The sequence below is a fragment of the Callithrix jacchus genome, chromosome 6, assembly GCF_049354715.1.
Source record: "Callithrix jacchus isolate 240 chromosome 6, calJac240_pri, whole genome shotgun sequence".
Lineage (NCBI taxonomy): Eukaryota > Metazoa > Chordata > Mammalia > Primates > Cebidae > Callithrix > Callithrix jacchus.
The window spans coordinates 63,785,603-63,903,354 of NC_133507.1; the positions used below are offsets into that span (position 1 = coordinate 63,785,603).

The 117,752-nt window shown below is 36.5% G+C and overlaps 1 protein-coding gene and 1 long non-coding RNA gene across 2 annotated transcripts; both read left to right on the plus strand.

The window, feature by feature from the left end:
* The first annotated feature begins 1,246 nt into the window (after nucleotides 1–1,246).
* LOC144576648 (uncharacterized) lies at nucleotides 1,247–48,309 on the plus strand. The gene is made up of 4 exons (XR_013518899.1): nucleotides 1,247–1,482; nucleotides 4,531–4,628; nucleotides 15,243–15,297; nucleotides 47,868–48,309. It is a non-coding gene; the product is annotated as an uncharacterized LOC144576648 (long non-coding RNA).
* A 397-nt stretch (nucleotides 48,310–48,706) lies between these two features.
* GALNT3 (polypeptide N-acetylgalactosaminyltransferase 3) lies at nucleotides 48,707–94,516 on the plus strand. The gene is made up of 11 exons (XM_002749379.7): nucleotides 48,707–48,941; nucleotides 71,550–72,170; nucleotides 77,163–77,335; nucleotides 80,130–80,279; nucleotides 82,536–82,770; nucleotides 83,214–83,331; nucleotides 84,836–85,036; nucleotides 87,341–87,472; nucleotides 87,680–87,781; nucleotides 92,451–92,603; nucleotides 93,432–94,516. The coding sequence occupies exons 2-11, from the start codon at nucleotides 71,656–71,658 to the stop codon at nucleotides 93,552–93,554; spliced, it is 1,902 nt and encodes a 633-aa protein (XP_002749425.1). The 5' UTR covers nucleotides 48,707–48,941; nucleotides 71,550–71,655; the 3' UTR covers nucleotides 93,555–94,516.
* Nucleotides 94,517–117,752: the final 23,236 nt, after the last annotated feature.

A 117,752-nucleotide genomic window follows, 5' to 3' on the forward strand; every position in this document is an offset into this window, starting at 1 on the left:
AATATCAAAGTGCTACCTCTATCAAATTTGGGCGAGTGAATGCCCGTGGTGCATCTAGCATCTGCACACTGTGTTCTAGAAGTGTGTTAATTTGGCTTAAAGAAGAACTATAAATTATTTGTCTTCATTCAGAAATCAGTAATTCTCAAAAGGGAAGGTAGTTTATAACTCCTAGGAAGACTAATAATTCTCAAAAGGGAGTATGGTTTATAACCTCTAGGGGTCACATCAGAATCTCCTGAGGAAAATGCTGAACTATGCAATTCCTTCTCAACTTTCCACTAGAGAGAGATTCTAACGACATTGTCTCCTACGAAGGATTTCATGATTGCTGTCATGAATCACTATTATTGATGGAAGAAAAAGTTTACGTCAGGTGTACTGAGATCCAAAAGGGAAAGAATCACTGTCATAAGCTGAAATTGTTAATACAAGTGCACATGAAACAAAACAGCAGCAAGGTACTGCACAATTAGCTGACATATGTAGTGATATTTTTGCCACATTATACAGAAAAATATATAACTGTAGTTTTTTCATGAGCCAAATTTCAATAACAGCTATTAAATGATATTTAAAATGCTTCATTTTATAGAAATGACCTTTTTCAGAAACACTGGAAAATTTTAACTCATATATACTAGCTGAAGGAAAAAGATACTTGGTTGTATTTCAGTAAGCCCTCTTCGCGTTGAGAAAAGAATGCTGTTGACTACCTTTTGTTTCTTGGCTTGATACTAGTTCTCTAGCTTTCTTCTTTTTTTTTTCTTTTTATCCTTTTTTTAAAAAAATACACAATTCTTACTAATACAAACCTCACATTGACTCAGATGAAAGAGGCAACAGAATTTTTTGGACACCATGTACCCTTTAGATAATGTACCTCAACAATGATTCAGTTTCTTTTTCTAATTTTGCAAATCATTTAACAAACTGTACAGCTGAAAATGGTATGTATAAATGGTTTTTCATCTGTAAGCTTATTATATTTCCTTTGAAAATTGTTCTTTGTGATTTCAACATCTTCTGGGGGCAGGGTGGTGATATATATATAAATTTCACTCTCTCTATCTGAATGCCTTTTAAATCCAACAGTCACTTTTCTTGCCTCGTGATAATCACTTCTTTTATGGACTGAAAGCACTTTGTGCTTTTTCCTCTGTAATCCTAGTTGATTATACAGTATCTTCATTGTTGCTCTGTGCATAAGCCTTTGAGCCTTTGGCTGCACTGTCCAAATCATGATGAGTTTCAACCATGGCCACTGACGAAACCTCAGGCATTTCGGCTGGTCTTTTGAACAAACTTATTTACTGCCTTTATTATAATGTTGTCTGACAGTTGTGCATCTAGATGATCTGATGGAGTTTATACTTCAGAGTCACTGGGAATGCCAAAGATGTATTTGCCTCTCATTCACTAAGAAGGAAAAAAGAAAGAAAATGTAACTAATTGAAGAGTCTGGATGACGATTATCTTTTTGTGAGTATTTTCTCCTCCATCTCCTCCTGATTTAAACCAATATAATGCTTAACAAATGCCCATTCACATTTAACAGGTGTTTGCTTTGTTTTTTGAAACAACTCCTCCTATACATCAAGGGGAGAAAACAGAAATATTTTTTAAACCCCGGAAGAACTTTGAAGTGCTAGAATATTAAAGGGAAGTTGCAGATAAGTTAATCTCACACGTAAACTACTAATTTGAGACAAATTACAAAAGGAATTATTGTAACATGGATTCACTTCTGACCTTTATGGTGAAAGTATAAGAATGATATTCTTAAATCTCATGAATTTTAAATGTTTTCATTATTGTTGTATTATGCTTTAAAAGTACCTTTCCATGGGACATTCTTAAATCTAGGTAAAAATTACATTAAAATTGTAGTTGCCATTATACTTTTTCTGATTTATATGTATATGTGTATCAGAGGAAACATTTTATGTGTGCATGTATTTCTTTTTACATTTACCATCATTGAAAAGAAAAGTTTTTATAATATCACAGAATACATCAAGAGTAGACTATTTTATTTCTGCCACTAATGGTAAACTTTATTTTTTTTCAATAGTTTTCTTCATTGAAAATTGCCACCTATCACTTGTCGGTGATCTTTATCTGAATGTTACTATTCAGAAATAGAACTAAAGCTTTGTCACTTTTTAAGGAATAAAATTCTTTCAGGAAAAACTATCTATTACATGTAAATTTGTGATATAACATTATTTGTGGCTTGAGAGTATCATGAACATCTTAGATTTACACAGAAATATTTTGTCAGTACGACATCAGGGTTAAGAGTACATTATTAATAATATTAAAGAAATACAGGCACAAATTAGAAGATAATTTTCTCATTTTAAAAATTCTCTTCATGAAAATAACCTGTGAACACTTGAAAAAATATTTGTTTTAATATTGATTTAAGACATTATTGGATTATATGTGACAGCAGGAGCCCAGCATATCACAAGTTCATGCTTTTTAGAGCTTTTATGTGTTGCTATCCTTGTGTACCTTCTGTGCTTACATGTTGAAAATTATTCATGTGACATTTAGGCTGTTCTGAGGGTCATTTGATGAAATTGTTGGTGTATTCCTTGGTGCAGAGCCCAGACCACCCAATCTTTCTTTAACAATTGCACTTCTGAAAAAAGGTGTGATGGTCGATGCTGGGAGGCTGTTAAATTGAGAGAATATAGGTCAATTCAGAACTGGTTTTGCCACTGAACTTGCGTAAACAGCTTGGATAGCCAGGTATATCTTCTTTTATGGTGACCAAATGGGACCAAGTTTTTTTTTTAATTATTATTATTCTTAAAAATGAGATAACAATATTTTCCAGTTAAGGTTATTTTAAGGACGAAGGGAAGGGAAAAGGTGACCTGCTAGCTATAGAATATTGACTAAGAATAGGGGATAGTATTTGGTGTTTGAAAGGCTCTGTTAGCTGGTCACACTTTAGGTACGGTTGGTTATATTAATAGCCCAGCTTCAGGGGACTTCTATCAAAAAGGCGGTTACAGTAATTTTGCTACAATTCTACTGCTAAGTGTGAAGACATAACCCCATTCATTAGGTTTACTCTTTGTAACCAGAAAGTAGCATTCTAATGAGAAAAAAGGCTAGAACGTTATTCATACCTCTTCAGATGAAGAAATGTTTGTACCTTCCAATGCTAAATTTTGCTGTTGCTATAACAAGAACTAAATAAGATTCAGATTGTGTTAGCCTCTGAATATTTTGGAGTTAGCAGAAGAGAAAAGAACAAATGCTTTTTAAACTTACTGGTAAAATTCAGGAGCTGCAAAATAAAATAGGTACTACTAATATTCTATTTGTTGTGTTTGGTTAATCACCTTGTAGAATGAAATGAACTATGAACTCTAAATGGAATGCATATATCTATTAGTAGACAGAGAAATCCAAATAAAAACCTTGATGGTTTATTTAAAATAATTTTGAACAGAAAGGATTCCCTACTCTGGGTACTACAAAGCTTTTGGAACTTCCCCTGGATATTTGAGGTTGGCACACATACCCTGAAGTAAACAGCAAGTAACTTCTCTACATGATTGTTACAAAACTCATGGACTTTTATATATATATAATATGTAATCTTTTATATATATAATATGTAATATTTTACATAATATATGTATGCTTTTCTATATGTATATACACATATATATTATATATATAATATTGCACGCACACACATGCACACACAGAAAAGGTAATGACAATGGTAGGCATGAGAATGGCCAAGGAAGGGTGTAACAGCTAAAAAAAAAAAATCATGGTAAAAAAGAAGTAAAAGAAAACAGAAAACAGAGAGAAAATATACCAAGAAAAGCCAAATTAAATTTGTAAACATGTGGAAGTTCAGGACTATTTGCATCATGCCAAGTCCTCACATTCCAGTGACCCTTGCAGACATTACTGAGTTACATCCCATTAACTGTCATGGATACTTGGAAATTCTATGCCAAAAGTATATGGTTAATTCCTAATCATTGCAAACAATAAATGATTCTACTGAAAACATTTACATTTTTTTTAAAAGGGAAGTAAACTAACAAAAAGTAGTCATTAGGTTAAGTTATGAGTCACATAAAAAAAAACCATAATTCTCAAAAAGTATAGATAAATGAAGTTTATCTACACTTTTTATCTATTATTCACCCAAGTTTTTCTTTATTCTTCATCTCTCTTATCAAAATGGGTGAAATCACTTTCAACCAAATTATAACATTTATTGTAGGACATATTACCTCAGATTTGTAGCCAAGGGTCAATATTGTATTCAGGGTTAGGATGTATATTTCAGATGTTCTGTTTTGTTTTGCTTGCTTTCATTCTTTGGTTTACTTATTTATTCATTTATTAATATATTATTTCTAACTTCCTAAAACACTGGATTGAAAATATATTCTGGAGCCTATGTCTAAAAATGTTAAAGTTGTGTGATTATTTGGAAAACGATTATGTTAGGTTTTCCTAGTACTTCCTTCCTTTTGAAACCAGGTTGACCAGAACAAAAGAATAATTCAGTTGGTGCATTCTGCCTTGTAAATGAAGTGTCCACAGGAACCTATGTGTGCACCTCCCACAGCCCTTGACTGGTGAGTGAATGAGAGAGCTTGACAGTTGAAATCAAGCTAAAAGACTCTTTTTGCTATTTATACATAGGGTAATGACCTACCATGAGACTGTTCTGCTAAAAGGCAATGATTTTGTCAAACAAATTGTCTTTCATTAAGGTAAGACTAATGAACAAGTTCTAACACTGGCCAAAACATTTGCCATCGTGTTTTCTCCAAGTGCAAATCTAAGAAATTAATTATTTTATCTTTAGAAAAAGTTTTCCTCTGCTCCTTGCAGCATTGCAGACTACATTTTCTTGATATGGCTTCCTTTCCCAATAAAATGTTGGGTACATACTTTTGTAAATTCAAATATCCAAGGTCAGCATAAGCTCTTTAGCCAATAACAATAGAGCTTAATTCCACAGCATTTTTAGTTGTCTTTGGGGATACCTCAAGTGCTGAGAGATGAGTTAGTCATGCTCTGTAGTTAATAATGTTCAATCATTAGCTGTCTAGTCAGGCCTCTCTCTTCCTTTATAATATTTTTTCAATTCATTCCTGACCTCATTTCCATTTCCCCTTCCCCAAGAAGCAGCCATTCTAATAAGTTTGATATATGTCATTGAATATATAAATATCTTGAAAAATATATAAACTCATTATGTGCATGCAAGTTTTAATTTAGATAAGTGGTGTTATGCAATAGATTTTATTCTCTGCCATACTTTTTATTCACTCAACACGATGTTTTTAAAATGATGCTATACATACTAATTAATTACTACTAACCACTGCATGTTATTCCATAGTGTGCATGGAATACATTTTACTTATCTGTTCCCTAATAATAGAACTTGTTTGACACCAGCTCCCAGCCCTCACAGAATACATGAGAGACCCTAGCACTGGGTCTGGGGTACACCCACAAATTTCCCCAAACATTGCTAACTGACCTCATCAGTCCTAGATTCCCACTAACCTTGTACAAAGGCTCCCTAGTCTCACTGACCCACCAACACCTAGTATTATTGAAAATTCTAATTTTTACAAACCAGATGGGTAAAAGGGATATCTCATTTTAATTTGTGTTTTTCTGGTTATTAGTGAGTGTGACCATTTTACCAAACATTGTTAATCATTTGAAATTCTCTTCTACTAATTGTGTTTTCAAAGCATTTCCAAGTATTTAAATTTGTTTTACCTTATAGCATATTCAGTTTTTTTAAAATGTAAAATCATTGCAAAAATTAGAATGGTTACCTATCTAGCATCTTTTGGCTAACAAGATGGCATAGAAGTTGGAAATTAGATTGCTTGGGAAATTTTTCAGATACTGAGGATTATTAAATACTGGTTTGAATCACAATTTTACAACTTAATTGCTGGGTGAATTAGAGTCAGGTACTTTCTCTTTGTGTGTCTCTGGCTGGCTGTGTTGTGTGTGTGTGTGTGTGTGTGTGTGTGTGTAAAATGGGGGAAATAATAATTGTGGTTTATTGTGAGGGCTTGCTATTTTCTATAAGATGACATATAAAGTATGCAGTACAGTATATGGACAATCAGGTGTTCCCTAAAAATCATTTTCTTGTTATTCCATCTGATATACATGAGGAACTTATAAATAAATGCTCACAGTATTGATGTCATCATCATTATCATCATTGTTTGGAAGGATTTAGGAAAAGCCTTACCTGAAGATGCGTATATACCACCTGTCTTCTTAAGATCTTGTCTAGCCCTATGTATTCACAGAATCCACTCACAGAAATTTGCCTCCTTAGTGTTGATGGGTTATTACATTTCTCATATTCCCTTGCAGGCCTGGTAAATTGCTGATGTTTGTCATTTTCTTAAAATCTTACAATTTCTTCAGATGTTTTCTGTACAGATCTGAAAATCACCAAATTAAACCTAAAAAAATTCATACAATTTAACTAAGGCCATATTTCTTCCATCTTTTCTTTCTCCCTCCCTTTCTCTCTTTTTTCTGTCTCTCTTCCTTTCTTCATTCCTTTTCTTTTCTTTGACTTTCTTTTCACTGCCTTTCCTTCCTTCATTCATTCCTTCCTTCCTTCCTTCCTTTCTTTTCTTCTTTCTTCTCTTTCATATTTCTCTTTCTTCTTTCTTTCCTTTCTTGTTTTTCTCTTTCTTTCTTCCTTCCTTTCTTCCTTAATTTCTTCCTTGCCTTTCTTTTCACTATTTTAATAGCTTTAAAAAGTTATAAAGATAACCAAACACCTTGTTTTACTTATTTTTTGGCTATTTAATAAATGACCCCCAAACTTATTATCTTAAAACAAAACACTTTTATGATCTCATACTTTTCGAGTCAGGAGACTGGGCATGTTGAATCCTTTACTTATGGTCTCACCAGGCTTTAAGCAGGGTGTCAACTGGTCTTTATTCTCATCTGGAAGCTTAACTAAAGAGAAATCTGCTTCCAAGCTCATTCGGATTGCTGGCAGAATTCAATTCCTTGCATTTGTGGGACCGAGGGCTCTGGCTACTTTCTGGGTGTTGACTGGAGGTTACCCTCAGCTCCTAGAGGCCACCCTCAGTCCTCAAAGGCCACTGTGGTTCCTCATCACACAGGCTTTCCTAACACGGCTGCTACTGTAACTTCATCAAGTCAGTAAGGAGAGTCTCTAGAGCAGTCTGCTAGCAAAACAGAATCTTATATAAATTTAACATAATCACAGAGTGACACCTGATGATCTTTGCCATATTCCATTGGTTAGAAACAAGTCACAAGAGCTTCTGGCCACACTCTACGGGGAGGTATTACCCAAAGGTGTGAACACCAGGAGGCAGGAATCTTGGAACATTTCTGCCACATGACTAAAACACTACCGTCTGCAAGTAGACAAAGGCAAAAACAGGAGACTCTGCTGAAAAGGGTTACACTCTGTCATACTTACTTAGAAATCTTAGAATTTGTAAATTAGGTAACTCTTCAATTATTTAAATTTAATCTGCTTTTAATTATTTTTTCTTACCATTCATTTGCTACTCCATTTTTCATACCAATTTCTATATGAGTCCCTCCCTCCATCTCTGCTTCCTTCCTTCCTTCTTCCTTTCTGCAAATGCTTATTTATTCCCGTTTATATTTCCAAACACTATTTTAAGTACTGGGGATACAATGATGAAAATAAATGCCCAGTCAGTGTTAATCTTCACAGAGCTTATAAGTTACTATAGAACCAAAATTATATAGACAATCCCAAAATATTGTCACAACAGATATTGTCACAACAGATATTGTGACAGATCCTGAGATATTGTCTCAGGATCACTGAGAAAGCCCAAAGTGATGGTCAGGCTACGCAACCTGGGAGGGAACCCAACCCATTCTGGAGGGGAAACAAAGACTTCTCAGAGGAAGTGACCTCAAAATTCTGGTTAAAAACGTAGTAAAGTGGTAGAATGTGGAAATCTATATTAAGGACTAAACATATATGATCTAAAGAGCAAGAAGAATTGACTTTATTTTCATATCCTTGCTTAAAATCGTAACCTCAATCAATAAGTATGTAAAGTTCTAATGCATTAGTAAAAAACAAATCTATAAGCAAACCTGATGAAGATTATATTGTAATATCATTTAATAAAAAATTTATTAGCTATTTAAACTTGGACAAACTTTTTACTTTTTGTATTAGGCCATTCTTGCACTGCTGTGAAGAAATACCCGAGACTGGGTAATTTATAAAATAAGAGGTTTGACTGGCTCACAGTTCTTCAAGCTGTGCAAGAATAGCAGCATCTGCTTCTGGGGAGGCCTCAGGAAGCTTCCAATCATGGCAGAAGGCAAGGCCATTTGTGGTGGCTCATGCCTGTAATCCCAGTATTTCAAGAGGCCCAGAGGGAACAGATCACTGTGCACAAAATTTAGAGACCAGCCTGGGAAACATGGCAAAAATCACCTGGGCATGGTGGTACATGCCTATGATCTCATCTACTTGGGAGGCTGAGGTGGTAGAATCGCTTGAGCCTGGGAGGTCAAGACTCCAGTGAGCTATGACTGTGCTCACTCAGGCATTCCAGCCTGAGTGACAGAGTGAGACCCTGTCCCAAAAAGAAGTCAAGGGGGAGCAGGCACATCACAAGGAGAAAGAAGGCACAAAAGAAAGAGAGTTGAAGTGGGAGGGAGGTGCCACACACTTTTAAACCACACGATCTCAGTGTTAATCAGAGCTCGCTTATCACCAAGGGGATGGTCCAAGACATTCACGAGGAATCTGCTGCCATGATCCAAATATCTCCCACAGGGTTCCACCTCTAACACTGAGGATTACAATTCAACATGAGATTGAGGTGTGGGCAAATATTCAAACTATCTCACTTCTCTATGCTTCACGTACCTCATCTACAAAATGGGTGAGAATTGGTCATTTCTAAGGCATTTAACTAGTTCAAAACTCCGTAAATCTAGGAGTCTGTAGGGGTGAGAATGGCATGTTGTGTTAACAGGGACGGTGCTCTTGGAAGACACTTTAGCAGAGATCCAAACCTATGTCTCTCGGCCAGCCAAGGTAAGGCCTCCCTCTACTAGCAAGGCCTTCTTGTGAATTATCAAAAGGTGCCACCTCATCGCAGATGCATCCCTGAAAGGCATCCCTTCTCCAAGGCACTGGGCTTTTCAAGAGCTGTGAGGGATTTTAGGCCCCCCAGATGCTCCCATACAGAACAGAAAAAAAATTTACATGATAGTTCTGAGATCACTGTTATTTCTGATCTAGTTGTGACATTTAAAGTTCCAGCTTCATGAGAAATGAGAGATGTTCTGGCAGAGGTGTAGGCAATGATTTGTCCATGGTCACTACCAACCTTATATACATAAGAATTCTGAACACTGCAGTTTAGGAAGGAGCTGCTGTTGGATTTTGACAATATTTTCCTTGGCACCTAGCATTTTCGTAGGCAGAATTGTGTGTTTGCATTTAAAAAAATCTATTTTGGTTTTCTCTTTACCCAGTCTTTTTTCAAGCTTTGGTATAATTACACTTGAGATGTTTTGGGGACAGCAAAATGATCAGCTTTACAAGGCACGGGCCACTGAATATCAAGGTAGATTTATCATTCACCCCTTCTGGGTGAGGACTCCTGTCACAGTCCCTCCTCTGCTGCGGAGCTGACAGACTGCATTTCTTGCTCTTCCTGGGATCCCAGACACCTCTCTTCCCTTCTCTTTGGAACTTGTTACTACCCACGGTACAGCCTGTGATTCATCTCCCCAGAGAAGGCTGTACCACTGGCTGCCTGGTGGCTATTCAAGAATCATTATTTATACCTGTTTAAATCCCCACTGGTCTCAAAGGCTCAGAGGAGGTGAGTCCCACCCAGTAGATATCTTTCTTTTAGATAGAATTGATTTAGGCTTTTAAATGCCCTAGAAACTATATACCTTCTTTGCTGCCTTACTAGCTGACAGATGGATGGATTGCATTTTTTTGTTCAATTTTGGCACTGTGCTAGGTAGCCATGGGCTGGGCAGATTCTGAAGAGAACCAACTTGAGTCTAACAGTCCTTCCAGAACATGGCACCCACCTCCACCATATAACACAGCCAAGTAGTTTCTTAAAATGAAAATATAAGATGGGGGGAATATTATATATATATATATATAGCAATTAAATAAAAGAAACCCCATCTCTGACAATACACATTTACTGGGAGTGAGCTTAGAGAGATAGTCATCTGTAGCCATCATTATCATCAATATCATAATGGCTAATATTTATTTATCAATCATTTACAATCTGCCAAATTTTGCTAAGCATTTTTCTGAATTACCTAATTAAATCTTCACAACGCCAAGTTGCCACCTAGCTAAGTTGCTATTTTATTTTAAGGGCAGTCTCCTTTATTTTACAAATAATTTTCTAATAATTAGTTAGTCAAAATGTTTAAATGACTCCTTATATGGTGTTAAAAATGGGATTGATGAATATGTATTTACATGGAAAGATGCCCAGGAGCTATTTTAAATTGGGAAATGAACAGAACAAAAAAGCTGTTGCAAAAGATTCTCTTTTCAGCAACTTTGAACTTTCTGCAAAAAAGGATCTTTTTTTATAATTTGGAAATAGAAAATGTATACTATACATGTATATGTCCCATTATATAAAAATGATATTTACATACAGAGATTAATTGGTTACATTGTAATACGGTTAATTCTCAAGAATGGAGTGGAAGAGAGAAGGAAGGGGGTGAACTTTTACTCATGATCTTATAATTTAACTACAAACACTATATTGATTTTTGTAATAGATAACTTTTAAGATAAAAGTAAATGAATAAAAGATGTCATAACCTCAAGCACTTCTAAGCACTTTCTTTATGCTCCCAAATGATCCCAAATAAGTGGGTAGTATTCAGAGCTTTTGTCTGAGCTCTGAAACATCAGTGTAATGACAAGCCTATAAACATTCATAATTGGCTAAAGTTAAGTAAACCTAACAAAAGTAAAGAAATCTGTATCTATCTATTTTTTAATTGACCTAAATATAGATTGATCCTAGTAGAGCATGCTGGCAGTTAGCCAGTTCCTTGAAATAATTTAATGGTGATGATGATAATTATGACCAACATTTATACAGTGATTCTCAGATTTACAGATTAAAAAGCAAGCTCACTTACAGTTTCATCTGACCACAGTGACCCTTTTAATGAGAAACTTTATGCTAGTAATAAAAACAGGCATGTATATGTGTGTATATATATACACACATATATATATGTATACGTATATATACACACACATATATATGTATATACATATATATATACACACACACATATATATATATTTTCTTTTTGAGATGGAGTCTCGCTCTGTCACCCAGGATGGAGTCCAGTGACATGATCTTGGCTCACTGCAACCTCTGCCTCCTAGGTTCAAGCAATTCTCCTGTGTCAGCCTCCCGAGCAGCTGGAACTATAGGCACCTACCACCACACCCAGCTAAGTTTTGTATAAAACAGCCCTATATTAAGCACCTTCTTTCTCAGGTGCCAGACAATGTACAAAGTGTGCTACACATGCCATCCCATTTAATCTTCAAAAAGATCCTACAGATTAAGCACATATTGGGTTCAGCAGCAAGTTGGAGAGAAGTAACAACAATGACTCAAAAAGAATAAAAAAGGGAAGGAAAGAAAGAAATGCATTTCTTTCTTCTCTAAAACCCTGGGTAAAAGGTCTAGGGCTTTGGTGGTGATTTCATGGTCAGGAGGACCCAGGGCTCTGCTCTTGTTCTGCTGTTCTCAACCCAGTTTACATTTCATGGTTCAAGATGACTTCTCTAGCTCCACCCATCATGTCTGAATTTCAGCCATAAGGAAGAAAATGACATTCTGCCTCCTTTTAAAAAGGATACTTCTTGGAAGTTACAGACACCACTTTTATTTTTATCTCCCTGTCCAGAATTTAACCATATAAACACATCTAGCTGAAAGCAAGGGCTGAAAACATGGGCTTTTTTTCTGGGCATCTGTGTCTAGCTAACTTTTGTGGGTTATTTACTGATGAAGAAGGGGAGAATGGATATTGGGATAAAACTAGCAGTCCCAGACATAATATATTATGATTCTCATTTTACAAGTGAGAAGCTAATCCATATATCCAGTGTTACATAGTTAGTAAGTGACAGGGATAGGTTTGTTTGACTCTGAAGTTTATGCTCTTTCCACCATAGTAGACTATCTCTTATACTCTTAATCTATTTCTTAAGATAGTTAGAATTTAGCTAATCATAATAAGACACTTTTTAAACAAAAGGCCAACTAGCAAAGTTTTGCTTTTGATGTGAGTACCTATTTCCTACATCAGCTAGTGGGCTTACAAGAAATAAGCAGGTATCCCTTACATATGTACTTTTGGTTAATACATAGCTAAAAACTAGAATTTTCTGGGATAAATTATAATATTTCCATCTAATAGCTGTAAAAGTGACATTCAGCAAAGAATAATAAGGAAATCTTTGCATAAAGAGGAATGACATCTCTATACTCATCAAGACTGTCTTAAATCTCAATATAAGAAACTGTTTCATGTAAGATTACATTAAATCAGATAGGGGGATGAAATGACACTAGTTTAATGATGATTGCAATAACAATATAATACCGTTGCATAATTAATTAGATGCTAAACACTATGTGTTTAAGAGTTTTATGCTGTAACAGAAGTAGAGGAAATTTTTGTGTGGCTACAACTGTCCTGTTTATTGAGCACTTGAAATGTGGCTGGTCTAAATTGCGATGTGCTCTAAGTGTAAAACACACACAGGATTTTGAAGACTTTGTACAAAAATAACAATGTTAAGTAACTCAATAGTTTTTAAGATAATTGCATGTTGAAGCGATATTTTAGATACATTGGGTTAAATGAAACATAATATTAACTTTATTTTCACCTATTTCTTTTTACTTTTTAAATTTAGCTACTTAGTTTGTATGTGAGGCTCATATGATACATAATTTTTGAACAATGATGGTCTATACAAAGACAAACAAAGGATGAGACAAGGGCAGAGTTTCTTTATCATTGTTTGAGAAGAAAAAAATTCTCACTGTGGAGTGTCTTGAATCTTCCAGTCACTAGAGAGGGGACTTTGTTTCTGGGTTATAATACTTCAACAGGATTTCTAGAAATTTAGCTCCAGCTCTCTGAAAATTCATCTCATTCCCTTTGGAAGAACTCCACCCTCAGGAGGGGAGAGAGGAGTTGGGACAGAGAAATTTCCAATGACTAATTTGGTTGCTCAGATCTTCCAATAGAGGAAGGAGTGTCTAGGGGAAGCAACTAATGCCTTGTGGTTATTGGAAAGGATATGCCCCACTAGAAGTAAATGCATTTATCTTGAATCAATTACACTTTTCACTACAAGTAATAGAAAAACGGGTTTACACAATGAGGAAACACTGTCTCAGCACTAAGTCCAGAGATAAAGCAGGCTTCTGTTCCATTTCTCTGCAGTTTCTCAGGCTCTGCTTTTCTGGGTGTATTGGCTTCCTTTTCAAATTATGTTTAATAACATATGAATTAGTGGCTTCATTTCTTCTTATTACTCTGTTTAATTTTTACCACATTCTTTGTCATTAAAACTTTCCAAAAATAATCACACAAACTATTTCGCAGGCCTTTGTTGCCCTTTATTTATTTATTTATTTATTTATGTAGGAATATGTTCTTGAGCATCTACAATGTGCCACACATAACGCAATTCTTGTTCTTATGGAGTTTGCCATCTCTCTCTTACTAGATAAAATAGACAAGTACACACAATTCATATCTCAAGTTTGTCAAAACAATAGGGTTCTACAATGGACTTAAGGTTACCCATGACCTAAATTCAAGTTTAAAACTTTGTTTTTGAAATCCAGTGGCCAAATTGGGTGGAAGAGCCAGCGTGGTCAGTCCAAGCCATTCCTGAGAATAGACTTGTATCAGCAGGTTTTTCTGTTCTTCAGTCTGTGCTTTGGAGCCTTCAATGACTAATGCTTGTGGAACTGTATGATGAATCTTGCCAAATATCTTTGTCAAAGAAAGAAAGAGAGACTTTAATTCTCTGTTTTTCTTTTTGCCCAGGTGAAACACTAAGTAGGCTCTGTAAGGCATGACTCTTTGAAGAAGGCCACTATCTTTTACTGCCATGATACCATTTCTCAGATCACATCACATTGGCACCGAGTGGTCAGGCATCCAGAGAAAAACAAATCAAGTTCTCCTTTAATAGAAAAAGTGTTGTCTGACCCTCTCAAATGTCTATTTAGATCTCTTGCAAATTGAACCAGAAGGTCTTTGGTTCAGGTTCCTGACTTAGCAATTTTGGATGTATTATTTCACATGCAACGATCAGGTTCTTTGTGGACGTTGTCTCTTTAATTCTTCGTGAAATGAGTTTTGTTTTGTTTTTTAATGCCTATTTGAAATTTGAGGGAACTAAAGCTCAGAAAGTGGCTGGGTCCTTGACTTTCCAGCTTTTTATTACAGTTATTGGAGAACACAACGACCCCCAACCCTAATCGCTTCTTCAAGAGGTGCAAGTGACCCAGGAATTCCCTAGCCATTGCACAATGAACTTTCCATGCCTTTATTGGGAATTCAGTTGTGGGGAGGAAATCAAGGTTTCTAAAAACATTAACAGGAGACAAAAATGCAGCCCCATCTGCATTTCAATTTTCCATTTTCTCAATGTCAAGTGTTTAATTGTCCTGGTTTTGCTCCCACTCATTTTCTGCTTCAATGCTCAACAAGAAGACATGGAAGTGCAGCAGCATCTAGAAGTCATTTGGTGGATATTGTTGAAAGAATAAATGTGTGAATGAATGAATGAATGAATCCAGGTTTTCTCATCCTGGAGATTGCTATGAAGTTCTGTCTTTAAAGATTCATTTAATTTCAGGCCATTCTCAGAAAGAACAACCATTTGGTGTGATGAAAAGTTTTTACATATGAGGTTTCATTCTAAAGCTCTTACTACATTTCATTTCATTACCATTCTCTAGAGCAGACAATTTTAACTGAGGATTAGAACTCAAAATATCTTTAGGACACTTGATTCTCCCACACTTTTGACCAAGATATAAGAAAGAAAATAAAAAGTAAGGAGAATGACTATCCCATTCTTAACTCTTCAGGTTGGAAAGAAATGCATTTCCTGTGAGCTGGAGAAGGTCTTTCAGTTCTTTGCAGGTGAGTGAACAGCAGAAGCATTTTTCTTGGTACTCTAAGTAGAAGTGGCCCTGAAAGCTGCTCGATCTTGGTTTTAACCGCTCAGCTGAATTTGGTTGTGTAATGGAAAGTGGACCCTAAATCATGAGTGCCTGTCCTGGTATGCCATAAAATCCTCCCACTCCATTTTTTGGCGCTATAGACCCCTTGTTTTGACAGATAGATCTTACCTAGTGATACACATAATTGTTCCAATTTATGTATAATGCTTTTAGTGATAAATTCATAACACACCATGTAGTGTTTACAGCAGTGTATTGATATCACACACATACATATGTTTAGCTAAAGACTAATAACTTTCTATTTTGTCACTTACAACAATTTGAACTCATTAATGATTTTTTTTTTTTTTTTACCAGTACTTGTGATCCAGAGGTAGAGCCATTACAAATAAAGTCAGGGACCTGTGGCAAGAGAAGATTTGTGATATCCTGTTCTAATTCTATCTCTATCTCCCTTCCCTGATCCAAAAAAGAAAAAAGAAAAAAAATCTATCCTAAGGTCCTAAGGATATTTGTCAATAATTAAAATTCTGCCATCAATGGCATATATTCCTTTGATAGACTGCATCTCTTAATGACATATACATTACTCTGGAGAAAGGTTAACTTTGTTATTTTGCTATTTAGCTTTTTTCATGTTGATAGGGAAGAATGCATAGATCATGAAGCTGCTAAATAAATCCTCACAGTGGTATTGGTGGTAGGTGAGACTGCACCTGGCAATTTTGAGTATCAAAGGAAATTTTTGTCTACTGAACGTTGTGGGCAGGGTTGGCACTCAGATTATGAGTCTTGCTTCTTTCTCATGGTTATGGAAGAATAGAAAAGTGTTACATAATCATGAAAAGCACTTGGAACAACTCCTGGTACTTTAAACTTTGTTGACATTTGTACTGACTTGAGTTATGCTAACTAAAGTCTAATTGTTAAAACATTTATTATCAGAATGTATTTCTGATAATGTTTATACAATCAAGAAGTGTCAAAGTTGGCCTAGAAGCCTAGTATATCTGACTCCAGATACACACTTTATTGTTTTGGAATCAAATACACTAGGATTCTTAGGCCAACTTTGCTACTTCTCGACTGTAAAAACTTCAGCTTTCAGAGCCTCATTTTTAGTTAAAATCTATTTAAGTGAAGAGTAGTCTCCCCTGATCCACGGTTTCACTTTCTGCAATTTCAGTTAGCCCCAGTGAACCTGAAAATATTAAATAAAAAAATTCCAGAAATAAACAATTCATAGTTTAAAATTTTGCTGCCTTCTGAATAGCCTGATGAAATCTTGTGCTGTCCTGCACTGTCCTACCCGAGACATGAATCCTCCCTTTGTCCAGAGCCTGCACTCTATACACACTTCTTGCCTATTAGTCACTTAGTATCCATCTTGGTTATCAGATTGACTCCCAGCAGCCGAGTGCTTGCACTCAAGTAACCTTTATTTTACTTAATAGTGGTTCCAAAGTGCAAGAGGAGGGATACTGACAATTTGAATATGCCAAAAAAGAAGTCATCAGTTGCTTCCTTTAAGTGAAAAGATAAAAGTTATCAACTTCAGGAAGAAAAGAAATTATATGCTGAGATTGCTATGATGTTCTATCTGTGAAATTGTGAAGAAGGAAAAAGAAATCTGTGCCAGTTTTGTTGTCACATCACCAATTGCAGAAATTACAGCCACAGTGCATGCTAAGTGCTTCATTAGATGGAAAAGGTATTAAACTTGTGAGTGGAAGACGTGAACAGAAGTGTATTCCAATTGATGGCTATCAAGTTTGCTGCTTTTCTAGGTTTCAGCTATCCACAGGGTCTTGGAACTTATCCCCTATGGATTAGTGGGGGATTACTGTACCTATTTTATAGTATTAGTATAGTATATTATATATTAATTTATGGTATTGCATATTAAGTAAGATAATGTGTGGTGATTATTGAATACAGTGTAGATTTACTTAAGTAATAAAGGTAACAGTGATGACAATGACAATGATAGATGGTAATATTTTCTCTTTAACAGATGCATGTCAAGATTTTACCCTTTTCAGTTGCTGTATTAGTATTAAAATCTCTTAGGTTTCTAAGTAAATACATTTATGATAATATGGTAATAGAATTTTTGAAAGTTAGTATCTTTTAACATGATAAGTCCAAATCTATACCTATTCCCAGGGCCCAACTTGGATCTATTATTACTAAAGACATTAATATATGCTTTGAGTTCTTTGAAATATAAGTAAGTCAAAGGCTACATATCGACTTACCTCTTTCCTTGGCAGTCTGTAAGCTCCTTGAGTTCTATCCTGGGTACTTTTTAGACTGTGCTTTCGTTTTGACTTCAGTCATTTTCATAGAATCAACCTGCAGTGATTTCCTACCCTCTATCCATCCATGTACCCAACCACCTATGGTTGTCTCCATCTGAACGCCCTTCCCCCTTATCTTGTCTGAGCCTTTAGAATTTGGTTTAGGTATCACCTCTTCTAGAAACCTTCCCTTTCATATATAGTTTAAGAAATCCTCTTCTGAGTACTTACCACATTGCATTATAAACTTTGTGTAACATGTTTAGCAGCACACAGGTTTCATATATAATGAGTATAACATGAATAAAGTCACTTGGTCCTTTCAACCATTTCTAACTATTTTCACACACATATGCTCCACTTACCTTATTTATATTGATGTCTTACAGATTACTAATTTACTTATCTATGCTTAATTCATCTTCTGAGCTTCAGCCATCCTGTTTGTTTTCTTGCCTTATACAGCTGAATTAATTACTTGCAAACACCCATTACAGATTATGTATTTTTATCACTCAATACCACCAATTTGAAACACTGTCACTTCTTGAAATTTACCCTTGACAGTTTGTGCTTTGAACGTAATCCAGGTATTAAGGATTTCTAATTTAAAGGAAAAACAATTCATTCCTTTAAGTCTCAAGGTGATTTACAGAAGTCAAGTTAAATGGTACCTTGGTTAACTACTTTAACCTCTCTGGCCTTTAGCTTTCTCTATCATAAAAGTGGGATTTTGTATCAGATATATTGTGAATGCTGCCATTTCAACCTCAGAGGGACATGGGGTTATGTTCACATTGGATGGGTTAGCAGATCATTTAGAGTGATTATCTCTCAGCTCGAAGGATGGGCAGAGGGGGTTGAATACCTAAGTCAGTACAAAGAAAAAAATCCTATAAGGCTGGGTATGGCAACTCATGCCTGTAATCCCAGCACTTTGGGAAGCTGAGGAAATAGGATTGCTGAGTCCAGGAGTTTGAGATCACTCTGGAAACATAGTGAGACCCCAAAATATAAAATTTTAAATATTAAAAAATTAGCCACACATGGTGGCAGGCACCTGTTATCCTAGCTACTTGGGAGGCTAAGGTGGGAGGATCCTTTGAGCCCAGGACTTTGAGGCTGTGGTGAGCTATGGTTGCGTCACTGCATTCCAGCCTGGGTGACAGAGCAAGACGCTGTCTCAAAAACATAAGATACCCTATAACATAGAAAAAAATGCTTGCTGCCATGTGGAGTTGTTTTCAAACCTTTAGTGCAGTAGGCCTAGCCATGCTTTTACTGTAACCAGTTAGTGACTAAGTGACCTTCTGCTGCGTAGAGTGACCAACCATCTTGGTTTGCCCAGAAGTCTGGTGTTAAGCATGAAAATCCTACAACCTGGGAAAACTCTCAGTCCCGGGGAAATCAGGATGGCTGTCAAATCTATTAGTCTCTTTAAGCATCGGTTTCCTCAGATATTGAGGGGTGATGTAGACATATCCAATCACAGCAGTTATAAGGGCTAAAAGAGGTAATGAGAGTAGAGCGCTTAACGACAAAGCCTTCACTATGAAGGCCATTAGTATTATATTTCTCATCCACCAATCTAGTTTGGGGTTTTATCATCTCTGAGTGAGCTTGTGTTTATTTTTCTTTTATTTTACTTTATCTCATTTTTCATGGAAACACATGTAATCAGCCAGAGAATGCAAATGGTTCCTCCTAAAACTGCTGATTTTTGCTGTTTGTGTGTGTGCATGTGAAAACACACAGCATTTATAGTCCTCATAATGATGATTATGACAGCTCTTTTCCAGGATATTTCAAACTGCAGGCCTTGGGACAGCAGCATCAGCATCACCTGGATCCTTATTTGAAGTATAAATTCTCAGGCTCTATTCTAGATGTACTCAATCAATCCAAAGCTGTAAGGGTGGAACTTAGAAATCCGTGGCCCATCCAGCCCTCCAGGTGCTTCCGATGCACGTTTAATTTTGAGAAACACTGCTGTGTTCCACAACTGCCTGGACCAGAATGTGCTGAGGCCCACTTCACAAAAAGGTGATCTATTAAAACAGAAGCTGCATGATTTTTGACGATGCTAGATTTTGAAAGGTAGAAATCTTTTCTTCTTTGCATAGAGATCACTTAAAGGCTAGATTTTCCTCTTCTGCATATTGTTACATGCAGCACTTGACTGCTAAGGGTTAAGGTTCTTCCTGTGTTGTGGTGTTCGTAGTTTGAAATCTTCAGTGCAGCAGGCTTAGCCATGCCTTTCCCATAACCAATTAGTAAGTAAGTGACCTATGCAGATTGTAGTTTCAGTCAATATCTTCCAGGCAACTTACTAGCTTCCCATAGTCCGCCGTAACTTATTAAATAAGATAGGCAAAATTTCCCTTACTAACCCAATATGATGTTCAACCTAAACTTAGAGTGTCAAAACATTTCAAACAAATGCAGAGTAAAATGTTCAGTAAGTGTAGCCAAATTTGACAATTACATTTTGAATGGCTGATTATATGTTTTACAGCTGTTTAAATTTAAGTGTTTCAATTTGGATGCTTAGTTACCTTCTCCCTTGTGAGATCACCTTGACTACTCTCTGCTTTTACTCTTCCTTATAGCAATGACTTCTTTGGAGGAAGTCTAATCTCATTCTCAGTGGCAGAAATAAAGGGAGCAGTGAAATGTAAACAATGTCTCTTCACTTGACAGGATGTTCAAAATCCAAAATCCCCCTTCACAGTGTAATAGCTGTTGCTACAATTTAAACATATATACTCGTAGCAATCATGATGCACCTCATTTAATGCTGAATTATCTGTTTCTATAAATTAAGCCATAACATTTGTGAGCATCTAGTTTCAAAGGATTATTTTAGCTTTGGAGAAGGCTTCAATGGCACTCTCATTTCACTTTCTTTTTCCTGAATTTGAGACACTTTTGAATTTGCAAAGTAATCTGTTTTATGAAATTCTGTTTCTGGCACAGGAATGTATTTAGATGAGTGAGGGAACTGATGAGGTGTGAAGAGAAAAAGAGGGTTATTAATCCAAGTGACAGTTATATTGTATTTGTCATAGGTAATTTATCATTATGTGTTATCTCGACACTATGAAAACAAGGGATTACTATGTCTTACAGGGGCATCCTCTCCTAAACTATGACCCACCCTCAGCTGTGACTGTATGACTTGTCTTAAACTTCAAGGAAAGGTTAACACTTTAAAATGTCTGTAGATAATCAAACAAGGATATTGTAGTAGAATTTAAAAGACTAGAGATTGAGAGGCTCTTCCTAGATGACTAAGGGAAACTTACAAGTCACAAGATCTGATACTAGGGGGAGCTATTGCTCATTCTAGGGCCTGTTCTTCTCTGCATCATTTGTTCGTTGTTACATGACTTAGTGGGACAAATCAACAGCAATCACTTCTTATTGTGACTTCACATGATTTTGGGTGTTGACTGGATTCAGCGAGGCAGATTCAGCGAGACACTGGGGTGTCTCATATGGCTACAGGCAGCGATTGCAACACGTGGTGCTCCTTGATCACCACTCTGTCATGTGGTCTTTCCAGCACTGCAGCCGTGGGGTGTTATATTCCCACATGACTCTTCAGGGGTTCAAGGCACACAGAGAGTTTCCAGTCCACTTCTTATTTCCTCCTTATTAAACATGAACACATAGCTAAGGATCAACAGGTCTTTGAGAAAACTCTAACACAAATTATAAAGACTAAGATAAAACAGGAAAAAAGGGACCTTGGAAGAAATAGATGTAATAACTTAATACAAAGTCTTCTTCTTTTCCAATTACTGTTCCGAGTGCTGGGTACATTTTGCTCTCATTTGCACCTCACAATAATGCTGTGCGTTATTGTGTACTCTTATTGTTTCTTTTTACTGAGACAGCTGATGAGCAGAGGTTAGATAACTTGCCCAAGGTCATAGGCACAGTCAATGGCAGTGCTGATTGGCATTTAAGCTGGCTGTAGAGTCTAAATTTCCAGCCAGTACACCATATACTAGAAACCATTAATGGAGTAACAGGAAAAGTTTCCGTAAGTAACATCCTCAGAAACAAAAGTAGATTTTGCACCCAGGAAAAAGAATAGAATGCTATCTGAAAGAAATAAAATTTTTAAAAGCTCTTTAAATTTTTAAAAAAATACATAGCACTAATAAAAACAGAAGAATTTAAACACAAAATTTGGGCTGGGTGTGGTGGCTCACATCTGTAATCCCAGCACTTTGGGAGGCTGAGGCAGGTGGATCACGAGATCAGGAGTTCGAGACTAGCCTGACTAACATGGTGAAACCCCATCTCTACTAAAAATACAAAAAAAGTTAGCTGGGCATGTTGGCATGCACCTGTGATGTAATCTCAGCTACTCTGGAGGCTGAGACAGGAGAATCATTTGAACCTAGGAGGTGGCAGTTGCAGTGAGCTGAGATAATGCCACTGCACTCCAGCCTGGGAAACAAAGTGAGACTTCATCTCAAAAAACAAACAAATAAATAAACACAAAATGTGATAAAATCTTTCAGAAATGAAAACAAAAATCAGGAGATGAAAACCAGTATAGAAAAGACTAGGATCAGAGATTTTACATTCAATTAACCTATTCATGCAGGAGGTTGTGGGTTTTTTTGTGTGAAAAATCAGACCTTGGCGATGACCTCGACAGTAAGATATGGATAACTCCCACAAGTTTAGCATTCCAATAACGGAACATTAGGCATAAATGGATTAATAGGAGTTCCACAAATAGGGAAGAGGTATAACAGAGGGGATAGCATTATCAAAGAAATCATAGAATAAACATTTTTGGTACTGAAGGACACCTTATCAGATTGAAAGGGCTGATTAAAAACCTAACACAATTAATTAAGACAGACCCACGTCAAGCAAGGCTTACTATCAGAAAGCCAGAGATAAAGAAAGGATCTTAAAAGTCTCCAGAGAGAAAAATCAGTTCTCATTACAAGGAATAGGAATCTGGATCAGATTCCACCGAACCTCTCAACAGCAGCATGTGCCCCGTTCCAGTCGGAGCACTGCCTTTGACATTCAGAGGGAAAATGATTCCCAGCTTGAATTTGGTACTGTGCCAAGCACAATCAAGCATGAGAACAGAATAAAGATATTTTTGACATGCAGTACCTCAATATATTTACCTCTCAAGTCCTCTTTTCAAGAGGCTGCTGAACTATTTGCTTCTTTAAAATAAAAGGGTAAATAAAAAACAGGAGGACATTAAATCTAATCTATACCAGGCAGATTAAAAATTAGAAAGAATGGGAATACTTAGAAAAAGGCAGATAAAATTTCTAGAACCACAGCAGTTCAGGCCACAAAATCATCTGTGGTAAAGACTTGCAAGAGAAAAAAATTAGCCATTTGAGAGTAGGATGAACTAAGGAATCTCCAGAAAAATTCTTCTAGAGACAGTCTTGGGAATCTGTGTCTATATCATGGGCAAAACACAGCTGTGTGTACTCTTTCCTAGTTATCCCTCATTCACATAATAAACCTTATTTGAAATATAGGAAAAATAATCAAAATGAAAATAAAGTTATGTCTTCAAATCACATGTCAAGACTGCTCTTCACTAAATATAGAACTGTATTGTTGTTTGAATGAAGCGATACGGTTAGCAATAATAGAGTATCTGCAGTAGGCCAGAGAAGCAGAAGGACAGCCAGGCCCAGGAAGACTGTCTTCATGAAAGGAGAAGTACTACTGATAGTTCACCTAATGTGTCTGATTTCACTGAGAGTTAAGCAGCAGTATCAGAAAATTTGAGAGTATGTGAATGGTAGGCACATAGGAAACAAAGAAAACAAAACAGTGCATGGCTATGTTAGTCTGGGAAAAATGAAAAGTAATACGAGAAAAGAAATGTAAATTACAAAACATGGAGTCATTCATCTGTGATAGGCACAGTGAATCAATGGAAATATTAAATATTAATTTAACCCCAAAGTCTGCTATAGAGTAAGAAGATGGAGGGAGGGACATTTATTTGCAGTGTGTTATGAGAAGTGTGCATCAGACTGCTTAATCTTCATTTCTCATGCAGGAAAATCATTCAATAATAATATCGAAAATTGAAAAGTCAATAAAGGGAGCAGGTAGTTTAGAAATTCAGAGGCATATATAAACAGGTGTTGAAGATCCTGCTGTTGAAGTAGGGCAACACAGCAGGCAAGCTACTTTTATTAAAAGCTTCCTTAAGTGCTATTTTACTTTATAAAAGCATGCATCTGTGTGTTGCTCTAATAAAATTCAAAATTAAATAGAATTGAAGCTCCAATGAAATAATATGTATCAGTATCTTCTACCAGTATCTATGATTGCAACTAGAAACTAAGAGCTGTTGCCCCACTTGGTATGACCATGGATTTAACAGAAAACATCCTGTTCGGAGAAGCCTGAATTCCCTTTATGGAACAGATTTCTTCCCACTGAAGCATTGAAGGACACTTCTAAATTGCTGTTGTTACCAGGAGTAGTAAAACACTGGTCTACTCTCAGTCATTAATTTTCAAAATAGTTATCACTTAAAAGAGGATTATTTAGAAGTGCCATAAGAAAAGTTAAAGACTAAAGCATTCAGAGGGTATAGGGTGAGGTAAATTTGGTCCTTGGGCACCCACCTGGAAGTTCTGTCTGCAGGGACAGAGCTGAATGAGAGGAAGAAAGGCTTCAGGCTGAGTTGTAGCAGTGTCAGCTAGAAAAGTTGGGCACTGGAGAAAGCTTGGGGATGAATGGACAGTCATATTCAAAATGATATATTTTTCTATTTCGTGGGTTTGCCATGGGCTAGTTTTGCAAAATTAAAGACCTATATGGTTTTATCCATTTAACAGACCCTTTTGGATTTAAATATCTGTGGAAGTATAATAATTATCTTTATTCACTTTGGAAATATTTCAAAACAATAACTTCCTTTTCTAAATGTAGTATCTCCTAAAGATATTTGTTAACCTGATCTAAACAAGAAGGTTCTGGTCCAAACAGAAGTGTGAGGTGGGAAAAGTACAATGCATTTTTTTAACTATAGTAGGAAAAGGGAGACTTGTTTTTATAGCCTACTGAAAGCATGATTAACATTATATTTGAAACTAGATTTCAACAGTGTCTCTTATCTTTCCAGTCTCCTGAGTAAAACAGTAACATTCCAGCTCATTCATACTAAAACTTCTGGGTTTCTCTCCTACAGTAAACTTGTACATTCATAAGATTGTTCTCTCAGCATCTTCTTTGGCTTGAAGCCTGACTTCATGTAACATGTACCTTCTTTATTGTTAGGTGTTTCAGCATCTCTAAGATGTACTCATTTTTCTATCTTCTCATAGACTTTTTCTTAAAAAATATATCCAGTATCATCCTCATCTCTTAATCTTCTCTTTCCTAATCATTTCCTTTACCGTAAAGTTTTCTTCCAACTAAACTTTGTGTAAAGCAGAAACTACCCTTTAAGGATATTAAAACCATGGCTTTTGACATTGTTGAAGGGCAAGTTGAGAATACATTTTAAATAGTTTAAATATCCATAGTCAGTAGCCTTTGGGAATAAAACCTAAAGAGATTATCAGAGAAACATACATTGCTATTTGCTACAGTGTTATTTAAAATTTAATTGAAATTACTTAAATGTTCATCAGTAGTGGATTGGAAAATATGCAAAATATAATTTAATACCATGCAGTATTTTAAGTGGTGAGTTGGAGATCTCTCTCTATATTTTCCTATATATATATTTTAAAGAGTATATTGTTAATTTTAAAAGAGTATGATATTATAGGGGAAATAAAATGTGTCTTCTACCTTCTCGGGGTCTCTGATTGGACCTAAAAGTCACATAGACATAAGATAGATTAATAGAAGAAAAGTACATATGTCTTATTAGAATTCTATATGGACATGGAACTCCTCACAAGAAAATGAAACCATGAAGAAGTGACCAGAGCAGAAAGCATATGTATCTTTTGAAAAAATAAACTATACGTTTGTGAAGAAATGACAAGACATAGTGGTTTGGGCTGAGGCAGTTAATTGTGGGGAAGTGACTAAAAGATAAAGTGGGGAAAATAGTGGACAGTAAGAGTTATTTTAGTAAATTTGTGTATATAGATTAATTTTAGTGTTGATTCCCATTCTCTGGTGATAAGGATGTTCTTCACTTTTTGATACAGGTAAGGTACCTATCTCATAAAAAAATTTTATGGAGTTTATTTTGTTTTTAAATAGAAAGGGGGCAGTCAGAAAGCCCCCTTCTTTTTGAGTCAGCATCTCACTCTGTCACCAGGCTGGAGTGCAGTGGTGTGATCTCAGCTCACTGTAACCCCCTCCTCCTGAGTTCAAGTGATTCTCCTGCCTCAGCCTCCTGAGTAGCTGGAACTGCAGGTGTAAACCACCTCACTCAGCTAATCTTTTGTATTTTAGTAGAAATGAGGTTTGACTGTGTTGGCCAGGATGATCTCAATCTCCTGTCCTTGTGGTCCACCTGCCGTGGCCTCCCAAAGTGCTGGAATTACAGGGTGAACCACTGCTCCCGCCCATAAAGGCCTTCTTATACCTGCTGTCTCCTAAGTGTCTTGCCTTTTTTGTTGGTTTTTTTTGGAGACAGGGTCTCACTCTGCCACCCAAGCTGGAGTGCAGTGGCATAATCTTAGCTCACTGGAGCCTCCACCTTCTGGGTTCAAGTGATTTTCCAACCTCAGACTCTCAAGGAGCTGGGACGACAGGTGAGCACCACCACTCCCATCCAATTTTTGTATTTATTTATTTTTTTTGGTAGAGATAGGGTTCCACCATGTTAGGCTGGTCTCACACTCTGACCTCAAGTCGTCACCTGTCTTGGCCTCCTAAAATGCTGGGATTAAAGGTGTGAGCCACCACACTCAGCCCCAAGTGTCTTTAAATCAAAATAATCAGTATGCCAAAGGGACATATTTGGGGCATGTCCTGAACTCCTTCTCTATTATCCCATTTGTCTTTAAAAAATGTGTATGCCTGATGTCTGTCCATATAGATGTCTGAAGAGACATACATGAAAATTTTCATAGTAGTATTCTTTGGGTACCTAGAAATACAGTGGGTTTTATTTGGTTTAAAAAAATTTTTAATGAATTCCACTGTTTTGTTTTGCTACAGTTAAGCATTTTTTAATCAGAAAGAATAATTTATTTTCATTTAACAATATATATTATGGAAAATTAATTACTCTAAGTTCTCTACAAATCCTTCCAATAAAGAGTTTATTCTATTCTTGATATATCTGAATTAATTATTTGGGAAAAATTGTTAAACAGCTTTCAAATCATAAAGCAATAGTCTTGGAAGGAACTCCAAGATATTGCCCTGATCTTTGAGCAAGATAATAATTAAGTTAAACAATTTTATATATTCTTCCATGGGGATATATTTAGGGGCAGTATTGGGAGTATAATTAAAAGGCCGACCATAAATCTTAAATGAAAACAGCAATGCCTTTTTGGCAGAGGCAGTAACTGCTTTCATACTGAGTGAATATCACTAATGAGAACATTTTATTACATGTGCTCAATGGAAGTCAAGATCTCACTGCTCCATGAGCACATTGTGAAATAAAGCATGCCAACTTGTCAGAAACCCTAGAAATACACATGTGAGTTTAAAGTTTCTTAAGTAAGACAAAAGTGCAAAAGCTTGGACTGTACCATACATATATTTTCTGCTCATCACGGAAGTTAGCACAACTTGATTAGAAAAATTGATCAGAGAGAAACTAGAACATCTAAAACCTAAAAAAGGTTGCATTCACCTGCAAGGCTCAAACTAATTGAAATGGAAATGAAGCAGATTTCTCAGACCTTTCAGAGTCCCTCATGTTGGTTACTAGTTTTATGCAATTTCATTGCCCAGGAGTAAATATGGATTATCTTTGTAAAATTTTTTACTTTTATACTAATTGTTGTTGCTCTTATTAGTGAGGACAAGTAGCTTGGATTAGGTCCAATTTAAGGTCTGTGGAAATTAGTTTGGTTTCCTTCCAGGCCAAGCCAATGAAAATAACTGGTTTCATTCATTTATTAGTCCAGATAAACAGAGCCAGTTTTATTCTGGGCATAATGCTTATCTGTGTGTGTGACTGACCTGCACTGAAGCGGAGGGGAAGACAGAAACCATGAAAGACAGAAACTGAAAAGTTGGCCTCTTTTTCCCAAGAAGAGCTAATTGTGTTCCAGAGCAAAGAGAAATATTACTCAGAGGAGCTAATGTTAAGAGCAACAGGCTCTCTGGTGTTTTGACCTTTGATAGGAAAATTAAAGTAATTTTACAGTGTATTCTACAGGAACCATTTTTTTTAGTTTGTACTCAGCTTAAAGGTACACAGGAATGCAAATGAAATTGTTCACTAAGGCACTGCTCCCTATTTAAAAACAATGCTTCCCTCTTTCTCAAACTGTGTGAAACATGTTTTCTTTCAAAATTGTATTAACACTTACTTTTATTTTGAGATCTATAAAATAATTCTACAAGTTTTTGAGCCACTCAGAAATGAACTTGTAATAAACCCAGGACTGGAAAATACTGGTTTATTAATATGGGCATTAATGTCAAGATTGTATATTACTTAGCCTCTAACTAGCCACTGTGGAATTGACCAAAAATGACTTATCTCCAGTGGTTATTTTTTCTTTAATTAAATAATTTTTAATAAAAATATATTAGCCTGGTAAAAATCACATGCTACAAAGGACAGGCAATGAAAAGTGTGCCTGCTGCCTAGTCCAGACCCATCCACAAATCATTCCTATTTGTACTTTCTTGCTGATCTTTTCAGAAGTTTTCCATGCATGTATAGCATTCATGTGGACTAAATCAATATATAAAAAACACAGGTAAATAATTATGTCTCACAAATGGAAATCTGCTTCCTTATACCCATTCTTATATTCCTTATACCTTCCTTATACCCATTCTTATATTCCTTATACCCTTCCTTATACCCACCCACCTCAGCCTCCCAAAGTGCTGGGATTACAGGCATGAGCCACCGCACCTAACCAGATTCCACATCTTAAAGGAGTGACAACCAACATTCTCCAGATAGAACAGTTAAGGGGCTTATGATACCTATCTCAATGGCAAAAGCCAAGTAATTCCTATGCAGTATTGGACTAAATTGGATTAAGACATTTAGAGTTTCTAAACAGTAAAAAAGATTACAGTGTCCATCGATCTTTTACCCTTCCAAAAATACAGTTAAGAACAAACAAAACAAACTCTAAGCCAAAAATAAATGTAACAGTAAAAAAGATTACAGTGTCCATCAATCTTTTACCCTTCCAAAAATATAGTTAAAAACAAACAAAACAAACTCTAAGCCAAAAATAAATGTAACAAAGTCCTGTGAAATTTCAATTTTTTTCACTGATAACTTTTTTAAAAAGCATCAAATATCAATTTTCTTCTCCCAAAAAATGTTCATAGGAGCCTTCCCTGCTGTGTCCTAAATATATTCTTGGTTTTTCTTTTGCATTGTTTTGTGCTGCCTCTAACATGAAAAGTAATGGTGATGTAAGTGCTGACGGTCATGAAAAGGTGACCTCTCAGATTATGTCCTCTGTTGCTGCACAGTGACCCTGACTTTAGACTTACTGGTCTGCATGGATTCCCTGTTTCTTCTACTCAATACTGTAATGGATATTCATTTTCCTTGTTCAAAAACCACCATTTATTTCCTGTTTTTCCACAACAATACTGCCCTGGGTGTTTTTTGAAGAAAGCAGTCATAATCTTGTAATATTCCTAATTTTGCACTAAATCTGCAGTACAGGAAATGTGCTTTGAGGTCACTCATGTATGGGCCACTCTATCTCATTCATTGGGGATGTCATATCACACTTATTACCATATAAAGACCCTAATGGGTAAAGAAGGTAAACACAGTGATAATATTGTAGCCCCAAACATTTGGCTTTGGGATACCATAATTAACAGGGAATGAGGTAGAAATGAAGAAGGCCAGTGTAAATGGGGAAGTTAGACAAGATGCAAATAATTATATTATCATTCTTAGTACCAGACTCTAGTTCCTACTTCTAATTAAAGAACCTCATATTTCAATCAGTTACTGCTAAGCCTAATTTAGGATGATTATATTTTTTACTCTGCAGAACATAAAATTGTAGGAGTGGAGGTGAAAAAGTTCAAGGTCAAGCGGTAGGAAAAAGGCAGTGTTTGCCAAGAGAAAATTTAGCACAGGTCTGCATTACTTCCTTGGGCAGCCATTGATACTTCTTGTTTTGCTGGTTTTAGTCTAAGTATTCCATTTTATGTCTCTATTTGCTGAAAGACAACAAGAGGAAAGCTGGGCCTGGAAAGGAGTTGGTCCACAAGATAGTTTTAATAATGGTTAATCTTTTGAGTGCTTACAATATGCAGTCACAGTACTGAGATTTTGATCATCTGACTAAACCCAGTGCCCATGATGTAGGAACTATCGTTAACATAAGTTTACAAATGAGGAAATGGAAGCTTAGATTGGCTAAGAAAAAAACAAAACTTGCCCAAGGCACACGGCTATGCTTTAATCACTATTCTAAAATGACAAATGAACAACGTGAGTATAAAAACCTGAGATGAGGCAACGGCTGAGTAAAAAGGATCTTGGTCTAGGAATAAAAGGGCTCAGTTTTTCCTCTGCCTTGATTGTGGGGTTATTGTGAAGAGTCAGCTAAGATAATGTTTATTTTAAGGCCTCTGTAAATGTACACAAACCAAACAAACACAATGCATTGCTATAGTACACGTAAGACAAAATAGTTTGAGAGAACATTTCTATCAGAGAACTAAAATTGAGGGAGTTCACACTTAATATTAGAGGGAGAAAATGGCTATATGGCTACATGATTAGGTATTCTGATATTTGGGAAGTTGGGGCAGACAGAGGCGGATGGGCGCAAGATGCTTTCTAGGAAAGCAAAAGAGGAAATGCCAAATAAGGATGAGTAGGTGTTGGCTAGCATGACATGGAGATGTTTAGACACCCCCCCCAAAAAAAGGAAGAAGCAGAAGGAGACAGAGACAGCTAAAGCCCAGTGCAAAACTAGAGAAACAAGGAAGTAGAATTTCTCTGGCTGCTGGATTGTCTGTTTGCCACTGTGGCTGCTGAAACAAATGCTAACCTACTCTGAAGAAGAGAAAACTGAATCCTTGGTCTTCTGCATCCTTATTTTGTGGATGCATGGGCCATCTAGGGTCCATCCATGGGCTTGGCTTGCCTTTCTTTTTCTCGCTTTCTCACTTTCTTTCTTTCTCTCTCTTTCTTCTTTCTGTCTTTCTTTCACTTTCTTTTCTTTCTTTCTCTCCTTTCTTCTTTCTCTTTTTCTCTTTTCTCTTTCTTCTCTTACCCTTCCTCCCTCCCTCCCTCCCTCCCTCCCTCCCTCCCTCCCTCCCTCCCTCCCTCCCTTCCTTCCTTCCTTCCTTCCTTCCTTCCTTCCTTCCCTCCTTGGAAGCTCATGAAGTTGAATTTGAAATTTTTGCCAAATATCTGAAACCAGTGGTCTTCAAATATAATGCATCAGAATTCCTGAGATTGGTTTGCCAGATTTAGCGATTAAAATTACAAGATACTTCATTTAATTTGAACATCAGATAAACAATAAATAATTTTTTTTAGTATAAGTATGTTCCAAATATTTCATGGAACAGACATACTTATACTGAAAATTATTCATTGTTTATTGGAATTCAAATTTAACTGGATGTGCTATACTTTATATGGCACCCCTTGCTTGGTGAGCTTGTTAAAAATGCAGATTTACAAGTTCCATCTTTGAACTCTGTTAGTTACACTGAAATGGGGCCACGTGAGGCTCCAGGTGATTCCAATTTAGCTTGTTCTTAGACAACACCTTGAGAGACACTGGTCAAGCTTGGATGATACTGATTTGAGGATGAAACATTTCAGGAGGAGAAGGACACCTGGGAGAGAGGAGGGAGCTATGCATAGCCAGGGTAAACTCAGGGGATGCTAGAGGACCCAGTTGTGAGTAAGGCCAGAAATAGCTGTGAGTGCTAGGACCCCAGTATGGTAACAAAAGAAGACACTGATTGAGCCCCCACTGTTGTCATTTAGTCCTCTCAGCAACCACATAAGAATGATAATTTTCATCTGTATCTCATTAGATGAGGAAATAAGAGCTCAGGATTAGTTAACTTGTCAAAGGTCCTATAGGTAGTGAGTGGAATTAGGGTTTGATCCAAGACTTGTTATTTCCAAAGTCCACATTCTGAGCCAGTCCTATGAAAAAATAGGCGGGTTAAGGAGTTTTGTCAACACAACTATATGTATATATATTGCTAAGTTACCTAAAGTATAGTTAGGGATGTGACATTTGCCCTCTGAAAGTGCCCAAAGATCACCACATACTAATATATATGCAACAGGTAAAGTGTCTGGGAATTTCTGAAAAGCCTAAAGATTTGAGATACTAAAAAATTTGGAGACTGTGATGAGATATTGTTTAAGGAAAGATTTCTTTTGTCTAGAAGGCTCAGCCACATAGCCAAAACCATCGTTCTAAAGGAAAGTATGTCAAGGGACCACTTCCTTTGGAGAATAGACCAACAATTCTCTCACCAGCTGACTCAAGACAGCTATAAAGCTTCTGAAGAGAATGTCAGGTAAGACCACTAGTTATAGGAAACAGGTCAGTGGAGGAATTAGAGCTGGTAAACAAGGAATTAGACCAGAAAACAAGACAGCTCAAAGAAAACATGGCTAAGGTTTCCTGACATTTGCAGAGCTGGTAAAGAGAAAAGGCAATGGGGAAAGAGGATATTGGTTGGAAAGGATTTGATTCAATAAATATGTGGAACATTGCACTGTTATTCCAGATATTTACTGCTGTTCTCTGGGTTGTCTTGCTCCTGGCCTTGTCATTCTCTGTGGGATGACTCCATGTGATGCATGTTGGCTAATGATATGTGGAAGCTCGAGCAGCCAGTATACAATTCTCCAGGATCTCTTTTCCTCTGCCATGAGATTAGAGATGTCCCAGAGAGGGGCATTTTCCTCAGCCAGGATCCCAGAGGGATATCAGTGTATAGCAGAACCAAGCTGATCTGATAGGCACGTAATGTTAGAAAAAAAATTACTTCCACTATGTTAGAGCTGACCTTTTAGGGCTGTTTGTTACTGAAGAGCAGCTTAGCTATCCTGACTGGTGAAATAAGAAAGCACTCTTTGTAGATGAAGTTGTCTAAGCATGGAAACGACTACTTGAAGAAGTGTTAAGTTCCATAGACTGGAGTTATTCCCATATAGCTATGAGACCAGTTTGGAGGATGTTAAAGAAATAAAAAACATCGTGGAAAGATGTGGGTTGAAATCTTGGCTGAGTGCTTGGGCTTTAATTTTTTTCCATATCTGAGAGTCTATGCTGTATTAATGGGAGATAAAAGTTGGTACAAACTGAACAAGGCAAATTGTGTGCACCCATGCTTTCAACTCACTTGAAGAGGAGGAACACAGTGACATTAAGGTAGATTAATCTCAGTTCGTAGGTACTGAAACATACACTTGTTTGAGAACAGGCTTCGGCAATGTAACTAAAAGGAGAGTTAAATATTTATATGGTTTGAGATTAACCATAAAAGACCTTCAGGGGAGGATTAGAATACAAGAATAGCTAGGGAAAGTGCAATTTGGTCACTACCATGAGCCTCTCCCTAGAATGCTGCTAACTGTTAGTTGTGCAGTGCCAAGCCACACGCTTGGCCAGAGATCAGAGAAGACAGGGTCACAGGGTGGGATACCACCATTCCATCAGATCCACAGTGCCCTGAGAAGTATGTGGGCAGTGTTCACTCTCTTCTCTCTCCTGTTTCCTGTTTATTCTCTTCATAATCTTGAGCTTTCACCCCTTCCCTTTCATTCACTTCTCACTCTTAACTTCATCTCTCTAAACAATCTAATGTCTCATTATTTTTTGATCTGTCAGTGATCTGACCTTGTTTCCATCGATTCATCTACACAAGTCACCAGTGAAAAAGCTAGGAATGAAAAAGTGTAAAACCAAAGCAGAATTACAAAAGGAGGGAAGATTTTATTCACAAAACGAATTAATCAGCATGTAGTGGTATGTATACTATGTGCAAGCATGGCTTGGGGGGGAAGAAAGAGATCTTGTCCAAACTTCAGCTCTACTGCTTATGCCCTGGGTGGCCTTGAATGAATTACTTAACCTCTCAGTGTTCTCAGTTTTCTAACACTTGAGACTAATAAATACCTAGCAGTGTTCTTGTGAAGATCAGATAAAGTATGTTACAGCATTATTACATAATAGGCACCAGATAAAACGTTGATATTATAGGTTACATAACATTTTAGTCTAATTTTGGTCTGTATTCAGCAAAGAAGTATTCTGCTTAAATGCATTAAAAGCTGGGATCATTTTCTGTTGGTATTTTTTCTGTGTCTACAATTTTGCTGGGCATAGGGAGGTGTAATAAGTATTCTAATACATGGAAGTGACTTCTGGGAATATTCTATATTATTTTTAACATATAAATATATAATGGTCTAAATGTTTTTTCCCCAAAATTCGTATGTTGAACACCTAACCTCTAGTATAATGGTATTTGAATGCGGAACCTTTGTGGGGTGCTTAGGCTTAGATTAGGACATGAGGGTGAAGTCCTCATGATGGCATTAGTGTCCTTTTAAGAAGAGAGGAGCAGCTAGAGAACTCTCTACCATGCAAGCACACAGCAAGGACAGTAAGAGGAGGGCTCTCATCAGGAAATTAATTTGTTGGCACCTTGATCTTGAACTTCCCAATCTCCAGAACTGTGACAAAATAATTTCTAACATTTAAACCACCTAGTTTATCATATTTTGCTATAGTAGCCTAAGCTGACCAAGAATATGTATATTTATAACCTCTAGTTTTGTGCTCAAATAGCACCTCTCATATTAGAAAAATCGAGTGAAATTTATGGATACTGCCTTGATGTTTAGAATTTATAGTGTCAATGATTTTTCTTATGATATAGTCCTAGGCACAAAGAAGAGAACAGGCACAATCCCAGCCTTTAAGAGTTTTACATTCCAAATGAACTAGGGCATTTAGGCAGATTTTTTCTGCCCCCTAGCAAATATTCATTCCTCCTTGTCCTTTGCTAATAGAATTCCAGATTTTGTTTGAACTGTCAATGTGACTTTTCCTAGGCAATGTCTCACAATGGTGCCAAAAATGAGAATCTTCTTTTCTGCTTTTCTACTTTTTGAAAGTTGTGGCCTTGAGATGTAAGGAGGAGTCGCTAAGAGAGCTTCTGGGAAAGCTTCTGCTTTTCTGACAAAAAGAGACAGATACAGCTGGCAGCACCTCCCTCCATCCTGTCCTGGCTCGAGCACTCTAGTATTACTGGCCAGTAGCAGCCATTCTGTGACCCTGATATGACACCCACAGGGAAGGAAACCCAACACGTTGAAGACAGTGAATGGAAATATAAAAAGACAAGACAGTGATTGATTATATTGTTGAATAACTGAAACAAAGGCAGCAACCACCTACTTCTTGACTTTTTACATGAGAAAATAAACCTGTATTTAACTCACTGTGTTATATATTTCAAATCATAGCCAAATACATTGCCAATAACTATCAGATAGAAGGATAATGTATAGCAGAATTTCTGCTGCTGTGAAATTTCAGGACAAGTAAACGATAGGGTGAAATTATTTGCATGGAAACAATGAAAAAAGGAAGTTTTTCTGAGATGCTTTTTTCATTCTTTCTTTTTTTTTTTTTTTGTTGTTTGTTTTTGAGATGTAGTCTCACTGTGTCACCCAGTTTGCTGCAGCCTCCGCCTCCCGGGTTCAAGCAATTCTCATGCCTCAGCCTCCCGAATAGCTGGGATTACAGGCACCCATCACCATGCCTGGTTAATTTTTGTATTTTTAGTGGAGATGGGGTTTCACCATGTAGGCCAGGCTGGTCTGAAACTCCTGACCTCAAGTGATCTGCTCACCTCAGCCTGCCAAAGTGCTGGGATTACAGGCATGAGCCACTGCACCAGTCCTGAAAAGCTTTTTCTATTAGAAGGACACAATTTTTGTGAGCAAATATAATCTTCACCCTGCTAAGAAATGATAAGTAGAAAATAGCTTTCAGTGGTATTTTATTTAAAAAATTTTATTTTCAATATTTAAAATATTTAACATAGATATACTAGGGAACATAAAACTTTATATTTTAATCAGAAAAGGAGAAGAAAAATATAATACATATATTTCTAAACATGAACAAGGAATGCTAGATGGATATGGCTACTGATGATGAAAGAAAGTAATTTTAGGGAAATTTTATATAGTAAATATTAGTCATGTGATGTTGGCAATTAACACATACAGTTTTTTACCAGCTGTCATCACATCTGTCAATATAATGTGTTGTAATGCTTAAAGGAAACTAAGCATCATTATATTTAAAAATTTTTTAAAAATTGGCTGTAGCCTGATTTCTTATTTATAACTAGTCACCCCCTTACCCCATATCAGTTTATGTCCCCATGCTAATTTGATTGTTTTGGAGTGCAAGTCACCTTACCGCTAATTTCTACTGAGACATTTACCTCAGGATTAATTCAGTAATCTTCCATCATTTTTTAGTTCCATAAATCTCTGAGTTTATGTTTCTATGAAAAATCTTTAATATGAGCAGGTCTTACCTACAATTTATTTTCATGTAAGTGTTTGATTATAGTTGGGGCAGTTTATATACCTTTCTTGTTGACTTCTTTTACAATTGGCCTTTCTAGGTTCGTAATACTTCTTTGGTCATTACGAAGTTTTCCGGCTCAACACTTTGTGACTTCCTATGCTCAGAGAGATCAGAGCCAAGTACAGATGTACCAAAGACATTTCTTTAACATGTGTATTTATCTAGTTACAGTAGCAGTTTGGATGGCGCAACTAACTGGTGTTTAAACGTGTTAGTCTTTTTGAAATTTGTCCCACAGAGTTATGACATAGAATGATATTCATTAAATAATCAAATAGCAACCTTAATAGTGATTGAAATAAATTTTCTAAATTACCTTTAAATGATATTAGAATCTAATGGTAATAGAATCTAAAATTATTCTAAAATAAAATGTTTACTTTAAAAAAAAAAAGGTTATAGAGGAAACATAAATCAAACCATCAAAGTCTTTTCTACTCAGAAGCTTTGCTTTTGTTGCATGCAAGGCCATCACTTTCTTAGTCATAGTGAATATTGGCCTCTTTCTCCCTATCAGCTTGTGGTATCTATGAGTGCAGGAAATGGACAAGTCTTGTTCACCTCAATATTCCCATCATCTATCACAGTGCCAAAAACATACTGATACTCCACAAATACTTTTTGAATGAATGATATCATTTCTTGCTTCAAAACTTCAATGGTTCCCCATTGTTAAATAATTTGGTACAAATTCATCAGAGTATGAGAGTGCCCAGTCTGTAGGCACTTTTCATGCATGCCCTGTTCTAGCCCAACCAGAATAAAACAAGTCATACCTACAACATACCTTAAACTTTTGTCTGTAAAGCATGCTTTGTGCAAAATCCTGATTATCCACTTCACTCTTCCCCAAAATATTCACTTTACCTGCTTTATAAATACTCTTGTTGTCCCACTTAGCCAACAGGAGTTCTTTCCTTTGTGCATTGCCATAATATGTTTCTTATGGCTATTGACATATTTTGCTTGTGATTATATGTATTTTTGTTCATATGTTACCCCCCCATCTACATTGCAAGCTGCTTGGGGAAAGGGTGAATGTGTCCTTACTTTACTTCCCATGGCATAGTATTCACAGCAGGTATTTCATTCAGGCATGAGAGTATGCACCTTGTGCTTGTATATGTTTGGACCATCAGAGTTCATACATGTACGAAGAAAGGTACTAATGGAAGACATATCTTACTAGAGTTGCATGGTGTAGTAAGCACATAGCTTCTACATCAACCTGCATGAGCTGAATCCTCACTCTGTTGCTCACTAGCTTTGTAACCTTGGATAATTCACATATACCTTCTAAAACTCAGTCTCCTCATCTGCAACATGATAGTAATATTACCTACCTGAAAAAGCTTTTGTACAAACTATATAAAATTGATGGTACATATAATAAGCAATCATTAATATTCCATTGATACTATTATTATTTGAGGTATGATTTTGATTTTGATGGTGGATGCTTTGTGATATTGGATTCCTGATTAGAAAAGCATCTCTGTGTTGAGTATCTCCCCATCAACAAAGTCATAACAACAGCCAAATAATTTAGGGCCCAATATATTTTGCTTAGAAAACTCAGAACATTTTTGCAGTTCTCTATTTTATTTGCAACAGAGACCTGTGATATGTTTCTTATCATAGTACTTAGTGTCCAATAATTTCTCATTGGGTTAATATCAATGATTGCTCATACATACACTGGGTTACTTATTTCGTATTAATAAAGCATATTAGTGAGTGCATTGCACCACTAAAATGAACACACAGTGAAGTACCTAAGCCACTTTATCTTAACTGCAAGATAGAGTCTTACAGATTTCTGGTTCTCATGCAAGAGACCATCAGGGACCCACACATTAAAAACAGAAGAGTTCAAGAACTGGGAGGGTGCCACTCTAGGAACATTTTAAGATAATATTACCATTTGCCTGATTTTAATTCACATAATTTGGAGTTCTTATAATATTGAGAAGTTTTGAAAAGTAGAATATTTACACAAAGAGAGTATAAAGGGAACCATTTTCTGGAATTTTGCAATGTGTTTCTTTTAAGGAACATCACATTCTTGTAGGCCTTCACCAATTAAAGAAACTTTATTAGGTATAAATGAGAAGCATGTGCTTCTGGTAGCATTGTACCCAGAAGATTTTCATTAAGTCAAGTTTGAACTTTTACAGCATTTGAAATATACTCAGTTGGGCAGTTAGTGGATCCTCTTCAACTTAAAGTGGTAATTGTTATAAGAGAAAAATGTACAATAAGAGTTACAGAGTAGACAGAAACATCTTAAACTCTTTTTCAGTGTTCCAATTCTGCTGGTTTTGGGGAGTTACAGGTGAAGAAGTATGGTCTATCCCTAAATTTGGTTTCTTGCATAACACATTATTTTGAATGTCACCAGTCAGCTCTTGGGCTTCTTTAGAAGACCAAAGACTAACATTGAAAATAGAGTGAATGCATATTTTAGTCCTATAAATGAAGACATCAGAAGTGTAATAGAAAGCAAATGAAAGATAAATACATTTGCTTTTCCATCTGTTAAGACACAACTAAAACATTCTTTTCATTTTTTCCTTAATATTTTGTTTCCTGGCAACAAATGACAAAAATTCCCAATCGACCACATTTTTCACAATTTTTGGTTTTCTAAAAAGGCAGCACTAACACTGTTATTTAGATTTTTACTATATAAAATCATTTTCAGAAAAGGAGTTACATATACATACATATATAATCAAATGATATATCTATATATCGTGTATGTGTGTGTGCCTGTGTGTGTGTGTGTGTGTGTGTGTGTGTGATAAATTAGTAAAGAAGCATACCATTAAAACCATAAGGATGTGTTATATAAGCACTTTGGAAAATAATTGGCATTATCTGGTAAATTTGCTACTACCCAGCAATTTCACTCTTAGCTATTTTTCCAGGAGAAGCTCTTTCACATGCTCTTTAACCAGAAGGAGAGTATAAGAATGTTCTTAGCACTATTTGCAATCTCTCTCACACATGCACCTGGAGATTTTTCAAATGTTCACCAAGAGCAGAATGGATTAATATAATACAGTGTGAAAATTAATTAATTACACCTATATGCAATAACATATATGAATCTCATCTACCTCATTTGGGCAAAAATATCAAGTAACAAAATCATATACATACATTTCATTCATATACAAAGCTGTAAAAAGTATGAAATTAACCAGTATTTTGTTTAGGCATATGCAGCAACACTAAAGAAAAACGAGAAAATGATTGAACACAAAATTCAAAATTAGGAGGGAGGGGACAGGACCTGAGAGGGTTCCATGGTAGATACAAAATACTATTTTTTAAAAATAAGTAGTAGGTACATAGTGGTTTATTGTATTATGATTCCTCATATATTGCATGAATTTAGTAAATGTTCCTTTGAAACTACTCAATATTTGAGTAAAATGGCATAAAACGAAGGGTGCTAATAATTATTGCCATTATTCTCTCTAATAAAAATATTTTAAAAGTAATATAATCCTTCAGTCTTTCGTAACTCATCCATTTGTGTGTGGTCTGGAACATTATTTCCTGATTTCTATGATATTATTGCAGCGTTTAATTGCTGTTTAAAAAAAGATAAGATGGCAAAACTGGTAAGTCCAGTTTTTTGTGGTCTGTAAGGCTGCGAAAAGTCAAATTCCATTAAGCAAACTGACAGGCTGTCTCAGGTCTATTGTGTTTCACAATATGTAGAAATAAAAAGTCACTGTAAAATAACTTTTATAATAGAGGTATTATAAAATATTTTTATTTATGAGTATTCTCTTCTCATTTTGGTTGACCTTTTCATGAAGTAGTTTCATACACTTTTAGAATGACTCCTTAAATGCCTCTGAAATTCCATACATCTAGTGGTTTGTATGTATTTCAATACAGTTAAATGATAAAACTTACAGTTCCACTTTTGATATTAGTTAAATTTATTGTATCTTCTCATTTAACATTTTTGCTTCTGTCAAGAAATTGCTTTAGTTAAGAATTATTGGTCCAAAAGTCTTTCACTCTCAAGTTTATGGAGAGACTTAAAAGAGAGACCTTATTTTTACATCAATGTATCAATATAGAAGTATTTTATTTATTTTGTCTAGTTATAATTTAATAGACCAAATTATACTATTAAATATTATGAAGAATTACTTTGGATCATTTTCTGTTTTAAAAATAACACATACAGCTGGGTGTGGTAGGCTCACACATGAAATTCCAGCACTTTGGGAGGCTGAGGCGGGCAGATTGCTTGAAGTAAGAAGTTTGAGACCAGCCTGGGCAACATTTAGTAGAAACTCTATCTGTATTAAAAATACAAAAATTAGCCAGGCATGGTGGCTACTTGGGAGGCAGAGGTTGCCATGAGTCAAGATCGCAGCACTTTACTCCAGCTTGGGCAACAGAGTGAGACGCTGTCTCAAAATCAATAAGTAAATAAATAAATAAATAAAAATAGCACAGACCAAGTTATTATATAATTATACCAAAATTATAACAATCGATTTATTAAAGCAACTTCATTATATTTAAGGTTATAAAGGACCCAAATCAACAAACAATGTTTCTATTGTTAAGTGAAGCATCGAGTCAACCCCATTTTGTAACCCCTTTTTCCTCTGAGTTATCTAGAGTTTCCTGTGTTCCTTAAGGTTTTGATTTCAGCAGTCAGTAAAATGTTTGCTTTTTGGTATGACACTCTATTTCATAGAATCTTACATTTGAAGGAATCTCTATATGAAGTGAAATGAACAATTTTGGCTTTATTATATTTGAAAATTTGTAAAATTTATACATGAAAACCCTGTAGATCCTTATATGAATGGAACAGAAACTGGGAAAGTAGAAATTGTTGACGAATGCCGAATGGCAAGCTAGCAATGACCTATAATTCACCCTTGGATTCAAGGTAAAATTATTCCACAACTTCTGTGATATAGTTTATAGAGCATGGGTTTTTGAGTCTGGCAGACCTGCTTTTACATTCCAGCTCTTCAGCTATGCATCTTGGAGCTTGTCACTGAGGTCTCCTCACCTGAAGGTTTATGTAGGGTTTTCTGGAGACTAAATGATATAATAGAGGAATAATCCTTGGCACAGAGTTAATACTCAGTAAATGTCCTCCCAGCTCCCACATCCCAGCTCAAAGTGGGGAGTAAGATTTTCCCAGTGTAAGAATGTCAGGCCACTGCAAAGGACAACAAGCTACTTCCTTATCATCCAAAGCACTTTCCAGTGTTTTATGTGCAATAAACCACAGACCTCTGGACCCCTGCCCTGTTGTCTCCTCCCACACACTTCATAGATGTTTTCCTATGTACCTCTTGTATCCTTGGGGTTTAGGACAAGGGAGAGAAATAGTTGTCTCAGGGAATAGAAAAACTTACAGTGAAGAAAGGAGATGAAAATTAACAAGTATCATCATCATCATCAGAAAAAGCTTATATAAAACGTGAACAATATGTTTCCTACATGAAATGGCAAAATGATAGAAAAACTATTTTTAACATGCTATCATGTAGTTTTCTAAGGTAAAAAACCAAATGAGAAACCTTCTGAGGCAGAACATTCGCAGGTATTTCCTTTGCACTGATTTTGTGCTTATGACTGTGGAAGGCTTTATAGTGGGTGCCAGTTTCTGAAGACAGAATTAAGTATATAAGAAACTTAATCTAACACTATATTCCTATGTTTCTACCCGAGGTTAATTTCTCTCTCAAATCCCTGTTACACCATGTGGCAATAACTAAATCTCAGTAAAATCAGGGACTTTTCCTGTGTCACTAGAAATGCAGATATAGTGCATGGGTCCTATCTAGCATAAGGTATGAGATGGGAGTGGTAGAATGCATTGGTATGAGAAAATTGGTACTAGGCCATTGCAGGTATCCAGGCTTTTATGTTCTGACACTACATCCTGGTTCCAATGTCAGCAGCTGAAGACAATGGGCCCTTTGATTATGGTCTACGTGGTTAACTTTTGTTTTCTATTATTATACAAGGTTTAAGTTTTACCAGTTCATTGTGTTTCATCTAATATAAAAACTTTTAAAAATAAAGAACCAGATAGTAAACGTTTTAGGCTTTGGGCACCGTATGATATCTGTCACAACTACTCAGCTCTGCTATTGTAGTATCAAGCGGCCATAGGCAATAGTAAATGTATGGATGTGCCTCTCTTCCAGTAAAAAATAAGTTACAAAAACATGGATCTAAACAATTCTCATTGGAACTGAAAACCTTTTTTTGGGCTCTCTGCATTTCCTGGGGCACATGAGGGCTGCGGGACTCCCTAAGGCCTGTCTGCCTCAGGACTCTCTTTGAAAATGTTTTGTATTCTTACTTAACACTGGGCAAGGAAAAACCCTGGGGTCTTACCAATCTCCACAGTAGGGCCCATGAGCCTAGCTTCACTTTTGCTGTGAGTCCTCTCACCAGTCTGGTTTCAAAGGTCAAGACTCATTACTAAACATCTTATTCTATGTGAATGGTGGTCCATGCAGTTGTGCAATATGGTGTTCCAGCATGGTGAGAGGCTACTGGGCTTTACTCAGGTACATTGCCAGTGCCCACCCCTGTCCCACCATCTTACCCCAGACTCTCTTCTCCTTTCTCTGTTCTGCACCAATATAATCAAGATTTGATGTGGAAATAGAAAACTCGCTCAGACTGAGAACATATCCTTCAAATATATGGTTTTTGGCATAGTTTTGTTCAGAGTCCTTCAAGGCTTAGATTTCTAAAATTCCAATACATTCAAGCTTTTGCATCTTAAAAGCTTTCTCTGTATGAGTAGAAAAAGTACAAAGGCTGTACAAATGCAGAAAAAAAAAAAAGGTGCTTATGTTCATGTTAAGAGACCAAACTTAGGTGAAACAGTTAAATAAAACATTATTTCAAAACTTACTGACTTAAGACAACAGCAAATTAATATCTCTCATGATTCTGTGGGTTGACCAGGTGCTTCTTCTGCTGGTATTTGCTTTAGGTCCATCACCAGGTTGCATTGAGCTGGCAGGTGGCTGGGGGCTATGCTCAGTTAGAGCATCTGGGAAGCTGAGCCTCCTTCCACATGAGCCTGGGAGGTTGAGGCTGCAGTGAGATATGATTGCACTACTGTGCTCCAGCCTGGGCAGCAGTACAAGACCCTATCTCAAAAGACAAACATAAGCTGGGCCTGGTGGATTATGCGTGTAATCCCAGCACTTTGGGAGGCCAAGACAGGAGGATTGCTTGAGTCCAGGAGTTCATTTGCAGCCTGGACAACATAGTGAGACCCTGTCTTTATATAAAATAAAACAAAAACAAAAACAAAATAAAAGTCAATTAGAATAAAGTCATCATAAGTGTTTCAACAGATGAAGAGGGTGTGATCATTACATCACTGCTTGCAATATCAAAATTTGGGAGCAATCTTCATTGTCCAACAGTAAGTGATGGATTAAATAAATCCTTACAAAGGGATATCAGGCAACCATTAAAATAATTCTGTACACTACTTAGGAAGCTGAGGCAGGAGAATCGCTTGAACCAGAAGGCGGAAGTTGCAGTGAGCTGAGGTTGTGCCGCTGCACTCCAGCTTGGGCGATAGAGTGAGACTTTGTCTCAAAGAAGAATAATAATAATAGTAATGCTGTAAAATAAATGTATTGACATAGAATTATATGTTAAGTAGAAAATGCTGGCTACAAAATGAGTCCCCAGAACAATCTAGTTTTTAATTTTACAAATCTGCCTGTGTATCCCTCTATTTTCCCCATTCCATGCCAGGCCCCCTGCTGACTTTTTCAATAAAAAAATTCTGGCAAGATATATGATAGAAAGGGTCTGATAGCACTGATTCATCTTGGTATAAGGAATTCTGAGTATTTCAAAACTAGTTTCTTTTCATTTATGTGTATTTTCTGATTTTTCTATAATGAATATTAATTTCTTTTCCATTTAAAAAACCATTTTACAGGAAAAAAGAAATAAATTTAGGAAAAGAGTGAGTAAGGAACACCGGAGGACATTGTGGAGGTCAACATCATGCAAGACTGTCACCGTAGTTTCCCACAAAATACTCTTTGGTGCCACTGTCAGAATTTAGAGCCAGTTAGATTGAATATTATTCTGACTCAGCATGACATTTCTTTTTGTTCTTATGCTAATGCTTAAAAGCTTGAAACAATGCACTCTATTCGATACATTTCATCAAATATTTATTGAGCACCTACTATGTGCCAAGTACTAAGAATACACAATTAGCAAGACAGTTTTGCTGTAATCTAAGTCAACATGTGCCCTCACAGTATGTGTACCACTTTGAAAATCTGAGATGATTATTCTGAGGTTCTACAGGGGGGGAATCACACAAAACAATGTCCAAAAAAGTTCATACTAAAATAATCTATTTATATTTTCACTGTTTTAAGTCTTGTAATATTTTAAACACAATGGAGAATGATGCTGAATCATTATTTTTAAAACCCGCATATTTATGGTTCTTGACTGTGATACCACCTCTATCCTCTGCTTGAATCAATAACATTTGAACGCTTCTACTTATTTGGGAAGAAATTATTCCAATCTGTTCAGCCTTTGAGCCAAATCTCTCAGTCTGACTTTGAGATCCTTACTAAAACCTCTAGTTCCCTCATGAGGCAAAGCTGCTTCTAGAGTATGTTTCAAAGCAAAGTTGTATAACCAACAATTAAACAAACTACAATAGTTTAAAGTTGGGCTTAGCAATTGTACACATTTACTTATCACGTTATATATTATAATTACTTTTATGAATTAAAATTTTGATCTCGGTTAATTTCAATTTTGTTATCTTTGTTTTCCATTAATTATTATTGCTGTATCCAGAAGGTTTTGCTTATTTATCTATTTGCACAACTCTCTTGGCAAGGAGCTTATATGAATCAGAATGTAAAGAAACCTGGAGATCATCTTGTACCATTATTTTGTTTTGTGGAAGAGAATAATTAAGCTAGATGTAAAGTAACTTGTAGGAGTGTAAGTTGTTTTGTGTGGTGTCTCTTGAAATGTAGGTATGTGAAAGCTGGTAGCTATTGTTCTTAGAACTTTGAAGTTCAGATTACCAGGCTAGCATTCTTACCTGCCTTGATTATTTTCTCCTGACTGGTGGGTAAAACCATTTTTAGACCTATAAATTGCTGAAGATACTATGTGTGTTAATTTACTTGATGGGTAAAAAAACTTGATGGGTCAATTTATTCATTTAACACATATTTATTAAGTGCCTACTAAGTGCCAGGCTCTGGTCATGGCATTAATTTAAATGTTAATGGAAATTATTAAAGAGTGGGTATTGTTTCAAATCTATACAAATGACCATTTTGTGTCTAATTGTGTGTGTCTATGTGTGTGTCTGTGTGTGTGTGTGTAGAAATAGTGTATGTGTATGAGAGAGAGAAAGAGAATGTTTTCTTCGTTTTCTTCCTGTGTAAAATCAGTCCAATTTTCTATCTTAACTGTCATTATATGCCAAACATGTACTATTCAAACTAGCTTATTTCGGTGAACCATGTCTACACTAAGGCTCCTGGATTTTATTTTATGATGAAATGCTAATTTCCCTTTATAAAGCAAATTCTTTATTTCATAATTTTGAATAGGATGATACTTTCGAAAGCCTGCATCTGATTATATATGAGGCATTAAATATTTCAGTATAACATTTTTTTTCTTGGGCCTGCAGCATTTTAATTTTATTGTGAAATAGAAAAAGAGAGAGCAAGCAAAGAATGCTTTAAGACTTTGCTTTCAGAACGCTCTGAAACAGTACAAGTAATGTTGTGTAAAATAGGACAGCTAGAGCATCCCTAATCCACCAATCTAAAGTCTGAAATGTTCCAAAATTCAAAACTTTTTGAGCACGAACATTACACAAATGGAAAATTTCACACATAAGTACTTTACACAAAGTTTCTTTCATGCATAATGTTATTTATAATGCTTTATAAAATTACCTTAAGGCTATGTGTATAAGGCATATGTAAAACATAAATTAATTTTGTGTTTAGACTTGGGTCTCATCCCTAAGATATCTCATTACATATATATATGTACATCTCATTATATATATGTGTATATACATATATCTCAATATATATGAACACACACACACACACACACACACGTTTTAAAATCTGAGAAAATCCTAACTCCAAAACACTTCTTGTCCCAAGCATTTCAAATAAGGGACACTCAACCTGCACAAGTAATGCCACACTCTGAAATACTGCTTCCTTCTTTAAATTGTCTGTCTTCGTTGTAAAACCGACAGTCAAATTTTAGTAACTCCTGATCATTTCTATGTTTCCTCTGTTCTTTTTTCACTTCTCATCCAGCATTCTTTGCTTGCTCTCTCTTTTTATAGGTCTGCCCCAGCTTCTCTTTTCAGTTGTTACTGATGTTACTAGTCTCACTATCAATGCATCTCAGTCCTTGGAGTCCAGATTTTGCTATTCTATATCTACCTGCTCTGTCCTAATTATCCGTGAAAGGCATTGCTTTTTGCCTGGTGGAACATAAAACGCTGACAATCTTTGGCTCTTGCTTCATTCAGAGATGGGTGGTGGATGACAAAGGATACAGGTTTCCTGGTTATACATTTAGGATACCTTGCAAATTTTCCAAGGCTAACATTAACCTCCAGTTAGAGGAAAGCAACAAAGTTGCAGGACAAAGAAGAAGGAGAAAAGAATTTGAGGAGCTAGTATTTTCAGTTCTGGACCTAGACCTAAGGAAAAACATTACCAAGTTAGTATATCAGTACACACAAGTATCTTCTGAACTGTTTTTTGTTTGTTTTTGGAGGGAGAGGGAACTCGGCAATTGCATGTAGGTACTGACATTAAAATGTCGCAAATACATGAAGGTTCCTTGGTGCTTGCAAAATAACCACAACATGTAAAACAAGCAAAGTTACTAAAGTCTTAAACCTAACTCATAGGTGTCATAGTATGAAATAGTACTATGGATGCTAAAACCAATGTCATAAACTAGTCAAGTACTAAAGCTACACTTGTTGATACTATATTAACCTGTATTTTGAACCTTATTTTTAGGTCACACATAGCCCTAATAAAACAGTAAATAAGTACCTTAAGAGCATGTCAAAGTGTAGAAGGAAGGCCACAGCTAAACTTTATAGGAAAACCTTTCACCATATGATTAAACACTCCACCAAAAATTTTTAGCTAGTTTTCTATTTATATCCCTATATAACTTTGGGATAGAGCCAAATAAATTAGTTCATAGAAAGGTACAAAGGCCATTTTAAGTCTGGGTTTTGGGTGTGTCAGTGTTTGTTATAGCAGCAAAAGGAAGGCTGAAACAGAAAGTGGTGTCATAAACGGAACAAATACTGTTTAACGATTTTTTTTTTTTTTTTTTTTTTTTTTGTCTAAAAACAACAGCAAAACCGACCATCTTCCTGGAGTCTGCGTTGTCCCTTTCCAGAATAGATGCTGAGCTTTCAAACAAACCCAAGGTAGAAGCAAGCCCTCTCCAGGAAATCCCAATCTCTTTCCAAACAGGGACAGGGTTCTCTCTGTTGTCTCTGTTTTCCCCTCTCCCCTGGGAATTGGTTTGCCTGCTGAGAGCATCCCAAGAAGGGGAGGTGCGCCCCAAATTGGCGAGGCTCTGCCAAATACCAGAGGCTCTTCTTTGGAAGGAGACTCCTCCTTTGGACGTGAGGCGCTCCTACCAGAGCGCCCGCGTACAGAAACGGAAACCACTAGCTGCGCTGAAGTGAGTCAAGTGATGAAATCAAGACTACACGGGAAGGAAGCTCACGAAACCTAACTGGTGACAGAAGCTGCTGAACCCTGCCCGAGGAAACCACAAGAGCCAACAGTTGCTGCCCTCCCGAAGTGGCCCTCGGAGGCAGCGCACCCCTTCATTTTGGCGAGCCGAGGAGGAAGGGAGGAAGCGTGTGGGGGAAATCTAGAACTTCTGGTTACTCAAGGACTCAGCAGACTGTGTCCTGGCTACAAGGTGATCGCTGCCACCAGGTCAGTGCAGGATTCCTCCAATGTAGACCGGCCGGGAGCCACGACTCGCGCGCAGCAGCGGCAGCATTGCCAACTGCGCAGGGGAAAGCCGCGCGGCAGCCAGGCGTGGCCAGGACGGCGCCACCGCCCCGCGCGCGCGGTCCACGGTTCCCACCTGGAGCGCTCAGGTAGGACTGGGGCGGGGCGGGAGGCTGGCGCGCAGGCGCGGGAGCGGGGCCTCGCCCCTGCCGACGTCTCAGGCTGGAGCTCACCTGGGAGACTCCGAGAGGAAGCCGAGCCTCGGTTCTGCCTCTCCAGGCGACGCGGGAGGCCCCGCGGGAAGGCAGGAGGCGGCGGCGGGGGAGGAGCTCGACTGAGCCGCAACTGTAGCGACAGCAACCGGAGTCGCCGCCACCGCCACCTGCACCTGGCGCCCGGCCCACGTCCAGCGCCCGCCCGGCCGCCGCTTCCCGCCGCCTTGCCCTGCCCACCCACCAGGTAAGCCGGCGGCGGGCGGCGGGGGAAGCGGTACCCCTGGGCTGCGTTAGAGCAGGCGGGAGGCAGCCGCGGGGGTTCACGTGTTGGGGACAGGGCTGCGGTCCGGGTGGCCGTTTGGAGACGGTCTCGAGAGCAGAGTTTCAGTTGCCCCTGGAGAGAACCCGAAAGAAGCGCTCCCGGCCACGGGGCAGGTGGCACCCCGGGGGAAGCCCGGTCACCCCCTCTCGCTCACGGTGCCCCCCGCCACTCCCTATGGGGCGGCCCCAGAGGAGCTGGACCGAGACCAAAGTCCTGGTGGCCCCGGACTTGCCCTTGGGAGGGTCGCAGCTTAGGGACCCTGAGAGCGAGGGCTGGCCGCCAGGCGGGCGCTCTTCCCCTCCGGCTAGCCGGTTATCTGTCTCCTGCCCCTCTGCCCGAGAGGGCATCCCGCGACGGCGAGGGGCATGGCTTTGCCAGGCAACTTTCCCAACCGGGGACCCCAGACAGTTCTAGGCTGCAAACCGCGGCCGCGGAGCCATTTAAATGGTTTCCGAGTGGTTTGGAAAGCGCTCTGTGGCCGGGACGCGGACACCCCTCTCCCTGTGTTTCGACTCTGCACTTTTCCGGGTTCGCTCTCCAAGCCAGAGCTGGGCCCACTTTCCTGTTCAATGGAGAAGAGTTCTTTTCTTCAGTGGCAGGAGGAAATCCAACTGCCACTCACCAACCACACACCATCTCGTCAGAGGACCTGTTGACTTAAGGACCTGTACATCGCGGTATGGTTTGGCTGTGGCATGACTCAAAGGTTCAAAAAAACAGTTTCAGGATCCTGCCACGTCTAAGCTTGGGTGTGCCAGGCCCAAATTCCTTTCCCTGCCTAATTAGGCTTTTCTGAAGCCTAAGAATTGAGGGTGAAACTGGCGCTTATCTTAGACTTTTATTTCCTTCTCTTTCAAACTCATCAAAGAAACGATTTCTATTTAAGAACCCCATGAACTTACCAATATTTCCAATTTTCGAAAAACGTTAGTAAGTTAACATAACTTGCTATAGAAGTTATGCTACATAATGAAGACATTTACACTCAGATTGTATAGTTAAAAAATATAAAAGTGACAGCATTTTAATTAGAAAATCTCTACTTGTGGGAAAATCTGTTGCTTCTTTTATTGTATATATTATTCTTTGAGTTTGTGGCAAAAATACATGAGGTTAAAGTCACACCTGCAATTAGATTCTTGTAACTTTTAATATCTGAAGTCTAGCGCACATATTAAACTTCCCAAGCAATTTGTACGTAGAATATTTCTTTTTATATTACTTTAGCCAACATTTGTACGTAGAAGTTTCTAATAATAAATAACAAGTTCAATAGATTTGTTTTGTTCTATCTCCGAACATTTTAAAAATATTTTTTTTTAATTGCACATTTGACTTAAAATGCCCTGTGCAACATGTAGTGGTTATTTCTTTCTTTCTTTCTTTTTTTTTTTTTTTGCTTTTTAAGATTGAATGGAAAGCTAAAAGCCAACCACAGCATAACAGGATGTAATTATTAATTCAACCAGGACTTTTCTACATTTGTTAAAAGACTCTCACCTGACCTCTTAATCTTGTCTTCATACCAAGTAATAAATGTGCTCAATACTGTTTTCATATTAAATATGGGAGTTGTTCCTTGAATTTTGAGTGTTAATCTTCATTGCTTATTGGGCAGATGTTATCAGAGTTTCTTTCCTCTTAACATCTAGTAAGAAATGTAACATTAGCTACAGTAACAGTGTGACTTAATCTATCTGTTATATAGGAAAAATAATACTTTCCTAGATTCAGATAACAAAGCCTTAAAAACAATCAGGACTGTCTTCCAACCTAGCATTTTCGGGATCCCTTTCTCACTTTGGAGATTTAGTAGTCAATCCATCCATTTGCGAAAAATTGAAGCTAAGAGAGGTGTTCTAATTTCATTTCATCCAGAGATGGCATGGTCATTCCAGTAGCTTGACTCATGACTCCTATATCTTTCTTTTCACCACCCACATTCTCACGTATCATTAGACATTTCTCTTTTTTTATTTCATATAATTTGTTAGGCCTTTGTAATTATAGAATAGCCCGTTGTTCTTTCTTCAGCTCTGATTTACTCTCGTTTCTGCTTGTTCAAATGATGCCTGACTTCACTGAGAATACCCAGTGAAGGCATCATGCTCCTCTCACTGTGGAATAGCTTGCATATTGACGATGCCATGTCAATTGTGAGTTTTAGTTCCTTCTTCGTACTTCCAAGCCACAGTTAATTTTTTAAGTCAATGTGGATAACATTATTTAGTCTTCTGATCCTTTTATTATATTGGCTTAAAATATATTTTATAAGGCAGCGACCCAGTGCCTTTCATCTATTTGCAACACTCCAGATTTTTGGTTTCAAGCACACTTCCTTAACACTAAGTTTCTTTAAACTTTTTTTTCCCTTTTACTGCAATCTTCAATAACTAACTTATGCCTCAGTTGAGTAAACTCTAGTGTGAATGTATATAAATGAAACAAATTTTATTAATATAAAACAATGCTTAACCTTACAACATGGATGTTCATTATTTAATTTTTTTAAAATATTGGTCTAAACACATTAGACTGCTTTATGGCCACAAAGGTACTGGAGCCTACAATGTGAAAATAGCACTATCCTGTTGAATTTATGTTTTTTAAAGGCTGATTTTTCTACCAGCTTGCTTTCTCTCTGTCTCATAAATGCATGTGCAGACACACACACAGGCACACACCCACTCACACAAAAGAAAACAAACTATTTCTTAAAAACTGTACTGTAATCCTGATTAAACATTTATTGTAGGGCTTGAGGCTCCAGGACCTTGGTGCTAGATTAAATCTTTCAAATCTTAGGAAGTATATGAAACCTTGTTCATTATACATTATTTTGTGTTAAATGGGTTCTCATCGTGCCGCAGTATATTTGGGAGCAGGAAAAACTAGAAATATTTTTCTGAGGGGATTTTCATGGTAAGAATTAAGTAAAAGTTTGAGGGAAAAAACATTCTATCCAGCTCTATTCTAAACTCTTAAAGTTTTATGATTGAGTTTTGGGTGGAGTCTGAAAAATTTATTAGAGAAAACATAGCCAGTTTATTATTCAGTTTATATTCTGTTAATATTTAATGCTTTCTCTTTTATTATGAAACAAGTATAAGATACAAATTATAGGAATTACACCCCCCCGCCCACCAAAAGACTACATTGAGAGATTAAAATATATTTTAGGAATGTTGTCTTAGAAGCTCTGATTGGATGATTAAGCCTTCCATAGACACTTTCAATTTTAATCTGCCTCTACATTCTTGGTGGGAGAAATTTTTCTTCTAAGGAAAATATTATCATATATAGTATTCTGGAAATGATCAGTGCCTGAATTATCTTCACATGTATTCAGTTCTCTAATCCATGGAGTGTAAAAATACATTTGGAATGGTAGATCTTTTATAGGTATAAAGTCCTATTGAAAAGGAAGGAGATATTTTCAATTACCTATTTAATTATGCATCTAGGTAGTATCAAAGGAAATTCATACTATGTAATTTGAGTAAAATTTAACACAAGTCACGTACAATCAGGGGCAACACTGAATTCAAATCAATTCCAGCAGTGGCAAGAGACCAAAGTACATTCATTTATTACAAAGCAAAGACAAGTAGGATTCTGAATTCTAGGTCATTTAAGACTACTGACCATTAGATGACACTTTCTTGGGTCATTCTGAGAGTTGGGCTCTTATTTTTGGCACTATCTAGAGAATATTCCCCCAAGTACACCTCTTCGCATAATTTTTAGTTTCAAACTGTCCAGATGAGTTTCTTCTCAATATGATTGCCTGCTGGACATCTTTAACTTTTCTTCATCACTGGAGATTATTTATGTTCAAACCAGAACTTTCATTTCATCAAAAACCAAACAAATGAGCAAATAACCTGCTCACTTTCTGTATTCTATCTATAGATAGTAGTACGTTTTACCATTTCTTACCTATAATGCCAAAATCAGCCTCTGAAAACAAAATAGAATTTAACTCATTTGTTAGCAAAACTTGAACCTAATTGGAGCAAAGCCTGGGTGAACCGTCAGGAGGCTATTGTGCATCCAATTTAGTGGATTATGTCCCACTGTAGAAATAGTACTGTTTGATTATATAATACTGCCCAGGCCCTGCTGGGGTACACTCTTAAATTGGATATGTAAACCATATCACCTTTCTAACATCTAAAAAAATCTGAATTTTTTTTTTATATGACAAGGTCTCATTATGTTTCCCAGGCTGACCTTGAACTTCTGGGCTCAAGTCTCAGCCTTCCAAATAACTGAGACTACAGGCTGTCAAATTCTGAATTTTGAAACACGTTTGGTTGCAGGTATTTGGGGAAGTGAATCATAGATTTGTACCACTCTGCAGGTGCCATACCAGAAATCCAAAGGTAATTTTGCACTCTTTTCCTTAGCCTCTACAACTGCTATGGTCTGAATGTTTGTGTTTTTCCAAAATTCATGTTGAAATAAAATCCAATTTATTGGTATTAGGAATAGAGTCTTTGTGGGGTGATTAGGTTATGAGGGCCCTTGCCTCATGTGTTTTTATAAATGACAATGTCCTTATAAAAGAGGACTAAGAAAGCTTGTTAGTCTTTTGCCCTTCCTCCATGTGAGGACACACAGGAGGCCATCTCTGAGGGCTGGGCACTCACCAGACCTTGAATCTGCCAGTACCTTGATCTTGGACTTCCCAGCCTTCAGGCTGTGAGTGGTATATTCATGTTGTTTAAATTACCCAGTCTAAGGTACTTTGTTATAGCATGGACTAAGACAACAACCACGAGAACCAGAATGCTGAATCCACTTAACATTTTATGCCTTTCCCCCAGCCATAAATTCTTCTTTTACTATTACTGCTCTAGTTTAGGGTCTTATCATCTCTTAGCTAGGGTACCATAGCTGCCTCCGACCTGTTATCTCAGCAGATCGTCTTGTCATCTTCAAGTCCATCATCTGCTGGAGGATGAGGATGATGTTTTTAGAAATGTAAATTCTCTCTCTCATTTAAAATCCTTCAATAATTTTTCATTGCTTACAGGATAGAACCCATAGCCCTTAAAATGGCCCCATGGGATCTGACCCTTGCTGAACTCTGGATTGACACTCCGTCAGATGAAATTTTACTTCCCAGCTGTAGATTTCTTGTTCTTTTGTTTTTGTTTTTGTTTTTCCTTTGTGCTTTTCTTTTGCATTTCCCACTGCAGAGAGTGCCTTTCTTTCTCCCTTTACCTCTAACTATAGCTCTTAATGGCCCTTAAGACTTAAAGAAGGTCTTGCCTCATTTGGGAAACTGTGTCCCCTCACCCAAGCCTCCACAGATACCTGAGCAGGGTGAGGTGTCCTGTGTATACTTCTATTATTTGCTTGAAGTCTGTATATACACACACACACTTCCCTTTTGGATTATTTGCAAAACAAGCAAAATTTCTCTTTCCATTAAGCCTTTTGTGGAATAAAAAATTTGGAGTAGAAGTGCACAGAAAGCGGAGAGGCATCGGCAGGCAGTATAAGTCAATCCGCCTTTTCAGTAGGAAGTAACCAAAGAAATTGGGGAGTAGGGAACTTGTTTCCCTGACTTAATTAGCATATTTAATTTGGATTGCTGTTACTTCCATCTCATTATTTTGAATTCTAATTTATTTTGGGGCCTTTTGGTTCTGTTCCAAGATCTGGGGGTTTTATCATTTAAAAGTGAAAATTTAACTTTGTGATTGAAATGTCTTGCAGCTTTTGCTTATACATATTCCACAATTGAGTATATTATTATTGTTGAAGAGCTTAAAGGGAGCGGCCTTTATTTACAAAATATGATTGAGTTAGACTAGACCAAAACACTCTCCCAAACAAATTAAATAAGGCAAAAGATTTTTTTGAATCAGCAGTCCTCCTTTTCATCTCTTTCTGGCTACTCCTATGCCAAGTTCTGTCAGTTTTACTTTCTAAATGTTTCTCAAATCCGTCTACTTTTATTCATTCCTATTTTGATCATCATCTCTTGCCTGGACTTTTGCTGTGACCACCCTGTTTGTCTATCTGAGCTCATTCTCGCTTCTTGCTTGTTGGTTCCTCACCCTGCACCCAAAGTGATCTTTTCAGAATACGTGGTTATGTTACACCCTGGATAAAGCCCTTCATGGCCCTTACGATAAGGCAAACTCCTTACCATGGCCAAAGGCCTGGCATGATTTGGCTCCCATCAAGCACGCAGCACACTCATCCTTGCTCCAACTCCAGCAATCCTTTTGTATTGTCATTTTCCTCCCGCCTCTAGGTCTTTGCAAGTGGTCTTCTCTGCCTGGAAGGGTAGACTACTTCCCTTTCCTCCCTTCTTAGCCTAACTGCCTAACATTCAGTCTCCAAATTCCCATTTGAGCTCCCACTTTTTCAGCACTAACTATAACATGGAATTTTTCAACAATCTCACCACATCCTTCCCTCTAACTATGGGTTAGAGTGAAGACTGTAGCTTAAAGAAATAACGTCCTATTTAGTACCTGGGAGCATTAACTTATAAAAATAAAGGATTCTCCACAAAGGGGGCAGACAACATATGGCTGATATTTTTAAAAATAGATTTTAGTTATTAATGCCTTTATATTTTTATCAAGTAATAATTGTTTATAGTCTCATAATAAGTATTGGTCTTTATTTACTGTTTTACTATTGAACAATTACATGGCAGGCATATTTTAAACAATTTACATGAGGTAACTTATTTAACCTTCAAAGCACCCCTATGAAGTGCATGCTATTTTCCTCCCTCTTTTAAAGATAGGAAAATTGAGAGATTAAGTACCTTACTTCTATTTACAAGGTTAGTGAAAGATCAGAGCCAAGACTCAAATCCAAGCAGTACAGTTCCAAATCCTGCCCAGTCTGCCTTCTGTTTCCATGAGTTCTATGTCTATAGATTCAAACTACCTTAGATTAAAAATAGATAAAAAAGTATTAGATGTTACAAGCAATCTAGAGATGATTTAATGTGATTAGGTGATGTACGTAGGTTAGATGCAAATACTACATCATTTTATAGAAGCAACTTGAGCATCTGCAGATTCTGATATCTACAGGGGTTTTGGAACCAATCCCCTGCAGATACCAGGACATGACTATACATTTGTCCTACTTACATGTAAATAAAATTAAATAGGGTCGTTAAGAGGTTTCCAACAACAATAATAATCCAGTCAACTCTGCCCCTCCTTTATCATCTCCCTAGTCCTATTGCCAAAAAGCTACTACTTTCATTTATTTAAATGGAAGTTTAAATAATATTATTTAAACTTATGCTATTTTCCTCCCTCTTTTATTTTTAAGAAAGAAAGTTTCTTCCAGCACTTACCTTTTCAAACAATATGCTTATACTGCTGTTTCTTAATGTATCAATATTTGGCAATGTCTACTGACTTCCCATTATGGTAGATAAATATTCAGCTCTTTCATACACAGCCACCTCTACTATTACTCCTTGACCTACCAATATAATTCTCACATTGTTTTGTTTGCATTTTAATGTTTATTTATAATGATTATGTAGATACTGCTTACTACTGAGTCAAGCAAGCATATTATGAGTAGGATTCCTTACTTGTAGAATTTTTTTTGATTAAATCCTGGAAGTAATAATGAACTCATTTAAGAAAACACTTGGCTTAGTATCTCTATATATCAATTGGAGTACAATTTCTATGTACTCTAACATCTTTTCAGCTTGGTTTCCACGTAGTCTAACATAACAGGTATGTTGGTCCCTTCCTGGAGCAATTGTCTTGTCCTCTTGTCCCTCCTTGAACTGTTGCTCTCTAGGTGTGTTCCATGGTGGCGGTTTGGAGTTTCTTTTTGCTGACATCTCTGACAGAGCCTCTATTCCTTAGATACTATGACTTTTGGTTTTTATTCACGACCTCATTTGGATGAAACACATATCCACCACTAGCTTCCTGAAAAATGGTGCATGGAATTAAGAAATTTGAGATGTTACATGTCTAAAACTCTTATTCTACCTTCACACATTTTCCTTTCTGTTTTATTCTTAAAATGTGTTCGTAGTTGCAGTTGTTTGTGAACTCCAATTGTTTGAAGTTCACAATTTTCAAAAGTTAGGAAGGGTATATGATAAATCTTCGTTTCACAGTTGCCCTCTGACACCAGTTTTCTTCTCTAGAGGTAACCGATGCTATTTTTTAAAAAGTATGTATTTTTTTTCTTTTTAAAATGCAAATATTTTTTGCTTTTCTTGTTCCCATTTAACTATATCATGGGGATCATTTTACATCAGCATATAAATTAACTTTACTTTTTGCTTTGCTAATATTTAATCATATTAATTTATCATAATTTATCTCTTTCCCTACTGGTAGAGTTCTAGGTTATTTCAACCCTTTGATATTAGAACAGTGTTTTAATGTGCAAATTACAGGTGTGCCATTTCACTGGTGTATTAGCGTATCTATGGGATTTCTAGAAGTCATCCCCACATGTGATTGATATTTTGATATAGGGTAGTAAGCAGCCCTGCAAGTGTGATAATTCTAAGTCAAATGAGATAAGGGGAAAGGGGAAAAAACACGGGATACTAAATACTTCATGGCAGAGTAGGCTTGTTTCTAGAGGACAATTAATAATGCAGAAAAGGTTTCTAATATAAAGTATTGTTTTCTTTGAGCTTTTTGAACATGGCCTTTGTTTTTTCAGATATGACCCATCATTTTGAACTGGATAAAACTTGTTTTTGTTGTGGCTTCAGTCTCCTTTTTGTACTCCTTACCCTCTGTCATTGCCTCCGTTAGTTTTACTGGCCTCTTGTCTCATTTTTTGAGTTTTAGATCTACCACTGAAGATAATGCAGAACAGAGAGCACTCCATTAGCCAGCATCTTTCTTTTTTGAGATGGGATCTTGCTTTGTTTCCCAGGCTGGTCTTGAATTCAAGCAATTGCTCAAGCAATCCTCTTGACTCAGCCTCCCAAGTAGCTGGGATTACAAACACCTAGCTAGATAGCACCTTTTGACAAGTCCAGAACACATCCTTAACACCCATCACAACTTAACCTCTGTAGCCTCCACATTGACTCATTTGCTGAGTTCAGCTAACTCTACCTCCCAAATCTCTTTCCAAGTTTCCACACCCCTTCTACTTATCGCTTGCCTGGATTACTTTTAAGGGTCTCCTAATTGCCTCTAGCCTCCTATCTGGTTTTTCTAGGCTCCCCAAAATTCCATATTCAGCACAACTTCAAGGTTAATTATTCTAAATTTTAGTTCTCATTAGGTCATCACTTTGCTTAAAACTCATCAGGGCCTCTCCCTTTGCCTAAAGAATTAAGTATAAATCCGGAGGAATTAAGCACCCTCCCCTCCCCTATTTGGAGGTTGGCATTCAGTATGTGTTTAGTAGGCCTCACCGTATATGGTAATTGACTTTGCATGATTCTGTGTAAAATTACCCTACTTGAAGCCAGCTGTTGATAGAAGAATTAAAGTTTAGGCTAAGACTGGTTTATTTCCAACCCACATTTTTATATTAAAGGAGCTTTCGTGTACCTTACCCATAAAGAGTGGATAATGCAGGAATTTCAGATGGTAATTGGAGAAGTGGAGGGATATTATTTGCTTCAAATTAGGCATATATATAGCCTAATCTTAAACACAGATTTTATATATAATAAAAAATGATGTTATAAAAGACTTGAATTCTGTTTTACATCTGAGGAAGTGCCAGCTAATGGGGAAGGGGTAAATATGGGGAGACTTACAAATATTGAGATTGAAGTCTTTTAGAATTTCTAGAGCAGAGGTTAGTAAACTATAGTCCTTAGACCAAATCTGAACAAAGTTTAACTGGAATGCAGCTATGCTCATTCATTTACAGTTGTCTTTTTTTTGTACTACAACAGAATTGAGTAGTTGCAGTAAAGACCATATGGCCAGCAAAGTGAAAACAAAATTATTTACAATAGTCTTTTACAAAAATTTTGCTGACACGTTTTCTAGAGAATAATGGAAGCTGAGAGCTGGAGAGGTAGAAGATGAGTATCCATCACATAAGCATTGGTAAAACTGTAGAAAGGTGAATGCAAAATGACAATTGAGCAAGCAATCTTTCTTATTCCTTTACTTCCTATTCCTTAATATTCTTGAGGCCTCAAAGGAAGAATAAATAGAGAGAGCAATAGTAGAAGTAGTAACTTGTATGTGTTTGGACTCCTTCAAAAAGGAATGTTTGGCTGAATTAATTGAGTGCAACCTGTCCATCCTCCAAATACATTCCATAAAAAGGCCCAGTAGACACTCTTTACACTAAAGTATTAGGAAGTACATTAGTGAAGGGATTCCCTGCATCCATGAAAAACCTGTGCCTGCTCTCCTTTGTAGACCATTGAAGTTGGCTCTCTGATTTCACCGGAGATGATGAAATCCCATAGTAGCAAAAATCAAGTGGCAGTAAGCCCTTATCCACTAAATACAAAGTAGGTACATCTTCATCTTCCACAATGGAAAGCTGGGACATAGAGGTATCAGAAAACACTGGCTTGCAGAGGCTTTTGATAACCGAGATAATATCTTTGGTATATGCTTAGTGATAGCTAATGAATGAAATACATAAGCAATGCTATAGCATTCCTTCATCTATGTAATAGGAAAAACTCTAGCTCTGGTATCAAAAAAGTTTACTTTAGTTGCTGCAGTTGAGAGTCACGGCATCTCACTCAGTTTTCAGACCTAAGTCAATTCACAGTTACAGAGCTTTTCCCCAAAGGGACCTGTTGCCATTTGCCAGAGACTATGCTTTGGGGAAAAGAAAATAATCAGACCTTTCATACTAATTTCTGGACCCCAAAATACTTTGGTCAATTGTTCAAAATGGGGACTTACAGTGGTCAGGTAACAAATGGAGTCTTAGCTCCAGTTGTACTCACGGTGGATCCAGGGGGTCAGCAGATCTAGCCTATGCTTATTTCTCCAGTTCTTAAATGTAATGGAGTAGACACACTGGGTAACTGCCGGAATCTCTATATTGACTCTTTAAACCACGCTTGCCTGACCTGTGGCCCATGGGCCCCATGCGACCTAGGACAGATTTGAATGTGGCCCAATACAAATTCATAAACTTTCTTAAAACATTGTGAGATTCTTTTTGTAATTCTTTTTTTTTCCCCAGCTCATCAGCTGTTGTTAGTGTTGGTGTATTTTCTGTGTGGCCCAAGACACAATCCTTCTAATGTGGCCCAGGAAGACCAAAAGATTGGACACCCCTGCTAACCCATGGAGGGAAGACCATGTGATAGGAGAGCTAAGTAGAAGACTTTAGAATTTCCCCTTCCTTCAAAGATAGTAAATCAGAAGTAATGGCATATCCCTGAGGAAACTGTCAAGATTGATGTCACTATCAAAGACTTGAAACAAGACTTGTGATATCTATCACATCCCCATTTAGCTCACTTATTTTGCCTGGGCAGAAGTTAAATGGATCTTAGAGAATGGCTGTAGACTACCCTAAACTTAATTATTGGGTGACCCCAAAAGTATTTGCTGGCCCAGATGTAATATCTTTATCAAATCACATAGCTCCTGGCATTTGGTATGTAGCTATTGACTTAGTTAATATTTTTTTTTCTGCCAGTTTTCAAGGATCACCAAAAACTGTTTATTTTTATCTATCAGTGCCAACAATATGGCTTCACAACCTTGCCTCAGGGATAGGTGAATTCTTAATCTTAGTCATTGTAACATTTCAGAAGCTATCACACTGCTCCGCTACATTGATGATATTGTGCTGATTGTCTCTCATGAGAAGAAAGTAGCAAATACTTTAGATGTCTTAGTAGAGCATATGAGAATTAGAGGGTGATAAATTAGCCCCACAAACATTCAGTAAAATTTCTGGTCATTCTGTAGCCACTATGCTCGATAGGCTTTTTTTTTTTTTTCTTTTTTGAGGGGGAGTCTCATTCTGTTGCCCAGGTTGGAATGCAGTGGTGGGAGCTGGGCTCACTGCAACCTCTGCCTCCTGGGCTCAAGCAATCCTCTCACCTCAGCCTCTTGAGTAGCTGGGACCATAGGTGAGCTCCACCACACCTAGCTAATTTTTGTATTATTTGTAGAGATGGGGTTTTGCCATGTTACCCAGGCTAGTCTTACACTCCTGGGCTCAGGTGATTTACCTACCTCAGCCTCCTTGTAAGTGCTGTAATTACAGGCATGAGCCATTGTACCCAGCCTCGATAGTCATTTTCAAATTTGGGGAAATATCTACAACATTTGAATATGCTACATCAACCTGTTTACAGAGGAACTCATGAGGCTGCCTGTTTTTAATGATGATCAGAGTAGAAGGCTCTGCAGCAAGCCCAGCGGTACAGGCTATGCTACCACTTCAGCTTTGTGATCTAGCAAACTCAATGACTCTCTTAGTATCTGCGGCAAAGAGGAATGCTCTGTGGAGTTTCTGGAAAGTGCTGATAGCAGAATCACAATGCAGGCATCCAGGATTTTGAAATAAATATATTCTTCATATAACTTTACTTTTTGATAAATAGCTTTTGACTTGCTACTAGGTAGATACTGAATGCATAATTATGGAGTATCAGGTTACCATGTGGACCAAGTTTCCCATCATTATCTGGGAAAAAATCTAACCCATCTTGCCATAAGGTTGGCAATGTACAACAGCAGTATACCATTGAGTGGAAACAGTACATGAAACAGAACCAGAGCAGATCTGGATAGTATAGATAAGTTGCATGGACCAAGGACTCAGACTTCTTTGGTAGCAACTCCAATGGCATTGCTTCGTCTCCTTCAATTTATGCCTATAACTTCTTGGTGATTCCCTTAGTCCAGTTGTTAGAAGGAAAAAAAAAAAACAAAAAAAAACAAAACCTCAAACCTGATTTACAGATGAATCTGAACAATACACTAGTACTACCCAAGAGTAGACCTGTATAGCACTATGGCCCCACCCATGAGTAATTGTGAAGGATACTGGATGAGGAAAATTCTTCCTGTAGGCAGCGATTTGAACAGTAAATGTGGTTGTCCACTATGCCGGAAATGAAACATGCCTAGAATTACAGATCTATATTGGTCATCGATGAGTAGTTGTTAATGGTTTGTATGGTCAGAGCTTTGGAAGGAACAGGATGGGAAGATCAGTGACGAGGCAGTTAGATTGAGGAAGAGGTATGGGAATGAACCTTTCAATATGAAAAGACCTTGAAAAAAATTGTATTTCATCTGAGTGTATTTTACAAAAACACATCAATTGCAGAGGAGGCTCATAATAACCAACTGAACAAAATGACACATTATGGATGTCAGCCAGCCTCTCTCTCCAGCTGTCTCAGTGTTTGCCCAGTGGGCCCATGAACAGGGATCTTGGTGGCAAGACTGGAGCTGTGTATGCCTGGGCTCAGCAACATGGCTTCCCCTTTCTAAAGTTGACTGGGATAGCACTGCTGCTGAGTTCTTAATCTGCAGAGACCAGCACTGAACCCCTGCAGGGATCAGCCAGCCTCTGGGTGACAGGTTCATTACACTGGATTTCTTCCTTTATTGTCTATTCACTAGACTAGACAAATATTCTGGATATGGATTTGCCCTTCCTTGACATCACCAACATCTGTGGACTCCTAGAATGCTTAATGGCAGGGTGAATACAGAGTAGTAGGTAGTGTAAGAAAGAAGTCATACATATTCGTTACGGCCTCACAGCCAATTAGATAGGTGAGGATTATTGTAGATTTGCACATTTTTCTTTTTAAAATTTTTTTTCAATCAGCTTTCCTGAGTTCAATGCACATTTCTTTCTTTGCCTCTTACATTCAAGTGTTTATTTGTATATATTAACAATTTTCTTCTCTCATTTTCATTAAAAAATGTTAAATATAAGCTGTTGGAGATCAACTTTACAATTTAGTCTTTGGATAACAGAATATTTAGTGAGACTCTGACAGAATTTAAGGAGTAACTCAGAGTCATAGCAATGGCTACAATGGGTGTTAGGACTCTATGTCTCTCGTTTTTGAGGAGATAAAACTCTTCACTTATAAAGAAGGAAACAGACTTTGTGAGCTGAAATGTAGAATTGTGTTGTTATTGTACAGGAGTTTTAGTGTGTGGGAGAGTGGTGCATGTGGAAGCTGAGTAGTCAAAAGTGTAGCCTTTGCTGCTTATCAGTTTATTGTCTCTTAGTTCCAAATTTACTGTATTAGTCTTTTCTGCAATAATGGAGCTGGGCCTTGTAAATATTTTTCTGCTGACTCATGTAATGTTAAGCCTTGCCAGTAGAGGGCACTAGAGGGACACTGAAGTGGCTGAGGCTTCTCTTCATGGGTTCTGTGATGCTCCCCGGCTAAGCTCCCTCTGAGCACAGTTCTGAGCATAGTTTTCCTCCACTTCTCACTCCCCAGTAGGATTTTCTCCAGTACTAGGTACCTGCACAACATAGCTTTCTCTAGAGTTGGTGTCCCCCAAACACTGCACTTTCTTTAGAGCTTGATTTGGGCAACAATGGTGTACCCCTGCACCATAGACACCATGGACCTGCTCTATCATCCAAGTCAATGCTCCCCAAACTCTCTCCTCAGATCTATGCATGCCAACTGGGGGCCCCACAGGACTGGGTGTCTAGGGAGCTGGCTGCCCAACCTTTGTCCCAGGCAGCCAGCCCAAAGCCATTGTTGCCTGTGTGGCACATGAAAGTGCACTAAACTCCTGCAGGGGACAACCTCTGTGATTCCAGATTCCATTAGCAGCCAGCAGTTTTCCTCAGCACCTAGCTAGTTCTAGGGTTTTACCCCCAGATATGAATGGTCTTTTCTGGAACTTCTGGGGCAGATTTCTGGTAACTCCCATGAATGAAGTACTTCTATGACTTTTCTTCCTGGCAGTCAAAGCTAGGGCATCTCCATATACATTTCTGGATTCAGCCCTGTGAGAGGAGAGCTCTTCTTTGAATGCTTATTTCAGCCCTAGGGAGAGTGGTGGCCCCTTATACTCTATCCACGACTCCTATATTCTTTAGAATTCTCCTTAACTCCCACTAGGCAATTCCCTCTTACTTCAATCTTCTCTTAATAGTAGATTGTATTAAAAAGTCTCTCTTTTCAAATCACTGTGTGGTTTCTATCTCCTTACTATTCCAAAAGCCACCAACTATGTTTACAAGGTAAATCAATGGACAGATATTTTAAAATGCAGTGCCTCTGCCTAGGGGCGGTGGGGTGGGGGGATAACAGTTACGTAAATAATCTCTGGATCCACCTAAATCACTCCTCAAAATTCCTCTACTCTGTAGCATGCCCATAAATAATCAATATGTATCTTTCATATGTAATATAAAAGTCATTCACAGGTGCAGATGTGACAGGAAAGAGCGTGTGAGCCCCTGAGTTTGTGACTCCCTTGACAGGTAATGTAGTATCATAATTACTTGTTTGTGTCAAACTGTCAAGGTAGAGTTGGCTAGCTCACACATCAAGATTCTATCAGCAACCTTGAACATGTAGAGATGACAATAAGGGAGATGTTTATCTGACCAGTCATAGCTGAGAAGCTAGATGTCTGATCCTGTCCTCCTCAGTATTGAAACCTGTGTCTTACAGTTGCTGATGGTTAACTCTGTCACTCAGCGTTTTGTCTCATAACCTGCAGATATCTTTTAGGAAGCTGTTCTTTGTTTATAACAATTGAAAGTAGTTTAGTTATCCACTGGTGGCATTGCTCTGTCACTCAGAGTAACTCTACTTTGCCTTTAGCTGAGATCTTTGAGGTATGTCCACTACTGCCCGCTTCAGACAGAACGTGGCCATCCATGCAGCTTGCTTTGCATCACTGTTTGTTTCTTTTCATACATCCACAGGTCACTTACTGCTCAGAAGAAATGCTGCCAAGGATGTGAACATAAACTTAAACATAATCAAAACTAACAAACTACAGCAGTAAAACACCATGAGATTTGATTCCACCAATAAATGAAAGCAGAAATGATATTCTGCCACTTCTCTGTTCCCTAACATTTAACCAGTAGACGAGGGGCATATAAAAAACAAGCACTTCAAGGTTTATTATCTATAATTTATATTAGAGTATTGGGAGGTAATTTTGTATTTTTTCTGCTTAGTGTGGTTACCCCTAACTCTTTACAACATGTTTTAATTCAGTAGTAAGCAAGTTTTATATTACCAAATTAGACCTCATGACAATTACATTCATCAGGAAGCAGACTTTAAACTTCTGAAGTTGTTTTTTGTCACAAACACAGAAACAGAAGTGAAAGGAACCACTATCTTCTTATTTCATTAAATGTTACTTTTATGTAAAACTATACTGTTCTGCTTTTCACTACTTTAGAAAATTGTTTCCGTTGGAATTTTTAGGTTAAATGAACAATTAATATTTCTGCAACCCATGCTTCTCCACCTGGGACAATCACAATGGATCTTACCTTGATATTGTCCCTTCTCAATTTGCATTTATAAAAGATCCCCAGGTGATTCATAGTCACTTTAAAGTTTGAGAAGCTGTAGTCTAGATAGCTGAAGGCCACCACATTTTAGTTAGATTATTTTAAATTTGTGAGATTTCAGATGGAAGCATATTTTTACACCTGAAAATAATCCATCAATTTTAACAGTGAGTATCACAGCCAGTTAAAATTGTGTATATTGCTTTAGCTTTTCACTTTATGAACATTTTTATTAATGACTTTTACAATGTCTACATATATGTCAGGATACAGATTAATTAATTTTTAAAACCAGGTATCTGAATTTTACTCTTAGAAATTCATAGGAATTTAGAATTTTTTTTTTTAGTTTTTAAAAACTATTTTATGATTTTTGACTTCTCTTCCTCTGTGAATCTGATATTTGTTAATTAGCAAATAGCCATCTTGGATAGGTGTATTTAAAGGTTTTAGAAAGAGTACAAGAAGAACAAATCCTTTATCTCCTAATTATTTCCAATGTGCAAATATGACATATTATTTCCTGAGTGTGCTGTTGTGCTGATTTTTTTCTTATCGATGCTCAAACTTCTGAGTTCCACTGGAATTTGACTGTAGGAGAGATGTGTTTTGTTACATGAGGTCTTTACATAGGTCTTCAAATTTGGCAGGTAGTACTGACAAGGAACGTGGCATTATTACCAGAAAAAGGAATTAAGAATCCTGGTTTCATTTTACTCATTCATTTGTTGTGTATCTTTGGCTTATGTCCTTTATTGTTCAGGTCTCAATTATCCATTTTTATGATTGGAATATAATATTTATAACATGATTTACCAAATCATAATTTGCAATAAAACCTCAGTGCCTCATATACATCAGCATAAGTCCTTAGTCTTTTTAGAAAACTGCAGGTCTTTCTTGCTTTGAATTTTATCTTACCTCTCCATTTCTAAATAACTTCTATTCATTTGCATCAGGAATCTGTTTTGAAACACCTGCCTTTGGAGTATTAGAAATTAGTAATGTGGTTGCCTTTGGACAGATACCACCCTTATCAGGTGCTAGTTTTGATTTGCCCAAAATCTTGTGATCTAGATCAGTAATTCTTAATCCTTGCTGCTTATTAGAATTATCTGGAGAGCTTAAAGTAACAACAAAAGCAGACTGCACACCCTGCCCCTACACCAATTAAATCAGAGGTAAAGCTTAAGGCACTTTATTTTTTAAGAGCTTTCCACTAATGTATACCCATAATTGAAGATAACTGATGGAGATGCTTAATGTTGAGTGTCATTCAGCATTAATGGAAGCCTAATATTTCACATTAATGGCAAAATACAGAAAAGTGATAATGAAAAATCCCATCAATGTTGGAATCATTAAGTGATCAGGGTTGATAAGAGAAGATTAATCTCTTCAGAAATAGTCTGAAAAGATCAAAACATCATCTTCCCATTTCTAGACTCTGCCTCTGTAGGGTTCTCAACCTCCTAATCTTCCATTTTAAGATCTACAATCTTATTGCCAGTCTTTATTTCTAAAAAGATGCTTTGAACAGTTTTTAAAAATAATTTATCTGTAAAATGTTACCTAACAATAGGAAGCTACTTATAGTTTTTATCATTTTTCACCAGTTTTTTTCTTATTACCTTATATTTAGGATTTCAGTTCTTGACTCTTAAATACTTTATTTTAGATACTTTTAGTTAAAAGCTCAGGATTTTACATTGAAACTGAGTTTGAACACAGTTAGAAAAAATACTGGTCTTAAACAGAACTGGCTTGGCCAAGCCACTTAATCTCTTTGATTCTCCATATCTGTCAGTAAAATTGGAATAACAAGAATGAAGTGTAGTAGCTCATACCTGTAATCCCAGCACTTTGGGAGGCTGAGGCAGGAGGATACCTTGAATTTGGGAGTTCAAGATCAACCTGGGCAGCATAGCAAGACCTCATATCTACAAAAAGAAAGAAAGAAAAAAAGAAAAAGAATAATACTTCATAATATTGCTGGGAGAGTTAGAACTATGTATTAAATGTTATTTAATATCAGGGACCTAGTCAACATTTAACACAAGTTAAATATTGTTTTTGTTGTTGATTCTGATGAAATCTTGGTCCTCCTTCTTCCTTTTTCCAGTCATCAAATTTTCTGGATGCCTACTATGTTACCGACATTGTGGTATGTGCCAGGAAAAAAGCCATGAATAAGAGAGATGCTATCCTTGTCTTTCATGAGCTTTCCTTGACTCCTCTATTAGAAGCATTCCAAACTAAAACTGACTAATTGAGTGGGTCCTTACATAGATACACATGCACTCACAATGATAGGATTAAGAATTCCTCTAGTTTATTATTTATTCCTAAAAAAAGAATTGTTTTCTGTCTGCCTTATTAATTGTATCCTTCTTTTCAATTTCTGCCCTAGCCACAAATATGATTTCTGACATAACGTGTTTCAGGAAAACTATCACTATTGTGATAGTTCTGTCATATGCTCCTGTTCTGTGCATTCTCTGAACTCTTTTCTCATGTTCTGTCAAAATATCTCAGGGAGACCAGCTCAGTCCTTCTCAGATTCCTAATTTAGCCTACCTCTAGCTACAGAAAAAAATGAGTATTACTAGATAGCCCTGAGGAAGTGGATTTTTGGTAGTTGTCTTAGGAACAGAAAGGAGGTAAACAGAGGTTGATGAATATCTACAGTTAGAGGGGATGAGGTTGTGGTTCATCAACTGGAAACTACTTTCCTGGGAGACCCCAATATTTTTCCTGTTCTTATCTTCCTGGATGGAACCCCTTCGATGAGGTTGCTGCCCTATTATTCTGAAAGTGCCCTGAGTCCTAAGCCTTAGGATATTTAAGGCATGACTATCACTACTCTCTCGGCCAAGGTTCTCTTTTCATTTTTCACTGGAGTCCCTTAGGTCAGATCTAATGAAGTTCAGTTTTAAAGATCAACCAACTGTTACACATTTAACATCTCTCAAGTATGAGATAAGATTTTAAAATTATCTCCACTTGACATGGGTAATTTATCTGTGTTTTCATTTGTCTTTTTTTTTCTTTATATACTACCTCTTCATAGGATTGGAAAAATTGAACTTTTTTTTCAGTCTGTCTCTTTTGTTCTAACCTTAAATGTAGGTATTTCTCTGTCTTCTTTGTTTTACATTCTCTGAAGATGAACTCTTCTATACTCTAAGACTGACTCAAATTTTCATCTCAACTGCAGAGCTTTTTCCTAATTTCCAGTCTCATATATATGTTTGCTCATGCAAACTCACGTTGGAAGTTCCATTAGCATATCACATTTGCTATGTCCAAAACTGAACAAATTATCTCCCTAATACCTATGCTGAATCTATCCTTCTTCCTGCATTTCTTGCCTTTAAGAAGTTAATGTTATTCACTTTACTCATTTGTATTAGTCTGTTCTCATGCTGCTAATAAAGACTTACCAGAGACTGGGTAATTTATAAAGAAAAAGAGGTTTAATGGACTCACAATTTAACATGGCTGGGGAGACCTCACAATCATGGCAGAAGGTGAAAGATGAGCAAAGGCACGTCTTACATGATGGCAGGCAAGAGAACCATGTGCAGAGGTACTCCCATTTATAAAACCATCAGGTCTTGTGAGACTTATCCATGGCCATGAGAAACAGTGGGGTGGGCTGCGAAACCATACACATGATTCAATTATCCTCATCTAGCCCTGCCTTTGACATGTGGGGATTATTATATTTCAGGGTGAGAGTTGGGTAGGGATATAGCCAAACCATAGCACCATTCATCTTCCATTCTTCCCTTTCTCTCACCAAGTCTTATTGTTTGGTTACATTTCCTGGACTCTCTGGAAATCATTACACTCCATCTTCTGGCCCCCCTAACCTCTTTAATATCTATCACCTTTACTGGGTAGAAAACGTGATTTTTCTAAAAACAGAAATTTGATTATGATGTTTTCTTAAAAGCAGTTCTCTCCATTCCATCCATTTGGGACAAAATTGGTAAATTCCAAATTCACTGAAAGATGTACGAGGCTTTTTATGGGCAAATCCTTAACTGACCTTTGAGCCATATCAGTTGTCATTCTCCCCTTGTGCTTTCCGCTCCTGCTGCTCAAGGATTGACCATGCCTTTTCTTGCTTTTATGCTTTTGCATCTGACATTTCCTCTCTATTTTCCCTCCTGTCTACCTGATCAGATTCTGCTCAACAGTGTCATCTTTGGGAAATTTTCCCTAACATTTCTCCTGACCCTCTATGTCACTTTTTTTTTCTTTTAAGAGACAGAGTCTTGCTCTGCTACCCATGCTGGAGTGCAGTGGCACAATCACAGCCCACTGCAGCCTTAATCTCTTGAGCTCAAGCCATCCTCCCACCTCAGCCACCTGTGTAGCTGGGACTACAGGCATGCACCGCCACATTTGACTAATTTTTGTATTTTTTATTTTTTTGTCGGAAGGGGTCTTGCTATGTTGCCCAGGCTGGTCTCAAACTCCTGGTCTTGAGAGATCCTCTGGTCTCAGCTTCTTAAAGTTCTGGGATTATAGCTGTGAGCCATTGTTCCCAGGCTGTGTAGCTTTCTTAATCTCCTGTCATAGCACATATCCGCTCTCCTTTGTGGCTGCCCTTTGACCTCCTATGTTTCAATTCTGCTTCTTAAAGGTAAGGGCTTTCTTTTATTTTGTAGCTACAGCCTTACACAACATTTGACACATAATAAATTGCACAACTGTCATTGTGTGGTTCTGTAACTTCTTACATTCTTTTCAAAGTGAAAAGCTTAAGCAGTCATTTCATTTTTTACATGAAGTTCTTAAAGCAACCCACACTCAGAAATATTGGAATCTTACTTTCCTGAGCAATATATGTCAGAATTGGGGTTATCTTTTGGAGCAGAAGTCTCCACTTCATACTGAAAAGATACAGGGCACTCCGATTAGATATATGATATGAACTATGTTCTGCCAGTTTTATTTATTCTGCTTAAAATTTCCTGCCAAAAGCCAGAGAATGCACCGGAGAACCTGGTTTTCTTATTTCAAATTTTGTGAGAACTTTGGAAGATAAGCTGAAAAAGGTATCAAAGTTAATTTTCTTTGCTATAAATCATATCTTACTTAAAATACGTTTAGGCCTTAGGAAGAACAGACATTTTCCCTCCCCTTTGCCCCTGCAAATTTCTTGACTGGCTATCATGGCTCATAGTAAGTAATTGTTTCCTGAAAAGTCCTATTTTTCTTTTCCTTTGCTCCTGCTGGTGCATATTAGGGTTTAGTAAACTTGCTGTCCAGTCTTTGGGTCAATGAATTGCAAGCAATATTTTATCAAACTAAATTCTGCTTTTTTAACCTAATGACCTCTATAGCCTCTCTAGAGATACCTCAAGTAAAGCTGATGAATTTTCTTTTTGCTATGAGATTTTGTATTGGTGTGAGCTATTCACAATAGCTGTTCTATAATAACAAATTAAATACTCTCGATTTTCTTGTTTTTAGGGATTCCTTCAGGATTCATAAGTACTATTGGGTCAGAAAATCAGGGATAAGGATAGTTTACTTATTGATGAAACAGCTGTATCATCATAATTGGTTAAGCTGGAGTAGATCATAGTTTGAGGATAAACTACATAAAATGAAGGCCACTATTTTAGATGGATACCTGATAGTACCTATCAAGATACCCTTGCTTCCTTATGGAACTCTCTTTTTTGTAATTAATTTAATAAAGTCCTTTGATTTCTTGGTTATCAAGTAAAGATATTCTTTTTCAACTCAAAATATATTTATAAAAGTAATTTTATACACAGTGTATAGTGGATATTAGAGTTTAAAAAGAAAGTATTTTTAATGGAGAGGAATATCAAATATTTGCAGCCCCAATAAATTGTAGCAAATTGTAACAATTATTTTATTCTGAAAGTGTAATTTTCTTGAGGACAAGATATCTTTGCATTCTTGTTAACCATAAGAGTATGTTGGTAGCTTACCTTCAGTTGTTGGATAAGTGAATGAATTGAGCCATGCCTGTGGGACTGAATAACTACTAACACCATCTATCATTTCTTTTTATAGGTGGTGCCTTTTAAAGATACCTTCTTAGCAAATCTATGATAAAAAATAAAAGTAACGAAAGAAATCATAACTCTTATTTCTCAAGTGACAAGCATTTAATGTCAGAATGGCTCACCTAAAGCGACTAGTAAAATTACACATTAAGAGACATTACCATAAAAAGTTCTGCAAGCTTGGTGCAGTAATTTTTTTCTTTTTAATAGTTTTGGTTTTAATGCAAAGAGAAGTAAGTGTTCAATATTCCAAAGAGGAATCAAAGATGGAAAGAAACATGAAAAGCAAAAACAAGATGTTGGATTTAATGCTAGAAGCTGTAAACAATATTAAGGATGCAATGCCAAAAATGCAAATAGGAGCACCTGTCAGGCAAAGCATTGATGTTGGTGAGAGACCCTGTTTGCAAGGATATTATACAGCAGCAGAATTGAAGCCTGTTCTTGACCGTCCACCTCAGGATTCAAATGCACCTGGTGCTTCTGGTAAAGCATTCAAGACAACCAATTTAAGTATTGAAGAACAAAAGGAAAAGGAACGTGGGGAAGCTAAACACTGCTTTAATGCTTTTGCCAGTGACAGGGTTTCTTTGCACCGAGATCTTGGACCAGACACTCGACCTCCTGAGTATGTTGAAGAATATTTATTGTTTATTCTTTATCACCAGGCTTTGCAGGGGAGAAAGGAGTTAGCTAAGGAAATTGCCTGCTCTTTAGCTTCTCTAAGGCAAAAAAATCAACAAATACTGTTTATTTAACCTACTGTATTTATTTTTTGCTTATAACAATTGAGGCTACATAACCCTGTTTACGCTTGGTGAGGCAGTGCAGACATGAAAAGTTATTAGCTTGGAAATTGGAAAACTGAATTCTAGATATGACTGCTATCCACAAGGAAATCCTTTAGTCCTAAATTCTGTGGTTTTGTCACCTATTTAGGAGGAATTATTGGATAATTTGTATGGGAAATACAGAAGGTAGAGGAATTATTTCCATTTCTCTGTGTATTTCTATATAATAGAAATGCTAAAAAATATGCCAGGATTTTGGAGCTATTGGACAATATTTTATAGATTTATAAACCAGTTCTCAGACTTTGTGATTACTTTGACTCAAAGTCTTTGAGTATATAACTATATTTCAGAATGCCCTACTTTTTGTAAGCATTCTCTTGAAGGAGAATATTGTTACAATTACTATTACAACTATGATTATGTCTCTAGAGTTTTGTTAAGTTCTCATATCTATAAAGTTGTCTTCCTTTAGCAACTGAGAGGCTGTTTTTTTAATCCAGTTACTTTGTTTACCTGTTTCAAGTATACAATATTTTGACTAATATTTCCCCCAGGTTCTGTTATGCTGTCTCTTTGTCCTTAGTTAACCTTTTTATTTTCTTCTAGTCTGTGAGGAAAAGGCCAAATGCTGTATTTGAGCTGATATGGCTAAAATGAATTCCAGCACCAAGTCCTCAGTAGATTTTTTTTTTTTTGAGATGGAGTAGTTTGTTGCCCAGGTCTGAGGGCAGTGGCGTGATCTCGGCTCACTGCAACCTCCACCTCCCAGGTTCAAGTGATTCTCCTCCTTCAGCCTCCTGAGTAGGCTGGGATTATAGGCATCTACCACCACACCCAGCTAATTTTGTTGTATTCTTAGTAGAGACAGATTTTCATCATGTTGCCCAGCCTGGTCTTGAACTCCTGACCTCAGGTCATCCACCTGCCTCAACCTCCCAAAGTGGTGGGATTACAAGTGTGAGCCACTGCACCTGGCCCTTCCTCAGTAGATTATTTTTTAATTATTATTATTATTTTTTGAGATGGAGTATCTCTCCGTTGCCTAGGCTGAAGTGCAGTAGCACGATCTCTGCTCACTGCAACTTCCACCTCCCAGGTTCAAGCGATTCTCTAACCTTAGGCTCCTGAGTAGCTGGGACTGCAGGCATACGGCACTGTCTCTTGTTAATTTTTGTATTTTTAATAGAGATGAGATTTTACCATGTTGGCCATGCTGGTCTTGAACTTCTGACCTCAGGTGATCTGCCCACCTTGGCCTCCCAAAGTGCTGGGATTATAGGTGTGAGCCACTGCACCTGGCCCCTCTGTAGAATTTTAAGAGTACAAGACAGTACAAGAAGGATACTCTGTCTCAAAAACAAACAAACAAAAACCCAGTAAAAGACAAACTGTAAACAAACAGTGCCTAAGTATTTTGCTTTCTAGTTATTAGAGAATTACATCTGGCAGTGAACTTGAACTGTTGCGCTATTCTAATCTGATTGATTCAAGTTTAAGTTGCTCATAATTTTAAATGAATGTGTAAAGAAACTATAAAATATTCTAGATGTTATAACAAGGCGCATTATAGTTCCTTTTATATATTAATATATTATAATGTAGTATTGCACTTTACTGATTTGGGGGAAGGTTTTGACTGAAAAGTAATCTACATTAAAAATCAATAATTATGATTTTTATTCTTTTGACATGACAATCAATGCTAGCTCAAAATGAGCTTTTCCCCCCCAAGATAGCATTAAGAAGCTGTAATAATTTTCAGTGATATTAATCACTAAGTAAGTGTAAAACAACTAAGCACATTAACAACGTTTTTTAATGAGTGTAGTCTTTTGTGTTGAAGATGTAATTATTTCTTACTTTGGACAGGATTTTGTACAGGTGGTAAAGATTTGTTTTACTTCGACTGTAACCAATATAAGCAAAGAACACATTTTCTGAAGAATTGCTACCGTTTTCCATGCTCATTAGAAATATAGATCTAGTTTCTTCCAAAGCCAGGTGGTCATATGACTGATAAGTTAAGCATGTTTCTATATGCCAGGTTTTTCATATGGTTTGACTGAAATTATACAGTCACTTTGGCAAGTTATTTTAATTGCACTATTTTGAATATGTAAAACAATTTTCAAAGTATGCATTTAACCTGTTGTTTCAAAATGAATGATGTTTTTGAAATCATATTGTGAAATTTTATTACTTGTATTAATGATATAACATGACACTTTTAGTTGATATTGGTAATTATCAGTTAAGCAAATAAATCCTAGTTTAAACTGATGAAAAATCTTACAAGATTAAAGTGGTAACATTTTATTAGTGTAAATTTTTGTGAAATTTTATACTTTAAATCTTCAAAATTGTTTTATAATTCTTGATTAATAAATACTGTATTAATTAACTCCATATCAAGTAAAGGTAGGAAAAAATCTTAAACTCGGAATTTCACTTTCTCCTCAAAATGCTTAAAACCAATCATGAGTTTCCTCTTTTTTTCTTTAAAAATAAAAAAACAGTATGGAATTTTCATGATTTTTATTTCTAGTTGATGTTAGTTATAAACCTTTATGAGTTCAAAATGTAAGCTTATATTTAGTAGTTTGTTTCTGTGTAATTGTAGTTCAAGTATGTATATGAATAATTTGCAATTGAGCTTTTTTAAAATTGGTAGTTTATCCAAAAATAGAATAAATAATTTGCTTTGGTTTGTGAATGACAAAGAAGGTGCTTATTTCATTTCTGCTCATGCACCTGTATCATGCTTTGAAATCATGAAGAAACTGAAGAGTAATGCCACTTTCACTCAGAACGCACACTCTCCTTTTTCTACTCTGTTGACATCTTCTCTCGGTATTTTACTCCAGTCCAGCCCCTTTTTTATCACTACAAATATTCCATTTTAAAGACTTGCTCTTAGAAAAGGGTCTCAGAGACATTCCGATTGAGGTATGACCATAAAAATAATTAATTAATGGGATAATTTGTGGATCTTTTTAAGGGTGGTTTTCTCAGGCTTCTAATATCACACTAGAGGCTACAGTTTCCCATTTGGCCCTGGCAGAGCAACTGAAGTGTGTTGGACTCTTATCTCCATGAGTAAATGATTTACTGCCTTATCTTGGTGTTTTAGCAGCACTGTTTAATTGTTCACACACTGCATTTACTGTGCCTTTTGACTGTATGGGAGGATTTCATAGTCTGTGGTCTAAAACTGTACAGCCATTTATGATTTTTAAGTGGCCTTAAAGATATAGTTGCTTTATTTGCTTATTTTTCCCATAAACTACACACAGTTTTATTCTATGTCCCAGTGATTTGAAACCCTCTCCTATGGGTTTTTTCATTTAATCTTCACCTCACTTCAGCAGGCTTGGAACTGTGGTTATCTCTACATTTCTATCCTCAAAGCCTGGAGACTATACAGACTTACCTGCACCCCAGTGGCTTAATATGAAGATTTTTTTTCATTGTGGAAAGACATTACTATAAAAAATGAATTTGAGATCAATTTAAAACTAATGTTTTTAGCTAATAGATAGTACCACTAATTAGTCAAGGGTACTTAGAGTCTCTCTCCCTGTGCCCAATCAATGTTTCAGATGTTGATAGCAGCACAGGAATTTTAACATGGAGTTAGGTCTTTATTTAGATCTTTATTTCTATGTATGTTTTTTAAAAGGATTTTTTAAACGCTGGTCTTATTAAACAGTAGATCAAATGATTGGAGCAAAATCTTTAATATAACACATGGCAAATGGCAGCACTTAAGTATTTGCTGAATGATGAACATCATAAAAACTTAGGTTTAGGCTGGACGTAATGGCTAACACCTATAATCCCAATATTATGGATGGCTGAGGCAGGAAAATTGCTTGAGGCCAGGAGTTCAAGTCCAGCCTGGGCAACATCACAAGGCTGTCTGTATTTTAAATAATAATCATAAGAAGAAGAACATAGGTTTTACAGTAAAGCTATTTTTTTTTCCTTTTGGTTATGTATACAGATCAAGTAAATTGATTCAATAAACCTAGGAAAATATTTAAGAAACCTATATTACACACTTAGGAAAGTAATTAAAGATAATCTCTCTAAAAATGTTTCAGTAAAGTGGTACAAATTTTAAAGTTGCAAATATGAAAAATGGAAGATTTCTGCATCAAAGAAGAAAAACTTCGTTTTTATTTGAGCAATTATAAGGATTTGTCTTTGTTGTTGTTTTGAGATGGAGTCTCACTCTTGCCCAGCCTGGAGTGCGGTGGTACGATCTCTGCTCACTGCAACCTCCACCACCCTGGTTCAAGCAGTTCCCTTGCCCCAGACTCCCGAATACCTGGGATTCCAGGCATGTACCACTATGCCTGGCTTTTTTTTTTTTTTTAATTTTTAGTAGAGATGGGGTTTCTCTGTGTTGGCCAGGCTGGTCTCAAACTCCTGACCTCAGGAAATCCTCCTACCTTGGGCTTCCAAAGTGCTGGGACCTTACCCAGCCTGGATTTGTCATTTTTACATGCTGTCTATTGTAGGTTATTTTCATTATTTAAAATGTTATTTGTATTTAAAATTGTATTATTGAGAAAGTTTACAATAACATTTTACAATTCTTGCTATGTCATAATCCCTATTGGTGGACGTCATCTCTGAGTGAGTCTGTTGCTTATAAAAAATTTGTGTGATCTATTTACATTTGATATGGCACTAAGATCATCTCACATAGAAAAAAACTATCATTTTTCAGTGATAAAGATTAAATAATAATGTTAGCAATGGTATAACCGTGAAATAAAATAATAAAATTTTTAATTGTTTTCTACTTCTTTGACTTCTAGATGTATTGAACAAAAATTTAAACGCTGCCCTCCCCTGCCCACCACCAGTGTCATAATAGTTTTTCATAATGAAGCATGGTCCACATTGCTTAGAACTGTCCACAGTGTGCTCTATTCTTCACCTGCCGTACTGCTGAAGGAAATCATTTTGGTGGATGATGCTAGTGTAGATGGTAAGAAAGCACGTGCAAATTAGATTGTTTCCCGAATAAATCCATATGATAGTATCTAAAGTCTACTTGTTATATGGTGCTCTCTGTATGCCATCTCAGAGCTTGAATAATAAAAGTTTGAATAGTAAGTGTACTGAATGAAATTAGAATCTAAGGATGGACATATTCAAATATTTTCAAATGCAGAAAAGTATGAAACACAATTATTTGTAACTCTGTAGTCCTCAATGTGAGACTGTTGTTGTAAGGCACAGTGGTTAAGAGCAGACTTGAGCCTTGGAGTCGGGCTGCTTTGATTTGAATCTCAGCTCTTTTCATAACCAACTATATAACTTGGGCAAGTTACTCAACCTCTCTGCCATGATTTTTTTTTATCAGTAAAACTGGGAATAATACCATGTTAAATCAAACATATTTTGTGTCATTAATTTATAAATCACTAGGAGAAAACCTACAGCTAATTAAGTTAACATGCCATTGATTGTAAGAAGTATCTAATGATGTAGTTTAAAATTGAGGAAATACAGCACTAGTACATAACTTCTAGAGTTGTTTTAAAGACCAAATGGGTTAATATAAATATATCAATAAATAATATAAATGAATAATTAAAAATCACTAAAGAGTCACCAGGTTCTATTTTACTGGGTGTTCTTAAATATTCCAAGATATTATTTATAATGTTACCCAAATTATTTAGTGCATTTCCACTTAAAATTTGAAGTCAAATACTAAATTACACATTTTAAATTGGAATCACAAGGCTAATTTAACAAATACTGTAACTTGCTAAATTTTCAAATATCGTATTTTAAATATTATATCAAACAGATACAGATTATTTCAATGATTACACAATTTATTTCTTAACAAATCCAAGTTTGGAGTCAGATGTCTCATTTTATCCTTCCAGCAATCGCCTGTGATTGTAAGTCCTATTATCCTCATTAAAGAAACTGAGGTGCAGAAAAGGTAAAATACCTTGCCCAAGGTCACACAGCTAAAAGTAATTGTGCCATGAAGTGAAATCAGGGCATCTGATTTCATGTAGCTTTTTATTCTTAACCCCCACATAAAGGGTGTACATAGGAGCTAAATTTAGGGTGCAGATAGGAATTTACAGGAATTCATATGTTGTGAGTAAGTAATTTTTTTTTTTTTTTTTTTACAAATTCCAACAGTGAGAGGGTATATTGAAGGAATCTGTAGTAACTCCATTTAAAATAATTCTAATCAAGGATGTGGAAATTTTTGCAAGTCTCTTAAAACAGAAAATATTTGATTGTATTTTTTAAGATGAATTACAATTCTGTTTGTCTTCCTGAGAATTATTGAGGTAGTTAGAAGGTGCTAAACAGTTAATCTGGTCATTATTTTGAACTGCTTAGAAGGTGTTAAAAAGTTGATCTATTACTCTGAGACAACAGTGTTGAGATAGATTTATTTTTCCTCCATGTTTTGTTCCTGGACTTAACCTCTCTTATGAATGTTTACACTTTAAATAAGCAACTCTCTTATCTGAACCACTGGAGAATTGGAAAAAAGCATATATTATCACAGATAAAGTCATATACATTCACTTCTAAAATCTGGCAGAAACAAACTTTTACCCCAGGACATTTATTGATTTTCTTAATAGTCCCAAATCTTTTTGAGGCTATGTTTTGGGCCCAAGAAGGCCGCTTGAGGAACTGAACTTGACGAATTTTATACTCAATCAGAAATCAAAAATTTAATTGTGAAAAGCAGGCTTAAGAAATTGTTTAAGACTATGAACAGCTGGGTGCAGTGGCTCACCCTGTAATCCCAGCATTTTGGGAGGCTGAGGCCTGCAAATAGCTTGAGTTCAGGAGTTGCAGGCCAGCCTGGGCAGCATGATGAAACCCTGTCTCTTAACAAAACAAAACAAAAACTAGCTGGGCGTGTTGGCGCACACCTGTTGTCCCAGCTCCCTGGAAAGCTGAGGAGAATCGCTTGCGGCCCAAAAATGGAGTTTGCAGTGAGCTGTGCCACTGTACTCCAGCCTGGGCGACAGAGCAAGACTGTCTTAAAACAAACCAAACAAACAAAAAACAACACTTGATTGATATTTGTTAATAACTTTTTTAAAAAACCTGTAATCTCAACTTTTGCTTGTTACCAACCTCATCCAATTTGGGATATTGAATTAAAGTATATACCCAATACTAAAATTTACCTGTTTCATATTTTTACTGGAAAAAAATCTGTCAGGAGACTCCAAAGCTTTCACAAATTTTTCTGCTGAGTCTGTGTAGGAATAGTCCCAAACTGCTGTAGCCTGGACTTTCTGACTTGTCTCAACATTTTGGCCTTAAATTATTTTGATCCTTGCTTAAATATCAGAGATCTTTTGATATTTGACATTTTTATTTAAGCTTTCCAGATTTAAATATCAATTTCAAAGCACTGAATATCTTTTTGGCCAAATTCCATTTCTTCGACTCTTGTGGCCAGTCTTCTCAGACCTCTAAACGAGTCTTCTTAATGACTAGCATTCACTCCATTTGAAGTTTCTCACTTCCCTCCAAACACATTATATTTGTTGATAAGAAGTGTACAGAATCAGTATGTGTTACAGTAGTGATAATTTGCATAGATAACCTTTTTCCCCAGTAAGAAATAAAGGTAAATTTTTCATCTTACTGGTAGGACACATGCAACTGTTAAGATTACGAATTTGGAAGGATCATTGCTCTGTGGTTTCATTAGCTTTCATATGCTATATATGAAATAAATTTAGAAAGAGTTAATCCTGATTTTTTTTTCTTTACAGAGTACTTACATGATAAACTAGATGAATATGTAAAACAATTTTCTATAGTAAAAATAGTCAGACAAAGAGAAAGAAAAGGTCTGATCACTGCTCGGTTGCTAGGAGCATCAGTCGCAACAGCTGAAACGCTCACATTTTTAGATGCTCACTGTAAGTATATATGTATGGTTGTAACATTTTTCCTCCCTCTCCCTCTAATTTAAAAGGTAAGGAAGACTTTTCTTTTCTAAATGCCTAATTGCGTTTTCTTTCACAGCATTTTCAACTGGTGATTATAGCAATGACAGCCCAAGCAGATAGCAGCTCTGCAGAGAAAATTCCTTTCACTTACATAGAATTCTTACCCCCTTTGTGCTTAAGTTTTCTCAACTTTAATATTCTCCAGTTACTAGCTGTTCCAGCCAGTTATCCTTGCCTCTTTTTTTTTTTTCTTGATTGCTACACTTTAAAGTGAGTCAAAGCTTATTTAATATTTAAATATGGGTGGGCATGGTGGCTCATGCCTGTAATCCCAGCTCTTTGGGAGGTCAGGGTGGGTGAATCACTTGAGGTCAGGAGTTCAAGACCAGCCTGGCCAAAATGGTGAAAGCCCATCTTTACTAAAAATACAAAAATTAGTCGGGCATGGTAGCATGTGCCTATAATTCCAGTTACTAAAGAGACTGAGTCATGGGAATCGCTTGAACCCAGGAGGCAGAGGTTGCAGTGAGCCAAGATTGTGCCACTACACTCTAGCCTGGGCAACAGAGTGACACTCCATTTCAAAACAAATGAATGAATAAATGAATGTAAACCACCCTATCATTAAACTTTGTCCTAGTCCTGCTGCTTTTAATTTTTATATATAGTTTTTGTGTTTTTTCAAAAAAATTTGCAGACTCCTTGGCATAAAAAGGAGTCTGCAAATATTCAAAAAAAACCCCCACAAAACCAAAATATACTTATATATACAGTTTTTATGCCAATTTAGGGATGTCCCATCCCAACTTCTTTGGTATCTCTTCATAAACATTGTCAATTTTTGTTTGACTTTGTTGCTGTTGGTTTTTCTTTGTACTTTAATTTTTTCAGAGTCAAAGTTTTTAAAGCATTTAGAAAGCATTTTCAGAGTCAATGTATCATATGTATGCTAGGTATTACTAAAATGTCATTTAGCCCCTTGAGCTTTGAGTTTGGTGGGTGATACTCTGTATGAGTATCTAGCTTTGAATTGGTCAGTGCTTAGGTTGTGTTTCACCCAATAACTGGATTTGAGCACACATCGATTGTTACAGAAGGGCTTTTGGATGTTCTTGAGTTGCTTAGAGCCATCACATTCAGTTCTCTCTCAACACCAGACATTTCGAAAATGAAGAGAAGACTAAAGGTAATCCTAGAGAGGTGTTTTAAAAAGAAAAATACCATCTTCTGGTATTTCTTTTCCTTGTCCAAAATTACAATAAGATCATACTGGACATTCTTCCACACTGGGTGAATGTGTCTGATGGTCCTTCTGGACCATGACTTCTAAATTCTGCTTTGTGGGGAGCCCAGAATGGAACTGCGCATGAATTGTCTGAACTTGCTGTGTATTATGTAAAATAGCCTGGCCTGTGACCAGGACCCAGACCTATCATGGTATGGAACTCCTTCGCCCTCCCTTTATAGTAGGTCTGGAGCAGCTTTGAATGGTCCTTCTTCTCCATTTGTTAAAATCAGAATTTATACTGACTACTTATTTTCTCCTAAGAACCAGTCAGATAAATGAAGATTTCTATTACTGTACCTTACTAAGGGAGATGCATGTTTAAATAAATCAGAACACGTTTAGGGCCAGGTGACATGGAACAGCAAAAAGCTACCTTTAATTCATAGGCCATTTCAACACGTCATCTAAACTTTAAATACACTAGTGTTATTTTGCATATTTTGTAGAAGAAAGAAGGTCATCATCTGTAGGGGAGTTTTTCCAACTGTATTGAATCTTGTTTCAACTTTTTCATCCCACCCTTATCTCATCTCAAGAAACCTTTAAGAAAGCTCTCCTTCTGGAGATCTGTTGTACAACTTGGTGATTATAATTAATAATAATGTATTGTCTACTCAAAAATTGCTAAGAGTAGATCTTAGATGTTCTTACCACCTACTTCATAAGCCAATAGGGTGATGGATATATTAATTAGCTTGATTGTAATAATCATTTTACAATGTATACATATATAAACACTATGCTATACACTGTAAATATATAGAATTTTTGTCTTTTATATCTCAATAAATCTAAGGAAGAAAGAAATCTCCATTATATACATGTTCAAAACACAAATGACTCTGTTATTTTCATTTCTCTGCAAACCTTCACCTAAACAACTAAAGAAAACACATTCAGTGTTTGTATTGAATTAATTAAAATTCTGTTCCCTCCAGGTGAGTGTTTCTATGGTTGGTTAGAACCTTTGTTGGCCAGAATAGCTGAGAACTACACTGCTGTCGTGAGTCCAGATATTGCATCCATAGATATGAATACATTTGAATTCAACAAACCTTCTCCTTATGGAAGTCACCATAACCGTGGAAATTTTGACTGGAGTCTTTCATTTGGCTGGGAATCACTTCCTGATCATGAGAAGCAAAGAAGGAAAGATGAAACCTACCCAATTAAGTAAGATGATTGCTTACATTGAATATGTACACACTCTGCTTTATAGCAATTGCCCCTGAGGTAATTGATAAAGAGCACACACATTCTATATAAAGAGAATCTAAAAGTCATTCATTTATGGACTTATTTACACATGTTGTTGCTTAGTAAGAGGTAGCAGTAAGTGCACTCTTAGGTCTTCTTCATCAATCATTACTTAAGAATCTTGAAGGATGATTAGGAGAAGACATCTAATTTTGCCCCAATGGGAGAGGACATGAAGTACTCCTCACCACTCCAAAAATCTTGACTTTGAAGCTAGCATTTCTAGTTTTTATTAATCTGTATAAAAACTTTGAAAATGTGATGTGGCTTTAATTTTTGAATTTGATTCAATTCTTAAAATATGCTGTTTTATCTTGTTTAGTTTTTATAACAAAATTTGACTATGGATTATTTTTCAGAACACCTACTTTTGCAGGAGGACTTTTTTCCATATCAAAAGAATATTTTGAGTATATTGGAAGTTATGATGAAGAAATGGAAATCTGGGGAGGTGAAAATATAGAAATGTCTTTCAGAGTAAGTTTATGGAAATTAAATATAGCAGATATATTAAACAATAAAATATATTGTGTTCTAATTGGCTGGTACAGATGATTACAGATGTGTGAACTCTACCTTTTGTGCTTTCTAAAACTTAATTGCTAGAAATTTTGGAATAAGAATATTTTCTTTTAATATATAACTTAATATATGTATTCATTGTTGCCAATGTAACAAGAGGAATCACTTAAACTCCTGTGTCCAGGCAATAACACCAATTAATGCACTTGTAACTACTGAATTGCAGCCAAGATAAATATAATTAAATCTAGTGCTTCAGGAAATGAGTTGATTATCAAGGGAGTTAGAATGGAAAACCATTTATGTATAATTTTAAAGGACATTGGACTTAATTGTTTGGATAGAATAAGCTGGATATTTTTCTATACATAAATTAATATATTTTAAAAAGACTTTGGATACGCTCCATATGTACCTTATTTATTTGATTTTATGTTTCATTTTCTGCAGTAACTTTATCATTCATTTTTCATCTCTTAGGTTGGAATGTAGTGGAAAAAGAACAGAACTAGGTAGGAGTTAGAATATTTAAGTTCTGGCTCTGGCTTGCTCCATCACATACCAGCAGTGATGATCTTAGCCAAGTTTGAACTGCTTATGGCAGGGGTCTTGTTTATTCATTTCAGTATTTCCAACCCCTAGCACATGTTGGGTTACAAGCACAGTTTGTTGAGTTGAACTGAGTCTTCTCATTTGTTCAAGAAAGAAAGTAGATAAAGAGAACGTGATCACTTGCTCTACTACTAACACATACTATTAAATATGACTTATTTTCAGATTCTTTGCTTGGTGACTATGGCAGAGTCAATTATAAAGATATTTAAGTGAAAAGCCATGGAATTCATGATTTGCCATTTCATTTCAAATTAATGCAAATAAGGGTTTTTTGTTTTTTACATTTTCTCTCTAAATAGGCATGAATTTTTAAATAATCATCCACTACTTCACAAGTTCAATAGAATGGTCATTGGTAATAATGGCTATCCAAAATTGTTTTTCTTGGTTACAAAATTGAATATATAAGGGGTAATAGGGTCTGAGTCCACTTAAACCTAAGCTTAGAAGAGAAACTCTAGTTTAAGTGAAGTGACTATGTAAGCAGTTCAGACAGAAGTCAAATGCATAAGAGCCTTTAGTATTCTGTGTCTGTTAGAGAACTCACATAACTACTTGCAAAAAAAAAAAAAAAACACCTGGAATTAATTTTTATGAAAAATCTGAATTCATCATTTGGTTAACTTGCTGAAAATGTACTTCTTTTATCTTTGGTGTCTATGCCATTTAATAAAAATCATTCCTTATATTTAAGAACTTAAGTTGAAATGGCAGGGGACAGAGACTATTTGTAATATTGTAATCTCTTCTCTATTTTTGTTTTTAGTATCTTAAAGGTGAACTTAAAAGCAACACTGATTTTTCTAAAATACTGTAAATTTAAACAAATATCATTAATTATCAGGTATGGCAATGTGGTGGGCAGTTGGAGATTATGCCTTGCTCTGTTGTTGGACATGTTTTTCGCAGCAAAAGCCCTCATAGCTTTCCAAAAGGCACTCAGGTGATTGCTAGAAACCAAGTTCGCCTTGCAGAAGTCTGGATGGATGAATACAAGGAAATATTTTATAGGAGAAATACAGATGCAGCAAAAATTGTTAAACAAGTAAGTTAAAGCTAAGTAGTTAAAATGCAATAAAAATCTGTAACAAGTTCCCATGCCATTTTGCTTTGATTCATCTCAAGCATAAAACATCAAAATAAATTGAAAGTAGATTTGTAATTTTAACTCAATGTATGTAAGTTATGAATGCCAGTTTCCTTTTTTTGAGAAAAAAACTAAATAAACTGCTTTTGACAAATCAGGAATTCTACTTGATGTTTTTAATGTGAAAGATACTTTATTTTTGTTGCTGCCCGGTTCAATATTTTACTCAAAGAACATTAAGTAGAACTGGGTGTTTTTGTTGTTTGTTTGTTTTTTTACTGGTTTTAGGAGATATAACACCTAAATAAAGGTTCTAAGTGACTTTTTGCACTGGAGATAGAGACAGTGTCTTAAGTGGCATGAGAATGAACCAGGAATGTCAAGGCTTTTTTTTTTTTCAAGTTCTAGTTCCACTACTTACTGGAAATGTTACTTTGGCAAAGCCTTTGAGTATGTAAAATAGGGAAGTCACTTCATAGAGTGGTTGCAGGGTGGCTGGACATGCAGTGGATGTTAACATGTTTCTTTTCTCTCCTTCCCTGTTTTTAAGAGATGAAATACACATTCTGACTCTCTCCCAGAGTAGCTGTGAAATAAGAAAGTGATAAGTGCTAACAAGTACATGGTACTCTTGTTATTAACCTGTCATAAATAGATTATGCTCTGTAGGACCATGAAACCTAACACACTGAAGTGAGTTCCAATAGTCTTAATAATATTAGATGAGGTAAATTAACTAGAGAGTTTAAGACCATGCTTCAAGGAATAGTACTCATCTCTTTGTAGGAAATAGATAGTGCTAATTTGCAGGGTGGGTGGAAGGTGGAGTATTTATTGGGAGTCAATGGTATCAATATTTTGGCTGTTGTGGTAAAGAAAGATCTGGTTACCTCTTTCCCCTTTTCTTTAGTCTCCAGTATCTCCCAATAGGATGCAAAGTCAGAGCACTACTGTGTTAAATTGCTATCTTTTTACCTGCTGCCATGAAGACAAATTGGGCAGATTGTGTACTGCACAATAGTGTTTGGCTAAGCAGGCAAGTGGGCACTACATGAAGCTTATGCTCTGCTTGTCCCCCACAAAGGTGCACATGAGTCAGCCAGTACCTGTTTGTTACCACAGGATAAATAATAATAAGCTAAACAGAACTTCTGAAGACTCGTGCTTTTTGCTAAAACACCTAGGTTTAGACATTGATGTTGGCATAAGAAAATCTTTTCTTTACTTGGACTGACAAGATTGAGTATTTACTTTTGCATACATTTAGGTATTACCTGTACTTTTTCTCTAATATTTTGCCTGTAGGTCAAATACCTTAAAGTTTAATACTTTTTAAAAAATTATATTCTAGTTCCTTAAAATAAAGGAAAATAAAATTCATTTAATTTGAAAATTGCCTTTTTCTACTAAAGGTTCAGTTGGGGATATTGTTAAGAACAAGCAACACCCTTGGACTAGAAAAATTACTCCTGGCTGGGAGCTGTGGCTCAACGCCTATAATCCCAGCACTTTGGGAGGCTGAGGCGGGTGGATCACAAGGTCAAGAGATCGAGACCATCCTGGTCAACATGGTGAAACCCCGTCTCTACTAAAAATACAAAAATTAGCTGGGCATGGTGGCGCACACCCTGTAGTCCCAGCTACTTGGGAGGCTGAGGCAGGAGAATTGCTTGAACCCAGGAGGCAGAGGTTGCGGTGAGCCGAGATCGTGCCATTGCACTCCAGCCTGGGTAACAAGAGCGAAACTCTGTCTCAAAAAAAAAGAAAAGAAAAAGAAAAATTACTCCCAATGGGTTGTTTCTTGCTGGTAGTTTTCTGTGACCTTGACAGAGAAGAGATAGAAGTTTGTTGTGTATTGGAACTGTTTGTCTATACCTGCTTTCTCACACCTCGCTTTGCAGATCAGTTTTAGGTATAAAGTCAGGACCAATTTTGGGTGCTCCCACTACCATTCTTTTGCCCACAGAATTTCACTAGAAATCTTTGTCTTGTAGGGGATGTTTGTGGCACAAATGAAGAATAAAATAGCATAATTTTAGTATTTTAGTCAGTGCTGATGTGGTCTTGACTCTCTTTAAAGTCAGAAATGAACAGGCAGGCATACTTTATACTTGAATGAATGATGATGCCATTGAATTGCCTCTCGAATTTTTAGCACAGATTTTTAACTATACCAAAATAGAAATACATGTAGTAGAATTTTAATTACTTTATCAGTGTTGTTTTAATTAAGCATTCCCTTTATTTCTCATCTTTTTACAGAAAACATTTGGTGATCTTTCAAAAAGATTTGAAATAAAACACCGCCTTCAGTGTAAAAATTTTACATGGTATCTGAACAATATTTATCCTGAGGTGTATGTGCCAGACCTTAATCCTGTTATATCTGGATATGTGAGTATTTTCCTGTTCCTTTTTCACTTAATATGCTCCTTGCCACCAACCTTTATGTGGTTCCAGGAAAATTGCTGAAATACTTTCTGGTTTATTGCTTTTGAGATTTTTACATTATAATCAGTAACATTACTTTTTAAATTATTTTACAAATATATAAACCCCACAGATTTAAAAACTTTTCATAACTTAAAAATTTTCCTTTAGATTAAAAGCGTTGGTCACCCTCTATGTCTGGATGTTGGAGAAAACAATCAAGGAGGCAAACCATTAATTATGTATACATGTCATGGACTTGGGGGAAACCAGGTGAGCACTGCATTAAAAATCCTTCACTTGTAAAGCATTTACAAGCACAAGTAAGATGTTGCCTATTTTTCAGAAGTCCCAAAGCAGCTTTATACTTGGGTAAGCTGGTATGTACAATGTTTTTAGAACTTGTTTGGCAATTGATATTGATAAGTATTTTATTTTGGTTTTTACTCTGACTCTGAAAACAATTTGAAGTAGCTTACCCATTTAAAAGAAAAAAGAAAAAAGGAGGCCGGGTGCAGTGGCTCACACTTGTCATCCCGACACTTTGGGAAGCCAACGTAGATGGATCACTTGAGGCCAGGTGTTGGAGACCAGCCTGGCCAATATGGTGAAACCTCATCTCTACTAAAAATACAAAAATTAGCCAAGCATGGCGGTACATGCCTGTGTTTCCAGCTACTCGGGAGTCTGAGGCTGGAGAATTGCTTGAACCCAGGATGCGGGGGTTGCAGTGAGCTGAGATCATTCCACTGTACTCCAGACTGGGCAACAAACAAATAAAAAATAATAATAAATAAAGGAAAATGGGAAAATAATAAAATAGAATAATGGTATTTGAAATATTTTAAAAAAGAAACTTCTATATAGATCTTTGATGCTTTGACTTTTGCATGACTATTGGTGTGGTGAGTTTGCAAGTTTGCACATAAAGGCCATAGATAACTGGATTTAATCACAAATTATATCAAGTGTTAATAACAAAATAGGCATTGTAAATTAACTTTGTGGGGCCACAATATTATTTCAGCATGTTCCTCCTCTCTCAGAAGAGGATTCTCCTTGATTAGTGACATTTCTGCTTGTTACTACCTTTTCACTATTTTATTGATGAGATTCAAGTATCAAATATTACTATTTACTTGGCTATGGGTTGAGAACATGTTAAATACAAACTTTCTGTTTTCTTAAGCCTCCTTTTCTTGCCTTTTGCAAATTAACCCCTGGAAAGATTAGACTGTATTTCTCTCATTTGTTCATTCAACAGATTCACTGAGTGATCCCTATATGCTGGATACTAAGATCGATTCAAACTATTTAGATTCTAACTCCTTTAGGAAATCTGTAATTGAGCATTTCCTGAGGGTAATGCATTCAGAGTGTTCTGGGGCTATAGAAAACGTATCTGAATGAGACTGGGTGCTCACCCATTTTCCTGAGAAAGATGACATTTGAAAACATTTTTTTTTAAAGTGGGTAGGAGCTAGTGAGGTGGCTGTTGGGAATAGGAATAGAATAAGAAGAGTGTGAAGGAAAGCGAACTGAGGAGAAGAGCCTGGAGTATCTCTTCTGGGCATTGCAAGTATTTTGGTGTAGAGTTCAAGATGTGCATGGAGGATTTTTTGCAGTAATTAATACCCATGGTGTCCTATTTTAATGGGACAAAACTTTGAGATGTCAGTTTTAGGAAAAAAAGTGGTCCAGTTTATCTCCTGGTCTATCCGCTTCTGTATTTCTTCCTACCCATTAGACTCAGCTTAATCTAGTTCTAATACTCATTTAACTAAATCAATCGATCTAGTAAGGGCAGATGATACAGATGTGCAGAAGCCAGAGCTGGTGAACTGAATCTGTTGCTGGATAATTAAGGTGTAATTCTGAAATAGGATGGAGATATATATGGACACATATAGGTACACATACATCTATACCTATATCTATATACATATGTATCTGTAAATATATGTCTATGTGCATAAATCTATATGCATCTTTTTAAATAATTTTCTGTCCCTCAATATGTTAGAAGAAAAATAGTTGTATAAATAACTGCATTCTTTGGAAATAACACTGATTTAGGTTTGTAAAAAGATTTTGAGCAAAGGTAAATATTTCTGCAATTGCAAAAATCTTATTACTAAATGTAAATCCTTATAAATTTATCTTAGGCTTCTTCTAGCATTACATTTATTTTATCTTAAAGCTGAAGATACATTGTACACATTGTTTTTTTGCATTTTTTTGTTATCATTGTCATAAAGATAGTAACGGCTTTATTATATTTCTGTATCAAAAGTGTGTTTATATTTTAGATAGAATATAGCCATCTTTTAGAAATTGGGGGATGGGAAAAAATTCACATATTCTTTCAACTGACTGTCACCATATTGAAAAGATAAAGTTTCTGATCTTGTGACGCTTATATTCCACAGGAACAAAGAAAAAAAAAACTTTAGAAAAATATAGCAGGTAGTGTGTTTGGGGTGGGGTGGTTACTTTAAGAGGTGAGGGACGACCTCTTTGGAAAAGTAAACTTAGAGTGGAGGCCTGAATGTGTTGAGACAGTGTTCTAGCAGAAGATGCTCATCTTGGAGGAAGGATTTTCAAGGGTGGAGGCCCAGAGGCAGATACATGGAGAAAGAAAAAACCAGCGTGCTTAGAGCAGAGTTGTCTAGCAAAGAAGGGTAGGAAACGAGATCAGGGGCATTGATAAAGGACCTTATCATGTAGGGCTTAATAGGTCGCATTAAGAAACTTGGACTTAATTCTGAGTTTGACAGAAAGGATTGAAGAGTTTTGAGGAGGAGAATACATATTGTCTGGTATATATATTAAACAGATAACTTTGGCTTTTGTTACCCTAACACAATTATTTATTTCATTTTGTTTTATTTCCTTGACATTTTATTTTTAATCAAGCATTGCACTGAGACTGTTTTGAAGATTTTAGTTCCCTGAGTACTAAAATTTTGATATATCATGTAACTTGTTCATTTTTTGGTGTTCCCTTCTACTTTTCATCAGATAATGTTTTACAGCATAAAACTTCATTGGGACAGTATTTGTGTATGCCAAATAAAAGTAAATATTTTGGTTATGTGACTAAATTGGCCAATATTACTAGAGCAATGCAGTTTGAGTCATTATAACTTGATTATACTTACTGCTTTGCCTCATCCACTTTCTCTACTGGTTCTAAGTGATGGATATCTCCAACATTCTCAGCTATCCAATTATGTCATCTTTTTTGTTACCACCGTACTTTTAATATCTTCCAATTTTTATAATTTTCATTTTCATGACTTTTAAATAATTGGTAAAATATTTGACAGCCTTTATTACCATCTTTGAGATCTTAAGGTTTATCTTTCTTAGCCAGGTATAGATAGAATGCTATTTTCATCATCTAAATCCATTTTCTTCCAGTGTTTCCATCTGAAGAACTACTAGTTATAAAAATGACTGATGTTTTACTGGTAGGAGGAGATAAATTAAGCATCAGACCAAGAGTAGGGAAACTCAAGATATGTGGCTCTGTGAATTCAGTGAATGCTTGTAGAGTACCTGCTCTAATATACTAATATACATAAAGGGTTTAACACAGTGCCTGCCTAGCATGTAATAAGGGCTTAACAAATATTAGTGCTCCTACTAATTATTTAATTATTGCAAATCAATTATATTAACTTATTTTATCTTTAGAATGTCAACATTATGAAATATTGGATTTGTAATGGGTGTTATGACTCGATAAATTGCCTGACTTCAGTCTATGGGGAAGCCAGCTCTACACACACAATTCTACTAGAGTACTACAAAAGTTATCTCTGATGTAGTATGGGAAGCTTGAAAAGGGTGTAATTATTTTGCAGCTGGGCAAATTCAGAAAAAGCCACAGAAGGAAGGTAATATTTGAACTGGCTCTTGAAGGATTAAAAAGGAGTTAGGCAGAAAAGGGTCAAAAGGATCTTCCAGGCAGAGGACAGACTGTAAAGCAAAGTCTTAGAGTTATAGATACATATGTTCTGATTGGTAGAATTTTATGAAAGAAGCATCATATATAACTGGGGCAATGGTTGATGCAAGATCAAAAATGAAAGATTTCATGTACCAATTAAGGAATGTGGACTTTATCTTAGCAACAGTAGTGATTCACTTATGCGAGGGCAGTTGGAGATCAAACCAATGCTATAAAATACTGTCTGGCAGCAAATTGGATTGTTGGATGATAGGAACAGAAATTGGAGGTAGCTGTAGGTGTTTCAGTAAAAATTCTGAGAGTCAGAGTAACAGAAGTGAGTACATGGAAGTAAAAATGGATGGGATGTTAACATCTGAGAGGAATAGTACAGCTAAGGGATGAATTACCTGAATATGTGGAGAAAGAGAAGCATCAGCAATAACAATAGCTAAAATGTATGAGAACTCTTCATGTGCCAGTCATTTTTCTAAGTGTATTACACATATTAACCCACTTATCTTCTTAACCCTATGGGTTAGGAGCTATTAAATGACCCATCTTCAAGTGAGAAAACAGGCACGGTGAACAACCCGAAGTCCCTAGTTTAGTGAAAACACCTTTAATTAAGATGAAGAAGAGAGATGGAACACTTGTGGGAGAGAGACAGTTAATGTACTCATTAAAACTCTTCATTCCATTTTCTGAGGAATGTCTGGGGAAGCCTCCCCAGACTTGACAACTTCCAAATGCTGGTATGGGGAGGAAGACAATACCTTCTTAATGAAGTAACCAACTGTTGATGAAGAAAGGCTATTGTATCGTCTATCATAAAAACTCAGCTTATGTTTCTGATAACTATGTTTATTGTATTATTTTGTTGAAATAAAAATGACTTCATTATTTAACAAGTTGCTGATGTATTTACTTATTTTGTAACTGAGCACAGGGGTGCTTTTGTCAATAACAGTGTTCTTCCTTCCACAGTACTTTGAATACTCTGCTCAACATGAAATTCGGCACAACATCCAGAAGGAATTATGTCTTCATGCTGCTCAAGGTCTTGTTCAGCTGAAGGCATGTACCTACAAAGGTCACAAGACAGTTGTCACTGGAGAGCAGATATGGGAGATCCAGAAGGTACCTCAGTGCAGTTACCACCTCTTTAACTATTTTTCTTAGCTCTAATTGTTGTCTGGGAAAATGAGTGGAACATGGTACATTAATATTACCTATCGGAATTTTTCTCCCTTTATTAACTTTGTTATTATGTGTTTCTACCCATGTGATAAGAGAATATATATATGAATTAAGAAGCAAATAATTAAGTTGGTTGGTTGAAGCATGGTATATGCAGATCAATACCTCTGTGAATTGTTAATATTAGTTGCTCATTTTTTTCTATTTAGGGTTTCTTATAATGCTTTTTACAACAGCCATATATTTTTTCTGGCAGAGAGAAGAAAAAAATCATTGTATCTTCTCATTTGAATTGATTAATTGTTTCTGCCCTCTTTAGCACTTTTTCATGAACCTAGAATTGAGAAAAGACATAACTGGTCTCTTAAATATGTTTGAAGGCTTAGCTGTATCATGGCAATTCTTACCTGAACATTGTTTTGTATAAAACTAGAAAAGCTTAACATTGGTTTTTATGATTTATGATGTTATTAAGAGTTTGTCACCTATGGATATATCAAGGGAATACTTGTTTGAAAAAGTGATTCAGAACTTTTTCTGTCTGCCTCTCTTCATTATGTAATACCTTGTTAATTAAACAGTAGTAGTGTAAAAGGCAACTTACACTAGAAGCCAACAAGAGTTTATCAGACATGGTTGATCTTAGAAAGTTTTACTTAAGAATGGTGTCGATTAGGTTTGCTTCAGTGAAACCATAAAGCATTTTTCATATTTATCAGTTAACTATGAGTCTTAAAATTTAATGTCTGTTGTTTCCTTTTATTCTAGGATCAACTTCTATATAATCCATTCTTAAATATGTGCCTTTCAGCAAATGGAGAGCATCCAAGTTTAGTGTCATGCAACCCATCAGATTCACTCCAAAAATGGATATTTAGCCAAAATGATTAAGTGTTCCTTAAAATTAAGGAGTTGAAAAAGGAGATATTCTTTCTCAGAAAACTGTGACTAGGCATACACTGTAGTTTTCAAAAATTATGCAAAAGCAGCTAATTGTAACTTATTCCAAATGCATTTTTCTTATTTATATCTTAAAATATCTATGTAGCACTACTACAGAAATTCTGCAAGTTTCTGTTTCAAAGCACAATAACTAGTAATACCAAAGACTATTTCAAAATGTCCAGATGTAGGGGAAGAGATGTTTACAGTATGATGAAAATAATTTTCCAAGTGAAGTGGTGTTTGTGTGTTTTGTACACTTAGGGATATATATAACTACATTCACACACTCACAGTTTAAAATATTTCCCCTAGCTTTTTGGGGGTATAGAAAGAAAGATTTGTTACTGTATTTTTTTAACTACATAGAAGTGGATAAATGAAGGTCAACTTTGGCCTCTATGTATAAACCAAGAAATTTTTACAGAGCTAGAATTTATTATTTTAAAATGCAGGTGAACTTTTTTTGCCTTTGGTTTACTTGTCTGTCAAATGTTTTCTTAAACATGAAACTGAATAAGGAGAGGAATATTTTTATCACTTAAATTTCTTGGCAAATTTTAAAATATTTTTAGTCTGCAGCTCACTCCACTTGAAGCATTTAAGTCTTCCTTACATGACTTTTCTTAAGTAACTATACTGTGTATTTTCCAAAGCACTTTTTAAAAATTTTTTATAAATTACTATCTGTTGAAAATGTGTCATTTTCCTTTCTCTAGTATTTCTTTTCTTATCAAAATTCACTAATCTTGAATGTTTGTGACAAATGCAGAATACTTGACTCATTTAAAGCTAAATTTTATTACTGAATCAATTTTAATTGTAATGGATTTTTGACCTTGTAATGGATTCTTTTCATCAAATAAAGCCTTATTTTTATGTGGAAAACACAATAAAAATCCTCAACACTATTGTAATCATTTGATTAAGTTTTTCCTCTTACGGGTAGAATCTATAATCGATAATAGGTAGGGGAATATAGATTTTTATATGCTGAATTCCTAAGAACCTATTGTTTGTAAAGCCATCTGATATTTCTTAAGGCACAAAAAATTGGGAATAGCAAATCTTCTGTGTTCAATATTTAGAAAATTTTGTATTTTTGATGATTTTCCTTGAGCAACTGATAGAGTGACTTTTTTTAACAATTTGATGCTCGCCTAGGAGATTTAACACTTTTGTTGTTGGTGGTGGTGGTCATTTTATATTTAGATCTCCTTTATTCTTGTTGCAGAAGTAAAATATGATTGGTTTAATATTTTAAACCTAGCAGAGTCTCAACTGTATTAAAAAGAGCATATCTTAGTTATTGGCCCCATCTTCTCATTGTTTGTTTATAAATTTGAATTTCATTAAGAAGCCTGCATTCTCAGCTGGACATGTTGGTCCAGCCTCTAATCCCAGCACTTTGGTAGGCAAAGGCAGGAGGATCATTTGAGCTTGGGAGTTCCAGACCAGCCTGGGCAACATTACAAAATCTCGTCTCTACTAAAAAAAAAAAATTTTTTTTTTAAAGAAATTAAAAATAAAATTAGCTCGGTGTGGTGACACACATCTGTAGTTCCAGCTATACAGGAGGGTGAGGTGTAAGCATTGCTTGAGCTTGGGCGATCGAGGCTACAGTGAGCTATAATTACACTACTGCACTTCCGACTGTGTGACTGAGCAAGACAAGACTCTTTAAAAAAAAAAAAAGCCTACATTCTCTAGTTGATTGATTCAACTAATGTATATTATGTACCTAATTTTCTGTCAGAAGTTGTATTAGTCCATTTTCATGCCGCTGATAAAAACATACCCGAGACTGGATAATTTCTTAAGAAAAAGAGGTTTGTTGTACTCACAGGTGTGCACGGCTGGGGAGGTCTCACAATCATGGCAGAAGTTGAAAGGCATGTTTTGCATGGTGGCAGACAATACAGAATGAGAACCAAGGGAAACGGGTTTTCCCTTATAAAACAATCAGGTCTCATGGGACTTATTCCCTACCACAACAACAGTATGGGGAAACCACTTCGTTTATTCAATTATTTACTACTGGGTCCCTCTCACATGTGGGAATTATGAGAACTACAATTTAACATGAGACTTGGGTGGGGACATAGCCAAACATATCAGAAGTTTTGGTAGGCAGAGTAAGACTTGTTATTGCCTTTGAGCTATGTCTCATGGGTCAGAAAGAAAAATAATTTCAAAGTAGATTGTACCAGTAGACATGAATATCTATCAGCATATATTGCTCTTAGGTCTTATTATATCTCTAAAAACAAAATTATTTTTCAAATATATTTTATAAGTGAACTTAGGTACCGCATAATTTTTAAAAAACCAAAGTGTATTTATTAGTCATATGTTGTCATATCATGATCCAAATGAAATCTCCTTAGAGTAGGTTGATACTGTTATGGGAAAGTCCTTCTTAGCTGATTTTGGAGCCTCAGGCTATTGCTCAAGTGTCATACAAATCATGTCATTAAGAACTGGACCATTAGGGTAGGTAGTGCCTTTTAAAAGTCTGAGTTTTGGAACAATGGTAACAGGGAGTTATTTATGGAGCCTGGCTGCCATCCACCTGAGACTTAACTGCACTCAAGTGTGAAATTGTGAAATTCGTGCTCAATTTGAAGCTGCCATGGCAAATGGTCTGGTTACAGAAGACCTGGCATGCTGCCTTCATTCCAGAGGACCAAGTCCTAAGAACTCTAGGTTGGTAAGCTGCACTGCCAAATCCACTAGGGTTAACCTGATGGGCAAGCTCACAGAAATCCGAGAGGGGATCACACAATGAACAGTAGGAGAAATACGCAACACACTAAAATTGCCCATTACTATTACCAATTATGATGGACTTTTAAGCCCCTGTATTAGCAGAGACTGGCCCTGGACAATTTAAATAAATACTTTATAAGCCATCAAAATATTAAGCGCAAAAAGGTAGAGAGTTACTATTGCTGAAGAAGACAAGGCTGACCTTATAGAAAAGACTAGAAAAAAAATAATTTTTAAAATGCTGTTACATGCGGATGAGAATTGTAAAAGACAGGGAAAACAAAAATCCAGGAAGATTCTGTAATCAAATTGCTTCACAATTTAAAGACAGTAGAAATAATATCTTTAGACAATGCATTTTTAGTATGATTTGTGCAGGAAAGATGTTTGCAGAACTTCCGGAAACCAGTTCATACTCTGTAAAAGGCCTTGGCCCTATAGTAGAATATCTGTGAAGGAATTAATACATATATACCAACGCAGTGGCATATGTGTGTGTGTAGTGTGTATTAAATTAAAATATTTGACATGTTTTTTTATGAATTTATGTTTTAATTACCTTTTCCAAATTATCAACCCACCCAGTCTTTCCTTTTCCAGTCCTACAGTCCTACCTTTTCACATCATCAGCCCAACTATATTGCAAAGGAGAGTCCTCTGGCACAAATAGTCTCTCCTGCTCTCTAGTTTTTCATAATATCTAGGAAAATTTTGTGTCTGTTTTAGGGATTGTGTTAGGCACCAGGCACTAATAACATACAAAATAGTCCCCATTTGAAGGCAGGGAAAGTTATGGTTTAGTGATAGGGTCATCAGTATGGTCTCATAATAATAATGTTTTGAAGAGAAATAGGCCCATGATGGAGTCAACATATTCAACTTCTGGTGAGTCCACTGACAGGAGCTAGAGGAGAAAACAGGCACCCCATATTTTAGAGGTAAATAATTAAAGTAATGCTTCTTAAACCTTATTGTGCACACCTGGGGATCTCATTAAAATGCAGATTCTGATTGATTAAGTCTGGGATAGAGCTTGTAATTTTGTATTTCTGACAAACTTTCAGGTGATACCAAAGCAGCTGGCCCTGGTATCACACTTTGAATAAAAAGGGCTACCCAGTGAACCAGTGTCCAGGTTTCTTTGAGACTACCATGGTGACTTCGAACATGCTTGACATCCATAATTACTTTGAGTACCACCAGAATTCAATTCCTCTCTATCATCCATTATGATCATTATGCTTCCCAGGCGTATATATCTTCTTCCAATATATCTTCTGCTACAAAGAACCTCCAAGTTGCTAAATTCAATACCCATTTTCCTGCTGCTGTTTACTCAAGCTCTGCAGCAGTTGAAACAATTCATTGCACTATCACTTTTGAAATTGGTGACACTCTCTCCTCTCTGGGCTTTGATGGCACCACAAGCTTCTATCTCCAGTCCCACACCTCTGCTTCAAACCATCATTATATCTCACATGGACTAAAATGGTCTAACTAATTGCTCTATTTTTTGGTCATTTCTCATTGATTTTTTTTCACAGCAACTTAACTTTTTAAATAAAACAACAACATAGCTCCTCTGCTTTATTATCTTCCAATGGCTCTCAAATTGTTCTTAGAGTAAAATTCTTGCTTCTGGTTATAGCCTATGAGTTCCTATATGACCCACTCCATGCCAATTTCTCCTCCCTTATCTAGGACCACCTTTTCTGTGCTGAGTGTGTTTCATTTGGAGTAGTTGCCTTCTATTTGGCTCGTGTTTCAAACTGATTATTGCTTTAGAGCCTCTGTTTTCTTTGTCCCGATGCCCCTTGTAACAGTATCTTTTACATGTTTCTGTTCTCAGCTCAAATAATAAAATCTGGGAAGAGACCATCTTTTATGCAGTAGCCCAGTCACTACTGAATCACATGATTATTTCCTTTGTTACATTTACTACTGCTTGAAATTTTATGTGTGAACTTATCTTTTGTTTCCATAAAATGTCATCTTCACAAAAGAAAGGTGGCACATATACACCATGGAATACTATGTAGCGATAAAAAAGGATGAGTTCATGTCCTTTGCAGGGACATGGATGAAGCTGCAAACCATCATTCTCCATAAACTGACACAAGAACAGAAAACCAAACACCACATGTTCTTACTCATAAGTGTTGAACAATGAGAACACATGGACACAGGGAGGGGAATTTCACACACTGGGGTCTGGGGGTGGGGGGCGAGGGAAGGAATAGCAAGGTGTGGGGGGATTGGGGAAGGATAGCATTAGGAGAAATATGTAATGCAGATGATGGGGCGACGGATGCAGCAAACCACCACCATGACACATGTACACCTACATAACAAACCTGCATGATCTGCATAGGTACCCCAGAACTTCAAATATAGCAAATAAATTTTTTTAAAAAAGAAAAAGAAAAAAAAGGTTTGACTAGAATTGAAAACAAAAAGTAATAATGAAATCCATATCATGTTAAAATTTAGGTAAATTCAGTATATCATCAACATAAAACAACTCTATTTTTCAAGGACGTTTACATTAAATAAGGAATCTGTACCAATGAGGATGGACTATGAGTATAGGAATGAAGAATGAAGAGAAAAATATGAGCAAAAGTAAAAAAGGACAAAAAAGACAGATTTTTCTTAGATTGATGAAGAGCAACAACAAAAACTCTTGATAAGAAAAGTTTTTTGAGTAGATACATTATTTCTTCAAAAGACATGTTACAGAAAACATAGGTTTATTTACAATATTCTATAGTACAAGAATAATGGAACCAAGAAATAGTGGTACTAGTTCACATAGCACAGTGTATCTATGAAACTCATTACTTAAAAGAGTTTATATAGGTAAAAATTTTGAATAAAGTAGACTCAACAAAATTGATGACTGACAAATTCACAATCAATAAGAAAAAAATAGAACGAATGGCATGTCCCCATGTTTTCAGAGTAACATATCTGAAACATCCCTTGGATACTACATCTGTCATATAGCATGTTCCCTTGAAAGTTAATTATGAGAGTATTAGCTTTTATTTAATATTATCATAATTTTATGATATTCCTTTAAAAATCTCAGTCATATATTGTGTAAATTATCATGGGAGAAGTCTAATTTTTTCCAGTGGATCTTTTGAAAATGTTTCTTCTTTAAAAATAACATTGATTGTGAAAAATACTTTTCTTTGAAAGCACAGGTGGAGTTCATGGTGTCAAAAAAGTTATTTTTAAGAATGTACTTTTAAAAATAAATAATTTTTACTTGTTTGTAAAAAATCCTTGTTAACTAGATGTAGCATTATTTCTGATATTCTGTGTTAGAATGCATTGTTATTTTATTTTCTACATTGCCAGCAGTAGAAATTAACTCTGGATGATTTAAGTGGAAAAGAAGTTTGTTGAAAGGATATTGAGTAGTTCACAGAGTCATTTGGAACACTAGAGAAAAGGCTTAAAAAATGGGCAGGCAGGATAAAGCAAAGCGCATGGCTTTGAAGGTAAAATTATGCTGCAGAACTTGACTGGTGAGGATATTCTTTCTGCTTCCAGCAAATGCTAGATAAATGGTTTGTACCTCTCATTCCCCTGGCATTGGCACTGCCTGCTGCTGACATTGGCTACTTATGACCCCCCTGCTATAGCTGTGACTGGATCCTCGAAGTAACTGCTACTATTGCTGCCAGAATAGATTCTCCACTGAGTGCTTCTTTTCTCACTGGTTCCCAAGTCAATATCCAAGCTGAATTCAGAGTAACTGAGCCTATTCATGTGCCCTGCCCTCAAGGCAATGGAGACTATGAAAGCAAGTATCTGACTTTGCAGCTTCTGCAGTTAAAGGTGGAAATTTCACAGGTGCAGAAAGGGAGTTCAGATACCAGGTGGCTAAAAAAAGAAAAAAAAAAGCAAACAACTTTAGCACAAATCTTAGGATTTGTAAACTATAGCATTCTTTTCTTCACTACCTTTTAAACTGTAAACATTTAAATGATTATATATATGTATTTTATATATTTATAAATGCCATTCATATATTCATTATATATATATATATATATAGCATTCATTTAATCATATTGTCATATTGTAGGCACTTTATTGCTTTTCTTTTGTTGACTTTGAAATAGGTCAAAGTTAATACTATTTTTCTAATTTCTGTACTCTGTGGAGTTAGATAGCATATTCATAATTTGTTTTCTCTGAGCAGCAATTTGTTTTTAAAATTAATTCTTATTGCAAAATAATTTACATACAATGAAATGCACAAAATTTAAGAGTTCAGTTTAATGAGTTTTGACTTGTAGATATCCCTGTAACTGCCACCCAAAACAAAATCTAGAATATTTCCTCCACACCAGAAAGTGCTCTGCATCTCCCTCTACTCAAACTTTCAACCTTGAAACAACCATCCTGATTTCTATCGGCATGCATTAGCATCAATTATTATTTTGTTTCATCTAAATGGAATCATACATTACATATTTTTGTACCTGCTTTTCGTTGTTCTTTTTCATGTTTTTTGATATTAATCCATGAGGTTTTGTCTACTTGTAGACCTACTTTTCAAGTGCTGAGTAATATTCCATGTATAGATATACCACAGTTTGTCCATTCTTTCATTAACAGCCATTTGAGTTATTTCATAATTTTGGATATTTTGAATAAGGGGGCTATGATCATTCATATACAATGTTTTTACCTTTATTATTTATCACTGGAGAAACAGTTCTACAATGAAACATCTTTAATGTTTTCCAGTGAAAAATGTTTTTACTTTTAAAAACATTGATGGATACCACGTATGTTTAACTTTAAAAGGTATAGGTTTTTTTTAAATGGTTGTGATATTTCACATTTCCACCAGCAACATGCGAGAGTTCCCAGTGGTTACATATCCTTGCCAAAAATTTGATATCTTCAGTCTTTTTTATTTTAAATATTCTAGTATGTATCTTGTGGTGGTTTTAATTGTTATTTCCCTGATAAGCCCCTTTTTATGTTTATATTGAACAGTCATTTTTTTTGGTAAAATGTTTACATATTATATGCATATTTATTGAGATTTCTTCATTATTGATTTGCAGATCTTTATATATTCTAAATATAAGTTCTTTGTTAGATATTTGTATTGTAAATATTTTCTCCAAGTCTGAAGCTTGACTTTCTTATAACGTTTTTAATGTGCAGAAGTTCTTATTTTTGATGTGTAATTTATCAAGTTTTCTTTTATGTTTAGTGCTCTTTATGCTGTAAAGAAATCTTTGCCTATCCCAAATATATGAAGACCTATTTCTATGTTTCTTCTAGATGCTTTATTTTTCTAACTTTTATTTTAGGTCAATAATTAATTTTGAAATAATTTTTGTGCACAGAGTAGGAGGTCGATATTTATTAATTGAGTTTTCCATTGTTCAAACACTATTTGGTAACTTTCTTTCTTGAAGGAATTGATATGGTTTGGTTGTGCTCCTACCCAAATCTCATATTGAATTATAGTTCCCATAATCCCCACATGTCCTGGGAGGGAACAGGTGGAGACAGTTGAATCACGGCAGAGGTTCCCCCATCCTGTGATCACGATAGTGTGTGAGTTCTCATGAGATCCGAGTTTATAAGGAGCTTTTCCCCTTTTTTCTCTGCACTTCTGCCTGTCATCACATAAAGACTGATGTGTTTGCTGCTGCTTCTGCTGTGATTACAAGTTTTCTGAAGCCTCCTCAGCCATAAAGAACCGTGAGTCAATTAAACCTCTTTCCTTTATAAATTACCCACTCTCAGGCAGTCCTTTATAGCAAAAACAAACTAATATAGGAATTGTGTCAGTACTCTTGTTAAAAATGAGTGGATGCTGTGCTTGTGTATATCAATTTCGGAACTCATTCTTCTGTTTTATTGGTCTACCTGTCTTTGCTTATGGCAATACACACTGTCTTAATTACTGTAGTTTTATAGATTGCGTATTGTCCTACTTTCTTATTCTGTTTTAAGTTTATTTTGACTATTTTAGATTATTTGCATTTCTCCTGTAAATTTTGGAATCTACTTGTTAATTTACTTTTCCTCCCACAGTGTTTATGCCTTATTGTTCTTTTTCTTACCTTTTTACATTTATTGGGACTTTTAATACAATGTCGAATAGAAGTAATAATGAACATCCTTGCATTTTTTTCTGTTCTTGAGAGGTAAGTATTCACTGTTTTACCCTTAAATGTGGTCTTTGCTGTAGTTTTTGCACTTATCAAATTCAGGAAATTTCCATCCAGTCCTAGTTTGAGAATTTGTACCATGCATGAGTGTTAAATTTTGTCAATGATAGGATTTTATCCTTTATCCTACTTATATTGTGAATTACCTATGTGCTTTTCTTGTGTTAAACCGATCTTACATACATGGGATAAACTACACTTGGTCATAATGAAGTATTCCTCTTATAAAATGGATTAAAAAAAGAGTAATCTACTTTTCTGTCTGTAGAGATATTCCTATTCTGGACATTTTGTATTAATGGAGTCATGTAATATGTTGTTTTCTGTGACTGGCCTATTAATTTAGGCACAATATTTTCAGGATTTATGTCTACTGCAACAAGTATCAGCATTTTTTTAATGACCAAATAATATTTCATTTTAAGGATAAGCCACCTTTGTTTATTTATCACTTAATGGACATTTGACACTTTTTGACTATTATAAATAATTCTGCTGTCAACACAAAAACATTTGTGGATAAGTTTTTGTTTATAAGACTGTTATTTATTTATTTAGAGATGGGGTCTGGCTCTGTCACCAGGCTAGAATGCAGTGGTGTGGTCTCTGCTCACTAAAGCCTTGCCATCCTCCCTCCTTAGTCTCCTGAATAGCTGAGACTTACAGGCATGTACCACCACACCCAGCTAATTTTTGTATTTTTTGTAGAGATGATGTCTGACTTTGTTGCCCATGCTAATCTCTAATGCCTAAGCTCAAGAAATTCACCTGCCTCAACCTTCTGAAGTGCTGGGATTACAGGCATAAGCCACCACACCTGGCTGAAAACCCGTTTTTAATTCTCTTGAGTACCTCACTAGGAGTGGAATTGCTGGTTTATATGGTCACTCTACGTTAATCACTTGAGAAATTACCTATTGTTTTCCAAAGCAGCTGCACCATTTTACAACTCCATCAGCAATGTATGAGGGTTCTGATTTCTCCTCATTCTGACCAACATTTTTATTATCTAACTTTTTTATTCTAGCCATCCTTGTGGGTTTGAATTGGTATCTCATTTGGGTTTTTATTTGCATTTCTCTGATGAATAATTATGTTGAACATCTTTATGCACTTATTGGCCATTTGTATATTTTCCTTGAAAAAAATGTTTATTGTGATTATTTGCCCATTTTTAACTTGGATTATTTGTCTTTTTTTCTTATTAAGTTGTAAGGGTTATTTATATATTGTGGAAAGTCCCATATAAGAGATATGATCTGCAAATATTTTCTCCCATTATGTAAAATTGTAATTTCGCTTTCTTGGTGGTTTCCTTTGAAGGACAAAGTCTTAATTTTTACCAAGTTCAAACTATCAATTTTTTTTCTTTTGTTGCTCATACTTTTAATGCCATATGTAAGAACTGTTTGCTGAATATGAGGTCATGAAGATGTATCTCTGTGTGTTCTTCAAGGAGTTTTTATAGTTTTCAGTTTTAAATTTAGGTCTTTGATGCATGTTAAGTTTGTTTTGTTTTGTTTTGCATATGGTGTGAAGTAAGGCTTCAACTTCATTATTTTGCATGTCGGTATTCATTAGTCTCAGAACCATTTGTTGAAAAGACTATTCTTTCTCCCATTAAATTGTTGTGGCACTCTTCTCAAAATCAGTTTACCGTAGAAACATGGTTTCTCAATTCAGTTCAGTTTATCTATATTCTGTCCTTGTGCTAGCACCACAGTATTTTGATTGTCATTGTTTTGAAGTAAGTTTTGAAATAGAGAAGTGTGTTTTTTTTTGTACTTTGCTTTCTGTGTTGTCAATATTGTTTTAGCTCTTATGTATCCTTTGCAATTTTACATGAATGTTAGTATCTGCTTGTGAATTTCCACAATGATGTCTGGGATTCTGATAGAGATTGCCATTTTAACAATATTAAGTCTTCTGATCCATGAACATGGGATGTTTTTCCATTTATTATAATATGCAATTTCTTTCAATTATGTTTTATAGTTTGTAGACTATAAATTTTGAACTTCTTTTGTTAAATTTATTCCTGTCTTTATTTTTGCTGCAATCATACATTTTCTTAGTTTTTTGAGTTTATTTTGAATTCATTGCAAGTGTATAGAATTACAATTGATTTTTATATATTGATCTTGTATTTTGAAACCTTGCTGAATTGTTAGTTTTAATAGTTTGTTAGTGAATTCCTTAGGGCTTCCTATATACAAGATCATGCTATCTGTGTGTAGAAATAGTTTTTCCTGATCAGTCCTTTTTGAGGTGACTCCTTGGATATACAGGGGTCAGGGAGGTGCTTAAGGAGGCAGTCTGTACTTTATAGGAGCTCAAGTGCTGAGCTGTGAGCTCCATTGATCATTCAGGGCTGTTAGGCCAGTACATTTAAGTCTGCTGCAGCAGAACTCATAAAACCCCTTTTTTTCTTCAGATAATCTGTCTCCAGGAGTTAGGGCTTTCTTTATGAGTATCCGTCGCACCTTCCTGCCCAGCTGGGAGGCAGTCTAGTCACTATTTGCCTGCCAAGACTCCTCCCTGCTGCTGTGGGGTCCGCCCTGTTGCCCTGGGCTCCTCCCTGCTGCCGTGGGCTCTGCCCTGCTGTTGTGGGCTCCGCCCTGTTGCCGTGGGCTCCGCCCTGCTGTCGTGGGCTCCACCCTATTGGCGGACTCTCTCTCTTATGGTGGGTTGCCTTGGCAATGGCAGGCTGCATCAGCAATGGGAGTGTACTGAGGCAGTATGCCTCGGTAATGGCAGACGCCCCTCCCCCACTGAGCTGGACCATCCTGGGTTCAGCTGTGCCCACAGTGAAACTCTCAACCCCGAGCGTTTTGAATTGCCGTTTTGTTTGTCCCTGTGGGGGTGGGACCTGCCAAGCCTCATCACCTGGCTCCCTGCTTCATAGCCCTCTTTTTTTTTAATTTAAAGTTGAACAGTTGACTCTCTTCCAGGTGTTTCAGTCGGCTGCTGATAGGGCACCAGGATCTGTGTGATTTCCCATGCAGCGACCCACTGTGCCAGCTCAAACCTCTCTTCCCGGGAAACTCCTGGTCTGGCTCACTGTCCAGGTCCCGTTAAATCAGATGAATATGCTAATCTGCCCTCCCAAATCTCAGATTGCCAGTTCAACAGGGCACCCAGATCAGTGCATTCTGTGCTGAGTGCCACTGCTCTGCGGCGCTGGCCGAAATGGCTGCGTGAGCCAAAACAGCTGTGCTGGCGTCCCTTGTCTCTCCTACATCTGGGAGTTTCCCCGTTCTGTGGGCAAGAAAGATCCGTCTGGAAATGCGGATTGAACTCACCCTCTGCATCTTCACTGAGAGCTGCAATCCTGATTTGTTCCTACTGTGCCATCCTGGCAGCCCCCCTCACTGTTCTGCAGCTGCTACAGATGTACCCCAGACAAGCAGGGCCTGGAGTGGATCTCAGATGTCCTACAGCAGAGGGGGCTAGACTGTTAGAAGAAAAACTAAGTAACAGAAATACTTCATCATCAACAATATGGGGACCCACTTGGAGAACCAATCGAAAAGTAAGCAACTACTCAGACGACAGGTGGATAAACCCTCAAAGATGGGAAGAAACCAGCACAAAAAGGAGGAAAACACCCTAAACCAAAATACCTCACCTCCTACAAAGGACCAAAACTCCTCACCAGCAAGGGAACAAAGTTGGACGGAGAATGAGTGTGATGAAATGATGGAATCAGACTTTAGAAGGTGGGTAATGAGAAACTTCCGTGAGCTAAAAGAATATGTTCTAAATCAATGCAAAGAAACTAAGAACCTTGAAAAAAGATTTGAGAAATGATAACAAGAATGGACAACTTAGACAGGAATATGAATGAATTGAAAGAGCTGAAAAACACAACACGAGAACTTCGCGAAGCATGCACAAGTTTCAACAGCTGAATTGACCAAGCAGAGGAAAGAATATCAGAAGTCGAAGATCAACTCAGTGAAATAAAATGAGAAACCAAGATTAGAAAAAAAAGCACAAAAAGGAATGAACAAAGTCTCCAAGAAATGTGGGAGTACGTGAAGAGACCTAACCTATGTTTGATAGGTATACCAGAACTTGACGAAGAGAATGAATCCAAGCTGGAAAATACTCTTCAGGATATTATTCAGGAAAATTTCCCCAACCTAGCAAGGCAGGCCAATATTCAAGTCCAGGAAATACAGAGAACACCTCAAAGATATTCCACAAGAAGAGAAACCCCAAGGCACATAATCGTCAGATTCACCAGGGTTGAAATGAAGGACAAAATACTAAGGGCAGCCAGAGAGAAAGGTCGGGTCACCCACAAAGGGAAGCCCATCAGACTCACAGCAGATCTCGGGGCAGAAACCCTACAAGCCAGGAGAGAGTGGAGGCCAATACTCAACATCCTTAAAGAAAGAACTTTCAACCCAGAATTTTATATCCAGCCAAACTGAGCTTCATAAGTGAAGGAAAAATAAAATCCTTTTCAAACAAGCAAGTACTCAGAGATTTTGTCACCACCAGGCCTGCTTTACAAGAGCTCCTGAAAGAGGCACTATATATAGAAAGGAACAACCAGTACCAGCCATTCCAAAAACATACCAAATGCTAAAGAGCATCAACAAAATGAAGAATCTGCATCAACTAATGGGCAAAACAGCCAGCTAGCATCAAAATGGCAGTATCAGATTCACACATAACAATATTAACCCTAAATGTAAATGGACTAAATGCACCAATCAAAAGACACAGGCTGGCAAATTGGATAAAAAAACAAAACCCATCAGTGTGCTGTATCCAGGAAACCCATCTCACAGGCAAGGATACACAAGGGCTCAAAATAAAGGGATGGAGGAAGATTTACCAAGCAAATGGACAGCAAAAAAAAAAAAAAAAAAAAAAAAAAAAAAAAAAAGCAGGAGTTGCAATTCTCATCTCAGATAAAATAGACTTTAAAGCAACAAAGATCAAAAGAGACAAAGAAGGTCATTACATAATGGTAAAAGGATAGATACCACAAGAAGATCCTAAATATATATGGACCCAATACAGGAGCACCCAGATATATAAGGCAAGTTCTTAATGACTTACAAAAAGACTTAGACTCCCACACAATAATAGTGGGAGACTTTAACACTCCACTGTCAATATTAGACAGATCAACCAGACAAAAATTTAACAAGGATATCCAGGGTTTGAACTCAGACCTGGAACAAGCAAACCTGATAGACATTTACAGAACTCTTCACCCCAAATCCACAGAATATACATTCTTCTCAGCACCACATCACACCTACTATAAAATTGACCACATAATTGGAAGTAAAGCACTGCTCAGCAAATGCAAAACAACTGACATAATAACAAACAGTCTCTCAGACCATAGTGCAATCAAGTTAGAACTCAGAATTTAGAAACTAACTCAGACTGCACGGCTTCATGGAAACTGAACAACTGGCTCTTGAATGTTGACTGGATAAACAATGAAATGAAGGCAAAAATAAAGAAGTTCTTCGAAATCAACGAGAATGAAGACACAACATACCAAAATCTCTGGGACACATTTAAAGCAGTCTCCAGAGGAAAATATATAGCAATAAGTGCCCATATGAGAAGAGTGGAGAGATCCAAAATTGACACCCTATGGTCAAAATTGAAAGAGCTAGAGGTGCAAGATTAAAAAAACTCAAAACCTAGCAGAAGACAAGAAATAACTAAGATCAGAGCAGAACTAAAGGAGATAGAGACATGAAAAACCCTTCAAAAAATCAATAAATCCAAGAGCTGGTTTTTTGAAAAGATCAACAAAATAGACAGACCACTGGCCAGACTGATAAAAAAGAAAAAAGAGAACAACCAAATAGATGCAATAATAAATGATAAAGGGGAAATCACCACAGATTCCACAGAAATTCAAGCCATCATCAGAGAATATTACAAACAACTCTATGCACATAAACTAGTAAACCTGGAAGAAATGGATAAATTCCTGGACACCTGTGTCCTCCCACGCCTAAACCAGGAGGAAGCTGAAACTATGAATAGACCAATAACAAGGTCTGAAGTCAAGGCAGCAATTAAGAGCCTACCACACACAAAAAGCCCAGGTCCAGATGGGTTCACAGCCAAATTCTACCAGACACACAAAGAGGAGCTGGTACCATTCCTTCTGAAACTATTCCAAATAATCCCAAAAGAGGGAATCCTTCCCAAATCATTTTATAAGACCAACATCATTCTGATACCAAAACCCGGCAGAGACCCAACGAGAAAAGAAAACTCAGGCCAATATCCATGATGAACATAGATGCAAAAATCTTCAATAAAATACTGACAAACCGATTGCAACAGCACATCAAAAAACTTATCCATCCTGATCAAGTAGGTTTCATCCCGGGGATGCAAGGCTGGTTCAACATATGCAAGTCTATAAATGTAATTCACCACATCAACAGAACCAAAACCAAGAACTGCATGATTATCTCTATTGATGCAGAGAAGGCATTTGACAAAATTCAACAACCCTTTATGCTAAAAACCCTCAATAAACTCGGTATTGACAGAACATATCTCAAAGTAATAAAAGCTATGTATGACAAACCAACAGCCAATATTATACTGAATGGGAAAAAACTGAAAGCATTCCCTTTGAAATCTGGCACTAGACAAGGATGCCCTCTGTCACCACTCCTATTCAATATAGTACTGGAAGTTCTAGCCAGAGCAATCAAGTAAGAAAAAGAAATAAAGGGTATTTAAATAGGACAGGTGGAAGCCAAATTGTCTCTATTTGCAGACAACCTGATAGTATACCTAGAAGACCCCATGGTCTCAGCCCAAAAACTCCTGAAACTGATAAGCAACTTCAGCAAAGTCCCAGGATATAAAAATCAATGTGCAAAAATCACAAGCCTTCCTCTACACCAATAACAAACTTAAAGAGAGTCAAATCAAGGACAAACTGCCATTCACAATTGCTACGAAAAGAATAAAATACCTAGTAATACAACTTACAAGGAAGGTAAGGGACATCTTCAAGGAAAACTACAAACCACTGCTCAACGAAATAAGAGAGGACACAAACAGAAGGAGAAACATTCCATGTTCATGGTTAGGAAGAATCAATATCGTGAAAATGGCTATACTGCCCAAAGTAATATACAGAATTAACGCTATCCCCATCAAGCTACCATTGACTTTCTTCACAGAACTGGAAAAAACCACCACAAACTTCATATGGAACCAAAAGAGAGCCTGCATAGCCAAGTCAATTCTAAGCAAAAAGAACACAGCGGGAGGCATCACACTACCAGACTTCAAACAATACTACAAGGCTACAGTAATCAAAACAGCATGGTACTGGTACCAAAACAGAGATATAGACCAATGGAACAGAACAGAGGCATCGGAGGCATCACAACATATCTACAACCATACAATCTTTGATAAACCTGACAAAAACAAGCAATGGGGAAAGGATTCCCTGTTTAATAAATGGTGCTGGGAAAACTGGCTAGCCATGTGCAGAAAGCAGAAACTGGACCCCTTCCTGACACGTTACACGAAAATTAACTCCAGATGGATCAAAGACTTAAACATAAGACCTGACACCATAAAAACCCTAGAAGAAAATCTAGGCAAAACCATTCAGGACATAGGAGTAGGCAAGGACTTCATGAACAAAACACCAAAAGCATTGGCAACAAAAGCCAAAATAGACAAATGGGACCTAATGAAACTCCACAGCTTCTGCAAAGCAAAAGAAACAGTCTCTAGAGTGAATCGGCAACCAACAGAATGGGAAAAAATTTTTGCAGTTTACCCATCTGACAAAGGGCTGATATCCCGAATTTACAAAGAACTCAAACAGATTTACAGGAAAAAAACAAAGAAGCCCATTCAAAAATGGGCAAAGGATATGAACAGACACTTTACAAAAGAAGACATACATGAGGCCAACAAACATATGAAAAAATGCTCATCACCACTGGTCATTAGAGAGATGCAAATCAAAAGCACATTGAGATACCATCTCATGCCAGTTAGAATGGTGATCATTTAAAAATCTGGACACAACAGATGCTGGAGAGGATGTGGAGAAATAGGAACACTTTTACACTGTTGGTGGGAGTGTCAATTAGTTCAACCATTGTGGAAGACAGTGTGGCGATTCCTCAAGACCTTAGAAATAGAAATTCCATTTGACCCAGCAATCCTATTACTGGGTATATATCCAAAGGACTATAAATCGTTCTACTATAAGGACACATGCACACGAATGTTCATTGCAGCACAGTTTACAATAGCAAAGACCTGGAACCAACCCAAATGCCCATCGATGATAGACTGGACTGGGAAAATGTGTCACATATACACCATGGAATATTATGCAGCAATCAGAAATGATGAGTTCGTGTCGTTTGAAGGAACATGGATGAATCTGGAGAACATCATTCTCAGCAAACTGACTCAAGAACAGAAAATGAAATACCGCATATTCTCACTCATAGGCGGGTGATGAAAAATGAGAACACATGGACACAGGGAAGGGAATACTACACACTGGGGTTTATTGGGGGGAATAGGGGAGGGACAGTGGGGGGGGATCTGGGGAGGGATAGCCTGGGGAGAAATGCCAAATGAGGATGAAGGGGAGGAAGGTAGCAGAACACACTGCCATGTGTGTACCTATGCTATGTGTATCTTGCATGTTCTGCAAATGTACCCCAAAACCTAAAATGCAATAAAAAAAAAGTTCTGACAGAAACCAAAAAAAAAAAAAGAAATAGTTTTTCCTTCTTCCTTTTTAATCTGGATACCTTTTACTTCTGTTCTCACTTAGTCGCCCTGACTAGAACCTACATTACAAGTACTTGTTATATTTTGATTGATTTAATTTGTTTATATTTTGTGAGGGATTTTTGTGTCTATATTCTATGTTTTTGAAAGATATTAGTTGGGAATTATTATTATTATTTTTTTTTTGAGACGGAGTTTCGCTCTTGTTACCCAGGCTGGAGTGCAATGGCGCGATCTCGGCTCACCGCAACCTCTGCCTCCTGAGTTCAGGCAATTCTCCTGCTTCAGCCTCCTGAGTAGCTGGGATTACCGGCACGTGCCACCATGCCCAGCTAATTTTTTGTATTTTTAGTAGGAATGGGGTTTCACCATGTTGACCGAGATGGTCTCGATCTCTTGACCTCGTGATCCACCCACCTCAGCCTCCCAAGGTGCTGGGATTACAGGCTTGAGCCACCGCACCCGGCCTAGTTGGGAATTTTCTTATGTCTATGTCAGGTTTTATTATCAAGGTTTGCTGGTCATAGAACCATTTGGAAAGTTGTTTCCTCCACCTTTATTTTTTTAAAGATAATATGTAATATAAATATAATTTCTTGGCTGGTACAGTGGTTCGTACCTATAATACCAATGCTTTGGGAGACTGGGGCAGGAGGATCACTTGAGATGAGGAGTTCAAGACCAGCCTCAGCAATATAATGGGACTCCATCTCTTAAAAAAAATAAAACCCACAAAAATTAGCCAGGCATGGTGGTGCATACCTAAAGGTAGAAGCTCAAGCAATTGGTTTGGAACTCTTTTTCTTGTTTAAATCTATAAATTCTCCTATAATACTTTAGCTGCAATATACTACCAATTATGATAGATGGTGTTTTTATTATCACTTAGTTCAAATTATTTTTCAGTATATATTTTCAACTCATGAGCTCTTTATAAGTGTGTTGCTTAATTTCCAAATTTGAGGATATTCTAAATATCTTACAGTTTTTTTTTCTTTCCAACTTCTATTTTAGGTTCAGGGGATACATGTGCAGGTTTGCTACATGAGTAAATTGCATGTCATGGAAGTAACACCTTTCTGCTTGTCTTTTTTTGTTATTTATTTTATACTGAGCATTGTATATGAAAAACAGTAGAGACTTGACAATATTTATCTCAGAAAAGGGCATGCTCCTCGGTTAAGTGGATAGAATTGGGAATTGGGTCAGTCTAATCTGTTCTGAGCAACATCTGAATTTTATTATAACTTTAATAAGATTCAGCTCATGATTGTATAAAAACATTCTGAGGGTGGAATTAGGGTTTTCAGCAGAGCTTGAGGATTGTACATCAGTGAGATTTCAGATCTTATACTGTATGGTACAGACACCTGATTTTCAAATCATGAAAGAGTTCTTTCTGCTTTATAACTACACTGTTCAACTCTTTAAGTCTTTAAGCAAGTTATATTTTCTCTGTAGTATGGCCCTCACTTTTCTGCAACTTGGGATACTTCTCTTGGCCTTTCACTCAGCTTTCAGTGGGAAGCTGGTGAAGGTCTAGTGCATATTAGAGGGACTTTTTTCAACTTGCCTGTCCAACCCACAGACTGATACTTGAGATGACTTCAAGGTATGTCAGTCAACTCTACTGCCTCAACTTCCTTTACTGCCTCAAATTCCAAACTTTCAAGGCACTTGGGGAAATATCTTCCTCCATGGGGTATCAAGTATATTTTTCCACTGTCTTGCGTATACCAAGCCTTTATTAGGCCATCCAGCAGTAATTTTTAGAATACGTATAGGACTAATTTTGTTTCAATACAAACTTTTATTGAGAACAACAAATTCTTCACTTCCTATTCATGTCAATTATTCTCCTCTCCCAGTGTCTTTGTGGAGAAGGCAAGACTCCAGTTTAAATGAAAAAAATAGATGTTCTCTGCCATATTAAAAAAGCACAAATTAATATTTTTACATTTTTGTGCTGCATGCTAAGCATATTTTCTACTCCTTTCTAAAAATCACATTCGTTTTAAAGGGCTATAACTCTAGGATCTTTGAATACTTTGAGATTCTGAGTATGAAGAATGTTTATATTTTTATTTTATAACAGATTCTTTAATTAAACACATTTTCATCTATTTCCATTGGAAATAATCCACTGAAAATGCTTGAGGAATTATTTGTTCTGGTGCTTATTTCTTATACTGTATTTTTAAAATGTAGTCTTTGATATTTAAACTGCTTTTGACTAATAACTTACAGACTTGAATACATCATTTGCCCACTAAAAGCCTACAATGATTTTCTCTTTTTTGAGACAAGATTTTGATCTGTGGCCCACACTGGAGTGTAGGGGCGCAACTGTGGTTCACTGCAGCCTTGATCTCCTACCTCAGCTTCCCAAGTAGCTGAGACCACAGGGGCCCACCATCATAGCTGGCTAATTTAAAAAATTGTTGTAGAGATGAGGTCCACTGTGTTGCCCAGGCTGGTCTCAAATTCCTGGTCTCAAGTGATCCTCTTGCCTTTGCCCACAAGGTGCTGGGATTATAGGTGCGAGCCACCTTGCCCAGCTACAGTGGCTTTCTACTGTTTGGTCAGATAATGTCCAAAGGTTCAGTGTCATAATTTGGCTCCTAGTTTTTTTTTTTCTTTTTTTGTTCAGGCATTTCTTCCCCTTACTATATTCCTTGTCGTCACATAGATATAGTGTGCTGACCTCATTATTCCTTGAAAATGCCATTTACATTTATGCTACCATATTTTGTCTCTTGTTTAATACTTTCCTTTAATATTTGAAATGTATGGTCTTCTAGGCCCATTTTAATTACCTCTTGTGTAAAACTAATTTTCTAGGCATTGTTTATATGTTTAATTGCCTACTAAAATAAAGGAGTAACTTATAATTTTAAAATTCTTAGATTCTCAATATTTAGTTTACAGGAATTAGCATCTCTTATAGGCTTGAATAAATATTTGTGGCATGAAAGTACATGCCTGCACAACACACCCATACTTCGTTATATTTTCCTGAATCATTTTGGGATCATAGAAGTTGTAGGCAGCATGTCCCATAAATCCTCACACCCCATAGTGCTTTTCATACAAACATACTCTCCCACATAATAGAGATACCACTATCTAAAATCAAGTAATAAACATTGATACAATACTAGTATCCAGTCATTCCAAAGATCTCATTCAAATAGTCCTCTTCCCATAATGTCGCTTTGTCCTTCTTGGTCTAGAATTCAATCCAGGATCACGCATGGCATTTGGTTGTCATATATTTTAGTCTCCTTCAACATGTAGCTTCACAGTCTTTTCCTTTACTTTCATGTAGTTTGCAGTTTTATAGTACAGACAATGTCAGTCAACCTGGAGCCATCTAATATTTCCTCATGTGCACACTCAAGCCATATATTCTTATCAGAAATAGCATGGAAATGATATTGTACTTATAGTGTTCTATCAGGAGTCCTTCAATGTTAATTCGTCTGAACCCTGGAGATGTTAACATTGACAACTTATTCAAGTTGGTGTCCGCCAGGTTCCTGCATCAGAATTCCACCATTTTCCCCTTTGTAAGTGAAAGTGTCTTGTGGAGACATACTCAAGACTACGCATATACAGTTCTTCACTAAATTTCTACCCATTGGCTTTGGCATCCACTAATGACCTTTGCCTGATTCAACTTCCTCTCTGACATGTGTCGTAACTCCTTCTACATTAGTTTGTTGGCATTATACTGCAAGAACATTTTCCTTTTATTCATTCATTATGGTCTGATGGATTCCTACTTTATTTAACAGGTTATAATCTGGTTACTGTCATCATTTATTCTAATACTTCATTTGTCTTAAATTCAGCCATGAGAGCCTCTTAAGCTAAGTGCTGTGCATTTATTTTGCTTGTTTCCGTCATTCTTAGAACATTTCCATACTTTCTAGCTAACCTTGTACTTTCCCTGTCCCAGCCTTGGAATCAGCCATTTCTCTCTGCAGTCTGGTTCCTTTTAGTAGAGGCATTTATAAATCCAGATCTGGGTGCTTAGTATACTCACTGCTACCAGGATATCATGGCTTCTAGGCTGACAGGGCTGTGTTTATATATCATCTATCTATCTGCATATATATATATATCTATACCCATTTAATTATACAAGTACTTCTATATACACACATATATATATGTTTCATCTGTACCTCTCTCCCTCTCTTCTTCTCTTTCTCAATGACAACCTAATACCTTAGCCTTCTCCATTTTCTATTTTCATCTTTTTTTTTTGAGACAGAGTCTTGCTCTGTCACCCAGGCTAGAGTGCACTGGCATGATCTCAGCTCAATGCAGCCTCTGCCTCTGGGGTTTAAACAATTTTTCTGCCTCAGCCTCCTTAGTAGCTGGGATTGCAGGCATGTGCCACCACACTTGGCTACTTTTTGTATTTTTAGTAGAGACAGTATTTTGTCTTGTTGGCCAGGTTGGTTTTGACCTCCTGACCTCAAGTAACCCTCCCACTTTAGCCTCCCAAAGCACTGACTAATTTGCATTTTTATAATTCCCTTCTCTGACAGTGAGCAATCTGGCACTCATTATCTTCAATATTTGCTTATTTCCTTAATCCCCCTACCTGTAACCAATCTACTGTGTCATCAGGCTTTTGGTCCCTGAACCCACTACTATCTCCTCAGCCATTTTCTCATTGTCCTTCTAATTTCCTCAGCCCCCAGCCACCTCCAAGCAAAGAGAAAAGAAGGGAGAAGAGGAAACAGCCTCCTGAAACCCTGTCTCCCCTGAAAATACAAAAAAAAAAAAAAAATTGGCTGGGCATGGTAACCCTTGCCTGTATTCCCAGCTACTTGGGAGGCTGAGGTGGGAGAATTGCTTGAACCCAGGAGGCAGAGATTGCAGTGAGCTGAGATGAAGCCACTGCACTACAACCTCGGTAACAGTTTTCTGAGACTCCGTCACACACACACAAAAAAGTATTTTTGATCAAATTTTATCTTGCTTCACTGTAGTTAGCATAGAGGAGGTATATTGAATACATTTTAACATGCATAAATATAAGGGGCCTTTTGATTGCTTTGTAAATATCATGTATGTAAAAATTGGGAAAATATTTTCAACATGTGAATCAGTTTCCCATTTCCACTATAACAATTGCCACACAATAGGTGGCTTCAAACAACACAGATCTATTTATCTTACATTTCTGGAGATCAGAAGTCTGAAATGAGTTTCATTAGACAAAAATTGAGATATTGTCACAACTATGTTCTTCTGCAAGCGTGAAGAGAGGATCTATTTCTTTGCTGTTTCCAACTTCTGGAGTCCACCAGCATTTCTTGGTTTGTGGCCCCATTCCTCCGTCTGTAAGTCAGCAGTGCAGCACCTTCAAGCCTCTCTCTGACTCTGATCCCTCCTCCACCTCTCTCCTACTTCTAAGAACCTGATAATTCCATTTACTCCACTGGATAATCCAACATAATTTCCCTATTTTAGGTCAGTTGATTAGCAACCTCAGTTCCATCTATAACCTTCAACCCCTTTTGTCATGTAACATAAGACGTTCAGAAGCTTTATGGGGACTACGAAGTGGACATTTGGAGGAATCCTTATTCTGCCTACCACAAATGAGACAGACAAAATTAGACATCTTTAATTATATAACCTTATAAATATGCAAGAATAATAATACCCTAACAGAAATATTTAAAAAACTAATAAGCAATTAATAAAAGAAAATGGGTAAAAACTTTAAAAATGTTTAATCACACTAGTAATTAAAGAAATGCATGTCAGAGAAAATATAAAACACAGGTTTTCAGTAACCAAATTGGCAGAGATTGTTTTTTTCTTCATTACGTTCAGTGTTGGCAAGAAATGATAAAATGACACTCATGCATTGCTGGTGGGAATAGAAATTGACATTACTTTTCTGCATGGCACTTTAGCAATATGTGTTAATGGCCTTAAACTTGTACAAATCGTTGCCTCAGCAATTGTATTTCTAGAAATTTATCCTAGGATAAAAAAGTGGGCATTTGCAACATTTTAATAGAAGAATATTTGCCAGGGGTTTATTTAGTGAAAGATTGGAAAAATATAAACACTTATTGGAATGAAACTGCTTTAATGTATTTTCATATATTATGAAATAATATAATATTCATATGGAAATTTTTATATATAACACATGTATGGTATAAAAATAATAAAAATATTCATGCCTTTGGAATCATGGCTATACCCTTAACAAATCCAATTCTCTCAATAAAAAAAGTCTTCTGAATTTTGTGTTTATTTATTTTGCATTATGATTTTACTGCATGCTTATAGATTGTTATACAGACGTTAAACATTATGGCTTCAGAAGTGTGTTATTGAAATG

Excerpts from the sequence above, each read along its gene's own strand:
- GALNT3 (XM_002749379.7), top strand. The coding sequence starts at position 71,656 with ATGGCTCACCTAAAGCGACTAGTAAAATTACACATTAAGAGACATTAC. Across the intron at positions 72,171-77,162 it reads CCAGACACTCGACCTCCTGA|ATGTATTGAACAAAAATTTA; the intron begins GTATGTTGAAGA and ends TTTGACTTCTAG. Across the intron at positions 92,604-93,431 it reads AGATATGGGAGATCCAGAAG|GATCAACTTCTATATAATCC; the intron begins GTACCTCAGTGC and ends CTTTTATTCTAG.